The sequence below is a fragment of the Drosophila guanche genome, unplaced genomic scaffold (genome assembly GCF_900245975.1).
Source record: "Drosophila guanche unplaced genomic scaffold, DGUA_6, whole genome shotgun sequence".
NCBI lineage: Eukaryota > Metazoa > Arthropoda > Insecta > Diptera > Drosophilidae > Drosophila > Drosophila guanche.
In genome coordinates, this window is record NW_022995745.1 from 4,942,038 (window position 1) to 5,081,185 (window position 139,148).

At 46.9% G+C, this 139,148-nt stretch overlaps 17 protein-coding genes across 19 annotated transcripts in view; 9 read left to right on the plus strand and 8 right to left on the minus strand.

The window, feature by feature from the left end:
• Positions 1–1,178: 1,178 nt before the first annotated feature.
• On the plus strand, positions 1,179–1,819 carry LOC117581240. The gene is made up of 2 exons (XM_034268226.1): positions 1,179–1,259; positions 1,324–1,819. The coding sequence occupies exons 1-2, from the start codon at positions 1,228–1,230 to the stop codon at positions 1,784–1,786; spliced, it is 495 nt and encodes a 164-aa protein (XP_034124117.1). The 5' UTR covers positions 1,179–1,227; the 3' UTR covers positions 1,787–1,819.
• A 25,937-nt stretch (positions 1,820–27,756) lies between these two features.
• On the plus strand, positions 27,757–28,162 carry LOC117581273. The gene is made up of 2 exons (XM_034268284.1): positions 27,757–27,844; positions 27,902–28,162. Exons 1-2 carry the CDS (start codon positions 27,797–27,799, stop codon positions 28,040–28,042), a joined length of 189 nt encoding a protein of 62 aa, XP_034124175.1. The 5' UTR covers positions 27,757–27,796; the 3' UTR covers positions 28,043–28,162.
• An 890-nt stretch (positions 28,163–29,052) lies between these two features.
• On the plus strand, positions 29,053–29,271 carry LOC117581272 (ELMO domain-containing protein C). Its single transcript, XM_034268283.1, has one exon. It carries the CDS (start codon positions 29,053–29,055, stop codon positions 29,269–29,271), a length of 219 nt encoding a protein of 72 aa, XP_034124174.1.
• Positions 29,272–31,838: 2,567 nt separating this feature from the next.
• Positions 31,839–34,654, minus strand: LOC117581271 (sodium-coupled monocarboxylate transporter 1). Its single transcript, XM_034268282.1, has 5 exons — positions 34,198–34,654; positions 33,530–33,689; positions 33,406–33,471; positions 32,254–33,344; positions 31,839–32,193 (listed from the first exon to the last, which is right to left on the minus strand). The coding sequence occupies exons 1-5, from the start codon at positions 34,437–34,439 to the stop codon at positions 31,932–31,934; spliced, it is 1,821 nt and encodes a 606-aa protein (XP_034124173.1). The 5' UTR covers positions 34,440–34,654; the 3' UTR covers positions 31,839–31,931.
• Positions 34,655–35,275: 621 nt separating this feature from the next.
• On the minus strand, positions 35,276–35,662 carry LOC117581274. Its single transcript, XM_034268285.1, has 2 exons — positions 35,479–35,662; positions 35,276–35,415 (listed from the first exon to the last, which is right to left on the minus strand). Exons 1-2 carry the CDS (start codon positions 35,660–35,662, stop codon positions 35,330–35,332), a joined length of 270 nt encoding a protein of 89 aa, XP_034124176.1. The 3' UTR covers positions 35,276–35,329.
• Positions 35,663–38,637: 2,975 nt separating this feature from the next.
• On the minus strand, positions 38,638–39,283 carry LOC117580983. The gene is made up of 3 exons (XM_034267778.1): positions 39,159–39,283; positions 39,013–39,099; positions 38,638–38,940 (listed from the first exon to the last, which is right to left on the minus strand). The coding sequence occupies exons 1-3, from the start codon at positions 39,231–39,233 to the stop codon at positions 38,713–38,715; spliced, it is 390 nt and encodes a 129-aa protein (XP_034123669.1). The 5' UTR covers positions 39,234–39,283; the 3' UTR covers positions 38,638–38,712.
• Positions 39,284–39,966: 683 nt separating this feature from the next.
• Positions 39,967–40,591, plus strand: LOC117580898. The gene is made up of 2 exons (XM_034267658.1): positions 39,967–40,103; positions 40,159–40,591. The coding sequence occupies exons 1-2, from the start codon at positions 40,023–40,025 to the stop codon at positions 40,375–40,377; spliced, it is 300 nt and encodes a 99-aa protein (XP_034123549.1). The 5' UTR covers positions 39,967–40,022; the 3' UTR covers positions 40,378–40,591.
• Positions 40,592–47,039: 6,448 nt separating this feature from the next.
• On the plus strand, positions 47,040–48,883 carry LOC117580805. Of its 2 annotated transcripts, none has more exons than XM_034267505.1 (2): positions 47,040–47,183; positions 47,223–48,883. In XM_034267505.1, the coding sequence occupies exons 1-2, from the start codon at positions 47,181–47,183 to the stop codon at positions 48,633–48,635; spliced, it is 1,416 nt and encodes a 471-aa protein (XP_034123396.1). In that variant the 5' UTR covers positions 47,040–47,180; the 3' UTR covers positions 48,636–48,883. The 2 variants fall into 2 exon arrangements, with proteins under 2 accessions (XP_034123396.1, XP_034123397.1); XM_034267506.1 differs by having other exon boundaries at positions 47,065–47,183; positions 47,241–48,883.
• A 1,531-nt stretch (positions 48,884–50,414) lies between these two features.
• Positions 50,415–72,118, plus strand: LOC117581367. The gene is made up of 3 exons (XM_034268502.1): positions 50,415–50,423; positions 71,458–71,920; positions 71,984–72,118. The coding sequence occupies exon 2, from the start codon at positions 71,477–71,479 to the stop codon at positions 71,597–71,599; it is 123 nt and encodes a 40-aa protein (XP_034124393.1). The 5' UTR covers positions 50,415–50,423; positions 71,458–71,476; the 3' UTR covers positions 71,600–71,920; positions 71,984–72,118.
• LOC117580892 (histone-lysine N-methyltransferase Su(var)3-9-like) lies at positions 66,998–70,436 on the minus strand. Its single transcript, XM_034267644.1, has 3 exons — positions 70,423–70,436; positions 70,274–70,351; positions 66,998–68,048 (listed from the first exon to the last, which is right to left on the minus strand). The coding sequence occupies exons 1-3, from the start codon at positions 70,434–70,436 to the stop codon at positions 67,034–67,036; spliced, it is 1,107 nt and encodes a 368-aa protein (XP_034123535.1). The 3' UTR covers positions 66,998–67,033.
• Positions 72,119–76,143: 4,025 nt separating the features above from the next.
• LOC117580881 lies at positions 76,144–76,989 on the minus strand. The gene is made up of 2 exons (XM_034267632.1): positions 76,756–76,989; positions 76,144–76,692 (listed from the first exon to the last, which is right to left on the minus strand). Exons 1-2 carry the CDS (start codon positions 76,984–76,986, stop codon positions 76,381–76,383), a joined length of 543 nt encoding a protein of 180 aa, XP_034123523.1. The 5' UTR covers positions 76,987–76,989; the 3' UTR covers positions 76,144–76,380.
• A 16,166-nt stretch (positions 76,990–93,155) lies between these two features.
• On the plus strand, positions 93,156–93,794 carry LOC117580999. The gene is made up of 2 exons (XM_034267804.1): positions 93,156–93,197; positions 93,260–93,794. The coding sequence occupies exon 2, from the start codon at positions 93,298–93,300 to the stop codon at positions 93,757–93,759; it is 462 nt and encodes a 153-aa protein (XP_034123695.1). The 5' UTR covers positions 93,156–93,197; positions 93,260–93,297; the 3' UTR covers positions 93,760–93,794.
• A 4,589-nt stretch (positions 93,795–98,383) lies between these two features.
• LOC117580829 lies at positions 98,384–99,547 on the minus strand. 2 transcript variants are annotated; one of them, XM_034267551.1, is made up of 2 exons: positions 99,254–99,547; positions 98,384–99,192 (listed from the first exon to the last, which is right to left on the minus strand). In XM_034267551.1, the coding sequence occupies exon 2, from the start codon at positions 99,181–99,183 to the stop codon at positions 98,488–98,490; it is 696 nt and encodes a 231-aa protein (XP_034123442.1). In that variant the 5' UTR covers positions 99,184–99,192; positions 99,254–99,547; the 3' UTR covers positions 98,384–98,487. The 2 variants fall into 2 exon arrangements, with proteins under 2 accessions (XP_034123442.1, XP_034123441.1); XM_034267550.1 differs by having other exon boundaries at positions 98,384–99,189; positions 99,254–99,546.
• Positions 99,548–118,852: 19,305 nt separating this feature from the next.
• LOC117581074 lies at positions 118,853–124,206 on the minus strand. The gene is given in 4 exon segments (XM_034267956.1): positions 118,853–119,953; positions 120,017–120,325; positions 121,198–121,407; positions 123,693–124,206. Coding segments are annotated over 4 exon segments (1,584 nt in total). The 5' UTR covers positions 123,837–124,206; the 3' UTR covers positions 118,853–119,032.
• Positions 124,207–128,690: 4,484 nt separating this feature from the next.
• On the plus strand, positions 128,691–130,004 carry LOC117580965 (antigen 5 like allergen Cul n 1). The gene is made up of 3 exons (XM_034267753.1): positions 128,691–128,940; positions 129,010–129,404; positions 129,466–130,004. The coding sequence occupies exons 1-3, from the start codon at positions 128,815–128,817 to the stop codon at positions 129,701–129,703; spliced, it is 759 nt and encodes a 252-aa protein (XP_034123644.1). The 5' UTR covers positions 128,691–128,814; the 3' UTR covers positions 129,704–130,004.
• LOC117580964 (probable serine/threonine-protein kinase DDB_G0272282) lies at positions 129,919–134,285 on the minus strand. Its single transcript, XM_034267752.1, has 3 exons — positions 133,861–134,285; positions 132,734–133,060; positions 129,919–132,639 (listed from the first exon to the last, which is right to left on the minus strand). The coding sequence occupies exons 1-3, from the start codon at positions 134,170–134,172 to the stop codon at positions 131,086–131,088; spliced, it is 2,193 nt and encodes a 730-aa protein (XP_034123643.1). The 5' UTR covers positions 134,173–134,285; the 3' UTR covers positions 129,919–131,085.
• Positions 134,286–134,547: 262 nt separating this feature from the next.
• Positions 134,548–139,148, plus strand: part of LOC117581103 (autophagy protein 5) — a 9,238-nt gene continuing 4,637 nt past the window's right edge. Inside the window, exons 1-5 of the mRNA XM_034267994.1 lie at positions 134,548–134,794; positions 134,873–134,972; positions 135,030–135,135; positions 135,194–135,419; positions 135,525–135,630. Coding sequence (XP_034123885.1) covers positions 134,642–134,794; positions 134,873–134,972; positions 135,030–135,135; positions 135,194–135,419; positions 135,525–135,630 — 691 coding nt within the window. The 5' untranslated portion in view covers positions 134,548–134,641. The remainder of the gene's footprint in view (positions 134,795–134,872; positions 134,973–135,029; positions 135,136–135,193; positions 135,420–135,524; positions 135,631–139,148) is intronic.

Sequence of the window (139,148 nt, forward strand, 5' to 3'; positions counted from 1 at the left end):
CTCCGAAGAAGCAGAGTAATACTCCTTCGCAGGCATATGTAAGACAACACGGCGACTGCGTAATATTCTCGCGCATGCAAGACAACTTTCCAGCCTTATCAACTGCCGGCATAAAACTTTTGGACAGGCGACGATGTCGAAGCCGTAACCGTAAACGTAGCTGTAGGTGGAGGCTGTTGGCTGGTGGCTGGTGGCTGAAGCCGCTGCTGGAATTTCACACCTTATTGCCTTCCATCTGGCGGGGTCCTAAAACAATTAGCGATTGTTTCGCGCTGCCTCACACCCAACTGGAGCCCCATCCCCCCTCAACCCCCAGGCAATAACTTTGTGGGCGTAATTGGCGGCGCTTGTTCCAGTGGTTTGAGTCCTCGCTAGCTGCTCCTTTTTTTCGGCCTGGCGCGTCTGGCTTGGAATGCATTTTGGCTCGGATTGCATATTCATGCTGCCTCCATGTTGGTGGTCTGCCATGTTCATGCTCATGTTCCAGCTCCGCTCTGAGCTGAACCAGGGACTCGACTTGGCTGGGGCTTAAGCCCACCTAGACCAGGTTGCTTGTTGGCTTCTTGGTTGGCCATAAAACCAAAATAATAGCCGCATAACATTTTATCTACCGCAGTAATAAATATTCAGTTAATTATAGAGCGAGCGAGAGCAGTCTTGTATGCAAATGTTTCTCGTAATAAAACACCAAAAACTTGTGAGCAGAGAGCAGTACCAAAAGACGGAGCCAGAGAGAGAGAGAGAGATTTAGCCCAGTCTAAAGCCCCCAGAAGAAGTGTGTCCATCTAATACTCCGAAAATAATACGATTTATTTCAGCAGCACATTGCCCCGACGCCAGAGGCTACATTGTATTCCAATGCACCAGCACCACCAGCATGGTGATGCAGAGAAGTAGGAGAAAGGAGACGATGATGTAGAAAAAGACGCACATGACTTCGATCCAATGGAGATCCTTGAGCATATATATGGGGGAGTATAGCAACGATAACTGCAAGCCAGCAGAAAATTGGCCACTTCTGATACCTTGCGGACACTGGAAAATATTTCTTGAATTTTGCCAAATGTATTTTGTGATGACATCTGAAAGTTAGAGCTCAGGCGCCAAGGTAGGCTTTTTCCTTTCCCACTGACAAGGAATGTACAGAGCAGACCCTTAGATTTCAGTCGTGCGTCAGGCACACGACTCGATAGAGGAGAACAAAAATAAGGAACGATTGCCACAACGATGCCTTACAAGCGCCGTGCCGCAAGGCCCAAGTAATTATGTGCATCGAGGGGTGAGACCTTAGTCCGAAACTAATCAAATTTGTTGTACTTTCAGGATGCAATCCAATTCCACACTTGTGCAGCGCTCGGACGCGAAGTCCACCGACTTTTCCAGTGGCAGTCAGGCTGCCATCGATGGTGTGTCCAGTGCTCGAAAACCTTTCCTATCGTATCGCACTTGCGGCAGAAATAGATTGTTTCCTCTAAAGAAGCGATCCAAGGCGGAGAGGCGTGCCTTGGCAACGACTCGGAAGCATTTAGATTCCAATTTCAAAGATGAAGTAGAGGAAACGGCAGTTGAAAGCACTCATATTCACACAGCTTATTGGATGCACAAATATCGCCATTTCTTTTTGATTTTAGTGCTGCTTAATGCCATATTTTTTGGCTACATTTTCTACTTGCGGCCCGAGGACACGGCGGACAATCGCTACGAGAAAAAGATGCTGGGTGCAGGCATGCCACTGAAGAAACTCTTCAGCGTGCTGAGATGGCTCGCTGGACCTGATATCTTTTGAGTTTGTTCCGCATTTTGATTTTATTTTGTTATTTGCATAGAGTCCCAAGCATGGGCAAGATCATAGACCCAAGTCTTCTTTACTGTATCCAAGGGGGACTATTCGGGGACTCACCGCAAAACGGCAACAGCGACAACCCCTCCAAGCGATCCATCGACACCACCGCAGCAGAGGAGGAGCCGCAGATGAGACTTCGGAGTAACCGCAAAACAAAGCGGACGGACCACTGGGCGACCCTTTTCGGTGGGAGGCATAACCGTTAACATTTGTGTGTGTTTGCGGCACTTGCAAATGGTTCCACCCACGCCCAGGACCTCCTCCTTGCCCTTATGTGCGCTGTGGGGGCATTGTTCTTGGCTGCTGCTGCTGCTGCTGTACTTGGCGGTTATACTCGTAATAATTAAAATGAGCAAAATAATTTCAGCTGAAAGCATCGATGAAAGGCTAAAATGCTCAATAAATAGCAGCACCCAACCCACTCCACGCCTCTCCTTTTGTTGACAGAACAGTAACTCAGGGGCTTGTTGCTCTCCCCACCACCGGCAGATCTTGCTGCTGCCGCCCCTTGGGGGGCAATTAAAATACACAAAAAACGTGAACCAAGAAAAAGTTGCCAAAAAGTTTTCCCATCGATGACTTGCTGGCAAAAGACAAAAGGGGCAGCCGCGCGCTGTGCTGTGGCACGCTGTGGCACGCTGTGGCACGCTGTGGCACGCGGTGTGGCAGGAGGTTGCCATGTGATATCGATGGCTGGCAGCAGTAAGTAGCGTGGGGCACTGGGGTGGAGCAGTTGGCAATGCGTAAAAGTGTTAACCAAAAGCAGTTAAAATTACAAAAGGCAGAGTGCCATGGCAATGGCAACAGGCCACCAAATGGCACACCCGACGCAGCTCCACTCTCCGAGAAATTGTTCTTGGGGTGGGGAACTGGCGTACGATGTCGTTGGCTCTTTGAAAAATTAACACCTAATATCCGCAAAATCGCATCAAAGTATTGTTCAAGTCTCTCTCCCCCCCTCCAGGCCAGCCCAGAGCATTCGGTTGATTCGCTTCAAGGAGGTCGTTCGGTGGGACGTTGCGACGGTGGGACGGTGCGACGGTGGGGCCGTGCGGGCGTCTGCTTTTGTTACCAAAACTTTGCAATTTCTTAAAAGTGTCGCTCAAGCATGGCAGCAGGGCACACCAACCACCCACCCACCCCGCAGCTGTTTTTAGTTGTAGGCGTTATTAGCAACACTTAAGATGTAGCCACCAATTGGGGTCCAAGGAGTGGGAGTCCAAGCCAGAGCCAGAGCCAGAGACAGGAGTCGCTGTCGCTGTCGAAGTCGAAGACGAAGACGGAGTCGGGCATTTTTCCATCACCTACTCGCGGGGCACTGGAAATTTGAGACAAAGAGCCTTAAGCCTTAAGGAGCAAATGGTGTGCAGGTTCGGGAATGGGAATGTGAGGGGGATGGGGCGGTGTGGCAGCTAAGTAATGTTGCCATATTTCAGCCTTTTGTTTCTGTTGTTGTGTAAATTGACACCACGGCAATGAGTTAATAAGGCGATCAGCGGGAGAGAGAGAGAGAGTGAGGGAGAGGAAAAGTGTTGCGCGTAAAATTGATGCCACATCCCCCCAACTCCAACTCCAACTCCAACTCCAACCCCCCTGCAGGCCTTTATATTTTATTTTTGCTTGTGTTAATATTTCCTTTAATTTGACTCATTCCAGTTTTTCAGGTAATTTGCATATGGCCACATACGACGGCCACGGGTGGGTCCAAGGCAGCGGGAATACCCTGTAGAAGGGTATGTTGCTGTATCATTTTTGAAAGGAATTCTTCTGCAGGATTCTTCGGCGACAAGCGACTGGAAAAGAGCTTTAAGACGAATCACTTCATGGCGTTTACTTTTGATAAAAGTTGTTCCATTCAGCCTCATATACCCCTGTTGCCTGTTGTTCCTACAGCGAATCCATCGAACAACAATCTGGCACAGAGAGCAATAAAACCAGTTTTGCTTTCACTGCTTATACATAGACACTGCCTCACATAGAGATATGGATACAGAAACAGAAACGAATACATTTACTCCTAAGTATATGCCAGCGAGTGTGTGTGGATGTGTGGATGTGTGTGTGTTTTTTTATACATATTTTTAATTATTTTCATTTCATGTCTTTTAATTAACATGCCTAATAAAACACATGCCCAAAAAACGAAACGAAACGACAAGAAGAGAGCCTGGCGACCAATGCCTCCTGATGTCTGATGCCTGATGCCTGATGCCTGTGGGGGAAATGGAATGGGATTTGATGCCATGGGTGGGTTGCCGTTTTGCTTCCAAAGGCATAAAAAGATATTACCAGTCAGTCAGTCAGTCAGTCAGCCAGCCAGTCTGATGTATGCAAATAACATCCCTAACACACACACACAGAGACACACACACACACACACACGTAAGTATTGCAGGGCGGATAGAGTGCGGCATCGTAAGGAAAAGTTGGAAAAGCCTTTGAATTGCCTTGCCTGACTGCCTAAAAATCCCCAAATATAAATAATTAAAAAGAAAATGTTGCTGGCAAATCAAGCGAGCATAATTACGGAGCCTGCAGATGCCCCATCCCCTCTCCCAACCCCTCTGCCGCATAGTCAGAGAACTCTTTTGCGGTTTCTGGTTTTTTGTTTGTTCCAAATGCATAATGTTGATTATGGCAATAATTTTATGAATTTATGCAAACATTCCCTTCGCCTCGCTCCTCTCTCTCACTGACAGTGCCAAGGTGGGTGCCATGCGATAAGAGGATGGGCAGAGGTTGTGCCGGTCCGGGGACCGCTCGTAGTAGGTGAATATTTGACAGGAAATCGTTTGGCACTCAGGCTCTGAGCTTCTGCGGGGGGGATACAGCCAAGAGGCTATTATAAGAACCTTTGTTCTCTGCCACACTGGACCTACCGATCTTTCCGGGATTTCCGTGCATAATTATCACTTTATTCTGTCCGTATACTGATGGTTTCTTTTTCACCGGCGTGGGTGGCCAGGTGCTACGATCAGAGAAGCTAAAACCATGTTCTAGAAACTTATTTTGACAACTGTCAGCTGCAACTAGCAGCGCCACTACAGCTTTTACTTCAGCAGTAGATTGATTTTGATGATTTTTAATGAATATATTTAGTTACTTGCAGTCATCAACCGATGGCCTGAAACAATTCTTTATGTCTCTGCTGAGTCTCGAAAATTGGAGCTTGGGTGTCCCGGAGTGGGTTCTTCTTCTCGATTCTGCTGTAGTTTGTTGCTCATTTAATTTACCGTTCAATTCCACATTCGTTTCGGTCTTGAATTTGTAATCACGTACCACCCGCTCCATTCAATATGCAGGCTGAGCCATAGAAAACTATGCACAGAGAGAGTGAGGGAGAGCCACTCGAAGGGGTCAACTCAATTTGGCAAGCACCGAACTTGGACACTTGGTCACATTGCCTGCCTGCCACCGTGGGGCTCTTCATCCATGTCCAATGCCTAAAGTGTAGCTCATTAAATAATATCCTTTTTGGCGACGACCAAACTCAAACTCTCTGTGCATGTGTGTGTGGGTGTGTGGGTGTGTGGAGTGGAGTGGGAACTCCAGGGTGGAGCTGTTACTTTTTTATTTCATTTGGTTGGTCGTTGGGTTGGCTTGGTTGGTGGTTAGTGGATGCCCGGGCCACTGTCCAGCGACGCTTATCAAAATGTTGCCGCTTGCCTGTCGAATGAACGGGTTTGGGTCCGGTCTGTGGATGGGCAGGAGTCCCGGTCCCTGGGCTCTGGGTTCTCTGTTCTGGGTTCGACTTTTGGGACACGGACCAAACAGAGGACAGGGCAAAGAGCTAAGGGAAGTTCAGGCAGCAAAAGAGAAGGAGCGAAGGGTTGAGCAAGATGAGTGTGAGAGAGAGAGAGAGAGAGAGAGAGTTGGTCCCGTTAGTCGATGCATTTGGCCTCTGAACCATGGGACCCTGCCCTGTTGGTCAGCACACGTCCAGACTGTGCTCCCACCCACCCGGCATCAGCATTGATCTCTTTCGCTCCAACTTGCCAGCAAGCTTCTTCCTCTCTCTCTCTCCCTCTCTCTCTCTCTCTCTCTCTGCCGCTTCTTTCCGTTCTCTTGTGTTCTCCCTCGTCTTGCTGTCCCTTCCATACGGGGGACAATTTTTGAAAACGCTTTTAAATATTAAAATCCATGACGATTTCCAACGAATATTTTCGCCATATAATTTTGTAGTTGGCCCAGGACGATATTTGGGTTCTGTGCTTTTGGGTGGTTTGGGGTGTGCTGTTCCCTTTTTTGGGGAATGTGTTTTCTGTGTGGCAGTTGGGGGGGTTCTCTTTTGGGTGGCTTTTGGATGCCCGTTGCGCATATTGAATTTATTTAATTAAGGGTTCCATCCAGCACACACACACACGCACACTCTGGTCTCTCATACCCTGTGGCCATCTCTTTCGATGACTTCATTTTTCGGTAAAGCATGCAATGCTTTCTCTTATTTCTCCCACTACTCCCGCCGCTCTGCTCTGCTCTGTTCCTTGCGTATTTCACAATAATTTGCACGAGTGGACACTTGCCCGGAGACCACCACATCGAGGTCCAGCCGCACCGCTTTGTAGCACCATCCCCGCTCTTTTTTGGCGTGTACGTGTCCATAACTGTGCATAGTTTTGCAGCTCGATTCTCGGTGCTCGGTGCTCGGTTCTCAGCTCTCAGCTCTCAGCCTCACTCCAGTTCGGTTCTGTTGGTATCCAGCTGGGAGCTGTGTAGCTGGGACCCACTACAACGATGGCAACTCGACCGTAACTGAACAGCAAACTGGACTGCTGGCAGCTTCCGTTTCGCTGGGAGGAGCCGCACCTCCTCTCTGTCTCTCTATCTCTCTATCTCTCTGTCTCTCTGTCTGTCTGCCTCTTTGGTATGTCACAATTTCGAATGCTTTGTATTTTTTGTATTTATTTTCTTTTGATAATTATGAAATGAAATGAAATGAAATGAAATAAAAGTGTTTGTTGCTGCCTCAAGCAGCCTGAAGAGGCTGACTGTAGCGGGGAAGTGGGGGCTGGCTGGGTGGGAGATCAACCGCAGCAACCGAATCAAGTCCATGCAACCCATTGGCAGACAGAGAGAGGTGTCTGTGTTAGTGTCTCGGCTGTGTCCAGGTTGCGCCAGTCACTCGTTGACACTGCGGCAAGTGCTAACAAAAGCAGATGCCTCGACGGAATCTCAACGAATTTCGGTTACGCTTTTGGGGTACATTCAAAATTGGGTTGGAAAATATTCAAAATACGCTCAGCAGTGTAGCCTTTCTGTCTGGCTACAATTGAAACCAAAAAGGAGACGCTTACCTCCACGGAGGGGGCATGACAAAGCCAGTGGGACAGTCGGTAGTCAGAAGTGAGAAGTGAGTAGCGTGGATGAGCCTACGATTTTGGTTCGTTGACTGAGCGCGAGCTGTGATAATAATGATAAACATCATGCCGGTTGGTCCAGGCCAGTCCAGTCCAGTCCAGTCGAGTCCTGCTCTGGTCACTCCTGAGGCGTGAGGCTGTTGTTGTTTGCCACACGCATACACAAACACACGAGAGGGGTGCATGGGGGAACGCATTTTCGCTGCGACGCGCGGCAAATGTCAAAAAGTTTGTTTTGACAAACGATGTCGCTGACATTTTGCGCCAATTTCTGTGGCGCCACCCCCCCCCCAGCCGGAGGGCAATCCATTCATACAGTCCATCAGTCCATCCTTCAGCCACCCGCTCTGTCCCGTGTCTGTGTGTGTGTCCTTGTCCAGATGTGTGCCAATCTACAGTTGACCGTTTCCTAATGAACTTTGGCCCCGGCGCTAATTATGGAATAGACTGCCATCGATGGCAGATGGAAGAACGAACCACCACGCACCACTGAAAGCTTTCCCCGCCGCCGTTTGAGTGGAATGCGTTTTCGAAGAGAGGGGAAATGACGAGTAGTTCGAAAACACTCAAAGGCAGCGGCTTGAAGCACCACTCGCACTCAATGAGGGGTAGCAGCCAGGCACTGCCCTGCCGCGAGACAGAGAGAGCGAGAGAGAGAGAGAGAGAGAGCCAAGCCAACGCGCGCGAGTGAGTAAAAGGAGAGCGGGGAAATGAGTAAATGAGTGCGTCGCAAAAGTGAGCGCAAACGGGAGAGCGAGTGGGAAGGCATTGAGTGAGCGAGCGAAAGATTGAGTCAAAGAATGCTTGAGCAAGTGCAAGAGATTGAGAGTTGATCAATCAGGCAGGGAGAACAGGAGGGAGAACCAAAACAGGTTCTCTCCTCTCAGCGATCCTTGGCTTCTCCTCGCATCGATCTTTGACCCTGGACAAGTGGCGCTTATCGATGTGATGCCGAAAGTGCGTACAGACCAGAGCCAGGCTCGTGGCTCCACCATTGTATGCAAATGAGCAGCAGAAAGATGCAGAGCCACAGCCAGATGCAGATCCCCAGACAACAACGTTGCCAGGCACTTGGTGCGTGCCCCGGACAACAAATGTTGTAAGCGATTATCAATTTGTCATAAATGGCAAATTATGTTTATGTCCGTCCGCTGATAGATGTTGGGAGAGAGACACAGAAAGAGAGAGAGAGAGGGAGAGGGAGAGCAGACCCCACCAAAAGAAGCACCTTGGGATCTGCGATAAGCAAAAATAGAAAACAAAACAAAAGCCAGTGCGGCAGGCCCAAAAATGGGTCATCCTTGGAGGATCTGGGAGGACAGGGGCAGGGACAGGCAGGGTAATCATCGCGTGTAGATGATAATCGCATTTGATTTAAATAAAACTTTGGTTAATTTATGTTGTTCACTGTCAACGCTCCGTTTTACTTCCTGTCGCCGAAAAACTCTCCCCATTCATTTCTTGCACATGCCCCAATATGGAGCTGGAGGATTGCCTGACGATTGTGAGGTTAACCAGAGGTTAGATCCAGCCCAAAAAATGCACCTCTGCCGGGATGTATGCACAGTGTACACTCTTGGTGCGGCGAGAATGGTCTTAAGGTGCAATTAATTGAGAAACCAAGGCTGCAGTAGCCAAGCAGTAGCCACATTGGATACTGCAATGTGGTCAAAGCGTTGATAAACGTGCTGAAAGCGGCATAGATCCATGTCCCAATCCCTTCAATTTCCATGTTCAAATGTTCGAATGATATGTCCAATGATTGTATGCAAAACTACTCAAAGCCCGAGGCCCAAAACCCGGCACCAGACAATCCCAGATGCAGTCGCGTTCACGTTAATTAAGCAATGGCATCGCTGAGAGCAAAACTAAAATGGTTTTTGGGTTGGCGCTTGGGTTTGGGGCTTCCAAATAAACAGCCGCAAATATGTCGAAAACAATAAATTGCGAAAAGGAACTTAGACAAACACCCGCACCCGCACCCGCACCCGCAATCCGGGCATACTTTCGAGCGCACTCAGATGAAAGGGTCGTCCCTTTGCCCGTCTGGCAGTTGGCGGCTCGGCTGCCGTCTGATTTGGATTTGCAGAGGGAAGAGGAGAGCCAAATATTTGCCGCGACGCGCACTATATTATTATCCTTTTATTATCAATGAAAATACAAATGCATACATACAAGGATGCTCCACAGAGAAACGTGTGCGTGTCTGCGCGTGTGTAAAATAAACAAAAAACTAGCCGCATTTGGTGGCAGGCTGCGATGATTATTTCCGCCCAAAGCTTGCCCCCAAAAAGGGATCCCAAAACAGCCAAGGAAGGAGAACTATTGAAATAATGTGAGGCACAAGAGAGCCTCGCTGCTGCACTGAGAGAAATGCTTCAGAGAACTACTCCAGAGAAATACTCCAGCAATGGAGGAAACGTAACAGCACTTCATAAATACATTGCCATACATTTTTCCATATTTTATTTACATTTATTTGTTTACCATAAACGAAAGTCCTTCCGAGTTCTGCTAACAGAACACACAAACAGGACACAGAACACAGAAATATGTCCCAAGCATAAGTAGAAAATGTCTTTACATTATAAATTGTTTTCCAATTTGAATTGTTACTTGTGCAACTTTCCTTCAGTGTAACTTTTGGCTCTGCAGCCCAAACTCTTCCCTGTGTCAGCTCTTCAATTAATCGCACCTTTTCCGCACACAGACGCGGCCTTTCCCCTAACCCTATCGCTCCTCCGACGCCACAACGACAAAATCAAAACTGATGAAAACTACTCGAAAAATCCCACCAGTCCTCAGCAGTCTCCTCGTCCTGGTCCTGGTGCTCGCCACACACAGTTGATTTCATAGGCAAATGTATTTATTGAAGCATAATTTTCTATTTGTTGTTTTGTGGGTAAGCCCCACACCCATGCCACCCACACGACAGGATGGCAAGGATGGCAAGGATGGCAAGGATAGGGTTAAAAACTATCAAATGCATTTGACAGCTGCTTTTCATTTTTGCCAGCAGAGAACACGCCGTCCCAATCGTCGTCGTCCTTGCCGTTGCCTTCGTCTTTTTCTTCCATTTGTTTTGTGAGAATTTCAATGGGTTTTTGTGCGAATTGCCAAACGGATTGAATGCCAAATGGGAAAGGGACTTCTTCTTGCAGCAGAAAGGGGAGCTGAAAGTATGGGATTGATTGCTTTAAAGTTTGGAATTTTGATTTCGGAGAGGATTCCTACATCATTTAATAGGACTCTTTTGGCATTCTGTCACTTCTGAATCGATGCTCTGTGCGCTTCCATAGTCCACCATCCCATCTGAAGGCAGTGGAGTGCCTATTGTGGCCACTTGTCATATCTCAAGTGCCGCACACTTATAGACAGTCCCAGTCCCAGTTGCATTGCTGCAGCTGCAGCTGCTGCTCTGTAAGGCCGTGTAATCCCCTGCCTAGTATTCGGCACTCGCATTACATTTGTGGTCTGTGGCAGCGCCACACAAAAAGAAGGCGGAACAGAAGCCTAAAGGTATGCAGTACACGTTTGACAGACAGACAGACGGACGGACGGATGGACAGAGTGGAGAGGCAGAGAAGCGTTTGACAAAAAAGCGCAGCAAAGGATGCCACAAGGAGTGTGGTCGGATGGGACTCTGGGGCAGGTGCCACCGCAAGGATGCACACGTAGAACGCAGCTCATTGTCGGCTCGACGTGTGCTGGCTGGGCGGCTGTCCTACCGGGGAATTTTTCGGACTGGCCACTTCAACCAGAGAACGCACACAAAAAAAAAAAAGAAACAGAAACAGAAACAGAAACCAGAAGGGATTGCAGATGGGGAAGGGCGGAAAAAAGGTGTCCTGCACAAGGACATGCTAATGTTATTTTTATATTACCGAGGCAGCTACTTAGCAAACAGTGGCAGGAACCGTACCCATCCGTACCCAATCCGTAGCCAAAGGCCCCTTTGGCCGTCTTTGTTTTTGGCCATGCATGTGTTTAATTTTAATGAAATTAACGCGTGTAATGCCAGCCACGCCCCCTCTCCCACCCTGAACCATCCTAATCTGCCACTAGACAGACCTATGCTTTTGATGTATGTCATTTACAGTGGGGGAGGGGGAGTGCTAGTGCGAGTGCGGGGCACAAACGTGTTAAATGTTAATTAAAAAGCAGCGACAGTAACAAAACTGAAACTGAAACAGAAACAGAAACGGCGAGAGAGAGAGAAGAAAACTGAATCAAAGAATGGAATGGAAACATTTGTGTGTTGCATGGTGTGGAGGGGGCAGGAAACGGGTTAAGGGCTTAGAAGATTTCGGCCAAGACGAGGCTTAGTGCAAGTTGTGCACTCATAAACACTCCTAATTAAGAGAGACAGAGAGAGAGGAGCCGCGGTCCAAGTCTTGGGCTAATTGGCTGCTGTTCTTTTTGCCAGACAGTCGGCAAACAAATAAAAACACATAAAAAAAAGAGCAGCAGCAGCAACCAAACAAAGAAACAGGTTAACAAGCCGCTCTCCACACGCACCAACCGCAGCTGACTCCGGACTCCGGATTCAGATCCGGACACGGATCGGCTGCCTCCAGCCTCCAGCCTCCGTCTCTGTCCCTGTCCCTGCACAAATATACTCTCGTAAATGTCATCTTAAATATAATTTTCGCGTATTTTTCTTTAGCCCACGTGCTGTTTGTCCAGCCCCAAACCATTTGCAGCCGGCAGAAAGAAAAGATTTGCAAGCGGTCGCATATGTGAATGGGTCCAAGGGATGGCTGTGCCCTCTGTCCTCTGCCCAGCAGCAGCAGCAGCAGCAGCAGTTTGCAGTTGCATAATTTCGGGGCGGGCTGCATCTGTCGGAACTTGTCACTTACCAGGCTCGATGCAGGATGCGGCAGATATGGCCACAACGACTGGCAATGGGCGCTACTTTTACAGCCAAAAACAAAGGAAATATAAATCCCATGGCTTTAACTTGGCTTAAGATTGTTTTAGCACAAGATAAAAATATATTTTCAATGGCAGATAACGTGTATTTCGTCACATTTAAAGAAGGGACTTCATTTCAAGAGAAATTTAAAGATAAATCCCATAATAATGGGGTAAGAAAACCCTAATAATTAAGCCTCCTGTAGCTCCTTGCTTTCTTCACTTTCCACACAGTGCACGGACACATCGTGCACCCTACACACACACACACAGGACTGCCACATGGTCGGTGGGCGAGGGAATGTGGCAAAGGCGAGAGCGGCGAAGTGGCAACGGGGCACTTGCCACAACGCGCATTTGTTGGAGGCCGGAGATAAACGCATAAATGACGAGCTGAAATCTCTGCTTTTTTTTCCCCACCAAAGCATTTCTTTAACCTGCACTGCCTCCGGCCCACCTCCCCTTGGCTCACGAATGTTAAAAAGCATTTTTTGTTAAGCCTTTTCCCGAAAAAAAATAACAAGCGACACGAAAAGAAGGCAAGCCAAAGGGGATCCGAAGCTGAATGTGCTGATACCCTTGAGAATACGAAATTAAAATGGAGATTTATAATATTATATGTGATAGTTAGATGGTGTTTGATTCAATATTTATAGCGACATTCGTGAAGCATCTTCGAAATTCTTAGACAAGGCCAAAACCTCTTCACAAATTTAAACTTGTTCAACGATTAGGAACTAAACAAAATATTGAGACAACTTCCTTTGTTTAAAGCAAAGAGAATATATTAAAAACCTCTCTGATGGGATTGCATGTTAAAAATTGCACTTAAATTGTTCAATTTTACCTTTTGCTGGAGTTCAAAGTGGCAGGAAGTAATTTCCGCTGCTCGCTGGCAACAGCTCTGTTGAAACGCTGTTAACTTAACAGTGGTAAGCTCTGTTAATTTTTGGACTTGACAACTTTTAAGGTTAATGTTCTTGAGCTATATCGCGGCTATAAGTAAATTCTTTGAAGTACCTTTTCCCCTGCCTCGAACACTCTTTTCCCTCTTCTCATAATCGCTATACCCGCTGCCCGAAAAGGGTACAAAAGGGTACAGTGTGGTAGCTAAACCCTCACCCAGGACCCCGGCCAGAGTTACTTCTCGTCGGTGTGTGCGTTGTGTGTTCAAAAATTATAAGAATTTTCACTCAAGTTGCTTACTTCATCTCGGGGCGCTGCCGTTTTTTGTTTTTTTTTTTCACTTTTCTTGCCACATTCGCGCGCGGTGCATGGATCTGCATGCTTTTGGTGGCAGCGTTTTTTTTCGGGCTTTGTGCCCGTATTTATTTCGCTAAGAATGTGTAAATTTCTACTTTATGCTAAGGCTGCGGCCGCGACTTCTTAGCATATTTGTCCATTCTCCTTTTTCTGTTTTTTTGTTGCAAAAAAAGTGTTGCCAGCTGCACAAGAAAATGCCTTTGAAGCGGGAAAGAAGCATCTTAAAGTCGGTGGGGGGGAGGGCAAGAAATTAAAGCGAGCAAGTGACAAATTTCATTTATTTTCGCTCACATGAAGGGAAGGGAGCTGGAGCAAGGACGGGGCCAAAGACAGAGCCTGAGACTGAGCCATTAATCGCATTGGTGTTTATTTAGCTTGTAATTACATTCATTTATTTACTTATTGACTGTGTCTGCCGGCCACGGGCATGGACAGAGGGCCAGGAATCCCCAAATAACTAACAATATTCGGGCCCCCATCCTCGGACTTCCCCCTGCCCACAGTCTGACCTTCGGTAAGCCACAAGCCAAAGCCAAAGCCAGAGCAGGAGCTGGGGCCAGGGCCGGGGCCGGGGCCGGGGCCAACCCCCATTAAAAGCCAATATCTTTGAGCCTTGGCAGCAGCCAAATAGGAAAAAATGTCTTTGAATGACTGACAATCAATTTCGCTTGGCTTGGCTCTGTGGCTCCCTGACTCCCTGGCTCTCCGGACTCTCTCCCTGCCTTCCCCGGCTCGTGTCGCCTTAACGAACGTTGAAAATTACTTTGACATAAGTTAATTAATCTTTGGCGCGCAAAGTTCGTGTTTGAAATATTGCATAGCTGCGCCGAAGGAGGCGAGACAAAGGCAGAGCCAATGATAACCAGAGACGGAGACAGAGGGCCAGGACAAGGACAAGGACGAGGACGAGGACCAGCAGGCAGGCTGAGCGACTGCCAGGCTGAATGAAATATTTGTCAATGAGTATTGCTAATTTACAAGTTTGATTTGTTCAGCGTGCAGTCAGTGCGAAGTTCCTTCGCCCCAAGAAAACCACTTCCAGTTCCACTTCCTGCCAGAAGCCCGAACACGGACACGGACACGGACATGGACAGGGACACGGACACTGCCTGACACTCGCTCACCGAGCTTCGTTGTCTTTTGAGAAATTGCCTGGGCATTCCTTTGGCCAGCCGTACATAAATAAAATTTGAACAGCCCCAAACCTACTTTCTACGTTCTCTCTTTGGGGCGAAACTACTTAAAGATGCAGAAGCAACTCCCCCCGCCACTGAACTGTGTGCCACTCGCTTTTGCCAGGTCAAGGTGTTGTCGGTTGGAGCTCTGATTTGGGTCTGCGCAAATGAAGAAATTCCATGCGGATTCCGCATGTGATTGAGCCAAGATTCTATGCCAAAATTTGGGCTCGTTTATTGGTAAAAGAAATGTGTAAAAGCGGAGCTAATCGTGCTTGTAATTCTTGATTAATTTATGCCAATGATTTATATATGTCGAAGAACTCTTAAGTTTCAAATATTTCTAAACTCTCTGAAGGATATTCAAGCCCTTTTGCCAAAACCCAAAGCAAGTCCCATTATCAGCAGCCTCTGTCGCTGTCCCTTTTGCTGACCCTCCTTAGTGTGTCCACAGAATCAATGAGCCTTGCCGTATGTGTAATCCTCCTGCTGCTGCTGTTGTTTCCCTTTCCCCCCTGCTGGCTCACCTCATCGGACAATGTCCTCCTGCGCTGACCACACGCCCACGCCACGAGCCCTGCCCAATCCCATTTGGCATCTCCGTTGTCCGAGAGTCCTTTGCAGTCATTTCTCATACAATTGCCACTGTCATTTCGGAGCAACTTGTAATGGACTTTAATCAATTAATTTGAAAACGCTTTTCATTTGGCAATCGGTGAACGGGGGAGCGCAGAGCCCAGAGACAGAGACAGAGACAGAGAAGACACGGAGACACGGAGACAATGGCAAAAAGTAAAGTGTCTGCCTGGTGGCTGGCCACTTTCTTGTGCAGGACCCAAAAAAGGAGCGGGGCTAGGGAACGGGGCAACGGAAATACATGGGCCAACCAATGCCAAAAATGTAGATGGAAAAGAAAAAGAATAAATAAACAACCGAAGCCAGGTTTGGGGACTGGCTGGGACTGTGGCAGAGCCCATCCCAGACAACAAACGCACTTAAAACACAATGATGCTCATTGTGTCTGACAGGCCGACGGCAGAGGAACGGACGGACGGACGGACGGACGGACGGACGGAACGGACTCATGCAGGCCCCAGATCTAGCTCCTGGATGCTGCTGCTGTTGCTGTTGCTCCTTCTTCTCCGACTGGTTGCTGCTCCTGATGCTCATGCAGATGCTGATCCACCTAAGACGACGACTACGACGACGATGTGGCGTCGTCTGGATTGTGGGTCCTGGTTCTGCCTTCTGCCTTCTGCCCTTCTGTTGGGGCACTTTGATTACGCATTGGCTGCGACGGTTGTCCCTTTTGCAGCTGGCCGGGGCTTAGTGGCAGAGTCTTTCCCTTGCCCCCGCCCATTCCCCCATTCACTGTCGTTTTGGCACTTCAGTTTGATTCCGTTGCGTTGCGTTTTGTGTCGTTTGCTGCCATTGAGTTTGCTGCCTTTTTGTGTCCCCTTGTTTGTCGCCTGTCGCCTGTCGCCTGGCCATTGTCCTGCCTTTGTTGCTCTGTTCTTGGTCACGCACTTTTGCCAGAGTTTGGCTGGGTGGCAACTCGCGACTCTTGAGAGCATCATTGGGCAGGACTTCATTGAAGACAAATTAGTGTCGATGGGCTTGAAGGATCTGTCTGCCCCGACCTCAGGGAAGTTAAAACAAAGTAAAGTGAACTCTTTTTTTTGTTGTCTTTTGCTCTGTGATTTCTCCACTCAATTTTCTGACAATCTCTACGGTTTTTGCTGTAGTTTGCTCGACTCTTAGTTAGCAGATCATTGCCATAAACGCTCTTTCTGCGGTTACTTTCTTCTTTCCGTCCTCTGTTCTTCTTTATTCCACATCTCCATCGATAGGCGCTCTCCTCTGAACAAGTATTGCCCATGTCTCGAAACTTTTCCAGCTCATTCCTTTGGCTCCTTCTTTAGAAATTCTACAGAGCTCTCTTGCCACGCAATTTCAACTTCATCAGTGCCTCGTCCCACCACTCTTCTGTGCACTGCACTCCATTTTGGTTGCTAGCTTATTTCCGTTTCCGTTTCGTTGCACTTTCCCAACGCTCTCAGCTGACGTCTCGGGTTCTCTCTCTCTTCTCTTCTCTTCATTCTGCACTCTCCCGCACCGCTTCAACCAATTTCCAGGCACAGTGACACTGAAAGGCGACATCGGCTCTGGACGCTGCAAATGGCAAGAAATCAACGTCAGCTCTTTGGAAATGAGGGGGATTGTGGGGGGGTTTTTTATAGAGCAGATAGAGAAGAATGTAGGAAGAGCACAGAGCGGAGAAGAGCGGAGAAGAGGAGAGGAAGAAACCGAAACGAAAGGCAGCTAAAAAAGAATTAAATCAAGAACTCATTAAGGCGCCGGATGCAATCACACTTTGCGCCATTCAGAGCGCCACTCTATCTCCATCTTGCTCTCTCGCTCTCTCTCTCTCTCTCTCTCTCTCTCTCTGTGTGGCACTCACTCACACACATACGCGCTGAGAGAGAGAAAGAGAGAGGGAGAATGTCGCTGTCGCCGTCTCCGTTTGCCGCAAAAGTGCGCACAATTATTCATTAACTTTGCACCGGAAAAGCAGAGAAATTAAAAACTGCCAACGCCAGGATAAATAGGGACAAAGTGCAGAAATTAAAAATATGAGAAATACTACAGTAGAGACGTGCGGGGGGGCACACAGAGACACTGACAGAGACAGAGACATAGCACCAGAGAAAAGGAGAAAAAAAAACACACAACACACACACACACACACTGGGAACAAAAAAAAATGAGTTGGATAAGTAAGAAGTCCGCGACAGGGCCCCCAGCCTCCACCCATAGCTGGCCCGTTTGGGTGTGGGTTCATGGGGTGTGGGGTGGCACAGGTCACAACTAATAAAACAAAAGTCAAAAGTCCTTAAGCGCAATGAAGAAGCTAAAATGCAACGCGGCAGCGGCAGCGGCAGCAGCAGCGTCAGCTTAAACTACAACAAAAACACACACACAAAAAAAAATCAAGGCAAAGAGAAGGAAAGAGACTGCCAGAGAAACGCAGAGAGAGAGAGAGAGAGGGAGAGAGGAACTGCCAGTCGTGGGCGAGAGATGGAGAAGAACGCTGGCGGAAAAGGGTTAAGGCTGATGAGCTGCCGACCAACTCGCTTTTCCTTCTGCCGCCACCATTCTTCTCTTCCACCAGTAATGAGGGGCCCGACGCTGCGGGCAACCATAAAAATCTCAGGCCGTGCCCCCAAAACCTCACCCATGCCACCGCCCACAATTGTGGGAGGCCCCTGCCCCTTGCCCCTTGCCCCCTGCCAGCATTTGGCTGCCGTGCAGCAGAGGCATTTGGCGCAGTGGCGCCTGAAAGCATGCAGCACTTATTGTTTTATTTGCTGCCATGGACCCTTGATGAAGTGCGCGGGGGGAGGGAGCAACGTGGCCAGATTACGCTTTGTGGAGGTGGCAATGGGTTGGGGCGGCCAGCATATCCGCTCCACGTCACTTGTGATAATTGCGTGCAACCGGTCGCGCCTTGTGATTGTGACATCGCCACCAAAGCCTCCGCTGCCGTGCCTGCTCCTGCCACACTTTTCCTTCTTTTGCATTTCTAAGAAAAGCTGAAATCTGGCAGCACCGCCACACACTCCCCCCCCCCCCCCCCAAACCCCTGCACATCGCCGCAAATTTCCACATCTGAAACCTTTGTGCATATCATGGACCGGATCAGCGCCAGGCAGAACCACAAAAAAAAATATACTGCAAAAAAAACGCAAAGAAAAACTCTGGAAAAACTTGCGAAAAAAAAGAGGAGACCATGGAGACTGCTGCGAGTAGCGGGGGGTTTTTTAGACGCAGAAACAGAGAGCAAATGCGAAATAAAAATTCATAATTACGTTTACGCCGGTAATTAAAAATTATTGTAATACACGCAATGCCCAGCAGTTGGCCCCAGCAGCAGCAGCAGCAGCAGCAGCAGGATGGTGGACACTTCTGGTCGGGTCTGTCCCGGTCCCGGTCTGGCCACGCCCCCCATCTCACCAGCAGCACATCTGCATCTCCCTGGTCAACGAAGGAGGTGGAGTCATGTGCGATGGCCACTGGAACAAATCACGGACGTGGTCGTAGTCTGTGAATGTGGCTGAGAGGATGTGTCCCTGGAAGCCAACTGGCGGTAATTACACGATAAGATTTAAAAAAGGGAGAAACTATTTAAGTGCCTACCAAAACGGAACTGCAGATGAATTCCACAGCAAGTTGAAAGCACAGCAGCAGTCCAGGCTTCGAAGGTCGACGATGAGTAGCTAGCTAATTGCTGTAGTTCAAGTTAAAGCAATAAATCGACAGGGAATGGATGACATGACAGCGAATAGTGATTAAATCTTTAGTTACAAATAATAACAAATAGTTCGTCGATCGTTAAGAGGAGGGAGAGTTGTTATGCTTAGGAGATTCAATATTAAACCCAAATTTATCTCCAAAGATTCCAACTAGTTTGTGAGCTTTAATGCGATTTCCCCCTTCGACTCAATCAAATGAAATGATTTCGTTTACAATTACTTCAATTAATACAACAAATCTGTTGACTTTGTGCTCTGTGCGTTTTGTTTTATTATTTTTTGCTCTGAAATTATTATTTTATGTTTTCTCGTTTGTTCCTTTGAGTTTTTAAGCCACCCGCTCACATCAATACAATTAAAATGTTTAATCAAACTAATTAAATCATATGCCATTGATGGCACAAGCGATTGCACATTTTTTCGGGTTGTGGGGTGTGGGGGCCAGCATCAAAGTGAAACCTCAAAAGGCGCCTCTGCACCACCTCCGCACCACCCATCAGCTATCCGCCATCAGCCATACACCCACACCGTCACTGAGCCGGCACTTAAATTACGCACACATCGTTAAACGCGCGTTTGCAAATTGAACAATATTTGAAAAATTACACAAAAAAATGGAGCAGAGTCCCGAACCACCCCCGCACCACCCCCGCACCTTGCCAGCGCATATGAAGTGCAAAGAAAGAAAAAAATTGCAAAATATTTTTTTTCATTCAAGTTCCTTTTATTTTTATTAATGTTGCGGCAGCCGCCGATGGCAAAAGCCGCACAGCAGCAGCTCGTTAGCAACTTAACTTGAGCTGTTGACGACGAGGGGGAGGTAGATGATGATGCTTGGATCTGAAGCTGAAGCTAAAGCTGAAGCTGATTCTGATGCCCACGAATGAAGACGCAGAACCGTCAAACAAAAGGCAAACGGCAAACGGCAAACGTCAATGCGCCGCCGAATTGGCAACATATTTGCGAACAGCCGCGAAAAGCGCGAGGGCCTTATCGTCAGCCTCCGAGCACCCCACACACACACACACACACACAAAAGCCTGCGGCATATGCCAGGGCAAAGAGCAGGGACAGGGCATCGACATTTGGATACCCTGGGTATGGATGGGAAGCAAATATATTGGAAAGGCACAGAGCCGCAGGGTCTCCCATGCCCCTTGCCCCTTACATGGGGTTTTTTTTGTAGCTACAGAAAAAACAAGCTACAAAAAGTGGCAGCGAAGAGACGCGGGCCAAACCAAAGCAGCGACATTGACGACGGCACGCCAAAGCCAAGGCTAAAGCCGAAGGCTCACACACATAACTCTGGCCTGCCCCTGCTCCACCCACAGCCTCCCCCGAAATCTGCCAACAGGCGAATCGCGAGCCACACTGCGTGTTTGATTACCACGCGCGGTTACACGCAAAACAACGCAATTTTCGGCATGCATGCCGCAGCACCAACACCCAGCCACCCAGCCGCCCAGCCACCCAGCCGCCCAGCCAGCTAAGACACCACCCCACCAAGGCCGCAGCAGAGGATGAGGACAGACCTGGGGTGCGGATTGGGTTTGTTCAATAACGGGGGTCGCGCTCGCTTACAAGAAAAATCGCACAAAATCCCACTTGACAGGCGTAGTTAGCGGGCATCATGCAAATATCAGTCATGTTACCAAGCGGGCATGTCCCGGTGCGAGGGTTGCATGAGAATAAGTCGCAAGTAGTTCAAGCTATACCAGACCAAGGGAACCAGAGATGCAGTCACGGTAGCTCTTCGAACTGAGAATTTCGAACCAAGAGGATTTTATGTCAAATGAAATGTTTTTCTTTTTGTTTTTACACCTAGAAAGAATATTCAATATTATATCTAAGAGGTTTGCGAGGTGCTTAATGCCCTAATAGAATCAGAGAACTCTTTATGGAATAGATTTACTCCAGGCCATTTATTTGTCTTTTATTTTATTTATTTGTTTTCTTTAGATTCATTTCTACATATTCTGCTGCATAGAAAACAATTTCTGCATTGCTCCAACTGAACGTCTCAGCCCACCCTCGCTTCAAATGTGGCCTCTTTAAATTTCTGTGATATATTGAACATTGGCGACCCCCAACTTCGATCCGCGACCCAGGACTCGCGACTGGCGACTGGGCGACTGGCGGCCCCGTTGCTCGACTGCGGTTAATGGCTTATTTAAAATTTTCTTCTTTTTTTTTGTTCTCTTTTGAAAAATTGGCAAACTGCTGGCGAAATTGATACGCGGCAATCAGTGCGATGGGCTGGAAGGTGGAATGAGAGCGGATGTGGCACCAAGGACGCGACGCAACGCGACTCGACGCGACGCGACGCGGCTTTAAATCATAATCAGTAAAATGGAAAAAATATAAATAATGAAAATTACGGCAGAGCCATAGCTGAGCAGCGACGTACGCGGAGCCAAATTGAAAGTAGAGCTCTCTGAGGGTTGCCAAAATACAAAAAAGAAGAGGAGAAACAGCACAGCACGGGCATAGATGGAAAAAGGAAAATTTGCATAACTCGACGGAGAGGTGGTGGGCAAAATAATGTGCGGGGGGTCATGAGCAACCGGCGTTGTTTTGAATCAACAGGATGATTACGCCGAGAGCCGAGCGACGAGAGCCGAGAGCCGAGCGCGCAGAGAGCCACAAAAAATAAAACTCAAATGAAATTAATCTAATAAGGCAACATTGTGTCCGCTCGCTCGTAATACCCTTTCCCAGTTCATTATTCATGCTGCTGGATGTTTGAAAATATAAGAAAAGGAAGTGCTGGAGTACCCATAAAATAATAGCACAAAAAAAGAGGAATGCTCTTACAGATCTACAGCCAACCTACACAAAATTCTCTTTAAAGTGTCTATTTTCTGGGATTCTGGAATGTCGGGTGACTATATTATATGTACATATGTATGTAGCCATATGTACGAATACATGATGTTCATGCCTGCAAAGGGCATTCATTGGGGTACTTTCTCTTTAGTTGATGTCTCTGTGGTTGTTGTGGGTGTGTCTGTGGGGAGAGTTCAAACTTTGTTGCCTTGACGGCAACGTTCTTGTTGCTGTTGTTGTTGCTGTTTTTTGAGGCAAGTCAATTTTACAAACCATTGATGCAGAAGATCAAACTTCCGCCAAATGTTGTTAATGAAATATTAATGCGAAAAGGATATGCAATTGACAATTGTCTCTGGCAGTACGGGGACCCCTCTTCGTACTTAGTCCTGGCTTAAAACACAAAGCTGCTCATTTGCATAGAGCCCTGGGCTGAGAGTGGACTGCCTCTAAATTAAATTACAATTTCAGACTCGTCGGATAATATGAAAAAATCACAGCCATTAATCATGACAGAAGGGGGGTGGAGGCGGGCAGCAGTTCGACTGCCGCCCCCCGATTGACATTTTCCATTTGCTGGCAGAGGAAGCCCAGCATCTTATGCAAATTTTTGAGTCTTTCCCCTGTTACACCCCCTCATTGGCTGCAGCTAAAAGCATTGATAAATCATAACCACAAAACACTGAGGCACAGATTTATCTTCACATTTCAAAAGGGCAATACACAAAATGAACAGAAAATGGATGAAAAGAGAAGAAATTTCGAAACAAAACATAAAGGGAAAGTTACAAGGAATTATTTAAAGTACTAAAAGCTGCGACAAGTGGAATAAGTACAACAAATTGTCTATGAATTGGTGGACTGTATTATTTTAATATTTGTTTTATTTTGTTATGGACGCATAGCGGGGGTCGACAGCGACAAGCGTGCGGTTGCTGTGACTTAAATTTGTCTACCTAAATGAACGAGAAGAAGTCGAGCAAAAGGGAATTGAAAGATCAATAACGGTACATATCGATGCTTGCAAGTGCAGCTGCGGGCTGAGTTCGTTACAGTTAGGTTTTGGACACAAGCAATAACAACACAGCTATGCGCGTAAAAATAGGTGCTCAAGCGGGACAACACAATGATGAGCATATGAATGGAGCAAGTTTTAAAACGACTATAATAATAAAAAATAAATAATAATGATAATATTAATAATAATAATAAATTGATAGGGTCTCTCCCAAATACTTTCCACATCTTCCGATCAATCTGCTGGCGCGCAGACAGACGCCTGCAAGGGCGCTGCTTGGTTGTGCAACAGTTTTGCGTCTCATCCGCACACACTCTTGTGGTGCGAGGGGATTGATTGCAGGGCCTGGAGTCTGGGCTGTGTGGAGCAGAGTGTGAGCTAAGCAAACTGTCAATATTTGATGTATGTTAACACCCTGCAGCCCGCCAGGGCAGAGGCCATGTGTCAACACACTCGAACACAGAGGATGGCCAGGGGAGGGAGGCAGGAGGCAGCAGGCAGGAATACTGGCATATTTTTGGCCATGACTGCTGACTGGTGACTGTGCCTCTCTCTGTGTGGCCTGTGGCCCATATGCACAATTTGGCAGCTGGATGCCAAAATGCCAGCCACAAACATGCGCGCCCGAGGAGCCGCAAAACCCAGGGAGCAGCAAGCAGGAGCTGGAACACTGGTCCTCAGCCTCAGCCAGACGTCTGTCATGTTGTCTGGCCTGGCCTGGCTGTTGCTGGCAACATTTTACTGTTATTCAATATGTCAAAATCGTGTCGATAACGTTCAAACAAGCCGGTCTAACACACACACACACACACACACACACACACTGCGCCACACTCCAACACACAAGCACTTGGTGTGAGAGAGCGGAGAGAGGAGAGAGAGTGTGTGGCAGAGTGGCAGAAGTAGCTACAGTATGTGGCAGGCTGATGCCGCCATTTGTGGCTGCTGCATGCGGTTGATGGCTTTGACGCTTGATGGTTAAATGTCGAGCTTTTGGAGAGGTCTCCTGCTCCAGTTCCTCTGGCTCCTGCGACTGAGAGACGCTTGAAGAGCAGGCAGAGTCGGCAGACAGGCAGCAAAAGGGGGCGTCTTAATTAATCAATTTCAAATCAATTACCACAAATTTGTTACCAATATGCAAAGACATGAATCACGCAGCCTCTCAGCCCCACCCCCCGCCCCCTCCAGTACATGCCGCAAGATAAGGACATCTCTCAGACGCCTGGAATGGGCAGACTCTGCCCGGGCATAAACAAATCTTGGCTGTCAAAAGTGCTCAAAGCCATTGTGCTAATCTCAGAGGAGCACATGAGCAGAGGAAGCAGAGGGTAGGCAGAGGCAGTGGATGTTGCATGCAACAAGGCAACAATGGCAGTGCCACAGCAGCAGCAGCAGCAGAAACAACAACTCTAACGGCATTCAATAAATCACTAAACACTTGAATGACGCTGCCAATGCAACTTGCAACACATTGCACAGGGAGCCACAGAGAGTACCGAAAACGGAGGCTTAACATGCAAAATGTCACACACACACACACGCAGGACACACACAGAGACAAACACAACGGAAACGGATGCAAGGCTGCAAAAGGCAATGGTAATGCCAATGGACAGTGGACAGTGGACGGTGGACAGTGGCTGCGCCTTGGACCCCTTTTGGCAGGCAGCCTCATAATTCAAAATTGAAATTGCAACAATCAATTGCAACAACATGCAACAAATCGTTTGTAGCCCGGCACTCTAATCACTGCACGTACAGCCGTACAAAAGGGAGCGACCCAATGCACAATGCTCGTCCCTTCCCTCCTTTGGGCTGACATATAAATCTCAGCTGGGAGTCGCAGTTGCTGGGCCAAAGACGATGCACAGCCGGAAGGGGGAGCAGCAAAGGAAGACACAGGACAAGGGGAAAGTTCAATTGTTCGACTGCACTCGAGAAGGCAGGCCTCAGAGCCACGTCTCTGATAGGGAATGCCTTCGGGAAGCTGGAGATGATGATGAACAAGGAGTAGGAGCCGTTTCCATTTGCCATTCGGCCTGTCAGACACTTGCCGATGCTCTACACCTATTGATAATGATGATGATGCTGTAATTGATGGATCCACATACACACTCTGACTGATGATAGCCAAGGATTGTGGCATTGATTGAGAGCCACAAGACACAAGCTCTAGGCTCTAAGTGTAAGCCAATGATGGGCGAATGCAATTTGCCAAAGAGCAGCCACAGAGTGTGACCCATGAATAAATAAATACAACTGCAAGTAGGAGTCCTTTTTTTGTTGCTCTGATTAATAGGCATGATTGATAGAAGAACCCACTGCCCTTACCCTTCCCTTCCCTTTTCGAACACCTGCAGCTAAAATCCAACACATAAAATGCTCTGCATTTATTTAGTTTTATTTGGCATTTACGTAAAATATTCCAATGGCAGCGTGCCCTCTACTTAGGGACGACACTGCACTCCACACCGGGCAGGGAGTGTGCAATTAATTCGCCCAGCAGCCGTTCCCTCTGGCAGCCATTTACATGACAAAGTTCAAAGAATTCGCCCGCTCCTCTGGCGGTGCACACTAAGAGGTTTTCCGTATCCAAGATGCGAGAGCAAGACCCTTCAATGAGCCAAGGTGCCTGGCCAATGAGGCGTAGGGTGTAATTAGTGCCTGGCCCCGAAACTCTCGGCTCTCTCTGCTCTGGCTGCTAATCTGTGATTTTCCAAATTGTTTCACAAGTGTCATAAATCAATGAAATACCAATAAGTCGTCGTCGTTGTCGTTGTCCTGCTGCTGCTGCTGCTGCTGCTGATGCTGCTGCCGTTTGCAATTGTTGGAAAATGCAAATTTCGCAAAAGGATATGCCCATGCATAAATGCGAAGGAGGACCGGAGGCCAGTCGGGTATCCAGAGAGCGAAACAGGTCAGGTCAGGTCAGGTCAGGTCAGGAAGGAGTCACAGCCGACATCAGGCAGAAGCCAGACACGAAGCAAACATATTTCATGCAGTCTCAATTGGAATTCTAAATCAATCAGATTGAGACGGGGAACCCAACAAAACTCGGCTCCTGGCAAATGCACTTCAAGCACTGAGCGAAAAGGGAAGAGCTCTTCCACTAGCAGCAGCTTTGACGAGGCGAAAACAAATCCACAGTGAACCCATGACCATCCTCTGATGGTCCCTCGGATTCTCCCAGTGCTGGCAAAAGTTGGTGCGTCTGTGCATTAAGTAAGACACAAATCATAATCGTATGCGTGGGCGGGGACTGGGGGACTGGGGGACTGGGGGACTGGGGGACTGGGTGGACTGCTGGACAAGGATCTGTGCCGAGGCAGGCTTCGTCCTGTGTAGGAAATGCAAAATTTCAAATATGAATTGAACTGATATATTAATGGCCACTTGAGTTGCACTCTCCGCTGTGCCCGAGGACCTGGGGACGTTTGTCAGCAAAAGTAACTGCAACTTCCTGGGGCAGGAGTTGCCAAAGTGGAGCGGCAAGGGAAGAGCAGAGCAGAGCAGAGCAGAGAAGAGGCGACCGGTTCGGTGTTGGCATTTATAAATCAAAATTTTGGGCCCAACAAACTGAACACAGACACAGCAGCACAGAGGGTGGACAGAGGACTGTAGGCCTGTGTTTCTGTGAGTAGTAATTGCCAGGACCTGAAGCTGCATCCTGCCGGCAAGATGGGCCCGTAGGATGTGGCTTGAGGTGGGTCCCTCCATGTGTGTGTGTTTGGGTGTGTGTGTGCGGGCCACAATTGCAGCAACTTATCTCTCGCCTGCCCATATAAATAATGACAAGCACGACGACAAATAATAATGCACACACAGACACAGGACACGCAGGACACGCAGGACACGCAGGACAATAGGCCTGAAAGAATTGTGGGTCTGTGTGCATAATATGAAAATTTATGTGCGGAAAGGATTGAAAATAAATTTATGAATTATATTGGTTAGAAAATTGCATCTACTCAAGGATATCCTTAATGTCTCTAGGATGTGCATGCCGGCCTCCCAGCTCCCAGCTCCCAGCTCCTGCTCCAGCCTTGTGCTCCGGATGCCCGGCCCCAAAAGCCTATCTGTTACATTCAACAATGTATCCTGATTCAATTTATTGTTTGTTTGATTTGCATTGTCTACGGGTTGGGTCGCCAGATATCCGTTGTACCGCCTTGCATTTCGTATCGGATCTCCCCCGCCGTTGCTTGTGCCATTTAATCAGCGATAACAGCTGCAATTTGCGCCCAAAGTGCTCTTCGAATCATCCCCAAAAAATATTAAAAGGAGGGAGAGCGCGAGAGGCAGAATGGAAGCAAGTTTTGGCTTATCATAAAAATCCAATAAAAGTGGGCCATGGATGTGCCCACACCCTCTCCAGCTGCTGGTGTTCCGTTTCGTGTTTCGAGTTTCGAGTTTGAGTTCTTACCTGCTGTCATATAATGTAGTTTACGACATCCCCCACTGCTCTGGCAAATCTGTCAAAGTTCAGTTACATGATTCCATCCATCCATCCATCCATCCATCCATCCACCCATCCACCTTCTTGTGGCAATAAAAGTTTCCCGACACGTTTATGCTTATCTCGAACGTAATCGCAATGCCAATGCCAATCCAGACATGTCCTGGCAGTTCATCAAAATATCTGGCGACAAGTCACGACTGGCTTATGGCTTTCAGGCCCATCAATTGTGGGACACATTTCATTAGTTTGGCATTACCATTCCTTATTGATAGGGACATGTGCCCGAATGGGGATGGGGGCTGGCTAATGCGGTTTCCCTGTCCGTAGAGCCATCGATGGCTGGGTTTATAGTGATGGCTAAATATGTACATATCTATGTACCTACACATATATAACAGCAGAACCCCAACACCGACCCAGAGTGCGGTGTCACAGAGTGTCTGTTTGTTTCTCGGCTCCAGTGCACTCGATAATTGCGGCGCACAATTGAAATAATATTATTACAAAATCCACACCTCAATTAGGTTTTTAATGTGTCATTTGAATTGCGACTGCGATTAGAGGCCATATAAGCGGCAACCTCGAAGCCAATGTCATCCATTGAACCGCCAGTTGCCGATCCACCAAGATGCGTCTCTATCTGCTCTTTGCCTTCGTCCTCAGCTGTTGTCTGCTGGTGAGTTGAGGCTCTTAGGCGCTGGCAGTTCCTGCTTTAATCTCCACTTTCTTTTAGCAACTGTCCGCAGCTGGAGTGAGCCATGGCCTGGTGCAGGGACTCCAAGCTGTTGGCCATCATCGCAACTCAACGGGTTCCCCGCCACCGCGTGGAGCACCACCGCCACCACCGCCCAGCACCACAGCCGCATATGGCTAGCAGAGCCTTTGCATGCAATTTGGATACGTGCAACCTCTGACATGACCTCTGACCCCTGACCCCTGACCATTTGCCTATGTAGCAAACGCACCACACACCTTAGCTTCAGAATAAAGGAACATTGTCACACAGCAAAAATTATCATTTATTATGGATTTACTCTTTGATTGCTTCAAGCGATGCCTTAAACGACGCCCAATTAGTGCAGCTACACATGGGACATAAGAACACACGGCATATGCAGTCTTTCGATTTTTACTGAATTTTTAAAACCAAAATTATGATAAAGAATACGGCAACAAGTGTTCAAATTTGATTTTCAAAGCTAAAAGCTTGCCAGAAGGTACGATGAAGCGTGAAGTGTTTCAGGTACGACTTCTTGATTTGCTTATTAGCTTTTCAGAATGGTAAATGTACTTACAAAAAGATGTGGCATACTAAAGTTATGTGAAAATAACTTAAAAAACAAACTAAAATAATTTCCAAATTTCTGCATAAAACTTCTTGAGGCATTTTCAAAGCTAAAACTCCATCAGAATAGTTTTGTGTGCAGCGTTGCAATCGTTTCTGGCATTAAACAATGAAAGAATGCAGTTGATCGGTGGCAAAATACTTGAGTTTTGCCGCATTAAAAACCCCACAAAAGCATTGAATGCCTTTGTCGAGAAGATCTTTGAACAGAAGCTTGATAAAAATATGCAAAAGCTCTGACAGTTGGACTGTTCAATGGAGCACAGTAAACACGAGTTACGAGTTAACGAAATTATCTTTATCTGACCCGGCAAAAGCTGAATAGAACGGATCGGGGAAGTGGGGATCGCAGCACGTGACCCATGACTGTGGGTGATGCAGCAATTTGTAGTCACATTTGTTGATCCAGCATACCCGATTGTTTATTGTTTATTGTTTATTCCAGCATTCTGCTGGCCAAGATGGGACGGACACACCTGCAGCTATAAATGAAATGCCAGAGCGAGCGACGCCATCAGTTCTCGACTCCGACTGATGAGATGAGGCCGCTGAAGTTACTCCACGTGTTGCCGCTCCTGCTGCTGTTGCTGGCACTGCTGGTGGGTGCAGCGCCCATTGGGGAGCATGTGGATCATGCTGGCTGCATTCGGATAACGATTGTGAAGCGGCCACTGGCGACGGCAGCGACCACCACAACGACAACGACGACGACCACCACCACAACGACAACGGCAGCTACCACAGTGGCCACTGGCTGAGGCTGAGGCTGAGGCTGATAAAGATGGAACTTGAATTAGATTTGTGTTGGATTCGAATGTAATAAAAGAGCACAAGCCTGGGAATCGTTCTGGCTAATGGCATACTCTCGGGCAGCCACTCGAAATGTAATTTCAGAAGCAAAACACTCTCCAGCCTCTCACCTCCCCACTCGCTGCCCAAGGTAATGCACGAGCAAAATGGGCCAAAGGGCAGACCGCACAATGCACAAACGGAACGAAGCTGCCGAATATATAATTAAATATTTTATCGCACAAAAAGTGCCAAAAATGAAACGACAACAAGAAAATGAGCAGTCGGCATGCGTTTGGGTCTGTGCCTGCTCCTGGATCTGCACCATTGTGGAGGGCTCAGGTAGAGGCCAGCCCCTTACCCCCTTACCCCCCATCCCCCCTTTGCTTTCCTTCTAATTCTGTAAGCTGACATTGTTTTGGCAGCCGGGGAAAAGATTGTTCAGCCTGAGAATGAGGCTTGTCGGGGAGTGAGGTGGAATGTGTGTGGGAACCTATGTTTCCCCACAAACAATAAACCCGCAGATCCCCCCCCCCCCCCTTTACCGACTACCTAGCGGGGGAGGGGGGGGTGGCAGTGCATTTCTTGGGTCCTTTCAGATGGAATCTTTCGGTGGTTGCCGGCAACAGACCAGCCCCCAGCCCCCAGCCACAACCCCCACCAACCCATGGGCCCATTGTTCTCTCCTCCATTTTGTTGTTCCGACAATTTTCATATGAATTTTAATTATAATTTTTCTATGCTCATTTTCATGAAAACAATCAAAAATTACTTTTGTGCCTGCTCTCCGCAAAAACACACAAAAACAACACAAAAAAAGAGAGGAAAGGGAACAGTGGCAGGGCAAAGGGGTGTGAGTGGGATTGGGATTGGGATTGGGGCACAGTCCGTTGCAAATTGTCACTGGCATTTATATGGCTGGCGGCACAGTTGCCCGCTGCCCGCTGCCGAACTACATGTCAAGTGGCTTTGTTCAGAGAAGTGCCCCAAAGGTGCAGCCACGGATGGAATGCTCCAACAGCAAGAGGGTAAGGGTTTCTGAGAGAGGAATGGAATGGATACTGACATGTGCAGACCGAGATCAGAGTAGGCTGCAGATCAAATATCAAAGTTTCCCATGGGAAATATGGCAAAAATGATGCAAGAGCATAGAGGGAAAAGCATGCAGCAAAAAGATGATCTAGATAGAAATGGTAAGAAGATAAACAGCAGAGAATTGAGCTAATAAAAATGAACAAAAAGAGCTGACCCCATGTTTGGTTTGGTTTTAGATCAATGAAAACCATGGAAAACACTCTTAAAGATGGAGAGCAACTTTCAGAGCAGAAACATACAAAATAAATTGAAATCAAAATGCACAATGAGTAGATCCAAGCCAGAGGATCAGCTCCCATTCGAGGGCACTAGCAGCCCACATGTGCTCCATGTTCTGCCCAAAAGGAGGGTGAGTGAGTGAGCGAGAGTGCTGGGGAGTGGGCAAATTATATTCCAGCATAAAAAGTAACACAAAAGCAACACGGCGACATAAACAAGTTAACAGAGCGAGGAGTTGTTTGCCCTTTGTGGCTGTCGCTGTTGGCCAGGACCCTGCTGCTGTTTCTGGTGGTGGCAGGATGGCAGGATGGCACGTTAGCGCTGCCAACATCCGTTTCCTGTCCTGGCCAAAAAAACAATCCACCCATATGACAACTGTCGCTGTCCCCAGTTCGAGTCCCTGTACCTGTACCTGTACCTGTACCTGTACCTGTCCCTGCTCCACCTCCAGCTACTGCCTGCTCATGCTCATGCTCCTGTCACTGGCCATGCATACAACATAGTTTTTGAATATGCCACGAGATGCTGCACACCTGTGTGCACCCTATCCAAATTCAGGCCCTCGCTCCTCGGAGCCTGTCATTATGCATTCTGATGACATTTTGCCGCTGTCTTTTGTGCAGGCGCCTAATTAAGAGAGAGACTGAGAGGCAGAGAGAGACTGAAACCAAGTGGATTTGGATTGCCGGGGTCAAGGGTTGTCTCTGTGTCTCATCGATGCATGGTGCCCGTGGTTTGGGCCGGCAGAAACTAATTCTGCAAACATTTGCCAGCTCATTAACAATTCAATTTGCTGCATAAACGACCTAAACATACAGTGGAGAAGTGCGGGACGGGGGCAAAATAGTTGGACCACACATGAAAAGCAGTAAATATTCAATTAATGGCAGCAACAGCAGCAACAGCAGCAGCAGGAGCGAAACTAACATGGAACCCTTTTTTCGCTTAGCCCCAGCCCTTGGAGACTTGACCCAAAACCCAGCCGCTTGTGCCTGGCACTTGAAAGCGGCTCTTGTCCCGCTCCATATTTTTTTTGTGTTGCCTTTTGGGGCGGGCAGCTCTTTGATTTGTCGGGTCAGCGTCTGGAGCACCAGTCCGTGTCCGGGTCCGGGTCCAGGTCCAGGCCCTGTCCTGGAATGGCACCATAACTGCGGGCATTTTTCTAATTATGTACAGAGGATAGGAACTGCTTTGAACCCATTTCCACATCAGCCCCAAATAATTATGAATTGTGTTTTATTTTAAATATTTGCTTAACTACCGAAGGAACATTCATCCGTCCATCCAACCATTCCATCTGTCTGTCTCTCTCTCTTCACGTGGCCGTCTCCTGTATGGTCTTGGGCTTGAGTCCATCTGGCGTTCTGGTGGGGATCTGTGACTGCTTGTGGCGACGTCGCTCCAGCCAGCGCCGGACGAAGGGCGTCAGCAGCCGCGTGTCGATGGCATCCAGATCCGTTTCGCGCAGCAGCAGGCTCGTCACGAGGGCCACCACAATGGTCAGCAGTGCCCCAAAGAGCGTGAAGTACAGATAGGAGATGCGATACAGCTGGAAGGGACCACTGGGCACCTCGTGGCTGCAGGGGGGAATCAATTAATAACGATTTTGAGCTCCGCTTCACCGATGGAGCACTCACCTGAAGGCGCCGTCGAGCGGCAGACTGGCGAAGTGACGCGGCTCCCCGGCAAAGGTGTAGTTGCAGCCCATCGTGGAGTAGGGTTTGCGCTGGTACACCAGATTTCCAGTGACCAAATCCCGCTGGGCGCTCACACACATCCAGGCCATGACCAGCAGCGAGCTGAAGCCGCCGAGCAGCGCTCCCTTGGAGTTGACCCACGGCAGCATGACGCCGGCGGTGAAGATGCCCAACAGCGGCCCATTGGCCACCGAGGAGAGGGTGATGGTCAGCTGCAGGACGGCGCCCAGCTTCTCCACGGCAAAGACCAGTGCCACAAAGACAATGCCAAAGACGACGACAACGCTGCGCATCACGAATGCCGTTTGTCCCTCGGTGAGGGGCTGGCGCCGGAATGTCTTCACGAAATCCTCCAGCACGACGGCCGACAGCGAGTTGAGGCCGGTGGAGAGCGAGGAGAGTGCCGCACTGAAGACCCCGGCAACAAAGACGCCGGGCAGACCCGGATACGAGCCGAGGGTCTCCATGACGAGCAGCGGCAGGAGCTGATCGTTGCGCTGGGCCAACTTCGTCTCCAGAGGATCACACTGGGCATAGGTGGCGTAGATCAGGAGTCCCGTGTAGCCGCAGATCATGAGGAAGGCCAGCACGCCGGCAATGAAGGTCCAAATGGCGATGCGAGCATCCCGGAGGGTGGGCAGCGAAAGGTAGCGCTGGATCATGTTCTGGCTGATCGCATTCGACTTGAGCCAGTGGGCCACGCCGCCGAGCACCAGCGAGTAGAAGGTGTAGCGCTCCGTGATGTCCGGCGTGAAGTTGGGCCGCTCCAGGCGTGCCGTGTCCTGTGCCCGCTGCCACACCACACTCGGTCCGCCAATGTCCAGGGTGCCCTTGATCAGCACCAGGGCCATGGCCCCGAACATGATGATGGTCTGGATGACATCCGTCCAGACCACTGCCTTCAGGCCGCCGATGCACGTGTAGAAAATGCACACGACACACACAATGGGCGTGACGATGTGAATGTTTACGCCTGTGGCCTGATTGAAGGCTATCGCTGGCACATAGATGACAATCGGCAGCCAAAGGAGCTGCAGTTGGATTCACATTAGGAGCTGGAAACATTGCAGGCGCCTGCAGGCGGCAACTCACCGAAGCGACAATGAACATGACAGAGCCAAAGAGTCGCAGACTGCGATTGTAGCGCTGCTCGAGGTACTGCCAAACGGGTGAAACGATCATTAGAGCTGGCAAATGGGAGAGATTAGGGTCTTACTTTGTAGGTGGATATCAAGTTGAGCTCGTGAAAGACCGGCAGAAAGAAGTAGTACATGCAGAAGCCCATCAGCACCAGCGAGCCCATGATGTACATGTACTGAGCGCCGTACAGATACACCTCCGTGGGCGTGCCCAGCAGAGTGATGCCCGAAATGAAGCTGCAAAGGGGGGAGATGACAAAAGGAAAGAGTTGCAAGTGATTAGCTCCACGTATGTGGGTTTGTTTCCCTGCCAATTGCCTTGACCTTCACAATACGCCCGCGACTCTCGACTGTGGAGAGATCAAAGTGCGTTTTATACAATTCAATTAGCACCAATGTCGTCGTCGTCTTTGTCACTTCAATTGTTCGGAATCTTAGTCGCAGTCGCAGTCTCCGTCTCTGTCCAATCTCAATTGAGGCTGTCGTCAATTCTGGAATGCCCTGCATGCGGGTTAGTTGGCTCGTTAGCGACGTTAGGCAATTCCAGCTGCTGCCAGTGCCAATTATTAATTATGAAACAATTCCGATTTAGTGCGTTGATAGTCAGAGTTGAGTGTGCTAAAAATAAACCCCCAAGCGGACTGCAAACTAGAGCAAACAACGACCCACAATAGGGGGAGAACTTTTGCTTGGGAAGCTGCTAAATGCTCCATGGAACAGCCCCATCGGGGATCTGGTTACCCACCTCGATATCAGCGACATGGTTATGGGAAATATCTTCATTTGCCTGCCGCCCACCAGATAGGAGGCTGCACTGGCCGCCGCCTCCTCGGCGCCACCGCTGGACCGTTGCTTGCGGGACTCGCGGCGCAGCTGCAGGCAAAAGTAGATGCCAATCACGGCACAGATGGCCAGCATCATGCAGAAAACCAAATAGTCCGGCCAGCCGAAGCTCTGCAAGCTGGCGCGCAGCTCCTCCACATGCATTGTGCCACAGCAACTTTACACACACAAAAAACACACAAAAAAAAAAAAAAAACAGGGCACTGCCGTTGGTTCGATGGATCGGTGGATCGTACGCGAAATTGTAGGTCTTTTAGGTCTAGATTCCGCACAGATCGCACCGCTCTGTGGCACGCATCAGAGGTGACTGAAGGAAGGCGGCTGGCTCTGTGGAGCAGCGTCTGGTTACACTTTGATTTAGATTTAGGTTCTATCATCCGTCCCCCGGCTAGAGTGTCAGCTGCAGCACTCATATGTGTAGCCACACAGCAACTAAAGTATTATTATTATTAGTATTAATGATATTATGACACACTCAGCACTGGCACTCGGAAGAGCCACAGCCACAGGCATAGTCACAGGCATGGGCATGGGCATGGGCAGAGCCAACAGCTGATGGCAGACTGCCTGCCAGCTGATCTTCACCTCAGTCACAGTCCGAGTGCCAGTCCAGATCCCATCCCACTGCTTCCATTTCCTAGCTAATTGAGTGGTGCTGTGGTGCGGTCCACAAATTGAGTCGCCATCGAGGCACTTAAGCCTCAGTCTTAAGTCTTTGCCTTGGCGCTCAACGCGGAGACTGATTGGAAATGCAATGGGATCTGTGGTGCGACTGCGTAAATTAACTTGATTAGATTTAGCTGACAATTTGCAGCCGCTGCCGGCCGCTGGTTTTCGGATTGGATTGAAATCGCTATGTAGGCCGCCAGACTTGATAAGATTTCTCTTCGGCTGCGATCGTACATGGATACATCACAGTTATCATTGCTGTTTTATTAAATGGAAACAAAAAAAAAAAAAGGAAAGAGGAACAAAAGGATTACACTGCAGAGCTGAGTGAAGGCCAGGGTCACTGGGTGTGTCCAACATCCAGCTTAGGAGCGACTCTCTTCGGGCCAGCTGCCACTGCTGCCAGCATCCCTGGCATCCAGCAGATCGCCAGTGCCACGCTCCAGTAAGCCTGGAAAAGGATTAGAGTCCACGATTTGTCCTGCATCTCTCAGTTGCTGTCGTGCGAACTAACCTGCTCCTGCTCCTGCTCCTCCGCCTGCACTCATGGTCAGTATGGAGCTAGTCAGCTCCTTGATGGTGCGCTCCAGCTCCCCAAACTTGGCCAAATCATCGCCCGACGGAGCCGCCCAGCAGCTCTGGCTCAGGCACAACAGCAGGGCGAGGACCGACAACAAAGCAACGATTGGATATGCCATCACTGGGTCTATGGTTATATGCTGGGCAATGTGCTTTGTGTGGCCGCTTTATAGGCCCGATTCCATCAAGATTGGGAGCCCCTTCATGGACCATTACTTGCTCTAAGCGATGCTCTGTTCACGGCTCAGCGATCGACAAATGAACTGTGACTGCAAATGCCACAAAGATGCCCATCTGGCGGCCTTGGACTGAGCGTGGAAGCTTCGAAATTTCTTTTAGAGAAGTTTTTGGGATCTCAATTTTGCAACTTGACTCTTTGGGAGGAGGAGTTGATGACTTCCAATAGTTTTAAGCACCAAAAGATGCATCGACAGATCGTGTAGGTTGGGAGTGAACAGCTCTCTAGAGTCGATGATCGTTTAATTATGCGCAGAGATGATTGATCGCTGGCGGCCCGAAAGTATGCAACGATCTTGGACTCGTTTGATGGGTGCCTGATGTGGAATGCACATTTCTCACTCACTCGTTTGCCAAAAAGCACTTAGACGTCCGTCCACCCCATCCACATCTGTGCACATTTGTTCCTTGTGGAATGTGCTTTGGCAAATGGCAGATGGCAGCTGGAAATTCTGATGCTGTTGATGCAGGCGGCAGGCGGCAGGCTGCAGGCGGCAGGCAGCTTCAGTTTCAGCTTCAGCTGTGGCAAAAAGCGTCTGCACTTGAGGGCCAATCGAAGCATAAAATGAGCAGCAAGTGCCACTACACCTACAGCTGGAGACATGCACCTACCACACACACACACACACAGAGGCAAATCAGAATCAAAAATTTGTATGCGTTTGCACCTTGAACATGCGTCGCACACACACACAGAGCAGGTGAATTTTTATTCACGCCACTCACCAGATGAATACTACAAATACTCGCACTCTGCGCTACAGCCATTCGGTGTGGATCCTAGACATGATGCCATGCAAAAAACTGTAATTCAAATCAAACTTGGAATAATAAAATCACCCAAAATAGGAGTAAAAATAAATAAGCCATCAGAAGCCATAAATCTAAGTAAAGGCAGACATTTTGGCACATAAGAAATTACTCTTTTGGCACTGGGAATTGTTCAGCAGGAATATAAAAATAAGATTCCATTTGGGATTGCCCCAAAGATTGATTTGGAATTTTCAATAGAGACATCTCTGAGTTCAGGCTCGCCTCGAGTAGCTCCCATATCCCTGTGCAATTGTCTAACTTTTTTCAATTTGTTTGCCTTATTTTATTTGATTCCTTGTGCAGGTCTCTGTGGATTCGTCTATGCCCGATTCTACCTATGTGCGTGGAGGTTTCTGTGCATATCTTTTTGATTTCGCTGACTGATTTTTCTCGCATTTCTTGTTTATTTTTATTTCTATATTTTTTGTATGTGTGTGTGTGTGTGAGTGTTTTTTTGCTTTTTTGCTGCAGCGTCAACGGCGAATTAATTAATTCCAGTGGAGCGGTTTTTCAAGAAAAAGCCCTTTTTGCCACGAGTGTGAGTGTCCCCCTGCCCGCTACTACCACACCATTCACCACTCAAAAACGGTTTCGCAGGTGTTGTAATATTATTTGGAATTATGCTGGAATTTCATGTTTTCCTTTCCTTTCCTTTCCTTTCCTTGCCGTTTTCCCTGCATGTTTTTTCAACCCACTGCCGCTGTTGCGGCTGCTGCTGCTGCTGCTGCTGGGAAATGCCATGAAAATTATTTGCTTTTTAATTTTGTTTCAAGTTGCATATGTCTCTCTGCACCTACACCTGTGTGTGCTTGGGCTTGGGTTCGTTGTTTATAGCTAACTTTACAGTTGAGAAAGCATTTGCTAAGTGGTTTTAATTAGTTGCCCGCGACCACACAGCTTTTTAATGGCATGCACCTCGGCCAGAGCACTCAATCCAATAGTACGAATAGGCAAGCGAATACGAGTGTCTCGCATCTGCTGCAAAATCTTTCGAAACTTTGTCACTAAACCAAAAGGAACACTCCCTGCTGCTATATGCAAATGTTCACTCAGCCCAGCAGACCCCGCCTCGGACCACTGTCATTCACACTTTGGTCATCATCAGGGGGGCCCGGCCGGGTTGAGGCTTGAGCACCCATTTACAATATTTATCAAGTGCGCGAACACACCCAGAGCCAGGACTCGTGCTCATCTTGTGGGAGAGTGGGGAGGAGGGACATCATATATTAGGGGCTTTGGCTCCGGTCATCAGCAGCCAGGCCTATGCGTGGCCTCTAATTACATCGCATTGTCATAACAAAATTGAGCGCATTTGACACGCAATTGCCCCACAGTTGGCGGCAATGTTGAATGCTGAATGGCGATGACGAGTGACATGTGAGGAATGCCCACGGCAAAGTCACTGGCCAAGGAGGAGCCCTTGCGGCACTGTTGCATCAGTCCAACTAGATAAGAATTAATTGTTCAATGGCACGCATTGCACTAAATATTTGAATATGTCCAAGGCAGGTCCAACTCTCCAACTGACTTTTGACTCTGGCTCTGACTCTGCCTGTCCGCTAATCGGATAAAATTCATAATTATTGTTATTACTGTCATTTTTCTAATGACACCCCCTCGCCTGGGTGCGTGTACTTTTCTATTAAGATGAGCTATCAAGCGCACTTTTGGCTGCACGGCTCTCAGTCGCTGTCCAGGCCTGACCAGGACCATCCCTTTGCGCCTCGCATCATCGATGTCCACGCAACGCACGCGTAAATTATGTAATTAAAATTCCGCACCTTAATTCGGGCAATTTATTACACGAGCTTTTCGACTAATTGGATAACGATCTCTAACTGTAGTGGCCACTAAATACACGTCGACTATGACAGTCGGAGTGCGGAGCTCATAAGTTCCTGATGCGCGCTGCCCGATAAGGCGGCGATTAATTGAATTTTGACTGAAACGCTGACCAAGAGGTGTGTGGAATCCACGAAGGAATGAGTAAGCCGCAGGGCAGGGCCATGATCGATGTACAGACTGAGGGAACCATTCAAAATTGCAATGCTAACGAATATATTTAGATAATTGCCATGCCAAGAAGAACGTAGAATAAATTGCATGAATAAAAGCATTATTAAAGGCCAGGAATTATGGGTGGTATGGCGATGGGCAGCGAGCGACTGGCTCCTGCCGCAGCGGTTTCATTGCCAGCCGCTGCGGTGCCATTTGTTGCATCTGTCTGCTCTCTGGACGACTCTGGCTCTGTGACCTCGCAGTACTTGCACAGCAGCCAAATGGGACCAGGGATCTTGCAGAGTTTGGACTGGCGAGCCAGCACCAGCTGCGCGAAGCTATCGACGCCCTGTCGAAGTAGGTCCAAGAAGGATTAATTAATTAATTTCCGCTTTCTGCTTGCCTCTGTGGCAGCTGTTACCTGATCAATCTCTGCGCAGTGTAGCTTGAATGGATTTAGCTTGCACATGGCCTTGGCCGTATTGAAGATGGCATTGACATCGCATAGCTAAACGAACAGAGAGGCAAATGTCACTTGATCCGAGTGGATTCTGTTTAGCAACTTACTTTTCCCATTGCGCCCGAGTGCAGGGCGAAGTTGAGGGCCAGGAAAAGGCCCAAGACGGCCAGGGAATGCTTCATTGTGGTTTTGGCTTCGGGTTTGCTGGAAACAGATATTGGAGTGCCCCAAGCAGTGCCCTTTTATGTGGACAAACCGCAGCAGGACTCAAGCTGCAGTCGTGCACCCAATGCGAATCGTGACTTTTGGTATCTTTATGGGCCCACAAAGAGAACGAATTCCGAAGTCTTTTCCATTTTCAAGCTCGTAAATCTGTTGTCACAATTGCACTCAGACTTTTGCTTTACGATCTCAATGATCAGACATAATTCATCACACGAATCACGTGTCACATTTCCGACACCTTTCTTTGGCCGTTCTGCTCAATAAATTGCTCATTGCAAATGAATGAAAATTATTGTATGAAAAACACTGAAAGAGAGCAGCAAAAAAGTGGCAGTTGCCATGGATTTCATTCTGTTTTTGTTTGCTTAGTTAGTTTTTGGAACATTTTTCTGTGTATTATTCGTCGATCTACGGAGTGGTTTTCGCTGAGCGCAGCGTGGCATTTGCTCAACGTTTTTGCCATCATTAAAGCGAGCAATCGAATGAGTCAACAAGCGTTGGCGGGGGGCCCAGCCAAACTATAAGCCAAGCTAGGGGGCGGCATGGGGCTAATGGAGGGAATGACGCGCTACTCTAAAAATAAAACCGCTGGCCGACGGCGGGCTTGGCGGGCAGGGTCAACGGAGCTTTTTGTTTGTTTTTGGTATGCGGCACACGTGAAGCCGATTGGATGTCGTTGTCGTGTGGTGCTCGCTGCTCAGTCGAGTTTCGTTGGTCAATGGAAAATGTTGTGAGGCATTCGCCAAATGTTGACTATGGCCGCACGTTGCACCCTGTTGCCCCTGTTCCCCCTGCTGCTGCTGCTGCTGCTGCTGCTGCTGCCCGTGGTGAGTCTTGACCTGCAAATGCATTGAAAAACACCCAGCAAATGTGCTTCCCCAGGCTTTGGCACTCGAGTTCATGGACGACGGAGCGTTTGCGAACGATGAGGTGCATCCAGTGGGCGATGAGGGCGAGTATTCCGCAGAGGCGCCAGCCCTAACGACGGGCTACACCCGCGACACAATTGCCCACTTCAATCCGCGCAAATCGGACACGGGATTCCGGCAGCTCTGGGAACGCGTTCCCCAGCAGAAAGTCGACGTGATCAAGCGGCGATAGGAGACGGTGGAAAACCCAACCCAAATCGTGACCCATCATCGTTGTTAATATTAATTGCAATGCACGCCACGAACGAGCTAAAACCGGGTGATTCAGGGGCAGAACTTCAGGCTCATTTATTTATTTACTATTTATATTTAAATCAATGATTGAAAAGTGTAGACAAGTCCCCACATAGTCACAAGAGTGCCGATTAAAAACGACATGGATGGAACTGCAGGAAAATCAATTATGAAGGCACATTGGGGATCGATGGATAGATGGTTCTTTACTTACACATTTCCACGGGCACTGTGGTGTTGGCAGCTGCCCCACGACGCAGAAACTTCATTCCCATATACGCGAAATGGGCCACTGCCATGGCGAGGAACAGAGGGGCCAACAGCAGGTCCTGCAAGTAGTTCATACTGGGATTCAAGGCAACCTTTTCGGAGACAGCTCTAAATATTATGACTGATTTTAAATGGCAAACTTGGCGCGCCGGTATTGGAAATGCCTTGAACTCTCCCAAGACATTTTCTGACATGGTTCAGACCCTCATTCCCATTGGTCAGCGCAGAGTCCAGCACTCACCCAACTAAAACCAAACCAAGGCAACCTTCAGCCTCAGCCCCACAGTAGTTCTTGGGAAAGAAATACCCACAAAAAAAAAAAGAAAAGAAAAAGAAAAAGAAATCGTGGCTGGAAAAAGCGGCCGTCGCAGGGTAAACTTTTTTATTTGCATTTTCTTTTTAGGCACAAGAGTGGCCAAAGTGAGACCAAGTCGGTTTCAGTTTCTGCTACTGTGTTGATTTTTTGTTCGTTGTTTTCTTTTTGTATTTTTAGTGAGTGTGTGCGTGGTTTTTCCTTTTCTTTTCTCTTGCTTCTGTTTTTTGGTTGTTTCTTCTTTGTTTTGTAGAAAAATGCACAAGTTTTATGCTTCCATAAAAGTTTTTGTGGGTAAAACTTTGCACTTGTCTTGTAGCTGGAAGCCGCCGAAAGGGTTTTACAATGATGCGCTATGCGAGTACGTCCTGTCCGGTCCGTCCATCCACTGCCTGGGTGCTCCTTGCTGCTCCTTGCTGCTGCCACAAACTGTCCTCAGTTGCTGTCCAAGTGGGCGTGTCATGCACTTAATATTTGAGGCATATCATTAGGCGAACAATCTACCGAAAACTGAATCGAGTGCGCTTCTGGCCCCTGGGTTGCTGTCCATAAGTTGAAAGTTTTAGCCAGCCGCTCACTTAACCCATCTCGGACTCTGACTACGCACTAACTTAACCCCAGAATAGCCCACAAACCACGCTACTAGATCTGGACATGAACCTGCAACACCGGAATGGCTCGCATGCATTATCATTAAAATAAATTATCAGAGTCCGGTCAGGGTGGGGAATCGTATCGGTTGGCTGCTGCCTGCTGGCTGCTGGAACGCATTTTGCACGTTTTGTGTGCGAGAATTTTTTACACGATTTTTACAACTTTTTTTTGGACTGGCGCTAAGTACACAAAAGCATTTGCCGAAGGACTACACAGGGGGGAGGAGTCGAGAATGCCAGCTGAATGCTGCTGGGTGGGAGAGGGTCAAGCAGCGGTGGGCGGTTAAGGATAAAAAGTCAAGTTGGATGCGTTTAGAGTTAGAACATAACATTAAGTTAACCCAACGCACCACAGCCAAGAAGGAGCAGCCAGAAAGTGCTTTGATGGACCGTCTGATGCCCTCGAACTGGGTACACATTTCGTATAAATATTATTGTGTGTTTGCAGCTGTGTTTAGTCCAATATTTTGATGGCATTTTGGACTGTAAGTAAATCTAAAGTTACTACCAAAACCATAGATTTTGTGCCATATTTGCTTCAAGTTGCTCGATACTTGAATACTTTTAGTCGGCTCTCTGGCTGCTTGCTCCTTCGTGTTACGTATTGTGTCAGAAACAGCAAGGACACACCCTGGCAAGAGGTACTATCAGCGAGTGAGCGAGAGACAACGAGCAAGAAATAACTTTGCATACTTTTAGGCAGCTCATGTTAAATACTAATGCCGGTCCCCTGGCCACTAGCAAAAACCCATTGCACCCCCCATCAAAGGACAATGAAAGAGCCGTGGGAGTGGTGTTGGTTGGTGTTCTGCTGCACGAACCACGTAATTTCTCAAGTAACCCAACCACGTAAAGCATAAAATATTTGCCTTTGAGGCGGCCACGCTGCTGTCCAGCGGCCAGGGACCATAAGAAAAGTATGTCTAAGAAAGTTGCCTCGCCAGTTTGGCAGTGCCACAAAACACACACAAGAGTTGCACAGTCCTGCCTGCCGCTCATTTGAATACACTGCCCGGTGGTCGGAGAGGCAAACAACTTTGACCACGCATTAGTCCAAAGATGCACCATACTCGCACTCGCAAGATGCAGCATAAAACTGAAGGTGGAGATGGAGATGGAGCTGGAGATGGAGCTGGAGATGGTGAGCATCCCTGTCTTTGTGCTGCCAGGAGTCAGTCAGTTGACTTGCCACATGCTTCATGCTGCCAGGCACATGCAATTTGTAAGCCAAAGCGCATAATTTACAACGGACACTGCGCCCCGGCTCAGACCTGACCGCGTCCACACAGTCTTCAGAAACGACCCGTGCCCTGAGCGGTTTCCCACTGCCGTTGCCAGGGCACAATGGATGATGGGCTCTGGCTGTGCGGTTGGTCAGCAACAGATTTCATTGCCCACGATCTACTGTGGAAGATCGTTCTGGTGTGCAGCTCGCAGCAGTTCCTCCAAAACTTTCTTCTGGCCTGGTCTAAGACCTGCCAAAGCCTGCCGCGCGAGAAGGGTCCGCTTCGCGTGTGGCTTAAGTGTCCCAGCCGAATGGCAAAGAGGCAAAGGAGTGGTCATGCAGGGGCAAGCGGTGTCCGCAGGAAAATAACTTGTAGCAAATTAAGTTTGTTAGTAATTAGAACACCACTAAGGACACCTGAGCGCTGCCGCTACAGGGCCAGAGCCCGGCCGGGGCCCGGAGGCCGACACAGGACACAACACACACACAACAATTAAACTTCTGGCTTCTGCCTGTGATTCCACCTTCTTTTTAGGCGGAGTTTTCCCTGCTCCTTGCTGCCTTTTGCTCAGGTATCTTCCAGCTACAACAAAAGTTCCAAGTCGCCTTGTCGAAAATTCTTCAAGTCGAAAGTTGGCAACTTTGATGTCCAGCCCAGCCAACAGGAACTGTGCAACGGAGAGAAGGTGGACACCGGGCCGGGCCGGGCCAGGCCCTCGAGTGCATGCCTGCGCTCCCTGCCTCGAAAACACTTGAGCAATGTGGCCAAGTGGCCAAAGTTTTGCTTCTTACGCAGCAGCAGCGGCTCCCTGCCAGGATCGGCAGCAGAGAAGGACCCAGCTAATACATTTTCACAGCATTCCCATGCACGATCCGGCGAAGTGGAGACTTCATCCAACAGCTCGGGATCGAATCATTCTTTAAGATATCTCGGGGCTGCCTTAAGCATTTATAAGCTACTTCATTATACTCTTAATTCCTTTTCAGCTGCTCCCTCAACGGCTACTGTACCGAAAGATTCCAACTAAAATGATTGCTTTAAAGTTTTTGGCTTACCAATCAATATGCGAAAACCAAACACATCCAAACCCACTCCAGAGTCGCCCCAAAAAGCTCAGCGGCAATAAATGCCACAAGAATGGAATAACCCAAACCTCAAGTGAAACACCAACCCAACAGCAGCCCCTTGATTGTGTATGCTTAAAGTTTTGTGGGATGCCAATCAATATAAGCCTTAAGTCTTAAAGAGCCCAAGAGCTGAAGACAGTTTCGCACACAGACAAACTGTGAATGGAAGGCCACACTTTCACTTTATTAACACCAAATTAATTTTGTCTCAAAACGCACACACAGACAGCTACAGAGAGAGAGAGAGAGAGAGAGGTGTACACATGAATACATCTCGTACACACTTGAGTGCAGCGATTGAATTTTAAACAAGAACGACAAATGCCAGCAATCAAGTCAAGTCATGCCCGACAGAAGGCGAAAATGAACTTCCTTGGCCAGACGGCAAGATGAGAGGCAGCAGCAGTGTGGCACAAGACTCGAAGGCATTGTAACTATAATCAATATGCAGCAGTCAATAAAAGGCGAGCAGAGGCAGAGGCAGAGGCAGAGGCAAAGGCGAAAGGAGCAACAATTACAGACCCTCAATGTGTCTGGCTGGGGACGGGGACTGGGAACTGGGGACTTGGGACTGTGGCTCATAGTTTTGCAGTGCGTCGGTTAAATGATGTGTAATCGTCTTATGTGCACTTGAATGCCTTTTGGCTTCTAATACGGCAAGGACCCTTGGACGGCAGCAGGAGCACCCCCCCGCACCACCCAGAGAGCGAGTAAGGGCCGAGGCATAGCAGACAAGGGCGATGAGTGGCCCGCCCGGACAAAGGCCGGACTTGGACCCAAGATCCAATGCACACACAAAAGAAAACTTTACCATAGGCTGACCTCAAAATGCACAACGACACGAAGGACACATAGGGCCACGGACCAAGGCTGGGCAAACTTTAATTTACAATCAATTCAGGCGTGAATAATAAACCACAAGAAACCAAACAGGGACTCGAACGGGTTGAGGGTTTTGGCCAAGGAGCGCGCTACGCACAAGTGAAAGTGTTGCCGGGACTTTCGAGTGTGTGTGTGGGTCCGGGTGTCCTGCATGTCCTGCATGTCCTGGGTGTGTTCGCATGTGTCTGCTCAAATTTAGTTACAACACAACACCAAAAGTTTAGCAAGTTTCCGACCAGAGCAGCCCCACCAACCAACCAACCAACCAACCAACCAGGCAAACAAACAAAACCCAGGACTCCCATTGAGGAGGGCTTTTGCCCAATCTTTACCAGTAACCGCAACACTTCCGCTCCCAGCAACAGTCTCAGTCTCAGTCCCAGCCCCTGTCTCAGTAGCTGGCCTCAAGGGGCTTCAAGTGTCCTGTCCGGCTGCCGCTCTCTCTCCCCTTGGGGCCCTTGGCTATCAATATTGTTTTCCTATTAAATTGATCATTGGTCAGGCAACAATTGTGGCTGCCCCAAAAGGACACACTAAGCGGTGTCCATTGTGTCCTTGCTGGCCGCAAAGAGTGGGTGGACTTTGGGCAATGTCTGCTGCTGGCTTCCTTTCGGCATGGAATCAATTGCAGATGCATTTAATGCATACCAGCCTGCATTCTGCACCCTGCATGTGCCATTCTGTGGCAACAACTGCCAATGTCAATCAATTGTGTGTGTGTGTGTGTGTGTGGCCGTTGCATACTTACAGGCGCACAGCCACAGAGACATCAGTCAGGCATCAGGCATCGAGCCAAACAGATAGATAGACAAATAGAGAGCCCGGCATCGAGGCATCGAGGCATCGTGGCAGGCAGTCAGTCAATCAGTCAGTTGCCTGGCTGACTGCCTCGCTGATGTCTAGTGTGCCCCCCAGATAGCAGCCAGCCATCCGCTTGTCGCTCTATTTGCTCCAACACCCACTGCAAATTAAATTCATTAGTCAACTTCCGGCAGCACATACACATGCGATGGCAGGAGAGGCAGGAGACCAAGAGGCAACGATGTTGCCATGTGCTGCTGCTCCTGCTGCTCCTGCTGCTGCTGTCAATTCAAACGGATTTGAAGTCAACTCAATTTGAAATCAATAGTGTGTGAATAATCCTTTCACACCAACACACACCCTGCCAGTTGGAGCTGGGAATATCATCTAATAGGTCCTCGTACCCATGCCACATCCATTACCCAGCCCCAGGACCCATAAGCCAGTGCATCTGGTGCAGGAATTGTCTAGCTTTTGTGGCTGTCCTGAATGCTTTGGCTCTGCCTCTGCCTCTGGCTGGTTGGATACTTGAAAACATTTTTGCATTGATTGCACTTCATATCGCTCATTCACTCACTCACTCACTCACTCACTCATTCATTCATTCATTCATTCGTTCAAGCAGTGCCCCTTATTCATATCTGGCTGCCATTCACATATGTTTGAGCATCGTTTTTGGTTTTTGGTTTATGCTTTTTGGGGGTTTTCATGGCAACCAAAAAAGAGGCAAGCCATTAAGCGATGACGATGACGATGACGATGGCGACGATGAAAGTATTTAAGCAATTCAATGCCATTTTGACAGCAGTCGCTGCAGCAGTTGCAGCAGCCGTTGCAGCACCCATGCCCACATGCCACAGCACTTCATCCACGTCGAGTGTGGCAACGCAATGAGCTATGCATGCAATTCGAGTGCCACATCTGCAGCTCCAGCTCCAGCTGCAACTGCAACTGCACAAAGGATAAGCCCAGCAGCCAAAAAAAAAAAGCATCCGGCATGGGGCAGAGGTGCAGATATCATCTGCATACTTACCTCATTCCTCTCACTCCTGCACACCTCCTGCCACTCCTGCCACTTGGTATCTGTTTGTGTCCGTAATTGTGCATAATTGAGTTGAGCCCCAGGGCCAGAACCAGGCGACGAAGCTGCAGCATGTGCAAGTGCAATGGGGGGACTGTGGGCGATGGTGTGGCGCCAGCTAAATGATTATGGAAATATAGACACAGGGAGAGACACATTTTCCAGCGCATTTCCAGGCATTCTTAGACCAGGAGCTGCCATCTCATTTTTATTCAACTTAGCAGGCCTTTCCTCCCAACACAAAAAAACAGCCTCACATTGAGTATTTCGTTTAAGCGTTTAGTACAAAAATTCAGAGACTTTGTTTAGTATTATTTTCTTATCTCGGACTGCAAGAGAAAAACCACAAAATCACACAACCATAAACTGCCCACAAGATTGGACTGAAATGGTACGTAAATTTATCCTTATGCTTTCCTCTTGGTTGCAGCTTCGTTTTGGCCCACAGAATATGGACAGACTTGTGCGCCTGCATGCAGGCATCCAGAGAGTGGAGACACATCTGCAGACAGCGGCCAGCGGTGGCCGTCACATAATCAAGATCGTGCTGCGAGGCAGCGGGCTGCTCGTCCAGATCCTCATCTCTCGCACGGGCAAAGTGCTCCAAGTCGTGATCAAAAGATGTGCCCGCGTTGTGTACCGCGCACGGTTGAGCTTAGCTCAGCTTTCAGCCAGAGCCAGTCGGCTGTTGCAGCAGACCGGCATCTGGGGTGACGAGCTCGTCGCCCGCATCACAGCCGATGGTGGATATCTGCTGGAGCAGGCCATAGCGCACGGCACGCAGGTGTACCGGAGAGCGACGACAAATGGTGGTCGCATGATTGCCAGACTTGGCCAGAGCACATCCCAGCTGGTTCATGTGCTCTCCACCGGTGGCTTACTACTGGTTCGCAGAGCCACCTTCGGCGGTTGTCAATGCATGAGCCTCATCGGTGGTGGTGGTGGTGGTGTCGGCGTCCGCCTGCTCAAGCCGCTGTTCGAGGGCCACCGCTGGCTGCGAACGCTGCTCGAGGAGTACGAAAAGCAAGTGGCTGATGCAGAGACATGGCCACAGCCAAAGGACATTCACGGCTGGAAGCTGTACGGGCCGGAGGAGCTGCGACTGCTGAGCGTGACCTGCGGCATTCCGAGCAAGCGCGCGGAGTACCAAATGGGGCAGTGCGGCGAGGATGCCTGGTTCGCGGCCAGCACCAATCGCGGCGACACACTGGGCGTGGCCGACGGTGTCGGTGGCGGGCGTATCTGCAAGCTCTCGCCTGGAGAGTTTAGCGACTCTCTGATGCGCTCCTGCGAGCGTCTGGCGCTGAACCCCTGCCACGAGCCGCGTCGCCTGGACCTGCTGCTGCATCGGGCCCATCGCGAGGTGCAGGAGGAGCGCCACCCCGTCTTGGCCAGCTGCCACACTTGCCTCCTGAGTCTGGACCGACGCACGGGCATCGTCTCCGCAACAAACATCGGCAGCTGCGGCTTCCTGGTGGTGCGAAGCGGAATAATTATTGCACGCTCCACCAAACAGTCACGGAACTCGATTGCCTCGATCCAGGGTGGCTTCGCCGCCATTCTCTATGACGACATTGCTCAGGCATCTATTCAGCAATTCCGCGCAGAGGCCGGGGACATGCTGCTCCTGGCCACCGACGGCTTCTTCGACAATGTGCACGATGAGCGAGTTCTGTCGCTGATCTCGGAGCTGGACGGACGCACAGAGCCCTGTCGCATGCGTCTGTATGCGGAGACTCTGGCCCTGATCGCACGCTCCGCCACCTGCAGCACCTATGGAAAGGGTTCCAACCGCCAGCTGAATATGGATGACATCACCGTCGTCCTGGCGGTGGTCAACTAGTTCCAATTCAATGACAAAAACCCCCCCAACTATCGACACCGCACCATCCACAGAGACAGCAATCACTGGCAAATGTTCCACAGATTCCACAGCTCCACACGGAGACACTGTGACAATTGCCTGTAAGGGTTGTCCAACGGAGAAGTTCCAAGCGGAGAAGTTCACCCACCGATCAACAACAGCAGTCGCCCAATGGGTTTGGTTTTATTTTTTACACATCTAAAACAAAATAAGCAACTAAATTTCAACATGAGTGTTGTAAAGTGCAAAGAGTGTTTGATTGGAAGTTGTAGGGTACAGGCACACCGATTAACCGCCTCAGGGAAAAAGCTTTGATTTGTGGTTTCCTACCTCACCTATTATTGTGCCCACGAGTGTTTTGTGCAGTTATGCATTTACTCCCGAGAACAACCAACACGCAAAATACTTACCGTTGCAACGGTTCATCTATTGCACTGAGTCAACGGAGGGTGTCGCGCATATGCGAGCATGCCGCTGTACAAAATTCGTGTGGCTTGAGAGAGAACTTGGCGTTGATCCGCTCTCTTTGTTAGTCTTGATGGTCGCTTCTCCTCTCTCTGCCTGCACTCTGTTAGCAGTCTACGTGCACTCTGTTAGCGTTCTGTTAGCAGTCTGCCAGCACTCTGTTAGCGTTCTGTTAGCCTGCTGCACACGCAGAAGAGACTACAGCGACTCTGTTATGCTCATGTTATGGAAATAGCTATGAAAACAGACGGATTGTATGGATATCTATTAACCATGTTAACAACTCCCGCCCTTAGGTCCCCTCTCACGCTCTCCTGTTATCGCCATTCCCCACTCTTGGCCGCATCTGCATCTGCTGCCTCAGCACCCACTGCCACTGGGGTCGTGTGTTGTCATCGGTTTAATTGAAAAATGTTGTCCCTGCTGCATGTCAACATTTTGATTTCCAATATGTCCACCTCGTCGCCGTCGTTGTTGTCGCTGTGCTGAATGTTCATGGACCAAGAACCATCGGTGGCATTATAAATGGCCCAACGGGAAGGAGTGCAAACATTTTTTGGCTACAAATTTCACACGTCGCCCGCGACAGATGTCGTCCCACCATGCTCCAGCCCCATCAGCTGCTGTGTTGGGGGCGAGGCCGCTTTAACCACTTCCGCACAGCCGTCAAATCCAGAGGTGGCCACTCCCCCATGTTCCCTGCCCACCTACAGCATTTACCGTTAGGATATCAATAACACACATACACACACACAAAGAGAAGAGAAGAGAAGAGCCCGCGGCAGAGGGCGATCCGGCGGCAGTCATAAAATATGGCAACGGGCGTCCATCAACCTGCACGTGAATGAGAACGTGACACCAGCGACGCCTGCCGACGATGGCTGCTACTGCTCCTCCCCCTTCTGCTCCACTGTGCACTCTCTGTGTTCCATTTGTTGTAGCCAGCCGCTAGCCGTTTGATTTCACATTTCATGCAAATTTTTGGTGGCCAGACGACACACCAGAGGAGACACACGGCGATGGGCTGGCAGGCTGGCAATGGGGGAAAACGCAGGACGCTGTCGCATCATCGGAAATGAATCATTTGCTTCGTTTGTTGGCATCCGCTTGGCGCTTATTTCCGTTGCGTCTGTCCCTGTGCCACCTCTGCCTCTGAGTTTTTCCCCGCATTTCCCGCCGCCGTGTTGCTTTTTTGGCCTAAAACCTGGGCTCCGGCCGGACGACATGTGTGCGCGGCACGCTTCCGTGACACAACACGGACCCGGACCAGCGCCAAACCCTTCCACGGGCATTGTTTCTTTGGTAATACACTTTGGTAATACTTTTTGGCCTGTATCAATTGGGGGGCTGAGTCCTGCTACGCTGGAGAGTCTTTCCATATTTTTATGTTGATTCTTTTTTGCAGGAGTCTGCCCTTTCGGGGGGGGGCAGGGTCTTTGGGAGTCGACTCCCGGCAGCTTTGACACCTGCCGTAGTGTGAATGCCTCTGCACTTGGGTTTGGGTTTGGGTGTCGTGTTGGGTCATCGGAAGTTCCACTGCAGGGAAATAGTGTTAATCCATGAGTAGATCTTGTGCCCGCATGTTGTAACCGATGCCAAATGGCGACAGTCAACCCATTTACCCCCCCAGCACACAGCACACAGCCCAAACTCAAACTCAAACCCCCCCCGAAACACGGTGCCAGTAGGATGTCCATCCGATGTCCCTGATATCCATCCAGGCGTCGTCTGTTCTGTCCACACTCATTTGAGTCCCGCATAAATCAATTGCACTTGTCATCAACTCAATTAATTTTTGGCAAACAAAGTGCAGTAAATCAATTGCTTTGGCAGCTGGGCCAACGGGTCATGGCAGGGCCACACATTCGCATTCGCATCCATGTCCGCGTCCATGTCCATGGCTATCATTTCCCCTCCCTCCCATATTTGTACTCCCATTTTACGTAATGTCCATGGATCTTTTTTTGTTTCCTTTCGTGTGCTCTCTTTTTTCGCTTGGTTGTGTTTGCTTTTGTTGGTTTTTGCTTTCTTTCTGCGTTTGTCATTGGGATTTTGTGTCAGTGTGGTTTTGTGTGCTTTTTTCCAGCCTGCATTCAATGTGGACAGCAGTAGCTGGCGGGGACTGGGAGGGGGGCAGACGCAAGTCGAGTGCGGACTGTCCATTTTATGGCAGCGTGCCCCCCCATGCACGTTGACACTGTATCAAATGGGGTTAAAAAGTGATTAAAGTAGGTTTGGCAAATGTCAACAATGTTTATGCCATTCACATGGCCATTGGCAGGCAGCGTGGTCGTACTCCTCGTACATCCGATTGCGGGTGCGGGGCTCAGTGGTTCAGGGGTTCAGGGGTTCAGGGGCTTAGGCGTGTAACTGTCGGCGGAGTGCTCTTGACGTTTCGGTATGTCCCTCCCATCCTCGATGGCAAACCAATGGATGTTTGTTGCTCGCTTGCCTCGCGATTCGATTTGCAATTTTTTACATCCACAACTCCAGGGCGCACCCATTGATGGCAGGATGCCATGGATCCGTAACGTAACCCATCTTCATGTGTGGATGGGAATGTGGTCCTGCCATGGATGGTCGGCCTTAAATTATGCAACTCTCTTCTGTGCTTTTTTTGTTTTGCTTTGTTTGGTTCGTACTTTCTGGTGCTCTTTCGGTAAATTGAATTTATGCATTTGCTTTTGCCTGGCACTCAGATTAAGGTTTTCCGGGGTGGGATTACAACCAGCAGCAGGACTTACTCCCTGCTTTGTATCTTTTACTTTTTACACTCACTCAAACCATCAGGCAAAAGAGGAATCTTTCTGGATTGCATCCCAAACTATTTACTCTGGCCCATGCTCTCGCTCTCGAGACTCCATCTCGAAGCTTTTCGGTCATATGTCATGCTTGGGCAGGCGATTTATTCTCAACGAAATACTCTTAAAAATGTTGCGTACATGAAATGCAAAATGCACTCGGGGAACGGGTAGGACAGAACTAAAGCCAAACAGACAGCAGGGCAAACAAGGCACAGGGTTCTGTGTGAGTACCAAAGGGGGGAAAGGGGTGGTGGTGCATATATAAATTACACACCCACATATATAAATTACCTTTTGATAAATCTCAGTCGTCGTTGGGCTACGAAACTACGAAACTACGAAACAGAAACAGAAACACAAAACTCAAAACTCAAAATGAAACAGCAAACAGAAACGCAAACAAAAACATATAGAAAAATGTACAGTTGACCCTCTCGGGTCGATGGGGAAGTGTGCGTGTGTGTGTGTGTGTGTGTGCAGAGGCTGCTGCACAGTTGAGAAATCTTTTCGAACGTAAATCAATCCGTGCAGCTACATCATCGTCCGACTGCGTCGGAGTCGTAGCTGGAGCTGGAGTCCGAGTCCGAGTCCGATTCTGATTTCGAGTCGTCGTCGTCTGTCTCTGTGGCCATGACGATGCTTTCCGGCCCACACGCAGCTCCAAGTCCTAGAAGGATCTCACACACACACACACACACATCCACTTCCACTTCCACTTCCATCTGGAGTGCACCAATTGCTTTTCTTGATTGTTTTGTGGGCTGGGCCCCGGACTCGCATTCGCACTCGAACTCGGAGTCTGAGTCGGAGTCAGATTTCGGGGCAGTGCCACATATCGAAATGCAAATTCAACTTGCAGTTAGAATATCCTAGAAGGGTGCTGGGTGGCAGGGATTGTGGTTCTTGTATGCTGCTGCTCGTAGAGGGTCTAACAAAACAAAACTCCACAAAAACGATAACGACACTCATCATCAACCAAAGTCGGATTTGGCTCACACTCGCCTGCTCCTCCATTCCACCGCTGTCCCACTGTCCCACTGTCCCTTACCCATTCCCATGCATTTCAGAAACGCAACAGTAAACGCAATTTTTGGTCATACCCACAATTCGTTTACTTTCTACGGGCTGCTGCTGCTGCTGAATGTCCCAGTAGTCCTGCTCCTGCTCCTGGTCGTCCTAGTCCTAGTCGTAGTCGTAGTCATCCTCCTCAGACGTTGCTGCTGCTGCTTCTGCTGCTGCATTTTCCGTTTTCGTTTACGCATCGTTTGAAATTTCTATGAATTGTAGATGCAATCGTCCAGGGCTGCCCGGGCTGGGCTAAGACTCATGTGTTACATGTGTGTTACACCCTGATTCCCACTCCCGCTCCATTGCCCGCTCTCCACACCACCACGTTCTCGGTCATGGTTCACGTACCCAGCCGACCCCAAAAGTCAGTGGAGTGCATTTCACTTGCAGTGCATTTGGTAAGCTCACGACGAAGGCAAAGTTGACGATTCTGTTCCGTTCTCTACGGCTCTGAAGCTGTGCTGTGCTGGTCCTGTCCTGTCCTGTGCTGTGCCGTGCTGTGGGTCCTGACTCCTGACTCCTGGCTCCTGGCTCCTGGCTCCTGGGGTTCTTGGTTGCAATGCAAATTGAAAACTCCATGTCCCCGCCGCCAGCAGAAGAAGATGAAAGCTTGAAAAAGAAATGTACAGTTGCCCCCGTTGGCTTGCACCCGGACACGGATCGGAGTGCGTAAGGATTATAAGAGAATGGCCCTGGGTAGGCCCGTGCCCCTACCCTTACCGGTGGCGGGGCCAATCTTTCATGACGAAACAAATATCCTCATAATTCAACATGAAAATTGCCCCGCAGTTGGCAGGAGCAGCACCCGTGGAGAGTGGAGTGGAGTGGAGTGGAGTGCCGTGGAGTGGGTCTGAGGCGGGGACTAGGCCTAGTCCTAGTCCTAGTCCCAGTCCTAGGGCTTTTTCTGCGGCGTCGTTTGTTACGCCTGTGAGAGGGACAGAGAGGGGTGGGTGCAGACCTTTTGTTGGTTTTTGGTGATTTGCTTTGTCAGTGACAAAAATAATAACAGCCAGCCGCAGGCCGAGCCAAAGCTCTTACTCTTGTCCACCGTCAACCGGGTACTCGGTTCTCGGTTCTCGGTTCTCCATCCTGGTTATCCTGCTGCTTCTGTTTCTGATTCTGGGCCTGATTTTCTGGCCCTCCATGACTCCCATATGTCAAGTGCCCGCATGTGTGTGTGTGTGTGTGTGTGTGTGTGTGTGTGGGCCCCTTTTGGACATTTTTAATTACCACAATTTGAATTTCTTAAATAACTATTTGGATAACAATCAGTCGACTGTCCGCTTGTTCCCCTCTGCATCTCTCTCTCTGTGGAACATCAAAGGACAGTCCTAATGGATGGCTGGACACCTGACCAGACCCCCAATGGAAAAACTATTCCTAAACACAAGAGGAAACTCTCTCTATCCTCTAGCTGTTTGGCTGCCACTCTGTTGCTGTTGCTGTTGCTGTTTCTGTTGAGGCCTAAACAAACGATTTTTTCCCCTCTCTGTCTGTCTGCCAAGTTGCTGCTCATAAATAATCAACCAATTATTTTGCTGTCAATTTCAACACGGCCGCCGAAAACGCAATGCCAACGCCTAAGCGGGCAAGAAGGACCAAACCAGAGCCAGAGCCAGAGCCAGAGCCAGAACTCAAACCCGAAGGAGCAGCCAGAACATGCAACCCGCTGAGTCGTTGCCGTTGTCCTTCGGACACGCTACACGGCACAATGGGGCAATAAATTCGCTGCTGGGGGAGAGCGCGCCAAGAATTCCATGCACAAAAGACGCGCCGCACAGTAAGTCCCGTCTCCAAGTCCCGGCCATAGTCTGTTGATTTTTCCATTGAAAACACTGCAAAAAAAAAATGATTCTTGCTGTGAGAACAATGCCCAGGACACCTTTGGATGGGAATGCACTTTTTGCGCAGTGCAAAAGATGCAGAAACTAAATCTGAAATTTGAAATTTTGGATCTGGCAGCTGGGAGTTTGGGGGGCACTTAAAGCCCTTTGCTGCGATTCGATTTCACGGCCATATATCATTGCGATTTCAGTAGCAGTCCTGTTCCCCCTGACCCCTTTCCCCCAGCCTGCCCTTGCTCTGTATATATTTGCTCGCTTCTTTCCTTTTCGGCAGCGAAGGCAGCACACGCACCAGGCGGAAGTCCTTTAGCAGATTATCTGCGCAGGCAGGAGAGCGTGGAGAGCGTCCGCAGGCCAGAGTCCTGCATAGATTTTTGTAATTGAAGGGCGTGTTCGCTGTTCGGGCCGGAAAAAAAAAGAGAGAAGAAGGAAAACCACTTGACTGTTCCTCCGTCGACTATGCGCTTGTCTGGCTGATTGCATTTCTCTGTGAGAGAACGCAGAGAACGGATGGACGGAAGGGCGGAAGGGCGGAAGGGGCCATTAAGTGATGCCAATGATTAACAACGGAAGTATAGATTTGCAGAGACTGGAGTACAGTGAAGTGGAGGCATGCCAAATCGATTGCCCGGCGGAATCCTTAATGGCATTTGTCCATAAATCAAACAGTTGCCACATTGTTGAGCCTTAAAGCAGCAACTTAAAGCCAAGCGACTGATCAAATGAAACAATAAACGTAAATAACTTTCAATTGAATAGTTTTGTGGTGGCAGAATTTACGTACGCCCAAGTGTGGCGTAAGTTTTGGCCATAAAACCGAGAAGCAGCAACGACAATGGTCCGCCATTAGCAACATCCATTCAACAAATTGTTGGAAAATGTCCCCTTCATATGGGTAAGGTTACGCTTTGCCACTGCCACTGCCACTGCCCTGTTTGATTGTAATTTTGTAATTTTCCCAGTTTATTATCTGTCAACATTATCGCACACCACAGACTCCAAGTGGACCCTTGAAACGGAGCGGGCATTAAATTCTTGCCCCGTCGCCGTCGCTCTTATCTTGTCTCGCATTAAAACGCCAGTTCTTCAGCGACAAATACTCGCACAGACAATGCCAGACATTCAACATTCTGCACACACACACACAAAATAAACTCATCGAATTTCTCTTGTTAATTGAAATAAAACTATTTCGACTGTAGCCGCCCTCCCTCCCAGCTCCATTCAGCAGGGAGTCCCTTGAAGTCTGTGGCCAAAAATATTCATTAGGTTTTTGGGTGTGCAAATAAGGAAAAGCCAGGCAAAAGTGGAATTGGTGTGAGTATCTATCTATAGGGAAATGATAGCCAATCACTCATCAACTCAATGCTTTCCCTATGCTCTTTTACAAGCTGACTAACAAATTGAATGACTGAAGAATCAAACTCACATCCCATCGCTCGCTGTAAAGTGGCACGCACCAAGTGTCCTGTCCATTCGTCTCGCGGCGCACAGTACGGGCCAAAAGTTAGTGCCAAGTTTTGGTCATACTAAGTAAAAGCCACTTAAAATCCAAAAGAGAAAAGTAAGCGAGTGCAGAGACACAAACACAAACGCAGACGGAGACGGAGACAAAGTCGAGCGACAGAAACGCAGAACGAGAGTGAGAGAAAGAGCTGGGAGCTGGTAACTGGTAGCTGGAGACTGGAGCCTGAGAGAGCCACACACGAAACTCATAAAAATGCTTTGTGGTTGTGGGAAATTTCTTTTCTTTTTACTCCACCACTTTTGTTGTAATTTTTTATCGTATAACTCCTCCAGAGCATGGGGCTTTTTTTTTTACGTTCTCCACACCCCACAGACTGCTTTAACTTTTCTTTTGTTTTCTTTTTTTTGCTCAACTGGTTTGTACGTGTGTCTGTGTGTGGGTAAACTTTACAAAGCATTAACACCTCATAGATGGCACGACGAGGACTCCAGACACAAAGCGCAGGAGTGTGGCCAAGACGGGGGCAGCAACAACAGCAAGAAGAGCCAACAAAAAAATCAAGTTAAAAGCCACAAAACTCTAAACTCAAATATCGTATGTCACGTCAGAGCAACGAGGGGAAGCGGAGAAGCGAGTCAGCGATAGCCAGCGAGTCAGAGCAATGGGAAACTCGAACAATTTCAATATTCAATGCTCATTTTTCGCTCTCTGCCACTGACTTCCACTGACTCTCGCCATCAAAACATCAAACTTCATTCAATTCAATTAAACAGGCAACTTTGTGTCTCCAATTTCAACAACTTCCCTCTAATTGTTTCAAATTATCAATTCAAATCACGTTAAGACTCGCCCCTGCACCGATGGAAAAGAAAAAATTATCATGCAGCACGCCTAAATGGCTTTTCAATTAGATTATGTCATTCAAGTGCCGACTGCCAGCCGTGACCAGAGACAGAGTCCTTCCCCCTCTTCACATTTAACGTATCAATTTCCGTTAAGGAATTTGCAGGCCGACACAGAAAAAAAACAGAAAAAGTGGGAAAACCAAAACAAAAACTGAAGGAAACCCACCCAGAAACAACAGCAAACAACTTGGGTTCATTAATTTTGTGTGAGGCGCAACAATTAGCACGCAACCGAATCGACGGGCGAGCGGTCGGGGGGTGGGGCAACAACAAAAAAGAATACAATATTAAACAATATGCTTGCCCCACGGCCACCACAGCCACCACCCCCCAATCCTGGGGCATAAACGTGACGCTGCTAATTAAGTTGACGCATTTGCTGCCTCGCTGGCTCCCAGTCCTGCCTCGAGTTCCACCAGCTCCGGCTCCAGCTTTTTTGTCTAGTGCGTGGAGATGGAGCTGGAGGTGGTGCGGCTGCTGCTGCTGGGCCAGACGGGGGCAGAGTGATGCTGGGGCGGTGCCGTCTAGTGGCGAGCTTAAGAAATTTGCATGGTTGATTTGGTTGGATGTTGGGAAATGGTAGAGGAATGAGAGGTGTTTGTGGGAGGAGCCTAAGGCGCCCACAAGCACGAGCAACAGGTTGAAAGCTTGCTGGAGAAAAGCTGTAAAAAACAAAAGAAGGAGGAACCTCATCACCTCATCATATCTATCCTGTCTTGGGAGGCTGGAAAAGGGGCCACCCTTTAAGGCCGCAGATCCATAACATAATCGAAGTCACTGAGAGTACATTTAACACAGAGCAAATTTCGAACTTGGGCAACACAATTAAAATCAAGAAGCAGCTCTTAGCACAACAATGAATCAAAAAGTCCAAAGTCCAAATAAACAAGATGAAAGTCGAGGGGTCGAAGGGTCGAAGGGTGGTCGCGCTGTACTTGAACGCCTCTCTCGTACTTTGCGTTGTAATTCCATAATTTTCCCGGTCAAATCTCATCAGCAGCCGCCGCAAAAGCGAACAAAAATTAAACCATAAAATTCAAAAAAGAATAACAATGGAGTACTCGAATCGTTGGCAACTTGAGCACTTGAGAAAATTTATTGAAAATGCGTGCAAAAAAGAGCGTTCCCTCTCTCTCCCCCTCTCTGTCTCTGTCTCTAAGTCTTCTCGTTGGCTTTTCTCTCCGTGCTGCTGCTGCTGCTGCTGCTGCTGCTCCTTCTGCTGTTGTGGAAAAGTCAAGTGGCGACACAAGACGAGTTTTGGATTGTGTTTTTGTGCTGGCTGCCACTGCCACTGCCACTGCCGATCGCCTTTTATTGCTGCACATCAAACGGAAATGACAGAGCGGAGCGGGTTTTGTTTTTGTGGCAGCAACAAAGGGTCTGTGCCGCTCCGCACCGCACCCGAACACCACTTGTGGGCGTGTACGGGCAGAAGTGCTCGAGTGCTGGCTTTGATTTCTTTTCGCTTATAATTAGTTTAGTCAAAAGTTTACTCGCCTCTGCTGCAGCCCCTTCCCCTGCGTCATGTCTCATTCGTGTCCAGAAATGTGTTGCATGCAAGTTGGTGCCACACGTCAGAGCACAGTGTCTCCGCTGAGACTTTCAGGCAAAACTTGGCGAAATCTTGCATAATTTTAGCAGCCGCTGCCCTCTGGCCACGCCCTTGCCTCCCAGTACCAGCACAGCATCCGACACCTCGTTTGTTTTTTCAACTGTCATTTTGACAGCTGCTTTAGCTCCTGTTACCTGCAAGCAGTGCAAGTTCATCTGCGCCCACCGCTTGTTCTTGTCCTTTTTTCTTCGTTCAACTCTCAACTTTTTTCTCTGCCATCTTGAGCTTGAGCTACACATGCAGCTAGACAAGCTGAGAATGCGAATGAGAATGAGGAGCTGGAATCATCTGCTAAGCCCCAAAGGCATTAAGCTAGCCAGCAATCCAAGGGATGGGTTTTGGGTGCAGCTGTCAAAGACCAGCCGCCAACATGCAGCTACACAAAACTTTTCCAAAAATTGCACAAACATTTCAGAGATAAAGAAACAAGGGAGCGAAGTCCCCAAGTAAGTGGAAAAGGATGTGATATATTTAAATTACAATATTTAATGAAAAAGAGAGAATCAATCGCAACTTAGTCCTACTTCTGCGCTTCTTTCCCCGCCGCACAGCTCCCCACACTCACGGCAAGTCGTAAATGTTTGATAAATACCAATAAAAGTGCATAAAAAAGTTTTGGGCAGGAAAACTTAAAAATTTCATCGACATCAAGTGGAGCAACAACTTCAAAGCCAACGACTTGGCGATGGCTGGTCGGAAGGAAGGAAGGAAGGTGCCAGGCAGGGGGAGCCAGGGATATGGTCGGAAGTGGCTCAACAATTTTCAACACGTTTGCGGGGGCCTTCACACACACACACACACACACCCATACACACACACAGGGAAAATCATAAAATTTTAACGAACCTATTGAAAGTTTACACATTGCTGCTTGATTTCACTGGAAGAGCGAGCCACCGCCCTCCAGCCCAACCCCCAACCCCCAACCCAATCCCAGCGCACCAAGGACATGCGGCCAGGAGGCCAAAGGAAAGTGTGAAAAGCACCATCGAACGGCAAAGATTTTCACACTTAGACATTAAGAAAATTTATGAAGAAACACACACTTGGAAAATGGTTGTGGACAGGGGGGGGACGCACATGTTTCATGCATGGCGCCGAAAAGTGTGCTACAGGAAAATTAAACGTACCTATGTAAACAGGAGCAGGAAAAGGTATCCTCTCGGCTGAGTGTCTGTCTGTGTGTGCATGTTGAGGGAGTGTCGAGGAAAAGCCTGGCCGGAAGTTATGTTCAAACTTAATTTAAGGTTCAATAGCGTAACCAAAGAAAACCGCACAAAACTTTGGCTGCAAGACGCCGACAACGAGGACGATGAACGAGCATTCTGTGCTACATAAAATCTTGTGGTTTATTAGATTTTAATAATTCACACGATTCACAGCTAAAAGTGAGCCGACCCACCGTGTGTGTGTGCGTGTGTGTGTGCGTGTGTGTGTGTGTGGAAGACACATGACAGTCTTGAGAGGAATGAGTTGGGTTGTCCTTGTGCTGCTCTCTCTGCTTTTTGCTCTGCATTGGAAGTCAACAAAAAACTAACTTTTATCTGCCGTTCACCTCAACTTTGTTTCCTCTTTTGCAAAAAGGCACCCGAAGGTGTGTTTGTCTTAACAGCAACAAGAGCAACAAGAGCAACAACAAAAGCAACAAAGACAACGACAAATTTGTGGCATATCAGCGGTGTGTCGTGTGGGTTGTGCTGTGTGTGGGGTTTGGGCGTAGGGAATACCACTAAAGGGAATTGATTTTCTCGGGACTTGGGCTAAAGATTGGCAGGTAGCCGCAGTGCGAGACAGGCATCAGGCATTTCTAGTAGTTTATTCTTTAATATTATTATTTTTCTAGAAACCCCAAGAAAGTGCCTTACCGAAATTTCAATTAAAATCGAATTACAAGTAAACTTGCTGCTTGGCAACATGAACTTCAAACATTCAGGACATTCCGGTGTGGGACATTTCCTTGGCCTGACCAAATCGAAGGATTAACCTACGAAGCAACTGCCGGATAACATATGACTTAACCTCATGCTATGTGACCCGCTCATGTCTGGCATTCCTTTGGCTCTATCTAGCCTCTTCATTCGACTCCATTTACCTGCTTTGTGGGCATGGGGCGAAAGCTTCAAAGTTTTACTCTTCTCTTAACAGTTCTTTGCCACACTCAGCGGCATGCATCGCTCATGGCATTAGCAGGAGCAGGAGCTGGAGCTGCAGCCGAGTCAAGTGGCCGGGCCGTAACATCAACAACAACAAGCTGAGGCCAGGCGAAAGCAACCTTTTCGCTTCCGGGCGGGACTCGTACAGCTACCAAGAATGCAACTTCCAGCAGCAGATGATGACGTTGCCGTGGGGTGGTGTGTAGCGGGTGAAAAAAAAGAGCAGAGCTCATGCCCAAAGAGCAGAATAAATCAGTGAAAAATGTGCAACTTATGATCAAGTGTTCCCACAAGAATTGCAAACTTTGCAGGCCAACGAAGATTTTTTTGTGCCCCCCGCCCCCCGCCTGGAAACCTCTTGTCTCCATGCTGCTCTTTGTTGTCTGTTGTCTCCACGCCATGGAGTGGACGGAGGACTCCATGTCGAAGACATCATCGAAGTTATGTGCAAAAGGTTGTGCCGTACAAGAAACTTTGCATAGTTGACAGCATTGACCTTTTTTTTTGCCCGTTTGCCAGGTCTTCTTTGTTGTTCGTAGGTCCCCGGGCCATAAATAGTTCATAAACTATGCTGGGACCAAAGGACACTCACTGGCCAGGTGAAGGACTTTACAGTCGGCTCTGTGGAGAGTAAATCACAGAGAGGTTGATAATTCCATTTCACACCAATTAATTTCACTCGAACAATCCATTCACGAAACACACAAAAGTAACGAAAAGCAAACAAGAATCGAAATTGGCCATGGGGAATTGTAGAAATGATTGGAATGAGCTCCCAGCCCCGGCCCAGCTTCCAAATCAATTTGAATTCCAAATTAACATAAAGCATAAAGCCTGCCAGGGGAGGACAGCAAAAGATTTGCGACTCGGGAACGGTCCATGGGCTAGGGCCAGACGATTTGCCATACAAATGCAATGGCATCAAATGTCGTCTAGAAGTTTTTGCTCCACCCATTCTGGCGGCACGTACCCTGCAGCATCCAGTTGTGGGACCATTCCGGGGTAGCATTCGAAATACAAATTGAATTTCCCATTTAAAGACAATGGGTTGGCAAATTTTTATGCGCTTAATAGAGCCACAAGAGCCAGGGCTGGACGGACGGACGGATGGACGGATGGACGGCCATTGTCGGTCCTCATTTGTTATTTTGTCGAAAAGAGGAAAATCCAACAATTCCCCAGTGGGATCTGATAGCTTGGGGGACTGACTGCAAATCTAAAGTTGGAAATTGGAAAGACTCTCAAGAGTGCATCATAGACGGAAAGTAGCTCCAACTCTAGTGGAAAAAAAATATATTTAAAACGTTAAACATTAAACAATCTGATTATATTCGTCCATCATTGCTGTAATTTGCTCTTCGTAGAGGCTCTGCTGGCGGACAACATCCTCCGTCTGCTCCCGCTGGCCAAGTGCATCTCTCACATTGATGAGTTCTTGCACCGCTTCAAGGTGCGCCGAACGTCGGAGACGAACTTGAATGGCTTCCATAGTAGCATGCAGGCGATCCCTTCCATTCAGCATATTGTCCACAGTGTCAAGCAGTTCAATTAGTTCCATATTCAAATCAATATTATTGTTGACTGTTGGTTGGGCTTGGGGTTGGGCTTGAGCTTGGGGTTGGGCTTGGGCTTGGGGTTGGGCTTGGGGTTGCTGGAATTCGATCGGTGGCAATGGCTGCATCGGGTGCATCATCTGCATGTTCTGGACCTCCTGCAGCTCTGGGTACTCGTCAAACCAGCCCGATGGCTGCTCGTCGCGTATAAATGGTGGCATTTTTTCGAATGCTCGTCAAAATTTGCTCTAACAAAATTTAAAGTTTTACTCGCTTCAGTGCCAAAATCAATACTGATATTTCTGGATTTATTTGAGTTACAAATGTCATTGAAGTTCCTTCAAAAAGCCACTCGACCTCTGTTGATACATTGTAATACTTTGGAATGACGCTAAAAAAACAAAGGCAAATTCGATCCACCCCTGGCAGCACTCCAAAACTCATCCAGGAGTAGTCGTCCAATCAAGGCCTTGGTCCTGTCTGGGTTCTGGGATCTGTGCTCTGGGGTTTCTATCTTTCAATTTAACAGAAATTAATTTATTACATCAATATTTATGTTTCACTTAAATTATAATGCGTGAATGCAGTCAGCCCTCTGTCTAAACTTTTACATTTCCACAGAATGTGTTTCCTCTTTTTCTACGTCTCTTTTGCAGCTCCTCCGCTCCTTGGTGTTGGCCTTGGTACGCCGCAAAGCAAACAATAAGCGTGGGGCTGGGGGCGGGAATTCACAATGGACGCTCGGCTTTCCGCATGGCCATGAGGAGGCTTGAGGAGAATCGCAATCAGCCATAATAAATATTAAAAAATAGCGCATAAAGTCAAACATTGGGGTAGACCGACTCCGAACATCCTCCGCCCCCTGCTGAATGATGCTGGAGTGGCCCGGATGGTCGATGGAAACTTTTCTAATAAAATAGTGAATGCTGTGCCCCGTGCCCCGTGCCCGTACCACCCGCCAACGCGACGGCAATTGCAATTGTGCAATTGCATAACTTTTGCCCGTTTCGGGGTTCGGGTTCGGGTTCGGGTTTGGTCATATTCAAAAGGCATTTCGGCTATCAGAAAGTGTTTCAACCAATATTGACAGACAAAGAGGGCGTGCCAGAATGGCCATAATTAACAGTTAATATTGCTGTAGCGGCAAACAAAGTTTGTTTCGGTTGTTTCTATTTCGGCTATTTGACTAGAACTCTGTGCCAACCACTCTCTCCCCCAACCTCTTGGTAACGGCGGGACGAGGGCCTGGGCTTGGGCTGGGGGGTGCCATCTGCCGTTTAATAAGCGCACAGTTTGTGTTTGTGTTTTCCAACACTGCAAACACTGACAGAAAATCGCGTCGTGCCTCACATATGCCTCACCCCCGCTGCTCCTGCAGGCAGTCGAAACTCAAACAGCTCGCGAGAGAGCAAGAGCCTCCTACTTTGGCCTTTTTTCTGTCCGCTGGCCCGCTTTTTGCTCATTTTTTGGTGTCAATGAACAGTTTTAACATATTAGCAAAGTTTCCCAAAGTACACATAAATATATTTGATGTGAGGAACGGTTGTTGGCTGCTGGAATGGCATGGCATGAGATGGCAATGGGAATATGGAAAACGAAGGAAGAAGCGACAACAAGTGCAAAGGCAAACGAAACGCCAAGAGTACTCTTGCTCGTGCTGGCATGTAACATGTACACGGTACATGCATGTACATATCTATTTATGTATTTATGTATATACTTATGTCTGTAGCTGTATATATATGTGACAAATGTAACGGCTCTGTCATGAGCCCAATGCGCGACGAAGGCAGGGGCCGACCTTCTGCTATTGTTGTTTAACATTAAGCTTAATTAAGTTGAATTCTCCAGTAACTATTTAGGGGGACAGACACAAAACACATGTCGAAGAATTCTTCGTTTGGAATCTGATCTTGGTTCTGGTTCTGCTCTTGGTCTAAAACCCCTTAAGAGCTCCACAATTCGATTCCTGTCGAATATTTAAGCATCTTTCTTCCACAGGATTGTCTTCGCCGTTCGACTAGTTCCACTTACAAATCAACTCAATAAAAACATTTTTCGGTATTAAATTATCATTTTGCCCACAGGCTCCCTTCCGTCTTGGATTAACTCTCACTGCTACTCCAATCCAAACCCACAGGAACCCCTCTGTATACTCATACTCGCACAACTACAGTGAATACTCGTGCAACAAAAGGATGTCGTGTCGTGCCGCGTCGCTTAATCATGTCAATGATTTATAACGCTTTCAAGGACCGAACCAAACTCAAACTTGTCGACGCCAAACTTCCCATCTCTTTCGCTCTCTCTCTCTCTCTCTATGCTTAAGGTGTGCAGGGCTGAGGGAGGGCATGACTTGCCAGACAAAAGCATAGTAACTAGCTTAGGCAGAGTTGGGAGGGGGGAACATAAGTTTTCCAGCTACTTGTATGCCGAACGATGGGGGGGACTGGGGAATATATCTCACGAAAAATGATTTGGCTCATTATCAACAGGAGCTAAAGTGCACAGAGAAATCGAAAAAAAAAAAGTACAGAGAGAAGTACTTGGGGTTCGATATTACGACACTAAATTACCCTGGACTTGAAGAGTAATTTCCATAATGAATAAAAGCTGAATGGAAATTAAACGACATCTCAGTGGATTAGTGGGTAGGATATGCATTCATCTGTTTAGGAAGTAATTCAGAAGAAATTATGGTTGTGCTCTCACTTTTTATGTATATTTATGTATGTTCTGTGTCGCTCTTGTGGCCGAGTCCAAAACACTCCTTTATTACAGGGTAGATAAAGAGATGAAGAAACAGAGAAACGCCGAAAGAGAGAGAGAGAGAGAGAGAGTGGTGGTGGGAGTGACAACTATAAAAAGAAACAGAGATACAATGAAGGGGTGAGAGGCATCGAACAAACGCATAAATCAACAACAAAAACAGAAAAAATGATTTATAATTTCGCTTACTGCCTGCTGCTACTTCAGCTGTCCTTTTCCCTCCAACTATCAGCCTCTCCCTCTCTCTCTCTCTCTCTCGTTCTATCATTTGATGGGGCTTTGGGGGTTGGAGAAAAGAAGAGAAGAGAAGAGAAGATTGCTTCTAATAAGTAAAGTGGGATAATGCCAGGAGTACCGGAAGGGGGTGGGAGGCAGCACCATAATCATTTCCCGGACCCATACGAATACGTGTACGAGGCACTCCACACACTCGTTCCGACACACGACACAAAGGTGTGTGCATGCCCACCAATAATAAAGTAATCAAAGTGATATGGTGTTGATGCCACAGCCAGTCGAGAGGGCATGAGGAAGCCATACGTTCGGGCTGTTGGGCTCTTTGGGGGTGCTTGGTGGCTTGGTTGCTGGGCAAGGATGAAAGGAGCCCCAGCACAGTATGCTGTTATTGTTGCCACATGTCCTTTCCTTGAGATTATGGCATTAAGACATGTGGCAATCGAATTATGGTCCTGGTCTGCAAATGAAATTGAATAACGAACGATTGCAGTAAGAAAGGAAATGCTGTGTGGCAGGAGGAGCATCCTTGAGCCACGAAACAAACAACAAACAATGTGGGGGGAGAAAATATACTTTTAGGAAAGCAAGGAATGAGAGAGAGAGCAGCTTGGATTTGGTGGGAGGAGTCCATCGGATGGATCCAAGAACGGCAGACATCAGATCTAATTTTGTATTCAGACACAATTTCCAATCCTTCATTGATTCATTCTGATATCATAATTTCGAGTACTACTTATTCACCCCATTCCATATAATAGTTTTTTTGTACATTTTTGGCATGCCACGACACTCCACTCAAGTAGTGCCTGTCGCACGAGTCCTCTTTGATAGACAACGTACAACAAAACTGAGAGAGCCTGTCCCGTTGTTGAATACTGCGTATTCGACCTTACCTAACAATTTATACCAATCGGAATGCTGAATGGGATCTGAATTTGTTGCTAACATCGCCTTAATTATTCGATTTATTCGCTCTACCTGGCCGTTTGCTTGCGGAGATGCCGTAGCTAACTTAACGTGTTCAATAATGTTCTCTACCAGGAGGGAGCCGAATTCCATCGACGTTAAACAGCTTCCTCCATCACTAATCACTCATTTCTGTATACTCCATCCTCAAGTGTAAAATTCTTTACTGGTCCAGACTCGAGCTCATCTCTTTATTTGGCTATTTCTGAATCTCTACTTTGTGTTATCTGTAGCTGAAGATTTATCTCATCCTCGTTTAGGATGAATCCCAAAAAGTCTATCTCTGTGGCGCAGAACTGACATTCCTGTAGTTTTAGTTATTTTAATTCTAGGTTACATTAAATTTTCTTTATTTATTTCATTTAATTGCATCTCTCGTTAAATAAAATCTGAAACTTGACATGGAAGCAAACAAATTATTCCAAAAGACTGGAACTATATTCTAACGATTGAGGCTCGTAATGCATCACTTGGCAGGGCAGCAACAGCAAGAAAAAAAATAATCAAATGCTGGCATTGATTGGCATTGGAACTTAAAACAAGACCTTCCGACAATTGGCCGCCCCACATCGACACTGAACGCGCGCAGCCGTGGAGATATTCTCATAGGGCACGTCCTCATTGTCCGCTAGAGTGTAGTCAAAGCTGAGCTCCTCCCCCGCCTTGATCGGACGAATGGTGAAGAAGACCAGGTGGGGCAGAGCCATGTGCAAGTGCTCGATCCAGCAAGGGAACACAGCCAGATTGGGATCGCATGAATGATTGATAAAATGTGATATGTTGCCGTAGTTGGCCGCATCCACAGTATACTCGCTATCCAGCGATGTATTGTAGTCCAGATCAAACAGATAGGTACACCCATTGTCGTCATAGGTCTTCCCACGCTCATTAGCCTCGTCGCAGGTGATAATCTCTCCGATATATTCGCAGACAAACTCTCCCTTCCTCAGAGCCTGGGGCGTGCGGACACCCCAGCCCCTTCCGTTGTTGGTTTTGAAGAGCACAAGCGGATGCTGTCGCCCTTTCTGTACGACGCGATTGGTGCAGCTTTCATCGCAGGAACATCGGCTATTGCACTCATAGATGGCACTGCGTAGCCGGAGCCGCAGACGCCCGGTTCTACGCTCGTAAGCAAAGCGTTCGCCAGCCATTCTTCCACAACACATGGAAGAGGCGGTGCAACTTTCTGCGCTCTCATGGCACTTACAGCCCGCAAGTCCAGCCTGCGGCTTGGGTACTCCTGCTCCAATGATATTATTTTTTATGTACTTGAAACCGCTGTCAATCGTATCCAGATCCCAATTGTTTTCCACTCGTATGGGCGGTGACGGCAGCTCCACCCGATTCATTTGCTGCTCAAACCGCAGCAATTCATGCAGCTGCTTGCGGCGAGCAAAGTGACACCGGCTAATCTGCATGCGGCGCAGGGCACGCCGCCCGATTCGTTCGTCTCTCCGCAGGCTCCGACTAGAAGCGGCACGGAACTGCGCAAGCAATATGATATCAATCTGCAGCTCAAGCGGATCATAGGCATCAATCTCGACAATGCTTATATTTTTTAAATCTTCAGTCGGCGGTATGTTGGCGAGCTGTGTCTCCAGTTCCCCAGTGATGTTTGCTACATGAACCTGATGCAGCTGCAGCATACGCTCAACAAAATGTTCCATTGCGGCACAATTCGACAGATTGTCGTACGATTTCCATGTGTTGGCGCTCGCATCCAGGCCCTGCCATTTGACATAGAAAACGGGATGATACTGGTCCACCTCCACGTGCTCGATCCTCTCCGCAATGTACTCGCCCCTCGGTGGCCTCTTCATCGACTTTCCATGGCTGGAGCTGCGACGACTAATGCCTGTTGCTTCCGCGGGGCGCAGCGCATGGGCTGTTGACTTTGTCCCCCACTCCTTTCGCGGCATCAAATATTCTCTACGCGTGTTGTAAAGGGCGGAAAACGCGAATGTAATTTGCTCTTCTTTAAAAATCTCTTCCACATAAAATAGTATATGGAATGTAGTTGTCAGGAACAACGTAACATAAAATTCTATGAGTAATACTAGAGAATGACATAAATATCCAGATCTTCCCAAACGTACATACTGAAAATTTCCCAATCCTTTCAATTTCGTTTCCTTCAAACTTTCTTCTCCACATATTTTTAGTGTTCGTTCGGCAAACAACTCTTTTTTGAGTTCAAAATTGTGAGTAACATTTGTACCTGGTCAATGCGGACTCATCGTCTGCGACCAACCAATTTCGCTGTAGCGATTAAATTTAAAAGAAAACGAGAAGGGACGTGTGAGACGCTTCTTACGCGTCACAACTTTTATACCCGTCACTCAGTACTACATCTGCACCTTAGCGGTTATTTGTCAAATTTTAAATTTTTTATTCATTTGTCATCTACATCTACAACACTTCTCACACCAACACGCTCCGTTAGCTCGCCTCCCTAGACACACACACTGCAGACTCGCGGAAGAGGCAGAGGCAGCGCCCGCATACAAAAAAAAAGCAAATATAAGCTGCGGGACGGGGTGGGTTAAGAATCGTCAGAGGCAGAGGGACGGCAGAGGCAGAAGGCAGAGTGTGAATGAGAGAATGTGAAAAGAACAGCAAAAGCTGCAGGACAGGGTGGGTTTAGCCACTGCAAATTAATTTCTTCATTCTGGCTATAATAATGATCCAATCGGATCGTAATTTGTTGATCTGATAGTTATGGCCATTCCATACTTTTCTTTTATCTTCAAAATTGTAGGTTTGGGAGGTTTTTGCCCTTTTGCGGGGGCGGAAGGGGGCGTGGCTCATTTTTGAAATACTTCTGTAACAGTGTGAGCATACAGAAGTCTGGATGCAAAATTTGGTGGCTCTAGCTTTTATGGTCTCTGAGATCCAGGCGCTCAACAAGACGGACGGACAGACGGACAGACGGACTGATCAAGAATATGTACACTTTATGAGGTCGGAGGTGGAATTGGAGCCGCTTGATGCCACTCAACTGCAGAGCGAGTTGATGTGAATATTTGCATATTTCTCGTGCTGTTGCTGCTGTTCGATATTGGCATTTGGTTTTTCATGGAAAAAATTCTTGCACCCAGCACCGAGGAGGAACGTTACCTGGCAAAGATGCGCAGGGCGGGTGCGGCAGTCAGATGTTTGTTATTTGTGCTGCGACACCTCAATGTTCCCAACTTCTAATTGATCTTATATTCTAAATTGTTTTTAATGCTTAATCCAAATCATTGTCTTTGAGTTGTTTCTTTGGTTTCTTCGACATGTGTTTTGTGTCTGAAGCCAGCCCAAGAACCCCATAAATAGTTGCTTAATTACCTTCTCAAGTGCCAAGTGCACTCACCTGCTCTCCCTTCTGCGCAAAAAACTTTCGCACAAAGCACGAAGAAAGCACATAAACACACACACACACACACACACACACACACACACACACAGAGTGAGAAAAGAGGAAGCGGAAGTAGAGTTGCAGAAGACAAAGTATAAAACATATGCCCAAACACCGATAGCAATTAATCTTGTGCATGTTGTGGTGGCGCCACTCCCCAATCTTCGCTGCTCCACTGTAATAGGTAAACTGTATTGGGAAACAACAAACAGAACAGAACAGAACAGAAACTGTGTGTGGCGGGGGGTGTGTTTTTTTGCCTCTGCCAGAGTTGCCACCTACAGAATGTCGGTGGCAGTGGCAGAGGCGCGATATCGTTGTGGTGCGTGGGTGTTTGGCTGATCCTTTGTTGGCAAAGCAAAGCAAACTTTACCAAATACTTTCAGGGGCCTCTCCTCCATAAGCTTCTGCTGTGTGTGTGTGTGTTTGTGTGTGTGTGCTAGTGTGGGTGCTATAGACATTTGTGAGGTATCCCTTAAATACCAATTTATGGCACAAGCAGATAAAGTCCCAAATCTGCACTTAATCTTTTGCATTGTTTAATTTCGACTCATTGAGTTAGGCCATCCTGCATTCCCCCTCCCTCCCACGACAAATGCTTGAACACTCCATGAATGTGTGTGTGTGTGTGTTTGTGTGAGTTACTGTGGGCTTGTGGGCGTGTCTGTATGAATGGGCATTGTTCAAAGGCTCTCGCGCGCTTCTGGCCAGCGATTGTGTGTCGGGGGGGGGGGGGGGGGGGGGGGGGGGGGGGGGGGTAAAGCGCACTTAAGTTGCCTGGGAAATAAATCGTAGTCGACGTCTACAATGTGCCATGGACTAGGGGAGGAGCGGGTGTGGGAGTGGGAGTGTTTGTGTGTGGCTTCTATGGAGAGTGTGGAATATTCGATGGTTCATTGCAACCACAGCAACAGGCGCAACAGTCAACGTCGTCATCGTCCTTCTCATCCTCAATTTTGTGGTTGTGGCAGTGCCTGTGGAGGTAAATGCTGTTTGGGCTTCGTCTAAGGCAAGTTGTTTGCTAGTTAAAACTTGCAACTTGCGCGTTATTTCCTGCCACACACACACATAGTGGCATTTCCCCTTGCTTCCTCGAAGCAACCGCAATGCCCTGCGTACTTAAGGTGTTAACGCAAAAGCTTGACTCATAAAATATTGAAAAAGCCGCAAAAACTTTGCACCAAAAAGCTCTCTACACACACACACACACACACTTTAGAGCAGTCCCTGCGCGGGGTGGGGGAAATGGCATCTGTTGGGACTGAGAAGAGTCTGCGAATGGTGGAAGAAATTTTGCGGCAGGATGTCGGAACCCCAAATTGAACGGTTAAGTGGCAAGCAGCAAAAGTTTTTCACCTGACTTGACTTTACCCCCAATCCGCCTCCCACTCTTCCCTGAACCGATTACAGATTACAGATCTTGTGGGATATTATGAGGGGCACAGACATACGTATAAAAGACTGACTCTAAACGTTCGCAGCCTTTCCTTTCCTTTCCCCCCAGTAGCCTCAGATTTTAGACAGAAGTTAACACACAAAATTTAATTGTTGTAGTAGTGTGCGTCTCGTCCAGGAAATGTCGCCCGATGCCATGGTCTTTCTGGCATTCAGCATGCACTGCTTCAGGATGATCTTCGTCTACTGCATCTGTGTGAATATGCTGGAGCTTTTGCTGCTGAGGAGGCGCAACAGCCAATGACAAGCCAAGCCAACAAAATAAAGAACAATACTTTCATTCCCTTCCTTATTTTTTCTATTCCTTGTCTTTGGCTGTACTATTCTCCAAGTCTTTCTTTTATCCAAAAATCCCCAAAATCAAGATGGCAAACTTATTTGCATTGAAGCTGAAAATCGATGCGATTTACGCAAATTGCATAACATTTTGAATAGGTTTTTCATCACGGCATAAATTACGAGTACATCGAGCGAGAAGCACGAAACGGAAACGGGGCAAACGGCAAATGGGAAATGGGAAATGGGAAATGGCAAATGGAAAACGGAAATTTAAATTACCTGCAACGTAATTACACAAAAGAATATGCCAATAAAAATGACTTATGTATCAATTTCCTTTACGACACAGAATCCCAGACAGCAGGAGGAGGAGCAGGAGAAGGAGGGGCATAAGTACTGGAGGCTGATACTCCTCCTACTCCTGATGACGATGATGATGATGTGGATGATGATAATAATAAAAGGCAACGTAGCACAAAGCGAACAATTTTCAATTTTATTTGTATTGCCTTATTGTGTATCAAATATTTACAATTATTTGCCCCGGAGCCCATGAAAATGAGCAGACAGACACGGCACCACCCGCAGAACGAGGGCGATGCCCCGGGACACGGCACACGGGACACGGGACACAGGCGGGAAGCACTTTCGGTGGGCGTATGCAGCGATGATAAACCCAAATAAATTCCCATCGCTGCAGTGTAACCAAGGTGAAAATGCTGAGAGTCGCTCGTCCCCCCAATTTGCTTTGCCGCGCAGCGGACCAAACTACAGACGGGGAAAGTTTTTCGATCGAAAAGCGCAAAGGAAATTGCATGGCTGCTTGCCGCAGCATTCTGGGCCCTCTCTCCCTCTCTCGGGTAGCGGCATTAAAATTTGATTTTAATGTCATCGAGACGTTGATTTACAGCCTCTGTGTGCCTCTCTTTCAATCTCGTCTGTCTGTCTCATTCTGTCTGCGTGTGGCAGGCAAAATATAATTTTAATAATATTTTATTGCTTCGAAAAGTGGCAATAGAAGAGAGCGGAAGGGGAATTGTATGCCAACAATGCAGAACAAGCCTCCAAAGCTAAGAAAATTTAAAATTGAAAAACCTGCAGATTGATTGCTCTACCCATAACTAGCGAATATATTATCTATATAAAAATATAAACTAATTGGAACGATACACCTTTATGGAGCTCATGTCGATGCACCCATCCTACTCTGCACTGCTTAGTTTCAGCTGCTGGGCACTGCTTGGCACTGCTTGCTGGTTTTCTTTGGCTGTAAATATTTTCCCATTAAAATGTTTAAGAATTTTTTCTGGCAAAAGGAAAACTTGAGCAAGAAACCATCTAAGTTGGTGCATCAGCAGTCCTGCCTCAGTCACTTTGAATTGGGGCAGGAGGCAGCAACAGCTGACAGAGGCTGACGGCTGACGGCTGAGGCTTCTATCAATTGGAAACACATTTGCTTTGCAGTTAGCTTTGCTGTCTCTGCAACGGCTCACTGGCTGTCTGTTGGCCTGTCTATCTGCTTCATTTAGCAACAATTATAATGGTTTCCACTTCTTGCATTACTTTTTACGGCTGTCTGCTGTCTGCTGACTGTTTCTGTTTCTGTTTCTATTTTCGGTGGCAGGAATCTCTTCTCTGGACCATCGAAGTGCTAGCAGTAAAACTTAATGAAATGAAACCCTACAAATGGCACAGAAATTAAGGTAAATGAAAGAGATGAGCGAGAGTGGCACTGGCCCTGGCAGTGGCAGAGGAGGTGGCACTCTGAGTGGCACTGGCATCGGAGATTGGCTTTCCACTAGTCACAAGAATTACCCCAGATTCGCTTGGCATTTTTCGGCATTTTTCGAAGCTATTTTAAGTAATATTTATGCGGTGCTCTTTCCACCTTTTTATCTTGCTTTTCTCTTCACCAATTAATTTTTATTTATGTCTCTCTCTCGTTGATATTTTTCTTGTGTGTTGGTTCATTGTTGGTTTGCTTTTTCCCTTATCAAACAAACAGTTGGCAAAATGATAAATGCCTTTCAGCTAACCCCCTCTTCCACCCCCATCCCCGCTACTTTCCATCACCGAGCATTTGGTAATTTAATATTTTTCATTTTTTCCAAACTTTTCTGTGGCTACCGCAGAGTGTGGTGGTGTGGGGTGTGGGGTGTGGGGGGAGCTGCTAAAAAATGACAATTTTTAATTATCAAATGCGTTTAATGATAAAAATTGTCTAAGAGGGTGATATGGGGCGGGGGGTGTGGTTGGCTGGCTTGGCCACTTTCCCATTTCCAGTTCCAGCCACAGTCCCAGTCCTCATCCTCGTCCTCGTCCTTTTAATTTATGATTTATTTGTGTGGGTGGCGGGCGCCCATAATAATTAATATTGCACACAAGAAAGTGACAGAAAAAATACTACAACGAACCTAAGACTGTAAGGAGCTCTGGAGCTGGAGCTGGAGCTGGAGAGGCAACAACAACATGAGCACAGGCGTCGAAAGCAATCCCCCAGAGGGGGATTCACATAAATCTTGAAGGAGAGCGGCCAAGTGGCGGCTGGTGGGGCCGGGGAGGTGTGACAGTAAGTGCAATGTCATTGAGGCGCGAATAGAAAGGGGAATACCAGTGCCCATACGTACCGAGCATAAGAAAAGGAAAAGGCACACACACCACACGCACCCCCCGGTGTTTGTTTGTTTGTGTGTGGAAAAGAAGCAAAAAAAAATAAGAAATTAAAAGTATTTCTCGAATTATTGTTAATGATGATTAAAAATATGTGTACCTGCCGTACCCAAGGCACGGCCACAAAGCACAAAGAGGTAAGCAGAAATATATACGTAATGGCTATGAGGCATGTTAAGATGTGGCAAGGAAACAGAAATGTATGTAAATATATATGTCCCCAAAGAGAACCAGAGTGGATTCGAGTTCACTTGACTTTGACTTTAGCCACAGAGCTCAAACTTCAATACGTTGAAGTCGAAGAAGAAAGCGGCACGAAAATGTTTTAATAATTAAGCGATTCTGCGTGTAAATTCCATAAATCATTGAACATTATTCCGTAGCCCAAAGGTGCAATCGAAATGTGCCTCTACGCACAATTTTGGTGAGTAACCAGGAACCAGGAACCAGGAACCAGGAACCAGGAACCCGAAACCAGCGACAGAGACAGCGACAGGGAACAAGTGAAAGAGGAACGAGCAAAGGGGAACGAGAGCAGGGCTTGGGCTGACTGCGGCGTGTGGCGGCACTCGATAACATAATTATCTGTCATAATCAGTAGGCGTTGAAATGTGCAATTCAAAGTGCAATTTAATGCGCGCCAGCAGCTAAAAACAACAGCTACAGATTCAGCCCACACGGCTATGCATAGATGCTCGCAGAGATACAACACACAGATACCGACTGGGGAGATGCACGAAAGCGCAAGGGCGTAGCTGCAACGGCCACGGTTTGCAGGGGTGGGGGGGAGCCGGCGGGAGCTTGTGGGTGGCTGTGCATGTGTATGGAGCAGTGGCATAGTCAAAGGGGGTGCACAAGTATGCAAAGTAAAGGAAATGACTCAATTTTCAATAATTATTGGTTAAATATTTAACAAGTCTCAACCAAAAGAGGGAGATTCAATTAATTTGTAAATAATGACTCAAGATATACCCAACATTAAGGGGCTTGTTCCTCCCCCCTTTTGACTAAGCCTCTGGCCCCACTGGCCACACTCGGTGGTGGCAAAGCGTCTAAAGCATTTCGGTGATTGTGTGTCAGTTTGAGTTTTGGAAAATTTGCATCGGATTATTGCAATAAACATAATTATGCGCGCTGCATATGATTTTTCAATTAAACACATGCAACCCGCTGCCACACGACGCACACTGGGAGGGCTGCTGCTGCTGTACGTAAAAGGGTTAACGAGTTGGTCTTTAGGAGGGGGTTACGTACTGGCTTGACATGACCAACCAATTGCCGCTCGTTGCGGGTGTTTGTAATGCATATTTGTTAATTAAGTGTCGCATGTGCATGCCCCTCCCTCCCTCTTGACGCCACCACAGAGTCGCCTCTCTCCGTCGGCCTGCAATAATCAGCGTGTGTGCAAATGGTAACGGTGCTTAAGTGGAATCAATGGATCGTAATGCAGAGATAATCAGCACCCAAAAGAAAAAGCCAGAGAACGGGTAAGAGTGGAGAGATATGGGAGCACCGATGATGATGATGATGACAATGATGATGCTGATGATGGGCGTTGCCAGCGTGTGGCCCTGCCAACCAGCTTTGTCAATGACAAATGCCACACGCAGCAGGAGTACTGGATGGCAGAGTCCTAGCTTTTTGGTGGGGGAAATAAATTTCAATTAGATGAGGTGTTGAAGCAGAAGTTTTGTGGCTCGATTTTATTTGTGCCTGTCATTTCAAGCATACGAGTGCGCTGCACTTGACTGTCGCAAAGCCCCCTCGTGGCATGCAGCTACCACCCCATTCCCATTCCTCCCCCCCACTGCAACTGCAAGTGCCGCTGGCGTCGTGTAATTGTCTTTGAAAGCGATAGCAATATATTGAGGTCCGTGATTAATAGAAAAAATATACAAACAAAAAAAAAAGGTAGAATGAACATAATGAGCAGAGAGGTTAGTATACAGCATGGAAGAACGCTTGTCGTGTCGAATGGATCCACCCAAAAACTCGACAAAAAGCACACACAAGAAAGAAATCATTGCTGAAATAAATTAGAAAAAAACGAGCAGATGGAGAAATTGGGTGTCGGCATCAGGTCAGTGTGACAATGGCTATGAGGCCGGCCACGCCGACATCCTTGTCCAGGATGGTCAGCTCGAGCAGGTAATCTCCCTTGGGTGCATCGTCGGGCAGGAACTCGGTCTCCAGCTCGTAGTTGTCGATCTTGTACTTGCCCTTGGGGAAGGGGCAGTCACCCTGCTTGGGCATAGTGGAGGCCTTTTGCAGATACGGATACGTTTTCTCGTCCTCGTTGACGAACTTGCAGAAGGGCTTCTTCACGTTCATCACCAGGGGACCCTTCCGGCCGGCACCCGAGTCGTAGACAAATACACGCAGCATTATCTGGTCGGCAGGGAGTGGGCAGAATGAGCAGGAGAAACTTTTCAGGATCAGGATTCCACTCACCCCTTGCTCGTCGCCCATGTTCAGCTTGAACTCAAAGTCACCGGCGAGGGCGAACTTGTTGCGTCCCACCTTCTTCATGCGCAGTGTGCCCCAGTCGACCCACTTGCCATCGCTCGCGTAGTCCTTGACAGGATCAAAGGAGTTCAGGTCGACGCTGTAGGGCTTTTCGGCGCCGCAAATGTGGATCGCCAGGAGCAAGGCGAACGGCCACAGACTGCCGTAAGGTGTCATTTTTCTCGTACCACTGATCCAATTCCAACCAAATACATTCCATATATATAAGTACATGTGAGCGCCGTGCACCATATCTGTCACGCCAGATCGTTGTATTCGAAATTTGTTTTCATGTTTGCTCCATGTGTCCCACATAGTGTGCACAATGTCAGACATGCAGCAATGCAGGCAGGGACAAACTTTGGGTTAACTTATCGTTTAATTGTTGTTCAACATTTATTAGAATCATTATTGATCATGGATTAAGTTTCATCCTACATTATTCCCTTTTCCCTTAGTTTTAGTTGCTCTTTGAATTTTCTTTTCGCTCTGCATCAATATTTATTGGCTAATCTCATTTGTGTTTAATCTGATTCAAAATTCTCCTCAATAACTATAACTATGGCTCCGCTCCAACCGTCAAATCTATCCCCTTTGCTCCCCCGCCCATTCCGTTTGCAGGCATCTTAACTTGTATGTTGAAATTCTGCAAATATTTTATGCCAACTAATCTCTTAACACTCTATTGAGACATGTAAACTTTTAATAGCATTTGCTGTACTCTGCCAAACTCTGTTGGAATGGATAGAGAACCGATTGGGGCGGGGCGGTGGCCCTTGTTTTATGGCCTGCAGCAGTTTTCGTGTTTGAACATCAAAAGTAATAAATTCATCGAACCATCGCCGGGGCCAGAAATGTGCCCTGGCCGACGCGGCCTTTCGTCCTCTTCGGAATCGGAGTTGGAGTTGGAGTTGGAGTCGGAGTCGGGCAGGTAGCGGCGGCGTCGTCTTGATTTTGTTGTTTTAGGTCGCGTCTCCAGCGTTGCTTTCGTTGCTCAATAACTTCCTGGCCCAAAGTACTGTACTTGCAAAGTGGAGGAGTTGGCCCTGGCCCTGTCTCTGGGTCTGGCCGTTAATTTCCATCGTTCTGCCCCGTCGTTGTTGGCTGTTGTTTCTGTCTTCAGTTTGTTGCTTGCTGCAAAGTTATTTAAGTAACTGTCTTGACTTGTTTCTGGTCTTGGTCCTGGTTCCTGCATTGATTGCCCCGCAGTCAGTCAGGGGAGTCTTTGGGTTCGTCTTTGAGTCCCTCCCATAAATTCCGTTTCGCCCGAAACAGAAGTTAAATGTCTCTGAAAGTTTTGTGCAAGTATTTGCAGGCTTATTTATGGGTTTCTAATCGAAGCATTGCTCTGCGGCCAGTTGGCACTAGTTAGCCACACAGCGGAACTATTTACGTGCAAGAATTAGTGGTTGGAGCTCCACAAACTGGGTAATTATACGCGTTACTCAAGGAATGTAACAGAGAAAAGGAAGTGACTTCCACGCTAATAAAATAAATATACCCAAGTGATATAGCCTTGTCGAGGAATCGATTATTGAGTATCTTAGTATGGATGGGAGAGAGCAAGACGACAGGAAATTACTGGAATTTCCAAGTGGCTTTATTGATTTGTTTGGATCTCAGCATCCCTATTTAATTAAAGGCAATAATTACGCAGACAGTGCGTACTGCCAGTGCTCTGCCACCTAACAATTTACACTCAAATGAGAGTCACGTGACAAAATACACGGCACATCATTTAAAAGACAGTAGAAGCAAACAAAAAGCATAAAAACAGCAAAACCGAAAGCAAAAGCAAAAGCAAATACTCGCCGGCGACGTTGTGTCTTTATGAAGACACCCCTTTTGGACAGGGGTGTTGGTGGGGTGGGGAGGGGAGGGGTGAGAGCTGAAAGAATTGCAGCGAAATTAAAATAAAATAAAATTTACGTTGAATTAAAAGGAAGGCAGCCAAAACAACAAGAGACACAGCAACAGCAATAGAGCCCAGAAGAATGTTGGGCATTCGGAGATTGTATCGACTAGTTGATGACTCTTAAAAGGGGTGCACTGAAGTGGCCGAATACAGAAACAAAGCGTCGACTCTGGCTTTGTTTTGATCTGTGCTCTGTGCATGGGAAAAGATCTCGGGCAGCGCAGTCGGCATAAGCAAAGCGTAAAAGCTTCGTTTGGCTTTGGCCTAGGAACAGCGTAAAAGCTTCGTGTGGCCTCGGAACACAGAAGCACACAGAACGAAGAGCCTCAGCGGCAGAGAAGTGACTTCGTGTGGCTTATGAAGAATTGATCGATCGCCTGCGGCAGCTGCAGCGGCAGAGAAGCAAGAAACGTTTCTGACTTCTTGTCCGTTGCCTGTGCATGCAAATGCATTGAAACATGCAAGTGCCTGCGTGCGGACCCCTGTCCTATAGGCAGAAATTAACTGTTCTAATTGGAAGACTCGCTGCTGAAATGCTCTTGGAAATAACGGGAATAATTTCACGGGTAATGAAAGGCACACCGACTCAAAGATGAAATAATCCCTGGCAAACCTGAGACTGACACCTTTTTGCATGAAAAGATTGATCTGGAATATTCCCCCTCTATGCCATTGATGAACCCACATCAGCCAGCCTAAGCCAACTCATTAGCTAAATGAGCGCTTGCAGGGTAGCTGATAAGCGAAAAACGCGCAAAAGAGTGTCAGCAGTGGGCAGGAGTGGGCAGGACGAGTCGTGACTTCATTTGCTTGACACTTGGCTGCGGAAAAGTAGTGGAGAGGGGCAGAGCGGTAGGACTGTGGCGTCAAGTGTGTGCCACAAAGGAACGGCAATAAGAGAGACAGCAGCAGTGGCTGAGAGGGGTCGAGAGTGACACAGTGCAGGAGGGGCGGTAGGTGGGTGCGAAAAGAAAAGGCTGCAAACGATTCCTAATTGAAAACTATTAAATTCTTCGTTTTTTTCCCTTGGGTTTTTCCCTCTGCTACTTAATTTCTTCCTGCCACCCAAGCTTCCCTGCCCAAGTCCCTCTGCCCCCGGCCACACGCTCTGCTGGTCCAAATTGGAACTTGAATTTCATTCCGAATGACATTCGCTCCATCACGCGTCAACTGCAGCCCAGCGCTGGCACGTAGCCTGGCGACAGCGATGGCTACGGGTACGGCTACGGCTACGGTCTGGGATCCGGCCAGAGAGCAACAGAGAGAAAGGGAAAGAAAAAAAAAACGAAAGAAAAGCGGACATTTTCATTTGAGCATATTTAATTAGATGCAATTATTTATGGTATTAAATAGATGAGGCAGTAAATGTGCTGTACAGCCCTCTTGCCCGGGTATCTGGATAGCGGGACGGAAAAAAATGAAGAAAATTGAAATAAAATGCTAAAGAATTGCGTCGTTGTCTGTCGCCAAAGCAGAGTGAAAAAAAAAAAAACAGAAAAGAAAAATATTCAATTCTTAGCTCTCTCTCTCACTCTCTCTCTCTCAAAAAGGCACAATTCTGCAGCAAATGCCACGACTCCACCCCGCCCCCATTCCATCCCATTCCATCCCATTCCAGTGGCAGAGTCCGCACCATTTACCAACCAACCATAACAAAGAGAGTCCGGGGTACAAGGCTGGACCGGGCTGGCCGCCCGGACGAAGGAGTGCATTTAAATGGCAGGAAATTTGAAAAAAATTGAAATTTAAGTCTTTGATATATTGAAGCCGATTTATTAGCCGCCCCCTTTTATGCGCCCCCCCCACAGCCACACCCAATGTTAGTCATTTTCTTTTGGTCTAACGAAAAAAAAGAAGAAAAAATATCCCAAGATGCTAGGATCTCCCTCCACTACATCCTCCAGCCGCTGCTCAATCAATGTCTGACCAAAGCGGACCCAAGCAGAAGCCTCTCATCTGCAGGTTGCCTAAGAAAAAAATGACCGTAGGAGAAAAGGGAACGCAGAACTAGTCCCAGGGATCCCAGCGATCAGCTAGCAATAGAGGATAATACCATGAGGCATAGAATACTTAGGAGAATGCACTTCAATAATAGCAGATTCAACCATGAAGAAAGGAAAGAAAGCTCCTTGGGGGCACTCTGGAGTGGCTCACATTACAGGAAAGTAAAGAAAGGAAAAGGCACCCTCAGGTCACTCAGCACGCATAGCCACAAATCCACACCTAGGAGTGGACGTACCCCACCAACCGTTTGACACTTATTGGAGTTAATAGCGCGTGACCATGGACAGTCAACCCCTTTCGCACCTTATCCATGGACTTGGAACATGACAAATCACACAAATTGACAAACGTTTAACATAATTTACACAGCAAAGCCGAAACGACTTACACTTGACCACACTTCGGTCCCCACAATCCTCTCTGCCCCCCTTCTGAGCGGTCCTCGTGTCCAATATTGACCCTTTTGGCTGTCCAAAACCCTTGTCAACGTTGCGTATCCGAGAAACTATTAAAAAGATCAGCCAGACACTTGACTGCATTCATGTTCAGCATCGGACAAAGGCTGTAAAAAATATCCATGTGGGATAGGAATACAATTGGGGGAGAAAAAATGAGTCGAAATTGAGGAGGATGTCCCCCGATTCTTGGGGTTTTTTGCCATTTTTCACACGCTCTTTCCCGTGTGCCGTGCATCCCTGTCCCTGTCCCTGCTCCTGCTCCTGTCCCATGTCCGGGTTCGGGCTCGGGGCTAAAGAGGACATATGTTCATGGTCAAATCGATTAAATAAATCATTAGCATCTTTTGTAGCCAATTTTCTTGCCACATTCGTGCTCCGTGTGGCGTCCTTTCTCCCAAGTGCTTTGTGGGACCTTCTGTGACGCGTGTCGCTGCTCTTCTTGTATCATGTGTTGGTGCAAATTGTTTTTAATACAAGAAGAAAAAAAAACACTCCTTGGCCCGGCTGCTGCCAGTGTGAAAGTGAGAATTCTTCCCCATTTTTTTGTTGGGTCTTTTTTTTGGGGTTCCCTTGTAGTTTGACATTTAATTTGTTGCGCTTCTGTGTGTGGGGCGCAGAAACAGTTTCAAAGGAAGAAGGCTAATTTATTACAGCGCAAACTTGACAGACTCTTGGCAAGAGGAAGTAAAAGAAGAAGGGAAAACTCTATGGCAGAGGCTGGCAAGTCTATGATAAACAGGAGAAGAAGTGTTTGGCCAGACTAAGAAGGTTTTTTTGTGGTGTTTTAGGCAATTGCCAATCGAAGATTATACAAATATATGTCTTCTCCTCCATTTCTTTAATAAATGAAGTCATGTGTTAGATGCTCAATCCCTTCGTTGAACTTCTTTAAGCACTGAAAAACTTCAAGTTGGTTTTGCTTTCAGTCTTCCCTGTCGCAGTCCTTGTGCGGTGCAAAAACTGTCCCTTGTCTCAGGGTCTGCCTTTGTTGCCTCTGCCATTTTTTGTGGTGTGCGTCTGGATTGAAATGGGGCTGGAATCGCTTCTGGTGTTTATTTTCTATAAATATAAATTAAATGGGTGGCGTGCGACTGTCCAATAAATTTAGCTATTTTTATATATTTCGAGACACCTTTTACGGTTTCGGTTTCGGTTTCGGTTTTGCTTTCTTGCCATTCTTTTCGCTTTTTGTTGTGTGGTCCGCCTGCGCCTTTTGTATGGCATCCAGGACTATGGCTACAGCTCCGTGTCGAACCCTTTTCATTGTGAAGGGCGTGGCGTGGAAAAATTATTGCCCAAGTCGTGCCATATCATGTGACAATAGTTGCCTTTCATTTGCCATCCTTTTTTTGTTTGTTTGCCGGCAATAAAATACAATTTGCTGTACGAGTATGAATGGCAGCAACAGGCGGGACATTCAGGGCTTATACAACACTGGCCGCCAGTGTGTGCCAACACACACATTCAGTCCTTTGGCGAATTGAACGCCAAAGTTCAGTGGCCCGCCGCAGAATTTCTACGAATATTTCATATGAATATATGTACGAGGATGTATCTACATATTATAACTCTGGCTTTTGTTTCTAGTCGAACTCTCGGGGCCACAAAACCTTTTGTAAAGCGCACAGAACGGCACAGAGCGAGAGAGAAAAAAAAACGCAAACAATTTCTTGTAATTAAAATCCATGGCCTTTTCAGTCCCAGCCCACTTAGGGCGGACTGCTCCGAGTGATTCAGTCAGGTGCTCAGCTGCGCCAATCAGTCACAGACCAGTCAACCACCGCTCGGTGGCAGGATAGCTCTGCGGGGTCCGGCTGTACTTGTCACTGCAGGTGGAGAGGCGAACGGAGAACAAGACATGGATAGGGGGCTGGGGCATGGTAGTCGAATGGTGAAGCCTGAAGCCCAAAGGCAGACAGAGACCGACCTTTGCCAGCAGAGAGATTCTGCTCACATTCTCAGTGCTCGGGCGACTCTGGCCTAGGCCATTATTTTTTCTCGTTTTTTTTTTTGTTTTTGTTCTAGAATTACTGATTATTAATTCATTTTGAACCGGTGAGGCATTCATATTTCTGCAGCAAAGACTGGGTCGTCCTTCGACACGCACAGGGAGGGGGTGTGTGGACTGGGGGCTGGGGCTGGGGGCTGGGGGCTGCAGCACCGAGCCATCATCCATCCCTTTGGTCCTTCACGTTGTCTGTCAATGTTTTGCTTTCATTTTACATCTTTTTTCTTGTTCGTTTTTTGTCATTCTTTGACTGTCATATATTTGAACAGCTTGCTGCTCTGGCTTGCTGGCTTGCTGGCTTTCTGGCTGGCAGCGGGTCCTGCCGCTGCATTCATTGTTAAATCATTGAGTTTTTACTGCAGTTTGGCGAACGGGATTCGACGCTGCCAACCATATCAACCTCAATTTCTGCCTTCTGTTGTGCTCTTCAAGCACTCGGCTCGGTCCTGTCCGTGTAAATAAAGTCAGCGCGGTAAGAAAACAAAATGTGAACTGTGACTGGGCCTGCACCTGCACCTGCACCTGCTCCTGGACCCGCTGCCGTAAAGGACATCTGCTCTAAAATGCAAGCAGTGCCCTGGTCCTACTGCTGCTCCTGGTCGGGGCTTGTTAGTCTGATTGGGTGGCTGATTGGTTGGAACTGCTCTCACTGAATCTCGGCTGAGCAGCGACGTTGTCGCCAGTGACAGTTGTCCCGAGAACCGGGACCAGTTCCAACAATGAAGCGGAAACAATGTTTACAATTTTCCTTCTGCTTTTCTTTTATTTGTGTATTATTTTTTATGCCGCTTCCAACAGACAGATTCTCTCTCTCTCTCTCTCTCTCTCTCTATGTGCGGGTATTTTCGCTTCTTCTTCGGTTCATATTTTGTGTTTGCCTTGTTATGCTTTGTGTGTTGTATACATATTGTACCTCCTGCAGCTCCTGCAGCTCCTTTACCCATATTGCTGGGCATCTCTGCCATGTTTGACTGTATTTAGCCAGCGGTCATAAAGTTAATTTCTACAAATGTTGCAAATAATTCAAACAGTTTGCATTTCCTTCTCCCACTCTCTCTCTCTCTATTGCTGCCTTCATGTGTTTTCCTTTTCCTAGTTATATAAATACATGACCCAACACTTGAAGAGATGTTTTACCAGCTGGAAGTTAAGTCCACCGATTGAATCATCCATTATTTATCCCCCTTTGACACTCTCTTTGAACGCTCTCTCCTAACACTTTCAACACTGGCCAGCGATCAGTGTTGGCATCTGCTCGAATGACACAGCACTTCTGATACCCGGCACATACATTGGGGCAACCAAACATCCATTAGCAGGTGCCACATAAAATTTCTAATTAACCAAAAAGCCTATTAGCAACGACACAACGAACACTATTTTATTATTAGCCAAAAAGCAGATGCAGCCGGTGGAACAATACGAGCCAACAGCCAACAAAAAGACAGAGAGAGAGAGAGAGAGTAGCAAAAAAGTGCCTCAGAGAACATTCAACACCTTTTAAGGTGGGTCCTAAATGAAAGCCTCGTTCTTGGAGCGGTGGCAGGGAAAACATAATTTTACTTATTACAATATTATATACTTATGGGGGATGCGATGCTATGCGATGAGATGCGATGCGCAGCAAAACATATTCCCAAAAATTACCAATTTTGTTGCTTACGATTATTACCTTGGCAATGGGGCTGGGCTGCCACGTACCACTTGCCGTGTTAGGCCCGACTTTGCGGCACTCTGGAGATGACTTAACACGTAGCACATCATTAAAAATTTTGTGCCATTAATGCATAACACACACAGAGAGAGAGAGAGAAAGAGCATACACGTAGCATGATCAAATTGCCAATATGTCACACACTCACACACTGAAGCCAACAGGCAGTGGAAGGGTTGAACGAGGGAATGGAAACTAATACGAGTAAGTACGAAGGCAGGCAGGCAGGCACACCATCATCTTATTTACGTGTTTTTAACACCTTTTTGCAGAGCCCACAAACCCCCCACAAGCCCACTCGTTCGCTGTATGCCGTTGAACAATTAACAAAAGGTAATGTAAAATTATAATTATCACACAAAAGCACATTTGTTAATTTAAGCTAAAACAAACACGGACAGCAGGCCAGCAGGGCAGCAGGGCAGGGGCCTGGAGGAGGATGTTCGGTCTCGTTTCGGTACATCTTCCAAGACATTGTCAACGCTGTGCCATTGTGTCTGGTGGGTGGGCTCTGGTTCGAGTGGTTCGAGTGGTTCGTGTGGCTGGTGGATGATGTTGGTGGTGGTGTGGCTCCGGCTCCGGCTCCGGCTCCGGCTGACTCTGGAACGACCGATGCGTAACAATAGAAAGTCCCCAATGTAATAAATATAAAAACAGCCAAAAAATATGCTATAAAATTATTTGCCATCCAAGATGCCACAGCCGCAAAGACACACAACCAGAGAGTCCTGAGAGAAACTTCATTTTGCTGTTGCGCTAAAACCCATTGATACTCTCTCTCTCTCTCTCTCTCTCTTTCTCTATCTCCCCCTCCCATGATGATGCTCATCTGGTTTGGTTGTCGTTGATTTTTGGTCCTTCTTTTTGCGGCCCATAAATTTAATGGCTCTCCCCACACACACACACACACACACACACACACACACACACACACACACACACACGCGAACCCTTTTTCGACAGCATCCTACGAGCAGGAGCAGGAGAGTATTTTTGTTTGAGCTTCAGCTCATTAATGCATGGGCTTGATAATGTATTATCATTTCTGGTGTGTCCTTATTTTTGCGGGGGTATGTGCAGAAATTTTAGTGGGCCGGGGAGTCCTTGACATCAAAAGAAATCGGTGGGTTTTATGTATCTCGAATCTGAAGGCAGGAACACCTCGAACTTTCATCAGATCAACTCGAGCTATTTCAGATATTATTTGACTTCTTTGGCAAAGTAATTAGCAAGGCTTTTGGTCAATAAGTTAGCCAGAAATCGGGGTTTTTTCCATCTTCATTTCCGACCGCAGACATTTTGCTAGCCTACTTTTGGGCCCTAGTCGCATGGTATCCCTCATTCGATCAGTTATCCTGATAAACGTAATTCCTATTTAGTCAGACCTCACACACACACACACACACACACACAAAGTGAGTGTTAATAATTTTTTTGTGTAGGTTTTTTCCCCGTTTATTTTGACTGTGGCCCTTAATTTATGGTCTGCTACATTGTAGCAAACACATTGGCATTTTAATGGACCTTTATGGGAGCGATAGAGGAAGGTAGTTGGGGGGAGCGTGGAGCAGAGAGGGAGTGAGGTGGAGTGGAGTGGAGTGGAGTGGAGAGGGATCTGGATGGGTTGGGGCAGGGATACAAGAACACATTAAAATTATTGAAGCCGACAAAGGGCCATTAATTCGTTGCGCTTAGCTCGCAATAACGGAGCACATAATTGTTTATTAATGAAGTTTAAGTATTTTTATTGGCACATTTGCGTAGACTTGTTCCGAAGAACAAGTTGGAATGGCGGAGATCTGGGCATTAAGGGAGCAGCTCGAAGGGCTAAAGAGGAGTTTCAGCTTCCATTGGGGTTTCAAAATTATTTCTCTGCACAAAACAGTATGGCAAAAATTGCAATTTCAATCAAGAAATCGTCCATTGCGACATTTTACCAAGATATAAACAATAATGGATTATTATCCATCAGGTTTACAGCCAAAATTAATTAGAAAATATTCGAGGGGGCTCGAAATTTCATGTTTCCGTTGTCAGCAATGCAATGAAGACTCTCCGTAGTTGGATTCTCATTTGTTTTCTGTTCAATGCAATAACTTAAATTATTTTGCTGATTTTCCTTTGCTTGTAGAAGCTCTAACTAATATTATTTTCCCTACATAGATCCCATAGATATGATCAGCAAAGCAATATCAGACTCACGCAGCAGCTGACCCTATGCGTTCGACACTCCCATTACCTCTTCTACACACACACACATACGGATGGAGACTCTACGCATTCACTACCCCATGTGACCCCCTCAAGCACGCATCAAAGGGTTGGTCGCTGAATGCAGTGCTCGATTTCACCCCCACATGGAGACGCAGGCGCGAGCTCCTCCACATCGAAAGCTATTGAATACGCATCAGATATCAATAGCAGACATATATGTATGTGTGGAGAGAGAAAGAGATGGTTAGAGACAGAGACAGAGACAGCGGCATTGAGGTCCCTTTCTGGCTTCGATTTCGGGGCCACGAGTCCGAAGACAACCAATCGTGCGACAGCTGCAGGCAGCTGATTGGACGCATTTCCCTTCTGGCCACACACCAAACGGACAAAAAAAAAGACTCAAAACACACACACACACACACACACAGAAATAAAGAAGAAAATGTAATGGAAAACCCAAAGACAGAACAAGAAAGAGCATGAAAAAAAATGGTCAGTCAGTCAGTCAGTAAGAACGGGTCGGGTTGTGGCTGGAGTTGGGCTTCGAAGAAAGAGCATGGAGAAATGTGAAAAATTACATAATATGCGCTGAAAAATGTGCGTACATTTTTTCTATTCAAAGCTGACCAAGCTCCCACACATACATACATTTTTACATACATATGTACATACATACATTTCTTGTTGTATGCAAAACTTTTGCGTTTTACAATTCATTGCATATTCAATTTGCTCGTTTGGGTTTGAGTTTTTTTTGGGTTCCGTGCTGGGTCCGGCATCGGGATGGCAGATGAGGAACATCAGCATCAACGAGACGACGCCACAGGGGCTGGGCAGGGCGTCCAAAGCAAATAGCAAAGGTCCAAAGCATATTAATAAGGATTTCATTAGTTTTATATGCTTCAGTCTACAATCTGTTTCTTTTTTTTCTTGTTTTTTTTGTTGGTCTTTTTGAACAGAGACACAAACACCAACACATGCCCACCTAATGGGTCGATACTCATGTTTCCTTTTTATTCTACAAAAAGGAAGGCGGCGGAACTGAAACTGGTTCGGGGTCTGGATCTGGGTCTGGGTCTGGGTCTGGGTCTGGGGTCTCTTCCTAATAAATGGCTAAACGTTTGGACAAATGTCTGTTATTTTATATTATCGTTGTTGTTTGATATGAAAAGTTGCCCGGGAGCGTTGGCGGGTCTGCTGGGAGTCCTCACCGAACTTCGCTGGCCATTCCAGCAGAGGTCAGTTGGGTAATCTCCATACAGAGCAGGCACACGGAGCAGAGCACTTGATGATCATCGTCTCCCCAGTGCTTGCTCCCTTTACTCGTTTTCTATGGGAACTCAAGAGTTGTGAAGCTCCAAGTCGTTTGTATGAATTGAGTAGCATTTAGATGTGTTAACCAACACTGTTTGTTAACACTGTCCTTAAGCCAACGCTGAAATGGAGACTCTACTTTGATCATTTATTTGGAACGCCTTTTTTTTTTGGAGTTTTCGACATATTTTTGATTATGTTATTTTTATGATGGAACAATGTAGTTTTTAAACACTGCTACCTGATCATCCTGCTACTCACCATGCCCCCCCCCCCCCCCCCCCCCTCTTCCCTCCCCCCCCCCCCCCCCCCCCCCCCCCGCTCCTTCTGGTCCTGCCACATCCTTCCACTTCCCCATGCTCATGGCCATTCCCATTCCCATTCCCGAGGCTCGTTTGTGTGCGAAGGCTTTTTGTCTCTATTAAATTAATCGACGCCCATTTTTCCAACTTAAACAACAAAAAAATGCAGAAATAAAAAGTATAAACGATAAAACATTTGCTGGCCACTGACACCCCCGCACAACACCCCCCGCAGCCCACCCCAGCCCACTCTCCTTTTCCACTTTTCATTTTTCCCGTCCCGTCCCGTCCCATCCCATTCCATTGCTGTTGTTGCTTTTGCTGTTGCTGTTTCTGTTTCACTTTTCACTTTTAAGTAGCACTATTTTTTAAGGATTCTGTTTTGGGCGAAGGCTGCCTTCGTCCTTTGGTCCGTCACTCAGTCAGTCAGTCAGTGGGTCCCCGTCCCATACCACACCCCATGCCCACACGACATCTAAAACAATTCTCCGTTTTTTGTGCATTTTTTCATGCTTATCAAATACAAAACAAACGCACACGGGCAGGGTTGGATATTTCCTTTAGATTTTCTTCTCTTTTTTTTCTTCTACCTCCCCCCACCACCCACTGTTTCCATTTTACGGGTTGCGGTTGTTCCCCGGTGCCCTGATCCCTGTGACATTTATGTTTCATTTGGCATTTTTGATGCGTTTTTCTTTTAATTTTTTTTGTTGTTGTGTTCCTCCCCTCCCCAGCCCCTTAGCCCAGTTAATACTCTAAAGCGACAGCGGCAGCGCATTTAGTGTGACATTTCAATCAATCAGCGGCCTTCGGCTTGGGCGATTTGATTAAATGCCAGATTTATGGCTCGTAAGAGTATCGCGGGGAGGGATACGACTGAGAAGGGCAGCAGGGTGTGCGCTGGGACACATTGAACGCGCTTTTCTTTCGACTTTCTTCTGGGTATTTTTGGTGTATTTTTGTTGGGAAAAAAGCTTGAAAATGAGTGTATTTGTGTTCAAGAATTGACTTGCCACTCACCTTCGCCTTAGAATTATCTTCGCTTAATGCGAAAACCTTGCAACATCAAAAGGCTGTGCTCCGCCCGACTATCTCCACAAAAATGGAACAAAAGAGTGGGCACAGATACTCAAATATTTGTGGCACCGTGCAAATGTTTTGCTCAAATCAGTGAAGATTGTGGCAGGAGGCGATGCGACGGCACCCGACATGAATAAACACATCAACACAAAGGGATAAAGTTTTACAGGATCCCGGCACACGGCTCCCGGCTCCTGGCTCCCGGCTGCCTGCCACCTGCCCCAACTCCAAGCGCTTTGCAAACGTCTTACCCCAATCTCATCCGTGTATGTACATATGATGGCTTGGGCCTTTGTTGTGTGCCACTGAAGTCTTCAGCAACGGAAGTCAAAAAGAATGAAAAAAGTACTTTTAATTGCCTCAGATAAGAATTACACATAACTTGCTCCCTGCTCCTCCATCTCGGGGATGCGGCAATTTTACAATTCAGCGCACATTTTGATGAGCTTCATCATTTTTTGCTGCTCATTGATGCTCTCACTCATATCACATTGAATGTAATAATGTCGGCGATGCCCTGCTTCCAGCAGAGACTAGGCGATCCAAGGAGAGCGATGATCTAAAGGCAAAGAAAATAGTCGAAGGAAAACCGTGCGAGAGGAAGAGCAAGGCCAGCAGATGGAGGAATAAGCAAGAGAATTCCACAGATCGAAGAGTTTACAAGCGATGCCATAAGAGATACTTTATATGAACAAAAGCATACATTTCAAACCAGAAATAGTTGAGGTAAGTCTCTTAAGAAATATTTAAAAAATCCAAGACATTTTTAAGAGCATTCCCGTGCTGAGAGACTCCAAGAAACTTGCTTTCTTTTTTGTGTAGACTTGATGTCCTTTTCGCTGGCGCTCTTTCCATTCATTTCACATATATGTCACACAATTATCACAGCTGTATCTATGCATCAGTGCCTGCCACTGCCACTGCCACACAGCCTACACGAAGAAGGAGCGACGGAGCGATGAGGAGAGCGTTTTGTTTGCACGAATTACATGCATTTTACGCAACATAAACGAGATTAGTGCTTCGCTCACATTTTAGCCGAACTTCTGCCGGTTCTGACACAAGCCCCCAAACCCTAGACTATGCGGGGGGGGAATCTTGGCTGAGATACGAGTCAACTCTTTGGACCTGTATAGAAGGGAATACAACACAAAATGTGTGCTCGAAGGCGAAGCTATGAATACCCTTGAAAATCACTCGGAAGCGGCAGACTATGCACATCAGACTATGTACCACCTTAAGGAGTATTTCCTTGCACATTTGCTTACATTCCTTCATTGGTAACCAAACCAACTTCTGCACAAAATGATCATACCCGCCCGTAGTACGGGTACAAGCGTAAGAACACACGAGCTGGGGAGGTGGGACAGCTCCAATTGCTTTTGTTTTTTACTTGCCTTGAACTTTCTCCCACCTCCCTCTGACAAACCCTTTGCCCAACCTTGTCATATGTAACAGGGGGAGAGGCTGCCAAGGTTATGGGAGTGTGCCTCTGTGTGTGTGTGTGTGAGCGAGAGTTTGCATTGTTAACAAGCGCTGAACATTTTTCCCATCTTTCTGTTAAACACAAGAATCTCCATAGACAATGTCGACGGTTTTTTTTTTTTTCAAGTGTCCTACGCTCCCTCCCACATATCGGAGTACACACATGTGTATGTGTGTGTGTGTGTGTGTGTGTGCATTCTTATATCTATATTTTTATGACTTTTTGTTGATCTTCTGGAGCGAGTGGGTGCTGGAAGGGGCATCATATCCACCTACCCACCATATCCCCTGTGTGTGTCTGAGGAGAGTTGGGCGAATGTTTCGCTGGTTTATGTTCTACAATCTCTATCAGAAGTTCTATAAACGGATGCATCTTATTGTTTCGACTGTGAAAAGTTGTCGGCGAAGCTCTGAGCGTGGACTGAGGGGCTGGGCTGGTGGAAGTCTCCATCTTGGCCATAAAATGTATTTCTTCTTTATGCGCTTAAGTGCAATCGGGCTTCTTTTTATGGAAGCCACTTCGCACAAGTTTCCAAGTTATGAGAACTCTGGCATTATGTCCGAGTATTGTTTGATATATTGTAGAAATTTGCATTGATTTGCAGCAATAAACTTTTCATTTCCCTTACCCCTTCATGACTGCTGATTGTGCTCATTCCTTTGACCGCAAGAAACAAGAAATTTGCAGATTGTTCTGCAAAAATCTGATGTCTTTCACAGGCGTTAAGCCACGCTGGAGCATCCTGGTAAGGGGCGGGGCAGTTCAGCAGCTGGAGCCAAGGGCAAAGTGGAAAATCTCGAATCAAAATGACATTAGAGCGTCGTACCGCTTGACTATAACGATAGAGTGGAAGTAAATATTGTCATTACTCAAGCTTAAAATTAAAATTACCCACCTGAATGGTCTCGCAGCGCGGCGACTGATGGGTCCAGGGCGGGGGAATGATGGGGCGCCACCGTGGAGCGGAGTTTTGCGAAATGATAAACTGCATAAACGGCTGGAAGCTGCGAGCTGAAGGCAACGCAGCAACAGACTAACGAAAATTTCAAATGCAAAACTTTATTCGTTCCTCCTCCGGTTCTCCGCTCGGTTCTTTTTTTTGCACAAGTGTTTCGCCCGTGCCAGTGCCTCCCCTTTCTACACCGCACTCTGACCCCCAGTCAAAGTGCCGCAACAGCAAAGAGCAAAGTAATTTTCATAACGACAACAGGAAAGTCGCCGAACTTGGCAAAAGGTGCGCCATGCCACCCAGCAAGCCTGATGAGCTGCAGCCCATAGCCACGGCCATAGCCCCTCCACCACCTGCACAATGCTCGGAATATGCCACGTTAAGCACATCTGTTTTTTATTGCTTTTAATTTGCCATTAATAAACCATTCCAAGGCGACCGTCGGTCGCACAAAAATGCTAATTTATATATAGATAGATGTACTCGTTTATATAGTAATAAGTAATACATATTTTGTACATATGTACATATCTTTGAGCAATCCAATTTGAATTTTCCCTCTGCCAGGCATTAGCTCTGCCAATTTATGGCGGGGCATGTGGAGCGGGCAATGGGAAGGAAGCACCGGCTAATGCCTCCATAAGTCAATGAGTTTTTGGCATTTTTATGGCTTATGAACAGACACCCAAGAGGGCAGGAGGCAGGTGGTGGCAGCTGTGGAAACATAACTCCCTCTCAACTTGATAAAACTTTACCCAGACCAAAATGTTGGCATGGAAAACCCGACAGCAACTCATTCCGATCAGCAGCTCATAATACCCTTCTCCAAGGCACAAGCTAGAGTACACTTGGTAGGCCCTGTACTTATTCCCAAACTCGTCTTTCAATTGCGAGACACAATACAATTCAGATGAAACAAAATTTTGCTACTGCAGACACTAAACGTAAGTTCCATTTAGTAAATATTTAGCTAGAAACCGCCCAAATGAGGTACAACTCCCCACAGATCTTAACACTTAAAAATTTAAATTCCTGAAAATTAAAATGAATCCATTTAAATGCGGTGATGACACAGCTGCGGGCTCCTCGCTGAAGGAAGAAACCAACGGAGGAGAAGGAGCATTGGAAAACCAGAAGAGCAACAAACTCGACCAACAATCTGCGAAGGAAACTCCAGCTCCTCGAGTCCTGAAGCAGAGTGACTTCGATGGTTTCGTTTTAAAACTAACGAATCACTATAAACGCGTGGAGGAGTTTAAGCGCCGCACTGAGATGACCATGAAGAGCTACATGAAGCTTATGCCACTCTATAACGAGGCCATGAGGCTGTACGCGGCCAAGTTAGCGCTGAGCAAGCAGGAGAAGACCGAGGAGCAGTTGGGCGACGCCAAGCAGACGCTGGAGGCACTGACCGAGAAGACCATCGAAAGGTTGCGCATTATTGACCAGAAGCTGCTGGCACTGACCGACAAGATCAAGGAACATGCTATAGAACACGCCCCATAGGAGGAGCAGTAGTCAACGTCAAAACCCATACAGCAGTACAGATATTAAATTTTAAATATTTTGGCAACCAACCAACATTTAAATCATTCGCGATCGTGATGGGTTGACTAAAGCGAGGGCGAATAGTGTAGATAACAGTTCAGATAACAAACACTTTCAGTTGGCAAATTAATCGAAATCAGATACTGGTGGCGCCTCCACTCGGCTAGACGGGCACTTCTAACATCACATGTTATGTTAACATTGTGCCCAGTACGCGCTTCCAGCGGCCTGTTCGCCACAACAGTGTGCTGTTAAGGAGCAGCCCAGCTGTTAACTTTCGAAAATTGCTTTCTGATTTTTCTGTTCGCCTGGTAGCAAAAACATCGAAAAATATCATTTTTGCATCGTTTCGAGGTTGAGAGTATTTTTTCGATGCCTTTGCTCTATGGTTCTGCAGTGGAATATAACGAAAAAAACACTGTTATATTTGTAAATTATTATACTTAAATAATGGAATAAGAATTATAATTATTATACATTTTATTGTATTCATTTAAAAATGTGTCATGCCAAAATAAATATGTCTGAAATATTTTCGGACAGCCTCAACTTGTGGGTGCAGGTGCTTCATATGGACAAGGTTTTGTATTTGTCGATACGGATGTCTCTGGATAAATAAAATATGTCTGTTATAGAATTACCAGGAATCGCATCGAGTGCATTCTCTAGACAGCTTCATGGGAATGCCAACGATTTCAACTGCACAACTAAATAAGCAACCAAAATGGACGAATGTTGCCCAAAATCCTGTCAGGTCCAACCCCAAAAACTTCAGCCTGGTTGTTCCAGCCTGAACCATCCCCTGACCATCAGGACAAAGCAATGTCTTCGAGGCTGTCCTGTCTGTGCGCAGGAGGCGCGGGAGTAACATCAAAGATGCTGTCGAGCAGCCTAAGCAACAGGACCTTAGACTTTGGACAATGCTCTTGAGGGGCCGCCTTGTTCGCTGGCCAAGTCCCTTTACCTTGGCCAAAGTATTGCGAAATTAGCCAAGAGTAATCCTTTAAGTTTAGTGCCCAAAAATTGCACACAATTGCCGCAGTGGCAGTGGTAGTGGCAGTGGCAGTCCACCGAACCTCCTCCAACATTGTCAGGCCAACGTTGATGACATTGTGTAAAATTTTGTAGCTGTCGTCGACATTGCCGTTCCCGTTCCCATTCCCGTTGTCGTTGCTCCTCCTGGTCGCGGCATCCTCCAGCCAGCCGACTGGCTATAAAACTTTTATAGTAAAAAGTAAATGCCACAAATGAGCAATCGAAATTTCGCATTATAATGCAAACTGTGTGCATTTTTCGGGGTTATTGTAGTCGACTCGACTCTCGGGCGCAAAAGACAAACGCATACCAAGGCACAGTCGTAGTCATAGTCGTCATGGTCGTCTCGCTACAGATCCAGTAGCTGCTCCTTTCTCCTCTCTTGCCTCTATTAATAATAATAGAATTTTTGGAAAATTTCCCTCAGCTAGAGAGAATGGTAGGGGAGAGGAGAGGGAGAGGGAGACGGAGACGGAGAGGGATAGGAAGAGGAGTGATGGGAAAAGGAAAAGGAAGCTGCCTTTCGGCTCGCGATTTTTGCATTTGACAACGAAAACGAAATGAACGAGTTGGGTCACCATTCCATTTCCATTTCCATACCATTCCATTCCATTCTTCACGTAACCAAACCCCAACGTTCCCATTGGACTGCATTGCATAATTCAGAGCTGTCTGCCTCTGAACCTCTTCTCCTCCCTCTGCTCGTCCCATTGCTCTCGACACGGCTCGACTCGACTCGACTCGACTCTGTCCTGCCTGACAATAATGCTAATAATGATAATGATTATAATGCATGAACAAAATATTCCTGGAGATGCCTTTGTCTATTGAACCAGCCTGGGAGCTCCGCCATGGAGCTCTACTCGAGCGACTCGACGCTGCTGTCTGTTGTTTGGCATCTAATGAACTTCTTTATGGCTGCATCATTCGCATAGCTAATTCAAAGAGCATTCTATGCCTGCTCCAGGGAGTACAATTCACAGCGAGAAAATTCAAAGCAATTCTTTGGAAAATGCTGGCAACTGGAATATGGAATTTTTAATTTATTTGCAGCTTTAACTTAATCTATTTAAGGAATGGAAATAGTTGAAAGTTTGTATTGAAATCATAATTACTTACCAGTCAAGCATTAATTAATGGAAATTGATTTTGTTTTATCAAAGATTTTCCATGCTGTAGCTTTGGACTCTGGAAAGAGTCTCGAATTGAATATTTATCATTTAATAATCTCTATGAATATCCCTCAACACTTTCCCTACCTATATATTCGCTGGGATAATCTGCACCTGCCAGGTGATCCAATCATCCCCCGTAAAGCCATCACCCCCTGCCCAGTCAGGTGGATTACCTTCACGAAGCGATGGGTAGAGCCACAACATCGTCAGCATCATCTTTGGCATCATCGTCATCAGGCACGTCCGCGCCAGTACGTCCGCCCATTCGGTTATATTAAAACCATTTTTCGCTTATTACCAAAAAATTTAAATATTTTGAAAATAATAAACTGCGGGTGAGTTACTAAGTGGCAGCAGCGACGCCCACAAAAAAGCAAACAACGTTCCACAGAACAGAACAGCACAGCACAGAACGGAGCCCGGCAAGGGCAAGAGGATTGGGCTGATGCTGATGCTGATGCTGATGCTGAGGTGGTTCGGTATCGTCATCAGCATTTGGTATCATCAAAACGATGGCAAGCATGAGCTGGCCCACCTTTAACCCCCAGCCACGGCCATTACTAATCCTCCCATCCAACAGAGCGGAGTGGAACAAAACGAACCAAACCCAAAATCCAAGTAACTCCGGAGCACCTCTCCCACCACCGGCGCCACCTCAAGCCAGAGACCTCGGCCACTCCGGCCCGCTGTGCGCTATCAGCGCGCCTCGTGTTGATTGTCGCGCATTGCCATCAATGTTCTCCCCCACTTAACCACCCCTTTCGCAGCCCCTCGCTTAATGAGCATCATACGTTCATGATGATGATGATGGTGATGATGCCGATGTCGATGTCGACGTTGATGACCAGTGGCTCAGACGAAGAGGGGTTCTTCTAGACAACTTATAAAAAGTTGTGAAAGAGATTTGCCGCTTATTCTTGCTTAGAAAATAATACTTTGAAGCAATTAAATTATTTATTGAAATCTTTAGTTAACCATTGACATCCAACAACTCTATATGCTCGTCGTCCCTAGATTAAATTAAACTTCAGATGCCAATGCCCATGCCCATGCCCATGCCCATGCCCATGCCCATGTCCATGTCCCATAGCCCATGCCATGCCTGGTGGTGGTGGCATTGGTCTCATAGTGTCATATTTTTATGATTTTTATGTTAATTCATAACCAGCGACAACGTCGCGGTTGCCACAGGCCAGCTTCTACAACGCCTTTTCCAACCGACGTTTCAGCAGCCTCCTTCTTCTTTTTGCCAAATGCTTTTTAATCCTTTTAATGAAAATTAGTTCCTCTCAATAACATTTAATATATTTTCCTTTGCTTTTGGGGTTTTCCCATCCTCATGCTCTGTCTATATATCTCTTGGTGTCCCATCCACTCGGAGTTCTGTTGTTTTCACAGGCATTATCATAATTTCTGTTTGCAACCCTAAATCAACACTTGCCAGCTCCTGCTCCTGCTCCTGCTTCTGCTTCTGCTCTTGCTCCGACTCGTGCCACCAGCTCCTGCTCTGACTCGATAAAGGGTTACTGGTCCTGTCCATTTGGTGGTTGAGTGGATGGGGAGGCCGAAGACCCGTGGCTGCTGCGACACTCAAACAGAGGGAGACAGAGGGCTTGGCATATATCACAAGGTGCTTTCCCCATCACCACCACCTCCACTTCACCCTACAACTTCCACTTCTTGTCTTTGTCTTTGTCTTTGACCTTTTGCGTTTGATTTTCTATGCAGCGTTAAATGGCATCCGCGTCCGCGTCCGCGTCCTCGTCGTGTCTCCTTCTTTTGGGCAAATTGAAAACCCAAAAGCAGTAAAAATTAATGGCCGTAGCGAAGGTGTTGCCATCCATATACTACGCAGCCCTCCCACCGCTAAAGCACACACAAGTTTTCTTCTTGCTTTCTTATTGATAATACCAGTGCAAGTACTCGTACATACATACATACATATGTACATACATCTGGCGTGGCTAAGCGATATTCAGAGAGGGAAATATGGAAGAATTGGTGGGAAGACAAAGAGAGTAACAGAGAGCAAGCGACTGCAGATCGAATAACAGACAGCTATCAGAGCCAACAGTGCGCTAACAGCGCCAACAGAGTGCTAACAGTGAGAGAGAGAGACAAGAAGCACGATGTTAACAAAGCGAGCAGAGCACTAAGCGATCGACGACAAATATTTGGTGCTCTCCCTCTCCCTCGCAAGCCGCACGCCATTGAACTTTGTACTTAATTTTTGTGCGTGCTTAGACACGATTTTATATGATACGCACAAAAAGACTTACAGTTATAAATAAGTAAAAATGTAAGTAGCAAATTGCTGTTTTGGAGCTCATTGAGTTTTGTGCCTTCAAAATAAGTAATACATTTTGTAGGCGTAAAAGATTAATATTGATTTATTTGAGTTATTTGGGTTATTTGATATTTGCATAGTCAATTTGGATGCGGTTCTAGTCTTTAGGGCTTCTGAGATCGATTAAAACTACTTTTTTTGGTCAATGAATTCAAAGGCGGAACGCATGAAGCTGCGACGCGAGAATTTGTTCTCAAAGGGATTGGCCTGGCGAACGACTTTGACTGTGGCCGATATTGGGGCCGGACCGGGGATGAAGCGCTTATTCTGCATGGCCTTGGCCAAGTCGCGATTCGCCATATCCTTTGACTTCTCGTCCGGGCTGCGCATGAAGCTCAGCTTCAACGTATGCGGCTCGGTGTTGCCAAAGTCCGGCTTGTAGGCCGACGCACTGTGGGGCTTCAGCCAGGTGGTATCTGGATGGGCGGGGTCCCGCCACATGTTGCTCTCACGTATCGAATTGCGGTAGCGGGAGTAGTCCTCAATCTTCGGTGTCGTTATCCGGTTCACAGGCGCTTTCGGAACAGCTTTTGCAGTCGCCAGCGTCGTGTGCGGAATCTTTCGGGCAGTGTCGCTGGGCTTGGGGAGCTGACTCTTGTGGCCATTGGCGCTGGCGTCCCTCATGTGGCTGTTCCGGAATAGCAATGAGCCGCTTCCAGATATGCGATTTTTCCGCTGTGCCTCCTTGTTAAGGTCCCTAAACCTTTGCTGGACGTTCTGGCAGGCGCAGCGTTGAAGGCAGATCTGCTGGGCGGCAGGTACACCCCGCGCCAAGAAGCAGACGGTGCCCAGGGCCGGACGGAACAAAGCGGTGACGCGTTTCATGATTGACTGCTGGAGAGATCCCATTACTATAACCATTCAATTTTCCACTTACAATTTCACTCTTACTCACTTTTTATTCACTGAACGAAATTAGACGGGAATTAGAAACCAGAGGAATTTTGCACAATATTTTTTGAAAAATATTTAAATTTTGTAATTTTGTTCACTTTAATTTTTTTTTTTTTTTTATCAATAAAACGTCTCAGAAGAATTTTTAATTATACCGCATATGCGTCAGCCAAAAGTCTACTATTTTCACTTATAATTTTGGTATTGCAATCAAATCAAACTTTTTTTTCGAAATATTTTTGGGAAATAAAATAAAATTTTGAATTTTTTTTGTTTTGTTTTGTGTACTGTTGATGCTTACTGTTTGAACGCTCGAGAGAGACTGAATCTATCCTATGGGATTCTGGCAACTACAAAATTTGGTTGATAGTCAAATATTACAGGCCTACTTGTGTAGCTAAAAATGGTGCCTAAAACAGAGTAAGGTGGCAGACATTCAGTGGCAAAAACTGAAGGTTGAACAGAGGAAATAAATATGTCTGCATTTTTGTTAATTTTCTATAAGTTCTATGCTGTAAGCTCCCAACCAAATTGTATATACTTTCGGCATTAACTTTTCTCAATTTTTGACTACATCTTGAGGTAAAAAATTAGCGGCAAAATATGTATTTGGCAACAATTATGGTCGACTCGCCAATAAAGTATGTGCTAGTGCTATGCTCCACCGATCATTCTTTTACTCTTGGAATGCTTGGAGCACTCGAAACATGGCCTCAAAGCCAGCGGCATAAGTGCTCAGGCATTCCACATTGTATTTACGAACGAGTCTACTACCATATGCAGGAGTAATTATAGGTACGGCATCTTGGAGCAATTGCACATCCGCCCCGCCTCAAGCCAAGCCCTGAAGACCGAAACGCCGAGCTGGTCCATTAAGTGCCTGAGGCGGTACTTTGGAGCCACCGACGACTTAAACGCTGACACTTGAACTCTTTTTGATTTCGCCCCAGCAAAGGGGCGACGTGGCGTCACCGTTGGCCCAGGCCAGTGCGTGGGCGAAATCTGCACAATGCCACAATTATGTTAAATATCGACAAGTGGCCATCCAGAGGCAGCTTTTGTTGCGCGCGCTGCACCGGCACAACCAGAGAGAGAAATATTAAACACTCGAAGAGGAGGCCAGCGGAGACCGACATCGAAATGAGTTCCCCGCCCAACAAAAGCAGAAATAAGTCACGAAATGGTGGGAGAAAGATGGTGGGTAGAACACTGAAACAAAAGTTAGGGCAATAATGTGTGAAAAAGAACATCCGGCAAGCTGCGCCGCTGCCACACCTGGAGCCTCGGCATGAACGAGCTCTACTCGGACGTGCCATTCTTAGTGGAGAATCAGTTCCTATAACGGCGCACTGCCTGATTCTGCTGGCGCGCCAGGCGCCTCTGAGTGAGCTTCTGTAAGCATTCAAGGTAGTCCTCGGCTATCTTTGTCATCTTCAAAGTGAGACGCCTCAAGCCCAACATCAGCAACAGCTGAAAATCTTTCCATGCACTGCATGCCCTATCCATCAGTCAGCTCTCTCTTGGAGCACCACACAGGAGGAGCTTCAGCTTCAAACATAATAAAAACATGCACATTGATGAGTTAATTGTTTAATGGTTTGATCATTGGGAAGTGATTTGGTTTATTGGTTTCTACATTGAGCAATCACTTCTTCACTTCCTCCTTTGGGAGACTCGAATGCCACAATTTTCACCTTGTCGACCTTGAAGATTTCGTGGTGCTCGCGGAATTCTACATCTTTCAGCTCGAAGTTATACCTTGTCGCAGAGGTTTTAGTTCTGCAGCTGTTTGGCCTTGAAGGTTATCAGCGGCTTCGCCTTTTTCTTGAGAGCTGCGTGGCCAACTGTGGGCTGATCTAACCACTCTGCAGTGAGAATGCGGCAGAAAAAACATAATTATTGGCATATTTTTGCACTTGCAAAGCGACTCAACGCATCGCGTCACCTTTTTGTGCCACCAAAGTGCGGCGGGGGACTCACCTGGATGAGCTCGTCGAGAGTATCCTGCAGCGCGTGGCCTAGGATGGTCGAACGATGTAACTGATCTCGAACTTGGCTTTGCTCGAGCAATTGCATTTATTTTCTAATTGAAAAGTTCACTCCACGTTTTGAGGCGGTGCTGCAAAATGTGTAATGGATAATTGTATGGATGTGTGGCAAAGAGACAAAAGCTGAATGCTATGAAACCGCCTTGCCCGTGAAGAAACCCGTAAATCGGTTTTGTTTGTTGAATTATCTTTTAATTGACTCTTGACTACACGAAAGTAGGTAGGTAGCCCAGAGGCTGCATTTTTTATGTGCTCCCGCCATTGCTGGCGCTGCATTGGGGCACAAATGGTTTCTGTTTGTGCTGAGACTTCCTTTGGGAAGTGGGCAGGCTCTTCTCTTCGTCTTTCAACCAATACAATTAATAGGCTCTTGTTTTGGGAAATATGAAAATACAATATGCTCAGGATTCACCCTCGTTTCGCGTCGCGTATTCCAGTTGCCAGTTCAATCGACAACATTTTGGTTGGTGGCTGTTGGCTGTTGGCTGGTGACAGGGACAGAGGTTGCGCAAGGGGATAACTTAATTATGCAATCTAAATGCATTGAATCACCTCAACCAAATGACAATAATCATGATGACAAAGTGGTGCCCCCCTGCTAACCGCTCCAAAAATGTTAACTCATTTGTTGTCCGCTTTCTTTTGCTTCTGACAGCAGGCAAAACCGCACAGAAGCTTCCTCCAGTGCAGGTGAGCAACGCTGGGAGTATTTGGTGTAACGGGGAATCGGAGTAGGAGTTGGACTCGGAGCCGGAGCCGGAGCCGGAGCCAGTGAGGGTGTGGGTGTGGGCGTGTCGGTGTGCCCATCTTCCATTTTTTGGTTGAAACGACAAATCTTTGCAATTTATTTACGTGCCATTTCGTAGAGAACATTTTCGTTAGATTTACCCCATCCCAACTCCAGCATTCTCCCCGACTGTCGACTGGCTGGCGGAATTCCAAGACAACTTCAGCCTCAAGTCGGACTATGGCTCCGTCCCTCATCCCCCTTCCTCTACTGCTGTGGCTTCGCTTTTTTGGCGTCGACAAAAGTCATGACGCGCTGATGACGTTGCCAGTGGAAGGATTTAATGGCACATTAAGAATTTTATTACCGCACAACAACAGCAAAGGCAACGGCAACGGCAATGGTAGCGGTAACGGTAACGGTAACAGTAACAGAGCAGTAGCAGTCGAAGCAACTTCGTGGTAACGGTAAAGGGAAGGGGAATGAGGGTAGGGCATAGGGAAAATTCATCGCACCTTGGCAGGAAAAATTTTTCGCGCGCGTACACACAAAATTTTTGACAGCCATGAAAATCTTTTGGTGTCAACAGAAAATTATCATTTACACTTTTCAGTTGATATTTTCTGCACACCCTACAGAATGGATGATTTGATTTTGCAGAGTAAAGCCCATACCTTGGGGTATAAGCTATGGATTCTGACTCGTTGTGGCTTTCATTTTGTATTTGTTAACATGAAAATATCACTGACTGACACTTCCCCAAAGAGTATCCAATGATTGGAGTATCTTGCAGGCTTTCAATCCTTCTCTGCTCTGCCCTTCCATTCCCTTCCCTTTCCGTTTCTTTTCTCTTTTGGCTGGTAATTTATTTTTGTATTTTGCGAACCGCTGGGCTGCTGGGGGAGTGGAGTTGAGGCACATCTTCAGTTCTTCAGTCAGAGGAACTTTCGCTCTCACAGTGTCGGGCCAGGACGATTGTCATTATTACAAGTTTTGCATAAATGAATGAATGAATGACATTTATGTATTTCATTTAGCCAGAGCCAGGGACTCGGCTTAAGCTGGCAGTGGCAGCGGAAGAGAAATTGTGAATCCAAAAGGACAGACTATAGCCATTTGGTTGACTGAAATGATGCGCGAGTTTTTCAAATCTTTATGTCCTTTGTTTGATCAACTTTCGGGCAACGACGCTGCCCGGCCACCGGCCAGAGCGGCAACCAGCCGGGTGCGGGGGTGCGGGGGCCAGGTGTATGGCGGTTAACTCCACGTGCCATTAACCCATTATGTGTCAGCGAAAATTTCAATCCAGCCACAATTTCATCTTGACATTTGTGCATAATTGAATTAATTTCCCAAAATGGAATTCAGACATTTCCAGCAGCGGTGGTTGGCTGGAGTCGAGGATTTGAAAGGATTTTGGCTACAACTGAAGATTTTTAATTAAAAAAGCTTAAAGTTCAAGGTGCCGAAAGGTGCATAAAATATGCTAAAATATATCCTGGATCCACAGTGAAAAATCGATTTAAATGCTTGTTTTAATATATTTTTTATTGGAACTATGAGATATTAAGTAGAAGCAAATTCTACTTACTTTTCCGCTATTTATTTTGCATCTCCCCTTGCTTACCATTTGAATTCAATTGAGTAAGACCCAAAATTCCACTCGATTACCTCGCTCTATCGCTGGTTATTTTTGAAGGTACACTTCCCGGTTTATAGAGAGCAGATGCTGCCTTTTGAGTACTGCCTGATTACTGCCCCAAGCCCGCCATTTACTGAGCATCTTTTGGGCCATCGTGGCGTAGGCAATTAACGTCGATCCGTGGAACATCTGGAATGGAATGCTAACAGCAATAGAAGTTCTTTCCCTTTTTTTCTTTGTGTGTCTTATTTATATGCAATTTAGGTATCTTTTGCGTGTTGTTTGTGCAACCCTTTGGGCGCTGCCACCCCGCCATTCGCTCTACTTAATTTGAATGCATTTAAAAATGTTAAAATATGGGAATTACCATGGAGCAGAAAAAAACGCGTGCAAATTGTGGGGTAGAACAAACAGAATTTATCTGCAGAGACACGCACTTTGAACGTTAAGCAGGAAGCAAGCACGGCCGCGGATTCAGATTCGGATTCGGATTCGGATTCGGCTTTGGCTCGGAGCAGGCTCGGCACACAAAGGATTTGTACGTGTTCCCACTTGATGAGGTTGCCCACCACCCCGGTCCACGCCTGGCACTGCTCTAATCACCGAGCTACTACGTATTCCCCCATCAACAAATACGAGCGGTACGCAAAAAAATTCCACCGACACACGATGTCACAGGAAAAAAAATAGATATACTTAAATGGTGTGGAAATAATAAGAAGCCGAAGCTGGAAGTACTCTTCAAGAGCTCTTTAATGTTATATATTTATACCTGCTAAAAAGAATATCTACCTACAGCTTTGGAAATAATTGAATTGTTCTCATCGAAGATCGATAAAGGACTGAAATCTCAAGCTTGAATTGATGGGAAATCTGTCTTTTTTCTGTGCTCTGAAATTGGTGGCATTTGGATGATAAATTCCATGCTGCTTCCCTCAGTTGTCCTGTGCTCACTTTCAATGGGAATTCTCGCTGCTGTTTGAGGCTCTTCTTGGAGCACTTTGGCAAGTATTCTCGTGCCACATGCAAGGCAATAATGTGACATACCCTCGCTCAAAGGGTATGCCTCACGCAAAGTAACAAAAAAAGAATTGGACAGGGTAGAGCTGGAAATAGGCATTATAATACTCGTAAAAAGGAAATGAAGTACACCCAGAAAGGCACCCAGGCTAAGGAGGCAAGGGGCATGGGCTAGAGTGGATAGATAGGTGGGAAGCGTGTAGGCAAGGGCGCATTACATGCCACACCCACAGCCCCCGTCCGCTGGGGCTCACGTTACGCCGAAAAAGAGATAATTTTATTTCATTAATCCTTTTTTGGGACAAATTCTCTGTCGTTGTTTTTGCTCGTTCGCCCAGCCATGTTCTTGTTCAGCTTCTGCCATTGCCACTGCCTTTGCCTTTGCCTTTGCTTCTCCTTCTGTTCTGCGTTTTTTTTTTTTTTTTTTTTGCTTTCACAGATTCGACTGCGTCCGGCTTTGGGGCGTGGCTCGAGCGTAATATTAGCTTAAAAATTGTGTAAATAAAAATTACATTCGTAAGAAGGTTCGCCCTCATGCTACGCCTCATGCGGCAGTTGGCGGAAGGCGGAGACAGCGAGACAGCAGCTGCTGTCAGTCCCCCTACCAAACTCCAGCTGTATCCCAAATCCGAGCCCCAGAACAGGACACGACCGCATGAATCGGTGACCGGCGGACCTGCTGTGATGCTGAATGTGTGACTCTCTTTCTCTCTGTCTTTAGACTCCATTTCTTGGTACAGTTGTGCGCAAATCGTGGAGAAAAAGAGGGAACAAATGCTGGAGGCTGGACCAAATTGAAGACGTTAATAGATCACGCAGCAGATTCCTATTTCCCAAAACCCTTACCCTACATACGAGCCTTCATCCCAAGCTCTGGCATGCTCCTCCATAATCTCCAACATTCCCAATGCTATGACAGAGACTTTCTGAACTTTTATTCCCCCCCGCCGGCCCATAATCGTGATCAATATTAACACCTTGGCGAGTCATTTGTCTGGCAATTTAGAACACTTTTTCGGCCAATATAATTTGCGCTTAATGGCCTCTGCCAGGCCGTGGCCAGCACCGGGATAAAACCCTTTGGCACGCATAATTCAAATGGTACAAAGTTGTTCTACCTCTAGTTCTGCCCATTACTGTCGCTGCTCTCTCTCTCTCTCTCTCTCGTACCCAAATTAATGTTACATTTTATTTGAAGCTGAAAATATAAATATTTCGCTGCGTTACAAATAAATTTCCAGCTACTCCTCTTGGAAAAATTATAAACAGGCACGGTGCTGGCTGCTGGCTGGCTGGCTGCTGGCTGGCTGCTGTCTTCGCAGCCTGTTACGACTCCTGGTTGGGTATATAACTCCGCTCATTAGTTGCCCTACACGCAATTAAGCACAAATGGCTTTTGAGGCGGCACACACAAGTCGTAGTCGCAGTCGCAGACGCAGTCTCAGTCGAGAAAGTGCCACTGCCTATGGATGTGTCGCTGTGACAACTCGGTTGAGCCCGCACCCAGAGCACAGAGTACTCCTGGACTCCTGCAGAGCCTCAGTCAACAATAAATCCTTGAGCAAAAGTTATACGCAGCGGAAACATTGTCATTGCCACTGCGTTGTCCTTGCCAGCACCGTGAAAACTTTGACTTTTCATATTTCTTTGGCTGCCAGAACTGCTCCTGCTCCTGCTCCAGCTCCAGCACCCAAAACGCTGCGAGTGCACTGTACTTTAGCAATGATCGAAGGATTCTTGGGTTATTAAATAAACAATGAGCCAAAGATCAGCGGAGATCACTGGTCCACCCACTTCAGTCGCTCTACCCAAATATTTCCTTAGCTTAAACTTACCATTTTCTCTGCATTTTTTGGTGGATCAGCACTCATTCAGAGTTGTCCTTGCACTATCCACTGCCTGTGCCTCCGCAATAGACACTAAAATTTGTCGTTCGTAACTTTGGCGGATGGGCGCATCCGTTGTTGCGTCTGGGACTAGCCTCCACGAAGCTACCTCCGCCACCACAGCACTCTCCTCAATCTCTTGGTACATTCTGGCAAAGCCAAACAATTTATTACACGTGAAATTTCACCTGCGCAAGTCTTTGCTGCGCTACCCATTTCAACGCTTAAATAAAGTTTTGCCGTTGCCGTTGCCGTTGCCGCTGCCTCGCGCATTTTTATTTTTGGCATAAATATACATAAGACTGGAGACTGGGGACAGACACAAAAAGGATTCATAAATTTCGTAATTGTGAAATGTGCATTTTAATGTGCTCGCAAATGAGTTGAAGACAAATTTGTGAATTATTTGCGAAATGTTTTTGATTTATTGAAATTGCCTTGGACCCAGCGCGCCAACACCGCCAGCCACACACTAGTTGGCACTGCTTGCTAGCGCAAAGCAGTTTCTCAGGGATATTTCAACTGCTTTACAGTTTTAATTAGGTTACACAAATGCTTCACTGCTTTACTGCTTGCCGCGTAATTCGAAATTGAGTCAGTCGCTGATTGCAGATCAACGCTGAAGATGTCATTCAATTTTGAAACGAAATCACACTTTTCCAACTGTTGCATCAGACAGGCGGAACATTCAGGCCCCAAAGGCACTGCGAGAGGGAAAGTAACTAGATCAAAATGGAGTACGAGCACTGGAAATGCGATAAACTCTTGAATGTGGGGTACATTGACATTGATGAGGCGCCAAACCTTTCCCTTTGAAAATATGATTTTTAATTGCATTTGCCGCACCTGCCCAAAGGCTTTGAACCTCTTTAAGTGATCTTTCTCGGGCTTCTCTGTCATAGGGTATGCCGTAGTCGAGGGATTGGCCAGGCAGCGGCTGCTGGCAGTGGTAAAAATTCAGCCATGTGCATGATTCGTTTATGCCTTTGTCAGTGAGCATCGCCACAGTACGCTCAGGGGTAAGCAGTGCCCTACGCTACTAGTGGTGGTGGAGCAAGCAGGGCAGTTTAGTGCACCTGCCCAACCAAGCAGTGGAACGGCCAGCCAAGCCTTCGGACAGACAGGTACATGGTCAGGCGGGAGGCGGGAGGCAGTCAGTCCTTTCAGTCACTCATTCCCGCACTCACTCTCTCAGTCTGTCCGTCCGTCCGTCCGTCTGTCCGTTGAGTCAGTTGTTTGATTTTACAGTTGTAGTCCAATTACGATTTTGAGCGCATACCAACCGCACAGATTTTCTGCCTGTAGCTGTGGCTGTGGCAGTGGCTGTCGCTGTGGCTATATGTATGTTGGTTTGTACGTGAAATTGCCTGTTGGCGTCATCGTCATACTCCTTCTGAACTGTTTCCACGCGATTTTTGGTCAGCTTACCACGTTGCTGGTCTCTGCCTGAGGTCGGGGCTCTCTCTGGGCTCCTTTGCTGGCAGAGAGCCTCCTCCTGGTGCTACGTTCTAAATTACATTTTAGCAAGTTAATTGAAATGGAAATTAGTTGAAATTGTAAAACGAATTGAATTGTATGTGATTAGCTGCAGCATTTTCGAATTGGTTAAACAGCAGCAGCAGCAGCAGCAGCAGCAGCAGCAGCAACAGGAGAACGGAGCCAAGACGGTGATGGCACAACTGTACCCACAGTGGGAGTGCAACAAATTGAAACTCGTCCGCCCGCCCCAGACATCTAATTGAAGTCCACAACATTAATTGTTCATTTCGGCAGAGGAATGGCATTCAGATTGTGTTGTTGTGTTGTGCAGGTAAAAAGGAATTTGGAGCTGGCGACTGATTGAGGTGGCAAGCTGACCGATTGGAGACGTGTTCCTTGGAGCAGCTCAGACTGCACTTGAAGTGCCATTTAGAAACGTTTGTAGAGTCTTTAACCATTAACCGATGTCCTATCTGACAACACAGACACACTCAGCTATATCCTGCCCTGCCCTGCCCTGCCCTGCCCTGCCCGTTCAGTGGCTTCTATTTTTTTGTTCTGCCTGCACTTCCGTTGTCAGTGCGCTCCCCAGACCGCAGACAGACGTCGTGAGCCCTGGCGTATATTTAACCATAAGTAATATTAATACCCATTTTTGTTAACCGAAAAAAAACAGGGGGAGTACCATGCCTGGGTTGGGTTGGGTTGGGTTGGGTGTGTGTAAAATTATTATCCTTCACGCTTAATATGCACAAGCGGAAGCCGTCATTTGTGCGCCATGGAGAGAGAGAGAAAGAGAGAGAGAGATGACGATGACCAAGCCAGGGCCAGCGGCCATTTAGCATACGCATCTGTGTATGTGTCCGCGAGCGTGCATATCCGTGTATCCGTGGTTCCTAGTTCGCTTTTTTTTACACTCGTAGCCGTAGCTGTAGCTGTAGACGTTGTCCTCCTCCTGGTCGTCGTCTACTTATGTGCCACATGCCTCGCTCTGCTCTGCTTTGCACTGCTTCCTACGTGAGCTAGCTGTCCGTCCCATGGAGCGCGTGTCCTTACAAAATTAGTGCTCTTTTACATTCATATGTGCAGGGATACATGGGATATACGTACGTACAAACATGTGCAGCCCTGATATATAACATTTTTTTGAACAATACATTATTTTTGGTTGTACATTTTGCATCCCACAAGCAGCTGGCGGTCGAGCAATCGCAGCTCTGATATATAATATTATATGTGTCCGCTTTTTTTTCTATTTTCTTGTTTCCCCTTCCCCTCTGGTTTTTTGTGCAACTGTTTGTGCCACTTTGGCGGAAGTATCGCGGCGACATCAGCACGAATAGAGAGGGAGGACGAACCCACGCCCACACAGGACACTCGCGAGCATTATGCGTTTCTTTTTTGTGTTTTTTGTGTGTGTTTAGCAAAGCATAGAAAAATGAGCGCATAAAAAATTGAAACCATTTTCTCATATTAAATGTATGCCGACCAGGCAGTGGGGTGGAGTCAGGGCGGGGGAAGACGGGCTGGTCGGCACACAGGCAACAACAGCAGTTAATAATGAGTGTGCGAGCGAGAGAGCAAGGATAGATCCTTTCTATTGGTCAGCGAGGCCAAAAGATTGCTGCTCTACACTGGCAAGCAGGGCAGGCAGCTAGGAGCAGTGCAAGCAGTCAAAAGCAAGCAGTTAATGGCTGTAACTGATTAAGCAGTTGTTTCCTTTTTATTCGCTTCTGAACCGATAACTAATTCAACATTAATTGAGCTGCCAGCCCCAAGCACTTCAAATAGCAAAACTGCTTCGAATCTCAGCATGCCTGCAGCGCTCCTTTCAGTTATAAAGTCAGTATATCCCAGTCATAGACGAGCAAACAACAATATTTACTGTGCATATTCATTTTTCGCATGAAATTATCGATAAGGAAAGCAAAACGCTGATCAAATTTCTGCCACTAAATACTACGCACGTGCAGGTAAGTGCAAGTGGTGCTTGAGTACATTTAATATACGTATTGGAAGTATTTTTCAATTAAAACGATTCAATATGCACGCCTAAGTGCCAGCTTCCAACACAACATTCAGCACTCGAGTGGCGTTATCCGTGTAGCGCTCTAAAAAGTTCAGCCAGCTGCCCCAAACTTGCTGTGGCCTTCACTCTCTGTCTCTCTCTCTCTCTCTCTCGCTGTCTCTCGCTGTCTCTTTGTCTTCTTGCACATATCCCCTTCCTGTTGTAGACAGCGTAACGCTGATCTCTCCGCTGTATTCCGGTATCCAAGCTGGCCCCACCCCCCCTGCCAGGCTGTGACTACGTGTCGCCTTGTCACTGAGACACTGAGACTCCGCGTCGTGGTCGTGGTTGTCGTAGTCTTTGCTGATTATTATTCCGCTGACCGTTTCGTATTTATTTGAAAGGCATTTGCTGGCTGCCACAAACACACACACACACACACACACATGCCTGGCATATGTACGCGTTGTCCGTGGGGCATAGGAATGGGTTCCGGTAGCGGAAAACACAACGACATATTCGTCCTGCATAAATGATGTAATTACAGCGCAAGATTTTTGCCATGAGAAATTTTTATTTTAATTTCTTGTCCCGCGTCTTCCCTTGACGCTCCCTCCCCCTCGCATTTATTCACTTTTTTTCTTCTGCGATATACATAAGCAGGAGTCTTGGTCATATGAGTACATGTCTGAAAGCTTGTGAAATATTTTTCATGCTTTTATCATCATTTTAATTAAATGCGCAAATTACTATAAAATGTATATGCAAAAGATAGAAAGGCTCGGGGAATATCCCTTTCCCTTTCCGGTACATGAGATTGATATGGTGGCTGGACAAACGGCTTGCGGGTACGAAGGAGTCTCCAGGCTCTCCTGCGGATTGCACATAATAATTTGCTGCTTGTCTCTAAATCAGTAAAAGGAAAGCAACTCTTGGGGCATCTCCTACCTCCAAAGAAACATATTCTAAACCTTTCGTTTTGGTGCCTCAAAATATATTCCAATGTTGATATTTTACTGCCCAAAACAGGAAACCGAGCAGTGGGTTCTAATGCATTTCTAAAATGTGCAAAAAAGTGCGTCCTGGCCTAAGGGTCGCTGTACCTGGGTTGGGGCCCTGACTGGCGAGCGATATGTTGACACAGCCAACGCCGCAAAAACATTGGCGGGCGTGTTAAATGAAATGAAAAGCCAAACGCGCGACCGCGAAAATCAAACAACAATAAAAAAGAGAGAGAGAAAGAGCGCGTGTGGAGAGGGGTGCTAACCGCAGAAAGGTGGCCACATTGGACCAACCAAAATGCGATGGCAGCGAAAAAAAATACACACAGCCAGGCAGTGGGCCACAAAAGGGGTGGAAGAGTCGATGGTCTATGGTCTATGGAATAGCCGATACTCATTGAGGGTTACATTTGTGTAGATCAGCGGGATTTTTGATTGATAAAATATTCTCTCTAAATTGTATATTCCTCCAGACTAACTTTTGGTTCACTTTGAAGTCGATGTCTGCTTTGAAATGGGTTAGAAAAGCTCCAGTTCTGACTATTTTATTTGTTATAGAATATTCCTCTCTGGATTGTAGTTACATTTGATCCTCTTTATTCTTGAGCCATGGCCTGGGCTACCCTTAAGCCACCTGCTTAGTGGGCAGCACAAAGAGTTTAAAAAAATAGTAGTTAAACCCAATTTGTAATTTGTTTGGCAAATCGCGCGAATGGCGGTGAAGGACAACAACAAGAACAGCAGCAGAGAGAGAGAGAGAGAGAGAGACAGAGCAGAGACAACAGAAACGGAAGCCACAAAGCTAAAAACAGCAAAACGGCCACACGGCTACACGGGAAAAACGGATAAAACGGGTAAACGCAGCTTCCGCCGGAATCCTTTCCCACACAAGTTTTCTCTGTGTGTGTGTGTGTGTGTGTCGGTGTATGCTGTCGCGATGAGAAACGTGCCGATGCATAATCATTGGGGCCATTATCATTTATTTCACTCAAAGGTGTCGTTGCCGCTGTTCCCAGCCCTACCTGCCACACACCTCCGTGGGATACCTGCAACAATCGAAAGAACACGCACCAGGCGCAAAAATGGGCCAGGGAGGGAGGCGCCAGCGAGCTTAGCTAATGCCACGGCAACATTTTGGGGCACCACTGCACGATCCAAGTGGTGAAAAATAAGCAAAATTCCATATTCTTGAATTGATTTCTGGGGGTGTTGGCAAACAGTTGGCAAAACTCAAGGGCATGGGCTGTGCGCTCTTCCTGCACCTGCACTCAAATCGTCAAGTGTAAAGCGACCCCAAAGTCCAGCAACGATTGGCAAATACCCCACACAACAAGAGAACCAACAGAGGCAGCGATTTCACGGCAAACATGCGGACAAACACGCGCTCCTCCTGCGCTCTGTAAATTTATGAACCCAAAAACCATGCCAACCCACCAACCACTCAACCAGACCCAGACCCAGACCCAGAACCCACACCAAACTCATCCATTCCACTGCCTGGCCATTCGCCTATTTGTTTAGGTCAAAACTATAAAAATGCAACAAACCATACCGAAATGAAATCAAAATAAAGCGGGACAAACATTTGCGCCATGCATAAGTCAGTTGCCTAAAAGTGAGCGTGAAATAATCATCAGCCGAACAATAATGAAGCACAACAGATGATAAACTGATATTGTAAAACGGCCCATTGAATGTGCGTTTATTGCTTAACATTTAACTGATTCATAGACTTACAAACTGGGACAGTCATAGGACACATCGAATATTAAGTTTATTGTCAGTCAGACATCAAAGCCTAAAAAACAATTGTAAATTTTACTTTGCCAGCAGATCAGCTCAGAGGCCAAATAATCAATTTCTATTTCTACAAAAAAGGGGTTTGACTTTTCCGCAAAGAATTGTTCGATAATAAAAAGGTAAGCTGTAAATGATGAAACCCATTGATTAGCTTGACTTAATGTTATCCTTTCTTATAACTCAACTAGATGCTGCGAATTCGTGCTGCCTATTTGCAGCAGCTGCGCTTGAACAATCGCTTGAATGAGTCCATGCCGGACTCCTTTTTGCCCGAGGCGCCCAAGGACATGGGCACTCGTGGGCCCGTTGTCGAGACATATGTGGCTAAGCAGACCAACCGAGATGAGGCCGTTCTGCCGATGCCACCGCACAAGATACCCCTGGACCTAAAGGCGGACTTGGCCAAGGCTGTGCAGGAGAAGAAGATAACACTCGAAGAGGTCGTACAGAAGAGCAAGCTAAATCTGCTTGAAGAATTGCAGAAGCAGAAGGAAGCCCTGGCACTGCAGAAGGCCAACTGGGAGGAAGCCTTAAAGAAGGGAAAGGAAACCTTTGATGAGGCAAAGAACAAACAGATGTCGAACCTGGACAATGCAATTCAGAAATTCAAGTCCGGTGGGGCACTGTCCAAAATAAATCTTGATGGGATTCGCAAGCTCAAGATCCAGGATGCCTGGAAGAAGGCCGTGTCACAATTTAAGAAGAGTCGTTTCTAATGTGTGTTGTGTCCGAACCACACACACACACACACACACACACACACACTGCACACACACACACACAAATTGCAAATCTATTTTTTTGTTTGTTATTTAAATGTTTTAAATTATTATTGTTAGTTTCCACACAAGAAACCCTCTCGAAGAGCAGATTGCATGGATTATGCATTAACATTTACCCATTGGCAGGCCCAAAACTGTCGACTCAAAGGACGCTTAGAATACCCATGCTTGCCACTTGGTTGCACAACAGTTCGGGGCGTTGCATTAACCAAGGATTTGGACACCCCACAAGCACACACATTGAGCGGAGTCGGGACATATGGCCGGGCTCAAATCACAAAAGGCCGCCACAAAAAAAAACAAGAACAAGGAGGACCAAGACCAACAGCAAAATGTAAATTCCAACATTAAAATAAGTTTTTAAAACTAAGCAGCGCGGCGCGGCTTATGTCACAGAGACCAGGGGGTAACCATGGCACAGCAACGCAGAGAGCCCAACCACACGACAGACAACATTTAGAATATAAATTTAGTTAAACAAATCTCGGACGAGTCGCCATCCCCAAGGTACGGCCACCGCCATGTGTGCAGCAATGGAAAAAGGAACGGAATGCGCTGCACGGAAGCGGAAGAGTCGCTGAAAAGTCGCAGACTGCAGACTGCAGACTGCAGACTACGCACTGATTTATCTTCAATCTTTGTCTTTGCTCGTTGATAGAAGGGGAAATATATCAACAGCTGAAGATATCCTGCATCCTGCCTTAGATCCACAGCGAATGGAAATGCTCTGCGGCCAGGCCGTAGCGCAACAAAAGAGCCGACCCCTAGACCCCCAAAGTGCATTTCGCTTTGGTTTAGGGTTAGGGCTGGGGCTGGGGCTCATCCTCATCCTCATCCTCCCCCCAGCTGCATTTTCTTGTTCTGCTTCTTTATCTTTTTGGCATGTATGGCAGGCAGGCTGTAGGCAGGCTGCCTTCTGCCCATTTCGCTGACAAATGTCAAAATATAATTTTTGCGTGGATTTTCCTGCAAGCCAAACCCAACAAAAAAGCACGAAGCTTGCGATGCACTAAAAGGTGTCTTGGCCGGTCTTGAATATTTATTTTTGTGCCAAATAAATGAAATTATGAATGTATCTGAATGCTTGCTTGCCGCTTAAACCTATAACTTCCCCTTATACAGGGCCAAGCAGCGCCCAAATCGTTGAATACTCTCTGCAAGGAAGTGTACCAAAACGGAGTATGCCCCTCCAAAAAAAAAAAAAGAGAAAAAAGGCATTATATAATTTTTGCAACTGCTGCCTGCTTCTTATCTCAGTGGCTGCGTCGTCGTTGGCACGTTAATGTGGCCTATGTGGCAGAAGATGGAAAGGCACGGCACGGCAAGGCACTGTGGGGCAGTGGCAGGGGCACTGTGTGTTGCGTTGTGTGTCCTAGAAGGGGTAGCTGTGTGGCTGGGGAGGATGTCCTATTGCATGTCCTACTGTGAGACATAATTTTTAATAATCTACAACATAGCTGGTCCCGGCCAAGGGCGGGCATGGCAGGAGGAGCCCAAAAATACGCGCATGCAAATGGCTTAATTTAATATATAATTATACCCTGTAAAGGCAGAAAAAAGTCATACCAAAATGCTATATGTTCAGGTAGGATTCATGCCGAAGATTTGATTTCTACTGGTCCAACTGCGTTGCTGGAATCTGTCTTTCTGTGCTTTTTCCTGTCAGAAGTGCCTCATTTTGTGTATGGCATATGGCAGTGAATAATTGCTACTGAAGGGAGATCAGGGAGAGCCTAATGGCAGCTCTGGGATACACATAATAGATGGCTCTTGTTAGCATACAAAATGATGAGCTAAAGATTGCAAAGTTTATAATATTTTAGAACCATTTGAACTGGCCATAAGACCATAAGGTGGATCCATTCCATAGATAGAAATGTTCTGAGAGTATTTCCCCATTCGGTTAGCGCATCGGCCCTGGCTCCACGCCCACTTGAAAAGTGATTTTCTTGGTTTTGGTTGTTTCCCCCGGTTGCCACTGCCGCTGTCATTTTTTGTATCTTGTCTCCAAGATTGGCCAAAAGGTGTTAGGCATAAGATACCAGCGAGAGTGCCGAGTGCGGTCGGGCAGCCATGTATATATGGGGAAAAGTGTCTTGTCTAAGCCTCAGATTGATGCTGGCTTGCCGCAAACCCAATCCCAGTGCTGTAATTAAATTATCATGCCAACAGCACACAAGTTACCCTTTTGCACACGTGGATCTCGGTGTCTGGGGCAGGTGCTGGGGGTCTATGAGGCGCTGTAATTCAAACAGGAGCCAACAACGCAACGGGTTAACATTAGCGCACTTTTATGGCCTCTTCAGGATAAGTACGAGTATGCCATGTACATGGGGATGTACGCAGTGTCTCTGTTCTCTATGATTAGCTGCTAAATTTATGCCACCCACAAAAGCCATTTCGCGGTGAGCAGTTAGAAAAGCAAACAACAGCAGCAACGACAACTGCAACGCCTGCGGTACACAAGCCCCGCCTCTAGTTAACAATATTAAGTCCAACAAAAAGCAAAACAAATGGAACCAAAAGTCAACAGAGACTTTATTCCTTGATAAGTATTCCATTGATGGGTCCCAAATCCGAATCAGATCGAGTCATGGTACACTTTCCGCAGACAGCCTTGTCCTCACTCCTGCCATGACCAGAACAAGTGATCAGTGAAAGGACTGACACCAGTGCACAGGCGCAGCCTTACGCCGATTTACGTTCAAATTAACTTCAGTGTGAGTTAACTTCCAAGCGGGTTTCTTCACGCGCAAGACGGTTTCATGGCATTCAGCTTTTGTCTCTTTGCCACACATCCATACAATTATCCATTACACATTTTGCAACACCGACTCAAAACGTGGAGTGAACTTTTCAATTAGAAAATTAATTCAATTGTTCGAGCAAAGCCAAGTTCGAGATAATAATAATGGCTGATCGGTTATATCGTTCGACGGTTCCCATTTGAGTGCAAAATTCGTATAAGAAAAGCTTCCAAGAGGTCGGCTATTACAGTTGTTGGCTCGAACATTGCCAATGGGCGTTTCGGGGCATCAGTAAAGCAGTCAAAACTGTTGTCCTGCCCATATACAACTCAGGAAAGCGACGCTCAGTCACTACGCATCTGTGGTCATGTCGAGCTCCTTGGCTTTGGCTTTGAGTTGCACTACCAAAAACAAGTCACTGAAATCCATAATTGGCAGGGGGCCGAATCTGACGCTCCTCTGACTAAGATCTGTCACCGTCCAGCAGGGAACTGAAGTGTTCACTGCGCGCAGGAAGAATGACACGTTCGAGTTTTGTATGCTAAAACTCATTGATGAATGCAATTGCGACATTTTTGGGTATGGGTCAAAAAACAAAGCCACAAATGAAAGCTCTCTAGAAGGCATAGTGTGCCTGCTAGAGCGCCTCTTGCTGCCGGTGGTGGCCTCATTCAAATGAAAGCCGACAGGGGACAGACATCGCAGAGAGACATGGAGTGCAATGGCTGGGCTCGCCTCCTTCTTGGAGAGCATCTGTTGACCAAATGTGGACTTAGGACGTGCTTTTAATTTTTAAAAACTGCTTTTAAAACGCGATAAAATACGTTGAATGGCGAACACAACAAAAAAATGAAATAAATTTAAGCGAAGCAACTCAGAAAGGAGAAAGGAGAAAGGAGAAAGGAGAAGAGCAAAAGCTGATAGTGGGAGAAGGAGGAGATGGCAGCATGTTACATATGTACTTAACCATTTACATGTGTATGCGTGTGTGATATATATTTTATTCATAAAAAACATACGAACAAATCCCAGAGTGGTGAGAAAAAAAAAAAACTCGAGAAAGATGGGCGAATCACTCTGCCCCCAAAGCGGACAACCGAAGGCGAAGTGCAGTCAGAAACCAAAAAAAAACGAACTCTGTGTGTATAAAGCGTGCATTTACATAATGAAAGATGTAGCAATGTGTGTGGGTGTGTGTGTGTGGTCAAGGGGGGGCAGGGCAAAGGGATTAGCAGTGGCCGAAAAAGCTGAGAAAAAAAATTAAATTATAAAATATTGAAGCAAGTAAGAAATGCGCATAAATGGGGTACGGGCACAGGGACATGGACACGGCCAGGCCGGACAGTCAAGCAGTGCAGCAGAGGAGTGAACGGACGGAGGGACAGCCCCAGGGCACTGCCACTGCCACTGCCACTGCCACTGCTTGAGTGCGGTATGGCCCACACTAACACACACACGCACACAGAATTAATGTCCTTTTAGATACAAATGCAATTTATAAGCAGAACTCGTATGTGGCGGCTGGTGGATGCGGGGATTTGGGGATCAGTATGGAGGCGCCCCAAAAAAAGCTTTCACATGGCTCACCCACCCACCACTCAACTGCCACTTTTTTTCGCAACATAATTTTGAATAGCATTACAATTATTAGCTACAAATAAATAAAAAAAAAATAAAGACGAAAGAGTAAGAGTCGGAGAGGGAGAGTGAGTCAGAGAGAAAGAGCAAAAAAGATAGAAGGACTAGAAGTAGAGGAAAGAAATGGTCACCCCATTCCGCCTGCAACCTCTTCCCATCTTGCAACAAATGCGCATAATGAGCTCTGGTCAGCCGGCCTAGACGTGGTACGTGGGTGGTTGCTGTCGCCGAGATTTACGCGCGACAACTTTTTCTTGCACACACTTTTTTTTTTATACATATTTGGTTTTTGTAATGGAACTTGGGGAATTTGGCTGGCAGCTAACGCAATTCTGTTCCATTCCCTAACACACTGGGCATTAAGATTTTGTCGAGAGCTGCTCCCAAACATTTCACATGTGGGTTCACCTGTGTCCTTCACCATAAGTACTATAAGAAAACTCCCCTAAATCATGTATCATCTTTACTTCAAGAAAACCCTTTTAGCACCGTACATTTTATTTTACCAAATAAATCCTAGAAAACCCAAGTTTAGGGCTCTGAATAGAGCATTTCCCAAGTGAACATTTCGCAAGAGTATCCATTGCTTCGTCGGATTTTTCCTCGTTTCCTGTCGCCCGCTGCTTCCATTTTTGTACACCCCCTAAACACTTTTCAGTTGATATCGCAGCAAATCCTCTTCGCAGGCATTTCGCGTTTACATAATGATATGTGCCCGCAGCCGTCGTCTGCTGCGTCGACGGCTTTTTGTACATTTAACATCTCGCAGCGACCGCAAAGGGCTTTACAGATGAAGCGGAAGTACAGGAATTGTTTGTGGGATTACGATTACAAATTAAAATCAGTTTTATTCTTGTTACATATCATGCTTGCTGTTGGTTGTGTATATCAGTTATTAAACGTAACTCTTAACTAGCCAAAAAAATAATAGATATCAAATACGAATAGATATAGTGGGGGGGGCGGACTGCAGAGGCGTCTTTCTGTCTCTTCTCACGAGTCTCAAGTGGAACATGGCAGTTGCTCGGCAGCCATCATTTTCTTGGGCTGTCGCTTGCGGCGTTTGCGAGCCTTGCGGCGTACACGATCAAAATTACGTATGCGTTCGACAATAAAATGTTTTAAGTCATCGCCTTCGTACTTGCGGCACGATACCGTGAACAGTATTAGCGAATTAAGGTAGAAAAAAAATCGTATATCATAGTCCTCCACTGTATTGTTATTTCCTGTGCCACCATTCCGCTCCCTCTCGCGCTCCTCCTCCCTCCGCTGATAATAGTTGCTGTAGTTGTGTTTTCGCACCTTGGGACTGGGCGTTGGATCCTCATCGCTCTCCGATTCGCGGCGATAGCGCTTGGCTGTGTGATTCCACTCTTGCCTTAAATAGTCGTAAATGCTCATGTTTCTTATAATAATTGTATTGTTGCTGTTGCTGTTGTTGTTGTTGTTTCGATTGTTGTTGTTTTCACGAGGCGCCACATGCTGTAGATAGGGCCAACTGCCGCATGCCACCTGCACGCGTGTTGGCAACGACTGATGGCTAATTGTCGTTGTCTTTGTTGTTGTTGTTGTTTGGGGCAGCATTGGCTCATTATTGCATCGTGCATCTTGAACATGATGTTGTCTCACAATTTGTTGTTGTTGTTGTTCTTGTTTTTGTGAGTACTCTACAGCAGTGGCTGCGACACGTCAATGATCAGCAACTAGCGGTCCCCAGAACATCTTCGATATCTTTGTATCGTCCTCGGTAATGAAGAACTGACGGCCCAAATGCACAAACTCCTTGAGCGACAATTGGCCATCGCCGTTCTTGTCTATCACAGCAAAGGAAACGGCAGCATCTTCTTCGGTCAGTCCAAGACAGCGGAAGAAGAGCTTGTATTGTTCGAGATCCAGATGGCCAGTGTGATCAAAGTCCACAGCCTGTTTAAAATTCAAAATATGTTAAAAAAATATAAATAAATCGATGGAAAATTCTGGGCTCACCTTAAACAAGTAGGGCAAAAAGCGTCCAATGCGCTTGGCCATCTTCTTGTCGTTCAGACGATGATGCAAATCGGCCAGAAACTGTTCGGCAGTCACCAAATTGTATGGTGTTATCTCCCCGAACTGCTCCTCCCAGGTCTGCTTGATCACGTCATTGAATTCGGCAGCCACCTCGGGCGTCAGGTGTCCCAGATCGTTGAATCGTTTGGCCAGCAAATTGAAATCATCGAACGAGATGACGCCGTCATGGTTCACGTCCATGATGCGGTGTAGAGTGCGCATTTTGCGACGCCAGAAGGCAGAATCGCCCTAAAAATATACAAAAAGATATGAACAATTACTTTCCGTGCTTAAAACACAAGTAAAAAGGTGTGTGGTAATGTTTTTTAACTTTCATATGGTTGTGTGCCTAAATTAAACTTTTCTGCTTCCAGCAGCTGCTTAAATGAATAACAGATTGAATCGACTAAACTCAAAAGCAATGTCCTTCCAGGGATAAGAACCTCTATCTAACACTAGAACCGAATTCTCAAAATTATTGTAAGTCGTTTAGATACAGCTTGAAAGCTTACATGAACTACTTGAATGCAGAAAGCGCTGCAAAGCTGAACGATTTAGCAGTCTTCGTGAGTGAAACTGCTTGATGTTCTTCATAGAACTTTGAAACTGCTTGTACTTGGCCACCGGTAAAGCTTGCTAGGACCAACTACTTTGATAGCTTGTTTGAGGGTTGTAATTGTGCCAACAGCTTTTCTACACTGCTTTATCACCACTTTTTACCTCTTGCTTGCTGAGTCGGAAGTTTTCAGCATTTCAAAGGAAGAGCTTAAAAGCATAAAAGTGGTTTCCGGTTGCGCCGTCATCAAGCTTTAAGCTTTGATCGCATTAAATCTTGACCGTTTGCTGAATCGCAAGCCATGGAAGCCCTGTAAACGAACACTGTAAGCCATGTTACAATGTTGGCCAACTTCTGTTATGACTACAGGGTTCAAAAAACGACATTGAGCCGCACCATTCGCGTGGACTGGAAAGTATCTCAAGCAGCAGCTTACGAAACACGTTTCCAGCATACCAAGCGCACCGCGTGGAATTTTCTCAGCCACGTGGACCGTGTTTCAGAGGCCTAATTTGTTTGCTTTTATGTTGGTGTATTGTATTTTGTGTGTCTGCAGTTCACTCACCCGCTCGCTTCGCTTGGAGCTTGTCTTCTGGCGGCGCTGCTCGAACTCATCATCCGAGTCTGCATCGCTGTCGCTCTCTTCCTCGCGGCGCAGGCGGGCCGCTCCGGCGGATTTCTTAGAATATTTGCGTACGGCCTGGACCGCGGTTGTGGGCATTTGGTGCCACAGCAGCGGGTGGGCTCCATATCCACCAGTTACGAGTAGAAGGCGCTGCAATAATATGAAAGAGGAAGAAAGAAGGAATTAGTTTACAGTTTCATTGTGAATATGTTTTCTTTCTTTATTCTGCTGTCTGGTATTTAAGTCCCTTATTAATTGTTGTATTTTCCCAAATATCTCCGTTGACTGTTTACTGTTACACTAACAGTTGGCTGTTGCACAATATTATGCTCAAGTTGTTGTTTGTTGTTTTTGAATATGTTTTTCAACCTCATGCTGTTGCTATGGTTTTTCTGTTGCCCTTCAGCGTATAAACAAACATTATGCTCTTAATTACACTGCTTGCTCTCTCTTCGCCTTTTCTGGTTTTTTTTTCCAGTGGAGCGTGTTGGGCTATTGTTAAGGTCAGTTCTGTTTGCCTGAAAAATTATTCTGAACCAGTTTTGTTTTGATTTTTTGCTATTGATCTTGCCAGAGAGTGAGAGAGAGTGAAAGAGAGACGAGATCTGTTAGTTACAGAGCGAAGGTCTTAGAGGTACTGGTGGAACAACTATAACACTTCTTAGCCGAAACCTGAATAGTTTCAGAGCCGCCAAGCTACGTGAGGCCAGAAAACACTCTTTTCCTGGTATTATAATGAGATAGACCAGACCACGTTCAGAGGAAATGTTCATCCTCCATTGCTGACAGCTTCTGCCAATGCCATTAGATAAAGAGAACTCTCTTTTTTAATTACAAGCAAAAGTCTTGTAAGCGTTTTGAATGTCTCTCGATAAGAATGGTCCCCCCCCTCAAGACCCGCACACACCACACACACAATCCAAATACAGATGTTGGCGGCCCCCACATGATATCATTATAACTAATTTACCAGTGTATGCGTGTGCTTTGTGTGTGTCGATCGGTGGAGCCTCTTTTTGGGGCCCCACTGGTAGTTCCAGTGGTTTCGCTTGGTTAAACGAACTTTGTCCAACGAAAACAATACGTTTTTTGGTTGTAAACAAGTTTTTTTTTCTCAGCTGAAGTCTGGCCAAAAGGCAAAAGCGATTTGTGTTATAATAAATGCAAAAGCGCGGGCCTCTTTTTATTTTTATTTCAGTCTGATTTTTTTAGTCTGGGGACTGGGACTGAAAACAGGAAAATCACGTTTCACAAATAACACAATACAAAAAAAAGATCCAATTGATTTATGCCGAAATAAGAATGGAATTAGAAATATTAGAAGCATCAGGCAAAGTCGAGCAACAGGTCAATGTTAATCAACAGTTAAGACGAATCGCCTCAGGACGGTATTAAAAGCTTCTTCCTTGTGGCTCTTTCTTGACTGAATGTAAAAATATAAAGATTTTTTGATTGATTGCCCCGTAAGAACTACATTATTTGATGGACTGCTCTTAAGGGAAACCCCTGTAACTATTACACAACATTGATGTTAAGCCAACATACTGTTAGGAACTACTTCTGAACCACTGTTCCCTAGCACTGTGCGCCAAAGAGGCGAATAGAAAGAAAAGAATCAGAGGCAAATTCCAGACGAAGTTGATTCGTTAATCAAGAGATCAGTTTTTCTCAAAAACCAAAACGCAAACATTTTTTTGGAGACAGAACTGTGAATCTCCCGAGCAGGAAGAACAAATCTCCCAATAACAAAAACTACTGTTAACACTTCTGTTAACTAACACTTCTGGCACGACTATAATTATGGCTGTCAAACCGCGCTGTCCATCTCTCTTTCTCTCGCTCAGCTGTTCCGAACGGCAAGGGGTGTGTGTACTTACGAGGTAGGAAAGGAAGCAAGGTAAAAGGGTAGCAAGGAAGGGAGGGGAAGTGTGTTTCTTGTTTTTGTTCCTTTACTATTACGCTTTGGCGCTTTGCGCAAGTTTCTACTGCAAAATTCTGCGCAGTTTTCCTTTTCCTGTTTTCTGGGCTTGGGATGATGGAAACTTCTGGATTGTTTCTGGCACAACAGTTTGTTGTTTTGAGTTTTGAGTGAAAGAATTGCTTCTTTCGGCACCTCTTCCACGCCGCAAAGGGGTTGGGTTGGAGAAGGGGGCCGCCACCGAATGATCATCACTCATGTCATTCATACATACAATTAAACTGTACTCAAATTTACAAAATTCATGTGAGAGAGTATAAACTGTCTTTTGAGTAACAGTTTGAGAAGTGCTTCTGTTTTGTGTACGTGCGTGTAATAATCCACAGTTGCAGATTCACTGGCCTCGATTTTAGTGAGCTACTTCTCCTCCTCCCACTCTACCACCATTTTTGGATCTCTTTTTATAATTAAATTAACATCGAAACAGAAATACACACACACACACATGTGCACTTACATGGCAATCACTGTGTGTGGGTGAGGGCGGCAGGGAGGCGGCGGTCAGTTGCTGCTGGAGTGCACCGACCGTTGCGGCCATATTTCGTTCCAGAATTTCCCTCGAAGTGCGCAAAATGTTGCGGCTAACAATGGAAAAGGCCATTTTTCGTATTCTCTTCTTTTGCTTCTTCTCTGTAACTTCTTTTTGTTGTTGTTTTTGTACGCTGTTTGTCTGTCTGCAGTTTTAGATGCACTGAATCAAGAAAATGTGCAACGTTGCTTGGTTTTGTTTGTTTGTAATGTTTTCTTGTGCATTTAACAACCGGTTATCAGGGGACAAATAACTTCACTTAAAAACTTGTAAAAAAATGTTTATTGCAAGTTCGTTTTTGCGTATTACACTTTTATTTCTTCCACTTCTTCAAACTTTTCCTTGGACTTCGTTTTTGCTTCTTTTTTCACTTCTTCTTCGACTTCAACTTCTTTTACGGAGCGAAAACAACCGTTTTCTGAGGCGTTCGAAAATGTTTTGACGCAGCCCGACGCGGTATGGAACGAAGACAACGTCGACGCACAGTGGCTCGTTTTCTCAAAACATGCAGCTAAAATAATAACATCAAATCAAAAGCCTCAAACCTGATTTATACTTTTTGATTTGGTAAAAAAAATAAATTTAACTGAGTTCCGACGTCTTAATCCAACTTTTTACTGAATTTTGTATATGTAAAGAGATGTAATATGTTGTATCAAATGTACCGAGTTGTTAGCTTTATCAGTTTCATATAATAGGTAGCAAAAATGATGACTAGCCAATTCCTTATTGAAGATATATATATATATATATATATATATATATATATATAAATTCAATAACTCGGAACATATAATGATTTTCGAAAACAAACCACTGTGCGGCGCTTGTAACGACAGAGCGCTGTTGCTCTATGGATGTGTACGTGAGTGAAAAGAGGACAAGAAGTATGCCAGCATAGAAGGGTGCGCGGGGAGCACAGCTGCTGCTACATAGCTCGAAAACAGCGGCACGATGTTGCGAGAAGCATACAATACATACATACAAAAAAACACACACATAGACCCCAATAGACATTGTCAGTGGCACGGGTCGTTGGAGAGGGGGGAATGTAAGCCGGTTAAAGAAAAGCTACCAACAGATGTTAGCGATGCTGCTCTTGCAGTCCCTGTAAAACGGTACAGTGGCGGCAAGAGAAACTGCATTATGTAAACACAAACATACACACTCACGCACGCACAATGGGCCGAGCCGACTAATTTACCATTGATAAAGTAAACGAAAAACAAAATATATAATAATATTCGTATTTAGGTCGCGGCGTGTGACAAAATGTGAGCACCAGAGCTACCCTCTGTAGACTTCCCCACTTTCAAGCCCTACACACGCATAGCAGCGACGCCAGCAGAGGCGACGCTCCGTTTCTGTTCTACTTCCTTGCCTCACGCATGTGTTTACCCACTCACACACCCACATTTTACATGCGTTACGTTCAGTTTTGTGTCTGGCTGGTATATGTACATACATATGTACATATAGTGGTCTTGATCAAACAAAGCGCCCTTCTGTCCCCCTTCCCACAACAAGCACATATGCATGCATGCTAAGTGGACTTGGCTCCGAAAAATGTATAAATGGGAAAATGAGAAAGAATATCAAGATCAATACAGAGAAAATGGAGCGGCACTGCTCTAACAAAACTGCAACGAGTTGGCCCCCACACTACGTCTCGCCACTGCACAGTTTTTGTTGAATAGAAAAGAGTGCACTGCACTCTGTGGAGGCTTGGGCGCCTCGCCTCGAAACATGTGTTTGTTGGGAAGTTTCCAGAACGGTTTATGCGTCGACAAAGCGTGATGTTGGCTTGCATGTTCAACAGCGTAGAATAATATGGAGGGTTTGGAATTTGGGAAGGAACATTTTATCGTTCGGGAAGTTTTCAGTATAACGTAGTCTGTGAAATCAAAGTTTTGCATGCTCCTAAATAAGTACGCACCTAAAACCTTTAAACACGATTAGAAACGACCTGCGCGCATAAACGAAAACAGTTGCTGGGTGGACGACGTGTACAAGAACAACGGTGCACCTCGAGACTCGGGCGACTGATAAAATGTCACGTAACAAACCAGGCGCCAGGCCTAGCAACAAACAGGGTTGGCTGCAAATGCAACAGTCTCCGTCTCTTTCTGTTTTAGCATGTGCATGTTATCAATACATACTTATATTACACTCTGTTTGAGGCTGCACCTGTACCTGCGCACCCGCAAACAGCACATTGAACCTACCATCCCTTCTGGACAGGAGCCACACGACAGTGCAGTCAGCAGACGTCACAGCAGACATGATCCACATAGCAATCAAGGGCTTTCCAAAAAAGTGTAAAAAGCGACAATTAAAATGCGTAATAAACGAAAAGCGTGAGCCCCTAGCTTGGGGCTGGGGTCTGGGCTCGAGAATTAATTGGGGGCTGATGTCTAGGCTTGACAAATACTTCGGTAGTGGGGTCTGGGGCGTGTGCCAGGTTAATCAGTATGTGGATCTTGTTCCTTGCCCATACGAACTGCATACAAACATATGTACATACATATATGTATGTACATATGTAAATGTAACGCGTGAGTGAAGCGAATCCAAAAAGGGAGACCTTGTCCGGCTCAAGCGGCTGCTGTAGAATTCGCGTTTCATTTCTAGTTTCTAGTCGGCTTCTTGCTCTTCGTCGCGCTTTTCAAGGTCCAGTCCACGCACACTCGAGCAATTTTAGTGCCTGTTGAGATTTCCGCAACGCCATTTAAATTTTTTTTGTGTTTTGGTTATTTTGTTTTGTTTCTCTTTATTTTTATTTTGGTGTACGTGGTTGCCCCCCATCTTCGGCTCAGAGGCATCCGATGTGCATACATACATATACATACATACGTATACATATGTTTGTAAACACACACAATCCATCTCATCCATGATCCACTGCATCGCAGCAGAAGAGCAGCGGGCGCCGGCAGTGGTTCTTGTTGCTTTTGTAAAGTTTTTGTATGCGTTTTTTGGCACGTCGTCACACCGGCGACTGCGGCAGAGAACTCTGCTTGTCACCGTGGAAAGGCGTAGCTTGGCGTGGCGTGAGGGCTTCTCTTGTGCTTCCCACCCCTCCACTTTCCACTCTTTACATAAAATGACAGAAAATTTAATTGCGTCGTTCGTGTGAGTGGGAAAGAGGGAGATAGACACATGGTGTCCGTGTGCGCTTTCCAGTTGCCTGCACTGGCAGAACAACAGCGAGGTGAGCCTACGTGACTGTTTGCAACGCATCCTTATGATACCCTGTACTAGGTGGAGTTCGTGGATATGTTGTGTGAAATTTAGAATTATTCAACTCGAGTGAGTTCGACCGTGAGAGACTTCGTTGGACGGCTTTTTAATTCCATGGGTGCTTATCGAGTCTGAAGGATATTGTTTGACTAGCAAAAAGGAAGGGATGCTATTTGAACAGTAAAATCATATGTATGTGTGGTATGCAAATTCAGTTGTATATATGTACACACACATACACCATGTACCGCTAACAGGGTATCTTATTGTCGTAATGTGGTCTACAGCTCTTACACACTTGTTGAGTTTTTACTTTCGGGCACTACCTCGAAAGTGCTTTAAATTCGGAATTCTAGAACCGCATAAAGGTTAACAGGGCCCCACTGTTGTAAATTGAATTACAGCTGACGGTCGCCTTATCAGCGACCTGTTTATGCCGCTCCCCGTCTGGGTCTTGATAAAACCTCATCCATCCACCAAAAACAAAAGCCACACTCACACACACATGACTTTCTGACCATCGGAGGAGGATTTTGTAACCGAGATAAAAGCGAAATGAAAATTAGTTTCAGTTTAAAGATTAGGAGCCCCATCCCCACCCACCAACCAAAAAAAAAGGTAAATAAGGAGTAAATGAAAAACGTAAACAGATTTGGAAACCGCTTTTCGACATTTTTCGGGTAAATAAAATGGGTAAATATCATTATTATTGATTTGCCCACATCGTGCGCACAGTTTTATAGGCTCTGTGCCGGTCTGTTACCTAACATAGGTATGTACTTGCATATGTAAGATCCGCTTGGCTATGTTAATGGCAATTTTATGTAAATGTTAATGTAATACTAATGCTGGAATCGACCTTCGACAACGAAATATCATTCTAAGAAGGAGAGAAAAACAAAAAACAAATCACGACAGAAACATATGAACAATCTAAACAAATCTTCGAAAACTCTTAGGGGGCAGGCACACACATGTCTAAATTTTATGTGTAATCCACACCATGGTAAATATTTCTCCCCCCCACTTTAACCCTGATGCTGTCAGAGCGGCTGTCAGATGCTTCTCAAGTGATAAGTGGAAAGACGGCAGCAAGCAGCACTAGCCAGCGTAATTATGCCCTAAGAAAGGGGAAGAAAGCATACCCTGGATGTGCCATGGCACCAACCTGCCAAAGTAATTAACGATCGATGCTCTCAGTTTATCAATAACTTCGACCCCCAAAATCTATTATTTATTCCTATTGTCGTGCTATTTTTAGCCGGCAAATAGATTTTGGCCTTATCTGTGGCCCATCGAAAAGGAAAAGGCTACGGGAGTACGTACTTTGTGTAACGACGACGTTGCCACCGGCACGTTAGCACAATTTTTGTGCGTAAACAAAATTGTAAAAAAAAAGCGAGCACACAATAAACAACAACAAGAACGAGCGCCATTCACATATACATGAAGTTATCATAAACCATGGAACCGAACCCACTTACCAAAATCAATTTGATGGATGGCCAGGGCGCTGCGGGGCTACGTGAGATTGCCATCCGTTTTTGCTGGAAATAAAATTGGTTGCAATTTTTAAAATGAAATTGAATTGCCGCCATCGTATATCGATAGCTGTTATCGCTACTGGCCATTGGCCGCTTACCCACACTGTTTTAAGCGCGGTCTCTCAAATTGTTTGACGTTGAATCATAGAGCCTGCACCGCACCACAGGGCATTCCACCATGCTCCACTGATAACCAACCCCACTAACATAATGGGCCCTATAAAGCAGCCGCTAAGCGCAAGGGCTAAAGCCAAAAACCGAAAGCAATGCAACTCCGATGCATGGCCGTGATGTGCCTCGCGTTGGGCGCCTGCCTCGTGGACTCCCAGGACTATTGCCGGCCGGAACTCTGCCCCGTGGATACCTTGCACATTGCGTGCCGCAACCGTGGGGTAAATCGCCGACCAATAACCTTAACGATGCAGCCACAAACTGTCGTTTATTTTGTTCCCACCCCGCAGGACTTTTCCCGTTCGTGTCCTGCGGACGCCACTCGCTTGGACATTGATGAGGCGGCACGCAAGCAGCTGGTGGATGCACACAACACCCTGCGCCAGAAGTGGGCCAGCGGAGGAGGCACTGTTCGTAGAGCCGCCTGTCGCATGGCCACCATTTCGTGGGACCCAGAGCTGGCCCGCCTGGCCGAGCTCAATGCCAGGCAGTGCCTCTTGGAGCACGACAAGTGCCACAACACGCACAAGTACAGGCAATCCGGTCAGAATCTCTATATGGCGGGATTCGCTGGCATCATTCCCAGCGCCGTGGAGCGGATCCTCAAGCGTGCCACCGACGATTGGGCGGCCGAGGGCAATGACATCACAGCAGAGCAGCTGCAAGCCTTCCATCTGAGCGGACCGTAAGTCCAAGATGTCAATGAATATTGTGTGATCCACTGTGAGCCCTTGCTCTTCCCACAGGGACGTCACCCACTTTGCGGTGATGGCCAATGAGGCGAACGTGGCCGTGGGCTGTGCCGTGACGCGCTTCAAGCGGCAAGGCTTCCACCATTTCCTGGTGGCCTGCAACTATGCCACAGGCAACACACTGCGCAAGCCCGTGTACTCCGCCTGCTCGGCAGCAGGCGGCGCCTGCCAGACCAAAGCCAATCCCCAGTACTCCGCTCTGTGCTCAAAGGAGGAGCCCTTACAGTTCTAGCAGCAGCAGTAGTTCCCGATGCCTGGAGAGGTGTCCGTCTTGTGGTTGATTTTCGGATCTCCTTGATGGCATGGCCCCAGCACAAAGGCCTTCTCCTGATTTCAGCCTGATTTATGGTATTTATTGCTGCAAAGACAAAGATACATTGAGGATTGAGTTCCATCAGCTAACAGCTTCAACCTGCACTCGGACATTTCTAGAGTGATTTCTAGTTTGTTTGTTTGTTCTTTATTTACACAATAATAGTTTGCAGACACAAAAAATAATAATTACAATAATCATAATCATAATCGTAAACGTAAAGTAAAAAAAAAAGGATGATTTTCTTTTTCTACCAAGTAAAATGCGTTTTTTTTTTGTTGCTGTTGCCCCAAATGTGCATTTGGCTGTTGTCTTTTGTGACACATTGGCATAATACGTAAAGAGAAAAAAAAAGGTAAATGTCGTTTACAACGATCCTGCTATGATGGCGCCTGGTTTGAGAACTCAAATGTTGCGAGGAGTTGCGTGGGGTGCGGGAATGAGTGGGCCAAAGGCTGCGTCAGTGGTGCTGGGTGAGTGGTGTGGTGTGCTGTGGTGTGGAGACAGTCTGGCTGGCAAGCATGAGAAGAGACAAAGACTATGCTCACTGGATAGACGGTGATAACTGGTGGGGAATGCTGTGAGACAATTATTTACACTGAACAAAAATGAAAGAAGAAAGAAAGGAAAAACCCTGCGGAACCTTGTGCTTTGATCTCAGTTCTTTCTATGGCATCGGATGGCAGCTTTAAATTACTTTTTTCTTTAGGAATTGTATACTTAAATATCGAACATTTTGTTTTAAAATCACACTCAAAACAAACTTGATATATGGCAGCAGTATATGCCCGATTTATAACTTATTACCAAAAAGGAATTAAAGAATTAAATAAATCTAAGGACTGATTGAAGCGGTTCTACTGTGTGCCAGCACAAACTCTACTCGGTGCACAAATTTAGCATAAGCGAAAGGATACAGAGTCTTCCAATGGTAAACACTTTGCATAAACATTAACTGGAAAACTGCAGAGTCAAGTGGCGATTAGTGCAGTTTCAGAGCTGGCAACTAATTAACAAAAATAATCACAGATTATAAATTTAACAAACAAAAAACAGATTCTCGATTCGATTTGTAGGAGATGCTTGAGGAATGTTTTTCTATAGGATTATTCAGGGCATCCATCCATAATGGAAATGATCGTGAACAGTCCCTCCCTTGGCTGGAATTAACCCTGGATAAATGTTAGAGAAAGCGTTTGCAAACGCAGAGATTCGGGTATGCCTGTCGCTCTTAAACAAGTTTGGCGCTAAAAGACTGAACTTTCTTGCCACACTGCCCCACACACACACACACACACACCTTACACTCTTTTCGGTTTGCTGACAATCGTATAGTTCAGACCATTGTAGCTGCGATGATCCAAGGCAGATTCGTTGTTGCTTTTGTTCGTTGTTGCATTGCTGCTGTTGCTGTTGTTGTTGTTGCTAGAGATTCCAATGTTGTTGTTGTTGTTGCTATTATTATTATTGGCATTAGTTGATTTGCGTAAAACGCCATAACCCAAATGGCTATCATCGGCCTTGCGAAAGCTCTCGGTATCGGGACTAGCAATCAATTCGTACTCATTCGGGGGCGGCGGACTGCAGCGCAATCGATTGACGGGCAGCGTGACATTCACAATGGTCTTGTAGCCGCTGGATGTCTTGTTGTTGGGCGAGAGAAAGTCCAAGCGATCGTAGTTGGAGTCCGATGAGGACATGAGCACACCGACGCTGTTGTTGGGTGTCGCTGGTGACGACGTTACGCCCTCGCCAATGTCGATGTCGATGATCTTGGTGGTGCTGCTGCCACTGGACTTGGACGCCAGATCCTTGTGCTTGGACACGGATCGCTGGCGGACAAAGTCCGATGTGTCGCAGAGTATGGAGGGTATGCGCTCGCAGTGTCGGACATCGCCGACGCCCCGTGTGCGCCATGCCTCCGTTATGTTCTCGATGCACTCGTAGTCGCGCTCCAGCTGCGGCTTGGTGCTCTCGTTGCGCAGCGGCAGGTCCGGCGGTGTGCTGGAAATGCTCGAGGTGCTGCCAGAGCGCGAGGCGATCGTCTCCGGCGAGGGCGGCTTCAGGATCACCATGGAGGAGCCACTGCCGCCGCCATTCTTGCTGTTGGCATCCGAGGGCGAGGATGTCGTTATGGCAACAGGTTCATATTTCACAATATTCTTGTATTTATCACAATGGTTTTGGCTGCCAGGACCGCTGACGGGCACCAGGCCGCCCAGCTTGCGCGGCGGCTTGTTCGGAATGTGCTTGCTGCTGTTGGGCGGCACTGAGAGGGTGACGGAGGCAACGACACCGCCACCGCCAGCGCCGCCCGCTGCCGCCGCTCCTCCACTGCCGTTGCTCGCCGCAAAGTTATTCAGCGAATCATTCGAGCTAATGAATCCCCGCAACGATATGCAGCTCTGTGTCGAATTTATTTCAAATTCGCCAGCGTGCGGATTGCTCGATGGCGATGGCGGCAACGGGCTGCGTGAGCCCGGCTCCATGCCAGCGGCGGCACTGAACTGATTCTCACCGCACTCGATCGTGCTGAGGCTGTCGCCGCTGATCAGCTTCTTCATCGACTTCATCTTGGCGGACATGCAGCGGAACACCTCCTGCGGATTGGTGTGGTCCAGCGTGAAGACACCCTCGCCGGTGGTGCACTTGCGGCCCGCCTCGAAGGTGAACTTTCCATCACGGTAGCCATACTTGCGTATGAATCGATACGGCCACATGGCAATCGTTACATTCAGATCCTCCGACTTCAGTTGCAGCTCCGTGGGCGTCATCTGTAGCATGTACGTCTTCGGTTCAATGCTGCAGCGTATGGAGGCCTCCGAGGGTATCAGCGTAATCATGAACAGGCCATCCTGCAGGCAAGCAAAACCAACACGAATTAGGAATTAGGCAATTGGAGGAGTAGAAGACAAAGGCTGATTCCCATCAGCCATAATTTATACGTACAAATGAGCTGCAATACAGATCGTTATCCTCCTCGATGGCCCCTCCATGAACGGCATGTCCCCCGGCGGCTGTGTCACAAAAGGCGACAGTCTGTAGGGCTGTGATCCAATCCTTGAGCTCCTCATCGCTGTTGGTGTTGACGGTGAGTGTGCCATTGCGCTTGACAATGTGAATGAGCTTGTCCGGCGGTGGGTCCTGTGTGATCTTTACACAATTCTCGAGCGTGAATATCTTCGGATTCTTGTCGTCCTTGTTCTCGCACATCTCCAGGCGGGCAATGCCATGGCGACTGGCCTTGAACAGCAGGCAATATCGACTGCATGGCTTCTGCAAAAGAAAAAAATAAGGATATCCATGAGACGATGATTTAAGTGGATTGCAGGATCAGGCGATTTAGCACTTTACTGCTGGGAGAACGAACAGACAGCTGTTGAAGCCACGCTTAAAGGTCAATGTGGAGCTTTATTCCGAGCTCAAGTTCTAGGAGCATTTGGGAGACTCTTTGTGTTACATAACTCCTCATCATACGGAAATATCAAAATGTGCATTTGCTCCAGAGTCTACCACTTTATGGCGTGCTCAAGAATTTCCTGTCCACCAAACATAAGAAACACAACACACACACACACACATACAGAAATGAATACCACGAAACCTGGATGAATCGACGGACGACCAGCTGGTGGTGGCCTGTGTGCGTGCGTGTGCGCAAAGCGCAAATCAGCGACACTTATGTTGGCGGCATGGCCCGCTCTTGTATGTACGTCCCGCTCCCTCTGCCGTTGACAGGCATCATTTGTATGCAACAAGTACGAGGCTGGTATGTCCATCCCCTCCATGCACATGCAGATAGATGGCATGCACACAAACACACACACGCAACAAACAGTTGATCGTTCGTGTGTGTGTGTGTGTGTGTGTGTCCTGTCCTCTTCCTAACTTATCAAAAATGCGCATTTGGCACAAAAATATTCAAATTAAGATTCGAAATTGAATTGCAAAAACGAAACATATTCACATATATTGAATGGAATGGGGATGGCGAGGGATTGCGATTGGGATGTGCGGGAGAGAAAGAATTGCAGAATAGAGGAAGGAAGGAGTGCTGCCACACACAGGTTTCATACCTTTTTTGAGATGCGATTTAGCGAAAATCCAGTTTGTGTTGGAACATTAAGATATCCAGCCAAAACAGGTATTTCAACATCCATTCTGTGCTGCGTCCGTACCACCGCGCCGCGCCGCCTCACCACCACACCGTCGTCGTAGTCGCCGTCGCCGTCGTCGTCCCTCCCGTCGTCTCCTCTGTTGTCTTCGACCCGATCTATCCACACAATGCGCCTCGGATATTCCTCTACTGGATCGGTGTGGGCCTTTGCGTTGCGTCTGTTCTCATCCAATTTGGTCAATTCGCAGTAGATTTGATTTTGTGCTGGCATATGCAACGAGATTCCACTTCATATTTACATTTCACGGTAATTAAATTACAAAAAAAAACACAACCGAAGCTAAAATGTAAAACGAGCAGGCGATAACGATAACAGTATTTATTTATGCGCTTCACGGTTGCATGCGTCAACTGCAATCGATCGCCATCGATATGTACGTGTCGATATGTGCACCATTCTCTAAATGTATTGCAAAGTTTGCACAATATTTTGAATTAATTATTTAGCTGTTTAAATTAGGTGAAACCATTTCATTTGAATTTTAACATTTATATATTCATTCAGTTATGCAACACTGTTACTCATAAACGCGTAGCACTAACGCGTTTGTACCCGATATATCGTTACCGCGAGCAGTGCTATATCGATGTACGGGTGCCATCTCTATTATCAGGTTACACTGTTCGAGGCAAGAAATAATAATAACAATAATAATTAAAAGTGTAAGCAAAAGATAGCCATGGCCCACGACCGCGAGGTGTTGCGCATGATATGGGAGGGCCAGATTGGCATCTGCTTCCAGGCTGACCGCGACGAGATAGTGGGCATCAAGCCAGAGCCCTTCTACCTGATGGTCTCCCGCCTCAGCTACTTGCCGCTGGTCACCGATAAGGTAACAAAAACATCATACAAACGTCCAATTGCCAATTGCCAATTTGCCATTTCAAAACAAAACCCTTGCCCCCAACAGGTGCGCAAGTATTTCACCCGCTACATTGCCGCCGAGCATCAGGATGGTGCCGTTTGGTTCGACTACAACGGGACGCCGCTGCGGCTGCACTATCCAATTGGTGGGACAGTTGGCCTAAAATTCCTATTGCAAAATACTAATGCTTTGTTCTGGCTAGGTGTGCTGTACGATTTGCTGCATCCGGAGGAGGACTGCACACCCTGGGGCCTGACAATACATTTTTCCAAATTCCCAGAGGACACGCTGGTCAAAATGAATTCAAAGTATTAAGCGTAACAACCAAATGATGCACTTACTTATTCTGTGTCTGTGTTTTTGCAGGGAGCTGCTGGAGTCGCACTACATGTCTTGCCTGAAGGAAGCGGATGTGCTGAAACATCGCGGCCTGGTCATATCGGCCATGCAAAAGAAGGACCACAATCAGCTCTGGCTGGGCCTGATCAATGATAAATTTGATCAGTTTTGGGCAGTCAACAGACGCCTCATGGAGCCCTACGGCGACCAGGAGTCATTCAAAAACATTCCCGTTCGCCTCTACAACGATGATGTGAGTGGTAGGCGGGGGCACCTTTCGACCTTACAAATTCAATTCAATTGTGTGTCTGTGTTTCGATTTCATGGATCTGGATGGATTCCGCTTGGTCATTAATAGGATTTCACGTACACGCAAAAACTGATCTCGCCCATAATCGAAAGTGGACAAAAGAAGAGCCTCGCCGACCTGATGGCCGAATTATCAACACCTGAACGCAAAGCGGGTGAGTCCAGTCTACTGCCAACTGCCTAGGATTTTCCGGCTATCAATTACCACAGGCACTCTAAATGCAAGAGGCGATGGAGCATCACACAGCATCTCGTCTCGGTCTCTCTCTCTCTCTCTCTCTCTCTGTATCTGTTCGTCTATCTATTGTCAGAACCAGACCTAGCGTCTTTTAGAAATTAAGGAAAAGGTGCCAGTCAGTCTGGCCCGGCCAAGTGCATGTCTGTCTGACTTATTTATTTTTCTATTGAATAACACAAACGAGCTGTGCCGCACCGTACTGTGCCTCTCAGTCGCCGACTGCGATCCGCCCTGCAGCACACTGGCAATCATTCTTCAATTCATCAATGTCTCAGCGAAACAAAAACGTAAAATGAAAAAAAACAACCTTCTCATCCTCCTCCTCCTCCTCCTCCTCTTTTTGTATATGGAACAATGCCCCCGGGGGTATATAGAATAGACATGGACTATGGCTATAGCCTGCAGCATTCCAGGCAGGTTTCCTCAAATTCCCCTTTGGGCAAAACTATTCGGCCAAGTGTTCGTACGGTTCGGTCTCGGGCTCGGGCTCGGTCTCGGGCGAGCCATTCAGCCTGTAGACAAAACGAATGAAAAATCTATTCATTACAATGAAAAGTGCGTGTGGATTTTCTAGCGTCAGCAAAGAGCACGTTACATCGCTGTTGGGTTCCAGCCAGCCTGACCTGCGGCGCCGCGGCGACGACAATAGCATGATCAAGAGCGAGATGGCAAGCACATGGCGAGCAAGAGAGATGGAATGGTGAATATTCCACTTACTCCCACTTCCACTCCTCCTCCGACTCTCTCTCTCTCTCTCTCTCTCTGTGGATGGCTTAGGTGCAATAATAGCATTGGGAATTCCGAAAGACAGGCAAAAGGCGGAACTAAATACCTGCGGCTGGGATTTAGGAATTATACATGTATTTTTGTGTAGATTTTTCAGGAACCACTTGGTCAGGAAAAATATCTCTCGCTCTCTCCCGCTCTCTCTCTCTCTCTCTCTCTCTCTCTATCTCTGTGTGTCTCTTGGCTCTCTTCTATTCATTGACAATCGGCCGGGCAGTGGCTAAGATCCTTGGTTCTGTTTTTGGTGAGTCCATGTCCATATGTTACGGGCAGGTTGGGTATTTCCCCAGATGTCTTCGACGATGCATAGAGTGCAGCAGCAGCAGCAGCAGCACCCTGCCGGGTCCGTTCGGCCAAGGTGTGAAATTTTTATTTGCATGCTTATGGCCTTCTCTCGATCCAAGGAATTTCCACATTTGAAAGGTGAGAGGGTCTGCCTCGAGAACTCTAAACAAATGGCATTCGAAATCGTAGGGATAGAGAGAGAGAGTAGTGCTTCCAGTTTCAAACATCGATCAACACGTATTTTCCCAAAGGTCATCCATCCAACCATCCATCCACATGTTGCACACACTATCCTTCTCTCTCAATCTATCGCTGCCTGTGTCCTTGATGAACACCTACACACAGGCAGCTCCTTAGCACGCCTGGCTTAGGTGTGGGCCAATGCAACACGAAGAACATCATCCCATACCTATGCGAATCTCAGCCGCAATCATGGGATCGGGGATCAGCATTATTTATTGCGTACATCACCGGGGATTTGGGTTAAAAAGTTAAACCCAGGTCAATGTTGCGAACACTCTTTAAAGACAGCAGCATTTTGGGGGTTTACTTAGAGGCGCAAAACGAATCAGCCACCAAGTACCCCATAAAGCGTCACCGTCACCTTTCTCTACAATATTTGTGATCAAATTTAGAATCCTCTTTGTGTGGGTTCTATTGGAGAATTTTTTAAAATTAATTATTAAGGCATAACTTTCCTATTTTAGTTTTTTTTTTTGTTTCTTATACCCTTATTAATTGTGATTATAGAAAGATTTTCCATGGTATTCCATTATTTATAATCAGGATTTAAAGCAATTGGATTACTGGTTGCTTTAATTTATGTTTATTCGTACCTTTAAGGGGTTTTTAATTGATCTTTGAATGGACTTCTTTCCTTTTTAGTTCTGTATATTTATTTTATTTACAAGAGGTAACCAAGTTAACTTTTCCGATTTTAAAATCGAAAAAAAAAGTACAACTATCATTAATTATATTACAATTTTATTTCCCAAAAATATTGAATCAATCGTTCACTGTTTAGAGTATGTATTTCGCCACATAGGAACTCATCTAGCCGTAGGATCAGCAACAAATCTTTTATTTCAATTAACATTAACTGAAGGATGTCAGACTAGCATTCCTCATTTCATCAAAGAACATTGATTTAGGTGTAAGTTGTTGGTACTTCGCCAGGCCTCCTTTGTGTGCTGCTTATAAGAATATTATCACTAAAATAATACAATTTATGTACTATCCATTGCGTAGGGCTTTCCTTTGTGAAGATTATAAAAATCCCTCAAATTTCGCAATATCCTTTAAGGATATTGTTTTTACACATTTTGAAACTTTCAATTTGTTGGATGCTATTTGATTGTTAGGTCTTGAAGCAAATAGACTTCATACCCGATAAATATATGATATTCAGTACATTCCATATAGAGAGGGTTCCCTTTCCCTACCCCACCCGTTTACTCTTTTCCTCACTCCCTTCTATCAAATATCTTTTGCATTCACGGATACACAAATCCGAACTCAAATCAAACAGAAATGCATTCAAAACATGATCAATTTGTTGCTGCCTGGGGTGCCCCGAGGCCCATGGATTCGGATTGTGTGTGCTGTGTGTGTGTTGGGGAGGGGGTCGTGTCTGGGACGGGGACTGGGATTGGAGATGGTAACGATTGCACGTATTTGTAGTGCGTGCATTTTCATAGAAAATTGTATTTAAATTGAAATGAAATTCAAATATACAATGCACTCTCCGGCAATGGGACTGGGACCGGGGATCGCTCGTTCGTTCGTCGGTCGGTCGGTTGTTTGTTGGTTGGGTTGGTGTTCGACGGCGTTGGCGGCGGCGTTCGGGAACGTGAAAGGTTCAAAGTAGATGCGATTCCAAGAAATCAAAAAATGAAAAAGAATCAAAAAACGAAATCTACAAAAGCAACAACATGATGATGTTGAGGATGATGACGCTGACGTCGAGCCCTGGCAGTGGCAGTGGCAGAGGTAGGCTGCGACTGCGGCAGAGAATCTAAGACGCTTCAAAAATAAAAGAAACGCATTTCTTTTGGCTTTTGCCTTTGCCTTCTCTCTTCTTCACTGTTCTCCATTTTTCATTCTCCATTCCTTCCCCCATTCCTCTTTCTCCTTCACTTCATCGTTGGCTTCTACTCCTGCTGCTGCTGCTGCTGGTGGTTCGTGCGGCTGAGGAGGCGCTTTCATGATTTGCCGCCGGCTGCGCACTGCACTCTGCAGCAGCGGATCTCTCCCGCTCTCTCTCTCTCTCTCTCGGTCTCTTACTCGCTGCTGTTCACCGGAAAGCAGCAACAACAGCAACACATTTTTGTTGTTTTGTTTTTTGTTTTTTGGTGGCGTTGGCGT

Bases quoted from the DNA above. Each gene is read 5' to 3' on its own strand.
- LOC117581274 (XM_034268285.1), bottom strand. From the start codon at position 35,662: ATGGCATATCCAATCGTTGCTTTGTTGTCGGTCCTCGCCCTGCTGTTG. The intron at 35,416-35,478 runs GTTAGTTCGCAC...ATCCTTTTCCAG, and splicing joins AGGAGCAGGAGCAGGAGCAG to GCTTACTGGAGCGTGGCACT.
- LOC117580999 (XM_034267804.1), top strand. From the start codon at position 93,298: ATGAATCCATTTAAATGCGGTGATGACACAGCTGCGGGCTCCTCGCTG.
- LOC117580829 (XM_034267551.1), bottom strand. From the start codon at position 99,183: ATGAAACGCGTCACCGCTTTGTTCCGTCCGGCCCTGGGCACCGTCTGC.
- LOC117580965 (XM_034267753.1), top strand. From the start codon at position 128,815: ATGCAACTCCGATGCATGGCCGTGATGTGCCTCGCGTTGGGCGCCTGC. The intron at 128,941-129,009 runs GTAAATCGCCGA...CCCACCCCGCAG, and splicing joins TTGCGTGCCGCAACCGTGGG to GACTTTTCCCGTTCGTGTCC. The intron at 129,405-129,465 runs GTAAGTCCAAGA...CTCTTCCCACAG, and splicing joins GCCTTCCATCTGAGCGGACC to GGACGTCACCCACTTTGCGG.
- LOC117581272 (XM_034268283.1), top strand. From the start codon at position 29,053: ATGAGGCCGCTGAAGTTACTCCACGTGTTGCCGCTCCTGCTGCTGTTG.
- LOC117580964 (XM_034267752.1), bottom strand. From the start codon at position 134,172: ATGCCAGCACAAAATCAAATCTACTGCGAATTGACCAAATTGGATGAG. The intron at 133,061-133,860 runs GTATGAAACCTG...TTTCTTTTGCAG, and splicing joins TAAATCGCATCTCAAAAAAG to AAGCCATGCAGTCGATATTG. The intron at 132,640-132,733 runs GTACGTATAAAT...GCTTGCCTGCAG, and splicing joins ATCTGTATTGCAGCTCATTT to GATGGCCTGTTCATGATTAC.
- LOC117581240 (XM_034268226.1), top strand. From the start codon at position 1,228: ATGCCTTACAAGCGCCGTGCCGCAAGGCCCAA. The intron at 1,260-1,323 runs GTAATTATGTGC...TTGTACTTTCAG, and splicing joins CGCCGTGCCGCAAGGCCCAA to GATGCAATCCAATTCCACAC.
- LOC117581273 (XM_034268284.1), top strand. From the start codon at position 27,797: ATGCGTCTCTATCTGCTCTTTGCCTTCGTCCTCAGCTGTTGTCTGCTG. The intron at 27,845-27,901 runs GTGAGTTGAGGC...ACTTTCTTTTAG, and splicing joins TCCTCAGCTGTTGTCTGCTG to CAACTGTCCGCAGCTGGAGT.
- LOC117581367 (XM_034268502.1), top strand. From the start codon at position 71,477: ATGTCGCCCGATGCCATGGTCTTTCTGGCATTCAGCATGCACTGCTTC.
- LOC117580983 (XM_034267778.1), bottom strand. From the start codon at position 39,233: ATGAAGCATTCCCTGGCCGTCTTGGGCCTTTTCCTGGCCCTCAACTTC. The intron at 39,100-39,158 runs GTAAGTTGCTAA...CTGTTCGTTTAG, and splicing joins ACTCGGGCGCAATGGGAAAA to CTATGCGATGTCAATGCCAT. The intron at 38,941-39,012 runs GTAACAGCTGCC...CTACTTCGACAG, and splicing joins ACTGCGCAGAGATTGATCAG to GGCGTCGATAGCTTCGCGCA.
- LOC117581271 (XM_034268282.1), bottom strand. From the start codon at position 34,439: ATGCATGTGGAGGAGCTGCGCGCCAGCTTGCAGAGCTTCGGCTGGCCG. The intron at 33,690-34,197 runs GTGGGTAACCAG...CCCCCTTTGCAG, and splicing joins ACCATGTCGCTGATATCGAG to CTTCATTTCGGGCATCACTC. The intron at 33,472-33,529 runs GTAAGACCCTAA...CCCGTTTGGCAG, and splicing joins ACTTGATATCCACCTACAAA to TACCTCGAGCAGCGCTACAA.
- LOC117580892 (XM_034267644.1), bottom strand. The intron at 68,049-70,273 runs GTAAAGTTTGCT...AAAAAATATAAG, and splicing joins GAGGCCCCTGAAAGTATTTG to CATTGTCGAGATTGATGCCT.
- LOC117580881 (XM_034267632.1), bottom strand. From the start codon at position 76,986: ATGACACCTTACGGCAGTCTGTGGCCGTTCGCCTTGCTCCTGGCGATC. The intron at 76,693-76,755 runs GTGAGTGGAATC...CCTGCCGACCAG, and splicing joins ACATGGGCGACGAGCAAGGG to ATAATGCTGCGTGTATTTGT.
- LOC117580898 (XM_034267658.1), top strand. From the start codon at position 40,023: ATGTTGACTATGGCCGCACGTTGCACCCTGTTGCCCCTGTTCCCCCTG. The intron at 40,104-40,158 runs GTGAGTCTTGAC...GTGCTTCCCCAG, and splicing joins TGCTGCTGCTGCTGCCCGTG to GCTTTGGCACTCGAGTTCAT.